This window comes from Scyliorhinus canicula, chromosome 17 (assembly GCF_902713615.1).
Source record: "Scyliorhinus canicula chromosome 17, sScyCan1.1, whole genome shotgun sequence".
NCBI classification, from domain to species: Eukaryota; Metazoa; Chordata; class Chondrichthyes; order Carcharhiniformes; family Scyliorhinidae; genus Scyliorhinus; species Scyliorhinus canicula.
Window position 1 is genome coordinate 97,613,072 of NC_052162.1, and position 121,896 is coordinate 97,734,967.

Consider the following 121,896-nt stretch of genomic DNA (forward strand, 5'->3'; position numbering starts at 1 on the left):
GCTGCGTACTTAGCCCCCTACTATACTCCCTGTACACAAACGACTGCGTGGCAAAATTTGGTTACATCTCCATCTGGAAGTTTGCTGACGATGCATCCATAGTTGGTCGGATCTCGAACAACAGCGAGCCAGAATACAGGAGGGAGATTGAGAACCTAGTGTAGTGGTGCAGCGACAACAATCTATCTCTCAATGCCAGCAAAACTAAAAGGCTGGTAATTGACTTCAGGAAGCAAAGTACTGTACACACCCCTGTCAGCATCAACGGGACCGAGGTGGAGATGGTTTGCAGTTTCAAATTCCTAGGGGTGCACATCTCCAAAAATCTGTCCTGGTCCACCCACGTCGACGCTACCATTAAGAAAGCACAATGGGCAGCAGGGTAGTATGGTGGTTAGCATAAATGCTTCACAGCTCCAGGGTCCCAGGTTCGATTCCCGGCTGGGTCACTGTCTGTGTGGAGTCTGCACGTCCTCCCCCTGTGTGCGTGGGTTTCCACCGGGTGCTCCGGTTTCCTCCCACAGTCCAAAGATGCGCGGGTTAGGTGGATTGGCCATGTTAAATTGCCCGTAGTGTCCTAATAAAAGTAAGGTTAAGGGGGGGGTTGTTGGGTTACGGGTATAGGGTGGATATGTGGGTTTGAGTAGGGTGATCATGGCTCGGCACAACATTGAGGGCCGAAGGGCCTGTTCTGTGCTGTACTGTTCTAAAAAAAAAACAGCGCTTATACTTCCTCAGGAAACTAAGGAAATTCGGCATGTCCACATTAACTCTGACCAACCTTTACAGATGCACAATAGAAAGCATCCTGTCTGGCTGCATCACAGCCTGGTATGGCAACTGCTTGGCGCAAGACCGCAAGAAACATCAGAGAGTCGTGAACACTGCCTAGTCCATCACACGAACCTACTTCCCATCCCGTTCGGCATGATAGCATAGTGGTAGCACAATTGATTCACTGCTCCAGGGTCCCAGGTTCGATTCCCGGATTGGGTCATTTTCTGTGCGGAGTGTGCACGTTCTCCTCATGCCTGCGTGAGTTTCCTCCGGGTGCTCCGTTTTCCTCCCACAGTCCAAAGATGTGCAGGTTAGGTGGATTGGCCATGCCAAATTGCCCTTAATGTTCAAAGGTTAGATGGGGTTACTGGGTTACGGGGATAGGGTGGAGGAGTGGGCTTAAGTAGGGTGCCCTTTCCAAGGGCCGGTGCAGACTCAATGGGTCGAATGGCCTACTTCTGCACTGTGAATTCTATGAATTCATTGATTCCATCTATACCTCCCATTGCCTGGGGAAAGCGGTCAGCATAATCAAAGACCTCTCCCACCCAGCTTATTCACTCTTCCAACTTCTTCCATCGGGCAGGAGATACAAATGTCTGAGAACACGCTCGAACAGACTCAAAACATCTTCCCTGCTGTTACTAGACTCCTAAATGACCCTCTTATGGACTTCACCCGATGCCGGTGTTATCTAGTTGCATTGTGTACCCTGTGTTGCTCTATTATGTATTTTCTTTTATCTCCTTTTCTTTTCATGTACTTAATGATGCGTTGAGCTGCTCGCAGAAAAATACTTTTCACTGTACCTTGCTACATGTGACAATAAACAAATCCAATCCAAACCATGGCTTACAAGGGAATTTAGAGATAGTATTTGATCTAAGGAAGGAGCATGAAGATTGGCCGAGAGAAAACAACAGACCTGTGGATTGGGAGGACTTTAGAATTCACCAAAGGAGGACCAAAGGATTAAATAAGAAGGGGAAAATAGAGCATGAGAGTAAGCTTGTGGTAGAACATAAAAACTTGCTGTGCAAGTTTTCACAGGTATGTGAAGAGAAAAACATTGGCGAAAACAAATATACATCAGAAATAGGAAAATTTATAGTGGGGAACAATGACTTGCTGAGCAATGAAATGCATACTTTAGTTCTGTCTTCACACAGGGATCCTATTACATATCAGAAATGTTGGGGAAATGCAGGGTTTAGTGAGAGGGAGGAATGAAGAAGACCAGTATTAGTAGAGAAAGCGTATTGGGGAAATTGATGGACTTGAAGGCTAATAAATCCCCAGGACCTGTTAATCTACATCCCAGAGGTAGTGACTCAAGAAATAGTGGATGCGTTATTGGACATCTTCCAAGAGTCTTAAACTGTGAAACAATTCCTACAGATTGGAGGGTAGCTAATGTATCCTCACTATTCAAAAATAGAAGCATGAAAAAAAACCAGGGAATTATAGACAAGTAAGCTTAATGTTGGAAGTGAGGAAAGTTCTAGAATCCATTACCAAAGATTTTATAGCAGAGCACTTGGAAAGAGTGGCAGGATCGGACAGAATCAGCATGGATTTATGAAAGGGAAACCATGCTTGAGAAACCTACTGTAATTCTTCCACCATGTCACTAGTAGAGTTGATGAAGGGGAACCAGTGGATGTGGTTTATTTGGACTTTCAAAAGGTTTTCGACAAAGTTCCACAAAAGGGATCAGCGTGTACAAATAAAGCACATGTAATTAGGGGCAGTGAATTGAGATGGGTTGAAAACTTGTCGGCAGACAGGAAACAAAGCACAGGAATTAATGAGTCTTCTTCCAAATGGCAGCCAGTGACCAATGGGTCCTGCAGGGAATGGTGGTGGTACCCAGCAATTTACAACATATATGAATGATTTAGTTGAGGTAATGAACTCATTACCTCAGGGATGTGACAGATGGCACAAAGCTGGGTGGGAGGGTGAGCTGTGAGGAGGATGCAGAGAACCTTCAGTGTGATTTGGACAAATTGAGTGAGTGGGCAAATGAATGACAGGTGCAGTATAATTTGAAAAAAATGTGCTATTATCCGCTTTGGTAGGAAGGATGGGAAGGCAGGTTTTTGGCTGAATGGGCATAAATTAGAGGAGGGGGATGTGCAATGAGACCTGGGTGTCCGCGTACACCAGTCGCTGAAGGTTTGCAAGTGCATGCACAGCAGGCGGTAAAGAAGGCAAATGGCAATATTGAACTTCATGGCAAGAAGATTCGAGTACAGGAGCAGGGATCTCTTGCTGCAATTATATAGGGCACTGGTGAGGCTGCAACTGCAAAATTGTGTGCAGTTCTGGTCTCATTATCTGAGGAAGGAAGTTCTTGCTATAGAGGGAGTGCAGAGAAGTTTAACCAGACTGATTCCTGGAGTGGCAGGTCCGATGTATGAGGACAGACTGAGTCTTTAGGATTGTTTTTGCTAGCGTTTAGAAGAATGAGTTGGGGGGGGGAGGGGGTGGGTGTATGTACTGTTTACGTTCCTCGGCTGCAGAAAAATACTTTTCACTGTACTTCGGTACATGCGACAATAAATCAAATCAAATCAGTTTTTAAGGCGAAGATATATTTTTGAACAGTAAAGGAATTAAAGGTTATGGTGAGTGAATGGGTAAGTGGAGTTGTGTCCACAAAAAGATCAGCCATGATCTTATTGAATTGAGGACCAGATTCAAGGGGCCAGATGGCCTCCACCTGCTCCTAATTCTTATGCTCTTATGTAAACAAACGGAGATACAGTTCTGGAATTCTTGATGGCCATATCGGGTTTGGAGAAATGGAAGTTATACCAGTTAGAGGTACAACTTGTTGCATATTTGTTTTGTTGAAGGTAAAATGATTAGCTTACACTAAGCTCCCGTAGCATACCAAGTTGTCACAGAGACATGCTGTGCTAACTTATCTGCATATGTTTGTTTTTTTCCAGCTCAAAAATGGAAAAGAAAATATAAATTCAAGCTGCAATGTTACTGCAATGTGACCAGCAGCTGTGCCGAAGCAGTGAGAGATTAGGGCGTCATTGGTACCAGGAGGTGTACTTGATGTTTAAATATCTCAACACAAATGCAGTGAAGAAGGACCTGAGAAAGCAGAGTGAGGTCTTTAAAGAAAATTGAAGGATCCCTTAGCACATCTCAAAGAATAGCGAGAAAGCTGAAGTGATTTAAAATAAATTACAGAGGGTTGTGGCATACCTTGGATTCAACCTAAAATAAGCCAATGGACGTTTTTTTTAAGATCTGGCAAATCATCTTGGGAATTAACAATTAAAGTTGAGTTTAAAAATAATTCTTCATCAATTTGGTAATGCAAAATTGGTCTTTTGTGTACAATAACAAAAAATGGTGTTTATCAACGTGGAAGTTAGTGGCACTGTTCTTTACATCCATCTCTGGGTGTTCAAATTCCTCTTGAATCTATAACTGCTTCAACCATGATCCCAACGTAACCTACATACTGAGTGTTTTAAATCATAATGCAGCCTTTTCACCACTCACAATCAGAGTATATAGCATTGCGAAACTCACTGAGGAAAAAAGGAACACAGAAGGAGTTGAACCTTCGGGCACTTTGAACTTGCTAGGCTATTGAACTAGATTTTGGCTGGTCCATTACCACAGTGCTCTTTGTCACAGCTATCTCCATTATCATTTGATGTCATTAGCATTCAACATTCAAAGTTAGCATATCATATTCTACGTTTAATATTATTCAATGACCCGACTACCATAGACCTCTTAGGAAAAACATTCCAAAGATTCACCACCAGCTAAGTGGAAAATTGTCTCCCGACCCCTGCTAAAATTGCTCGACCCTTATTCTCAGACTGTGTGCATCGGTTCTCGAAGCAGAAAATAAGGAAACTCACTTTTCTCATCAGACTTGCCAAACAAATTAATAATTCTCTAAATTGCAATGAGATCAGCTTTCATTTTCCAAATTCTAGAGGGGGGACGGGCAGTCTACTCAACATCTCCCCATAAAACTGTCCTGTTATCTCATGAATAAGTCTGGTGAATGTCTGGCGTATCCTTTCTCTGGTAAATGTGGGGCTGGATTCTCCAATTCTGCAACTATGACCGGAGGAAGCGTCTGGTCTTACAACCAAAAATTCGGCACCGCCCCCCCATCGATGCTCCGCCCTGTGGGGGGCTAGCAGCCGCGCCACCCTTTACCTACAGACATGGATGGCGAATGGCTGGGTCCATGCTTGCACATACGTATGGCGGCGACCTGTGGCTACCGCGCCGTACATCATGGCGCCAGCCGCGCGCGGACCGGGTCTGCCAGGTACTGCCCCCCGTAAACCCCTCGCCACCCTTGAACCACCCCCACCAGCCCCCGCTGAAGCCCCTCCTGCCAGCGGAATGGCTCCCCCACCAACTGTGGCGCCGCTGGACACAGTCCACAGCCGCCATGCGAGGTCCCTGAAAACTAGTAGGACACATGGCCAACGCCATCGTGAAGTTAGCCCTTCAGGGCGAAGCATTGGGGGAGGACCTCAGATGACGCCCTGAGGCCGTCCCAATGGTGCGTCAAGTACTCAGCGATTATGCCATTTATGAGGGGGCAGTGTACCTAAAAAACAGCGCCGCCCCCAATGTCGGTGTAAAAATGGATTCTCCAGCCAATCGCCGAACGCGATTTTGTCGTCGGCAAAGGAGAATCCCACCACCTATTTTCCATGGAAAGGACGTCAATACTTTACACAATACTCGTCAGTCGTCTAACCAAGATTTTATAAAATAAAAGCAAAATGAATTTACTCCTGCACTCAAATAACCTTTCAATCGAAACACAACAGCCTTTTGGCTTCCTAAAGAATTGATGCACCTGTATCTTAGCTGTAAGTTGCTAATGAAAATGTACATCCAGGGCCCTTTGGTGATCATCAATTCCCATTCCTTCACCATTGGAAGTGCACTGCACCTCCATCCCACCTACCAAATTGGATAATCTCCCAGGCATCCATATAAAATGCCATGGTCCATGTTCTATCATAATCACCAGGTGTGTCTAATTCCCCTGGTATCACGTTCCAACCTTTTTGTAATTGACAGGACTCCCCGTTTTGTGCAATTTCTAAATGCTCAAATGTTATATTTGTCCCCACATCCAAATCAATGTCATAGATTGTGAACAGCTATGAACCAGGTCCTGGCATTTGCATTTCCCATCTGCAAACCTGAACATGATACATTTATTCAGTCTGTGTTTTCATTCTATCAACGAATCCTGAAACAATGTCAGCCCATGATGAGGTCATTCGTTTCTAAGTAGCTTCTTATCCCCTCCTTGATGATAGATTTTGGGATTTCCATTACTGCTTTCCTCAAACTAATACATTAATATATCCCTCCTTTCTTCAATAGTTGGGTTACATTCACAACTTTCCAAACTAAAGCAAACGTTCCACTAGGGGCTGGTTTAGCTCAAGGGGCTGGTTTAGCTCACTTGGCTGAATCGCTGGCTTTTAAAGCAGACCAAGCAGGCCAGCAGCACGGTTCGATGTCCGTACCAGCCTCCCCGGACAGGCGCCGGAATGTGGCGACTAGGGGCTTTTTACAGTAACTTCATTGAAGCCTACTCGTGACAATAAGCGATTTTCATTTCATTTTTTCATTTACTACACATGGTTTAGACAGGTAAGAAATAATGCATCAACTATTTGTCCAGGAATCTGTTTCAGCATTCTGGGATGTGGATCGTACTGCTCAGAGATTTATTGGATGGGATTCTCCATTCCTGAGATTCCGGGGCCGGAATCGAAGACTTCCATGACAGCAAAACTGGTGCCACACCTGGACTGACTCAGCAACTGTGAAGGGACCAGCACCGGCTCCACATGGAACACAGGCGATTCCAATGAAACAGGGTGCGAGATTCACCATGTCTGATTGACACTCAGAAGGCTGAGGAGCTACAGCCGTATATACACACTTCACTACTGTCAGCTGGATGTATCTTTAAGAAATGGGTGTTTATCAAATAGCTACAGTGATGTCATGTGTGGGTGGAGCTGAGCTCTGCCTTTGCTTTGACTTTCGTTTTGACCTGGCAGCTACAGCGTGTTTAGTTTTGTTTACAGAGTTGGAGGGCTGCATTCAAACAAGAAGCCGTATATCTCTCTGAAATCTAAAGACAGTCTCCAAATCACTTAATGATTGCAAAGTAATACTATTTCTGTAGAGAATTTAAACCTGCTGTCCTTATTTTAAAAAGTTTTAACTTATGGATATTGTTGGAAAGTTAAGGGTTATCTGTAGGGTACTGTATCTTTTGGGGGTGGTCAGGGTTGGTCGGTGATAAACTGTTTACTTTGTGTTCATAAAATGTTAACTAGATTCATACAATAAACATTGTTTTTGTTTAAAAATACTTTTAATTCTGTTGCATCACACCTGTAAAGTGGATCCTTGTGCTCCCCATAACCAAAATCTATTAAAGGTTGTGGGTCAGATGAACTCCATGATATAATATGGGGTTCTCTAAACCCTGGTCCATAATAAATTGGGGTCTTGTGGGATAAAAGTCAATCTTTCGTATTTGGGTTGGCTTAGTGAACTTAAAGACAGTAAGAGGTGAGCATATTTGCGTTTGCATTTCAAGTGTGGTATACCAGTTTCAGTAGGGAGTGTGTTGTGGACCATGGCTCTTTCAGAGGCTCGGAAGTTTTTGGGGGTGGAAAAGGTTACATGCAGTACCTTATGAACAGAGACAAAAAAAAGGCTTTTAGATTTGGCAAAAACATTGCAGTTAGCGTTACCTGACGGCACACGAAAAGAAGCTACGGCGGTAGCTGAGCATTTAAAATTGCCTGAGATGCAGTCTGACTCATTAGAAATGGGAAAAAGTCAGTTGCGGATTAAGCAACTGGAATGTGAAAAAGAATTAAAGCAGCTTTAATACGAAATGAGGGGAAAAGAGAAAATAGCCCTAGCAGAACAACAAGAAAAATAGAGAGAGAGGAAAAAGATAGAGAGTTTGAACTTCAGAAAATGGCCATGAAACATGACAGTCAGTTAAAATTGGCAGAGGTAAAGAGAAATGTACAGTTTGAGGATAGTGTTGAGGATAAAGAGAAATAATGTCACAGTCGAAGGCTTGGTGGTGATCTATTTAAATATGTCCAAGCATTACCAGGGCTTGATGATAAGGAGGTAGAAGCTTTCTACATTTCATTTGAGAAGGTGGCTAAACAAATTAAATGGCCACAGGACATGTGGGTATTAGTGATTAAAATAAAGTTTGTAGGTGGAGCTAGTGAAGTGTTTGTATCACTATCAGAGGAGGTGAAAAAATCCATCTTAAGTGTACATGAACTAGTGCCTGAAGCCTACAGACAAAGATTTAGAAATTTAAGGAAAGAATTTGGTCAAACATACGTGGAGTTTGAAAGGATCAAACAGAGTAATTTGGGTCTGTGGATAAGGGCTTTGAAAATAGACCAAACGTATGAAGCTCTCAGAAAAAAATATACTTTTGGAGGAGTTTAAATATTCAATTCCTGATGTAGAGAACTTATGTGGAAGAGCAGAGGGTTAAAACTGTGAAGCTGGCAGCAGAAATGACACAGGATTATGAATTAGTTCATGAATCTAAGATTGATTTCCGACATCAGTTTCAACCTCTGAGGGATAGAAACTGGAGAAAAGAGAAATACTCAAGTGGCAGAGCTAAAGGAGATCGGATAGGAAATGATAACGAGAGTGTACGTCAGATTAAGAAAGAAATTCAGGAGGGTGGAAAAGAAATTAAAAGTTTCAAATGTTTTCCCTGTAATAAACTAGGCCATGTAAAGTCACAGTGTTGGTGGTTGAAGAAAAGCCCTGGGAAGGCTGATGTGGTAAAACTGGATAAGACAGTGGGATTTGTTAAAGTAGTGAAGGAAAGGCCGAGTGTAGCGAAGGAGGTGCAAAAGACTCTACTGCCTGATCAAGAGGTGATTGTGCAATTTTAAGAGATATGGGAGCCAGTCAATCTTTGATGGTAAGAGATGAGGAGTTATGTAGTTTGGGAGGAATATTGTAGAAAAGGTGGTAAGGGTTACAGACAGGGAAAAGAAAACTAACAGGGAGACAGTGCAGGGATCCCTCGTGGCCGTTCCCCTTCAGAACAAGTATACCGTTTTGGATCCTGTTGTGGGGGATGAACTACCGGGGGAAGGCCCTAGCGGCCAGGTCTCTGGCACTGAGTCTGGCTCTGGGGCTCAGAAGGGAAGGGGGGAGCATAGAAAAGCAATAGTAATAGGAGATTCAATGGTTAGGGGAATAGATGGCAGATTCTGTGGTCGCGCGCGAGACTCCTGGAAAGTATGTTGCCTCCCGGGTGCCAGGGCCAGGGATGTCTCGGAACATGTCTTCAGGATTCTGAAGGGGGAGGGTGAGCAGCCAGAAGTGGTGCACATTTGTACCAACGATGTAGGTAGAAAAAGAGGTGTGGAGGTAATAAACAAGTTTATGGAGTTAGGTTGGAAGTTTAAGGTCAGGATAGACAGAGTTGTCATCTCTGGTTTGTTGCCGGTGCCACGTGATAGCGAGGCTAGGAATAGGGAGAGAGTGCAGTTGAACAGGTGACTGCAGAAATGGTGTAGGAGGGAGGGCTTCAGGTATTTGGATAATTGGGGCGCATTCTGGGGAAGGTGGGACCTGTACAAGCAGGACAGGTTGCATCTGAACCAGAGGGGCACCAATATCCTGGGCGGGAGGTTTTCTAGTACTCTTCGGGAGGGTTTAAACTAATTTGGCTGGGGAATGGGAACCGGATTTGTAGTCCAGCAACTAAGGACGCCGATATTCTGGACGCCAAAGCACGTAGTGATGCAGTGGGGAAGGTAACACTGACAAAGGAGAGTACTTGCAGGCAAGAAGATGGGTTGAAGTGTGTATACTTCAATGCAAGAAGCATCAGGAATAAGGTGGTGAACGTAAGGCATGGATCGGTACTTGGGACTACGCTGTGGTGGCCATCACGGAAACTTGGATAGAAGAGGGGCAGAAATGGTTGTTGGAGGTCCCTGGTTATAGATGTTTCAACAAGATTAGAGAAGATGGTAAAAGAGGTGGGGGGGGGGTGGCATTGTTGATTAGAGATAGTATAACAGCTGCAGAAAGGCAGTTCGAGGGGGATCTGCCTACTGAGGTAATATGGGTTGATGTCAGAAATAGGAAAGGAGCAATCAGCTTGTTGGGAGTTTTCTATAGGTCCCCCAATAGCAGCAGAGATGTGGAGGAACAGATTGGGAAACAGATTTTGGAAAGGTGCAGAAGTCACAGGGTAGTAGTCATGGGTGACTTCAACTTCCCAAACATTGAGTGGAAACTCTTTAGATCAAATAGTTTGGATGGGGTACTGTTTGTGCAGTGTGTCCAGGAAGCTTTTCTAACACAGTATGTAGATTGTCCGACCAGAGGGGAGGCCATATTGGATTTGGTACTTGGTAATGAACCAGGGCAGGTGATAGATTTGTTAGTGGGGGAGCATTTTGGAGGTAATGACCACAATTCTGTGACTCACTTTAGTAATGGAGAGGGATAGGTGCATGTAACAGGGCAAGGTTTACAATTGGGGGAAGGGTAAATGCAATGCTGTCAGACAAGAATTGAAGTGCATAAATTGGGAACATAGGCTGTCAGGGAAGGACACAAGTGAAATGTGGAATTTGTTCAAGGAACAGGTACTGCATGTTTTTGATATGCATGTCCCTGTCAGGCAGGGAAGAGATGATCGAGTGAGGGGACCATGGTTGACAAGAGAGGTTGAATGTCTTGTTAAGAGGAAGAAGGAGACTTATGTAAGGCTGAGAAAACAAGGTTCAGACAGCGCGCTGGAGGGATACAAGATAGCCAGGAGGGAACTGAAGAAAGGGATTAGGAGAGCTAAGAGAGGGCATGAAAAATCTTTGGCGGGTAGGATCAAGGAAAACCCCAAGGCCTTTTACACATGTGTGAGAAATATGAGAATGACTAGAGCGAGGGTAGGTCCGATGAAGGACAGTAGCGGGAGATTGCGTATTGAGTATGAAGAGATAGGAGAGGTCTTAAACAAGTATTTTTCTTCAGTATTTACAAACGAGAGGGTCCATATTGTTGGAGAGGACAGTGTGAAACAGACTGGTAAGCTCGAGGAGATATTTGTTAGGAAGGAAGATGTGTTGGGCGTTTTGAAAAACTTGAGGATAGACAAGTCCCCCTGGCCTGACGGGATATATTCAAGGATTCTATGGGGAGCAAGAAATGAAATTGCAGAGCCGTTGGCAATGATCTTTTCGTCCTCGCTGTCAACAGGGGTGGTACCAGAGGATTGGAGAGTGGCGAACGTCATGCCCCTGTTCAAAAAAGGGAATAGGGATAACCCTGGGAATTACAGGCCAGTTAGTCTTACTTTGGTGGTAGGCAAAGTAATGGAAAGGGTAGTGAGGGATAGGATTTCTGAGCATCTGGAGACACTGCTTGATTAGGGATAGTCAGCACGGATTTGTGAGCAGTAGTTCTTGCCTTACAAGTCTTATTGACTTCTTTGAGGAGGTGACCAAGCATGTGGATGAAGGTAAAGCAGTGGATGTTGTGTACATGGATTTTAGTAAGGCATTTGATAAGGTTCCCCATGGTAGGCTTATGCAGAAATTAAGGAGGTATGGGATAGTGGGAAATTTGGCCAGTTGGATAACGAACTGGCTAACCGATAGAAGACAGAGAGTGGTGGTGGATGGCAAATATTCAGCCTGGAGCCCAGTTACCAGTGGCGTACCGAAGGGATCAGTTCTGGGTCCTCTGCTGTTTGTGATTTTCATTAACGACTTGGATGAGGGAATTGAAGGGTGGGTCAGTAAATTTGCAGATGATACGAAGATTGGTGGAGTTGTGGATAGTCAGGAGGCCTGTTGTTGGCTGCAAAGAGACATAGATAGGATGCAGAGTTGGGCTGAGAAGTGGCAGATGGAGTTTAACCCTGACAAGTGTGAGGTTGTCCATTTTGGAAGGACAAATATGAATGCGGAATACAGGGTTAACGGTAGGGTTCTTGGCAATTTAGAGGAGCAGAGAGATCTTGGGGCCTATGTTCATAGATCTTTGAAAGTTGCCACTCAAGTGGATAGAGCTGTGAAGAAGGCCGATGGTGTGCTAGCGTTCATTAGCAGAGGGATTGAATTTAAGAGCCGTGAGGTGATGATGCAGCTGTACAAAACCTTGGTCAGGCCACATTTGGAGTACTGTGTGCAGTTCTGGTCACCTCATTTTAGGAAGGATGTGGAAGCTTTGGAAAAGGTTCAAAGGAGATTTATCAGGATGTTGCCTGGAAAGGAGAGTAGGTCTTACGAAGAAAGGTTGAGGGTGCTAGGCCTCTTCTCATTACACCGGAGAAGGATGAGGTGCGACTTGATAGAGGTTTATAAGATGATCAGTGGAATAGATAGAGTAGACCGTCAGAGACTTTTTCCCCGGGTGGAACAAACCATTACAAGGGGACATAAATTTAAGGTAAATGGTGGAAGATATAAGGGGGATGTCAGAGGTAGGTCCTTTACCCAGAGAGTAGTGGGGGCATGGAATGCACTGCCTGTGGAAGTAGTTGAGTCAGAAATGTTAGGGACCTTCAAGCGGCTATTGGATAGGTACATGGATTAGTGTAGAATAATAGAGTGTAGATTAATTTCTTCTTAAGGGCAGCACGGTAGCATTTTGGATAGCACAATTGCTTCACAGCTCCAGGGTCCCAGGTTCGATTTCGACTTGGGTCACTGTCTATGTGGAGTCTGCACATCCTCCCCGTGTGTGCGTGGGTTTCCTCCGGATACTCCGGTTTCCTCCCACAGTCCAAAGATGTGCAGGTTGGGTGGATTGGGCATGATAAATTGCCCTTAGTATCCAAAATTCTATGATTAACCTAGGACAAAAGTTAGGCACAACATCGAGGGCCGAAGGGCCTGTTCTGTGCTGTATTTCTCTATCTATATGGAATCAAGGGTGAGAAGAGTAGTGTTCCATGATATAAGGTTGGAATGTCCAGTGAAGAGCGTGAAGTGGTAGTAGGAGTAATAGAGAAACTATCTTGTCCAGGAATACAGTTTATCTTGGGTAATGGTATTGCTGGATTGCAGGTGGGAGTACTGCGGTTGATAAGCCAGTGGAAAATCAGACAAATGAAGTGTTGAAGGACGAATATCCTGGGGTTTTTCCGGATTGTGTAGTGACAAGGTTGCAAAGTCACAGATTAAGACAAGAGGAGAAATCAAAGAGTGAAGATAAAGTTGAAGTTCAATTATCAGAAACGATTTTTGATCAGATGGTTGGGAAAGACCAAGAATAGATGGAGAATGAGGGGATATTTTTAGTTCAGGAAAATTGGCGGAGTTACAACAGAATGATAGAGAAATAAAACAGATGTATCAGAAAGCATACACGGCAGAGGAATCTGAGTGTATAGCAGAATGTTATTACCATAAAAGTTGTGTCTTGATGAGAAAATTGAGACCTTTACATAGGTAGGTGGATGAAAAATGGACAGAAGTTCATCAAGTGGTACTGCCAGTAGGGTATAGAAAGGAGGTGTTGCGAGTAGCACATGAGGCACCAGTGGGAGTTCATTTTGGAGTAAGCAAAACTCAAGCCAAAATACGAAAACTTTTTAATTGGCCTGGACTACATAAAGATGTAGTTACATTTTGTTGATCATGTCACACATGTAAAGTGATAGGGAAACCTCAAGCAGTGACAAAACCAGTGCCCTTATTACCTATTCCAGCATTTGAGGAACCTTTTACAAGTGTCTTAATTGATTGCGAGGACCGATTCCTAAAATGAAATGGAATGAAAGGAATCAATATCTTTTGACTATAATGGATGTGTCTACTAGGTTTGGAGAGGCCATTCCCGTACGCAATATTACAGCTAAAAAGATTGTGGAGGAGTTACTTGAATTCTTTACTAGATATGGACAACCAACAGAAATACAATCGGATCAAGGTCCAAATTTTGCTTCAAGGTTAATCAAAGAAGTTATGGATAGCTTCGGAATAAAACAATTTAAATCAACAGCATACCATCCAGAATTACAAGGAGCGTTAGAAAGGTGGCATCAGACATTAAAGACAATGTTGAGGGCTTATTGTCAAGATTATCCAAAGGATTGGGATAAAGGAATTCCATTCGTACTGTTTGCAATTAGGGATGCACCGAATGAGTCATCCAAATTCAGTCCTTTTGAACTAATTTGTGGTCATGAGGTAAGTGGACCACTTAAATTGAATAAGGAAAAATTGATGAGTGAGCAGTCAGAACTTACATTATTGGATTACGTGTCAAATTTTAGGGAACGATTAAATAGAGCAGAGGAAAACATTTAAACGTTGCACAAAATGTGATGAAACGGGTAGCGGACAAGAAATCCAAAGTTCGTAGTTTTGACAGTGGAGATAAAGTTTTAGTATTGTTCCCAATGGAAGGTGAACCTCTAAAAGAAATGTTTTGTGGACCTTATCAGATTGAAAAGAAATTAAGTGAGGTGAATTATGTGGTAAGAACGCCAGACAGAATGAAAACTCACCAAGTGTGTCATGTGAATATGCTTAAAAGGTACTTTGAAAGGGAAGGAGTGCAAAAGGAGGAGGTTTTAATGATTCTAACTCAAAGTGAAGAACCAAATCCAGATGACTTTGAATTTGACATTCCTCAAATTAAATTAGAAAATGAGGATGTTCTTAAAAATTGTGGTAAATAAATTGTTGAGTTACCTTCCAAAGGAAAAACAAACTGACCTGAAAGTTATTGATATCACATGGGCAAGTTTGTGGTGATAAGTTGGGAAGCACTAAAATGACTATCCATGATGTAGATGTGGGAAATGCTGTTTTAATTAATCAACATCCATATAGACTTCAACTTTTAAAATTGGCACAGGTTAACAAAGAAATTAAAATTATGCTTAAAAATGGTATAATTGAAGTGGGTTGTAGCCAACGGAGCTCACCCAGAGTGATGGTACCAAAACCAAACAGTACCCAATGGTTGCGCACGGACTATAGACAGTTTAATGCAGTTACAAGAATGGACTCTTACCCAGTCCCAAATTAGGAGGATTACATAAGAACATAAGAACTAGGAGCAGGAGTAGGCCATCTGGCCCCTCGGGCCTGCTCCGCCATTCAATTAGATCATGGCTGATCTTTTGTGGACTCAGCTCCACTTTCTGGCCCGAACACCATAACCCTTAATCCCTTTATTCTTCAAAAAACTATCTATCTTTACCTTAAAAACATGTAATGAAGGAGCCTCAACTGCTTCACTGGGCAAGGAATTCCATAGATTCACAACCCTTTGGGTGAAGAAGTTCCTCCTAAACTCAGTCCTAAATCTACTTCCCCTTATTTTGAGGCTATGCCCCCTAGTTCTGATGTCACCCGCCAGTGGAAACAACCTGCCCGCATCTATCCTATCTATTCCCTTCATAATTTTAAATGTTTCTATAAGATCCCCCCTCATCCTTCTAAATTCCAACGAGTACAGTCCCAGTCTACTCAACCTCTCCTCATAATCCAACCCCTTCAGCTCTGGGATTAACCTAGTGAATCTCCTCTGCACACCCTCAAGCGCCAGTACGTCCTTTCTCAAGTAAGGAGACCAAAACTGAACACAATACTCCAGGTGTGGCCGCACTAACACCTTATACAATTGCAACATAACCTCCCTAGTCTTAAACTCCATCCCTCTAGCAATGAAGGACAAAATTCCATTTACCTTCTTAATCACCTGTTGCACTTGTAAACCAACCTTCTGTGACTCATGCACTAGCACACCCAATTCTCTCTGAACAGCGGCATGCTTTAATATTTTATCGTTTAAATAATAATCCCGTTTGCTGTTATTCCTACCAAAATGGATAACCTCACATTTGTCAACATTGTATTCCATCTGCCAGACCCGAGCCCATTCACTTAACCTATCCAAATCCCTCTGCAGACTTCCAGTATCCTCTGCACTTTTCGCTTTACCACTCATCTTAGTGTCATCTGCAAACCTGGACACATTGCCCTTGGTCCCCAACTCCAAATCATCTATGTATATTTTGAACAATTGTGGGCCCAACACGGATCCCTGAGGGACACCACTAGCTACTGATTGCCAACCAGAGAAACACCCATTTATCCCAACTCTTTGCTTTCTATTAATTAACCAATCCTCTATCCATGCTACTACTTTACCCTTAATGCCATGCATCTTTATCTTATGCAGCAACCTTTTGTGTGGCACCTTGTCAAAGGCTTTCTGGAAATCCAGATATACCACATCCATCGGCTCCCCATTATCTACTGCACTGGTAATGTCCTCAAAAAATTCCACTAAATTAGTTAGGCATGACCTGCCTTTAACGAACCCATGCTGCGTCTGCCCAATGGGACAATTTCTATCCAGATGCCTCGCTATTTCTTCCTTGATGATAGATTCCAGCATCTTCCCTATTACCGAAGTTAAACTCACTGGCCTATAATTTCCTGCTTTCTGCCTACCTCCTTTTTTAAACAGTGGCGTCACGTTTGCTAATTTCCAATCCACCGGGACCACCCCAGAGTCCTGTGAATTTCGGTAAATTATCACTAGTGCATCTGCAATTTCCCTAGCCATCTCTTTTAGCACTCTGGGATGCATTCCATCAGGGCCAGGAGACTTGTCTACCTTTAGCCCCATTAGCTTGCCCATCACTCCCTCCTTAGTGATAACAATCCTCTCAAGGTCCTCACCTGTCATAGCCTCATTTCTATCAGTCGCTGGCATGTTATTTGTGTCTTCCACTGTGAAGACCGACCCAAAAAACCTGTTCAGTTCCTCAGCCATTTCCTCATTTCCCATTATTAAAACTCCCTTCTCATCCTCTAAAGGACCAATATTTACCTTAGCCACTCTTTTTTGTCTTATATATTTGTAAAAACTTTTACTGTCTGTTTTTATATTCTGAGCAAGTTTACTCTCATACTCTATCTTACTCTTCTTTATAGCTTTTTTAGTAGCTTTCTGTTGCCCCCTAAAGATTTCCCAGTCCTCTAATCTCCCAGCAACCTTTGCCACTTTATATGCTTTTTCCTTCAATTTGATACTCTCCCTTATTTCCTTAGATATCCACGGTCGATTTTCCCTCTTTCTTCCGTCCTTCCTTTTTGTTGGTATAAACCTTTGCTGAGCACTGTGAAAAATTGCTTGGAAGGTTCTCCACTGCTCCTCAACTGTTCCACCATAAAGTCTTAGCTCCCAGTCTACCTTAGCTAGTTCTTCTCTCATCCCCTTGTAATCTCCTTTGTTTAAACACAAAACACTAGTATTTGATTTTACTTTCTCACCCTCCATCTGTATTTTAAATTCCACCATATTGTGATCGCTCCTTCCGAGAGGATCCCTAACTATGAGGTCATTAATCAATCCTGTCTCATTACACAGGACAAGATCTAGGACCGCTTGTTCCCTCGTAGGTTCCATTACATACTGTTCTAGGAAACTATCGCGGATACATTCTATAAACTCCTCCTCACAGTTGCCTTGACCGACCTGGTTACACCAATCGACATGTAGATTAAAATCCCCCATGATAACTGCTGTACCATTTCTACATGCATCAGTTATTTCTTTGTTTATTGCCTGCCCCACCATCTCGTTACTATTTGGTGGCCAATAGACTACTCCTATCAGTGACTTTTTCGCCTTACTATTCCTGATTTCCACCCAAATGGATTACATTGAGAAGGTGGGACAATCAGCTTCTATTTCCAAACTAGATTTACTTAAAGGTTACTGGCAGGTACCTTTATCTGAAAGGGCGAAGGAGATTTCAGCTTTTGTGACTCCAGATTACATATACCAATTCAAAGTTATGCCATTTGGCATGAAATACGCCCTAGCCACAGTTCAACGGTTAACTAACAAAGTTGTTTCAGGGTTGCCCAATTATGCAGTCTACATCGGTGATCTGGTCATTTTTGTCAGACATGGATAAACATTCACAGCATCTGATGGACGTATTCGATCGACTTCAGGAGGCGAGTTTGATGGTAAACCTAGCCAAAAGTGAATTTAGAAAAGCCCAAGTCAGTTTCCTTGGCCATACAAACAGACAGGATTAAATGGTGCCACGGGATGTGGAATCATAAGTTATTGGGGAATTTCCAAAACCCTCGACACAAAGGGAAATAATGCGATTTCTTGGCATAAGTGGATTTTACCGGAAATTAGTGCCAAACTTTAGCAGTGTGGATGCTCCACTAACAGACTTGCTGAAGAAACATAACAAATTTAAGTGGACAGCGAAGTTTCAACAGGCATTTGACTGCGTGAATGCTGTGTTAATCAATGCTCCTGTGTTGGAGAATTATGAGCGGCTCTGTGATCAGATTGAACTGAAGTATCGGCCTTAAAGAGAAATGCCGAGGCGTAGAAAAATAGATGGATCATGCAGAGACTTTCTTGTCCAAAGAGACTGTCAATCAAGAGGGTTTCCAGTTGGAAGAAGCAGGACTAAAATGCTCTGTTATTATACCTGTTTGCATGTTTTGTTTTGTGAATCGAAGAAGTATTTTACTGTCAGTGTTTCTTAAAGGAAAGTGAAAAGGTGAGAAATGAAATCTTTAAGTTGATGGTTTATTTTTTTCTTTGGCGGAGGTGTCAGGTGGATGTACCTTTAAGAAAGCGTGTTTACCAAATAGCTGCAGTGATATCATGGTGTGGTGGAGCTGAGCTCTGTCTCTGCTTTTACTTTTATTTTGAGCTGGCAGTTGTAGTGTGTTTACTTCTGTTTTCAGAGTTGGAGAGCTGCATTCAAACAAGAAGCTGTATATTTCTCTAAAGACTGTCTAAAGTATGTCTCTAAATCACTTGATGATTTCAAAGTAATACCTGTTTCTGTAGAGAATTTAAACCTGCTGTCTTTATTTCAAAAGGCTTTAACCTCTGGTTGTTGTTTGTAAAGTTAAGGGTTATCTATAGAGTACTGTATCTTTTGCGGGGTGGTCAGGGTTGGTGGTTGATAAACTGATTACTGTGTGTTTATAAAATGTTAACAGGATTCATAGAATAAACATTGTTTTTGTTTAAAAATACTTTTAGTTCTCTGTTGCATCACATCTGTAAAGTGGACCCTTGTGCTCCCCATAACCAAACTCTATGAAAAGTTGTGGGTCAGGTGAACTCCATGATATATTTTGGGGTTCTCTAAACCCTGGCCCATAATATTACCCACACATACCATCCCAGCCAACAGGATGACACTGGTTGCACTGGTGCGCACCCATCTTGCTGATGGGTCAGCTGGGGCAAGAGAGCACCTAGAGGGTGTCCTGGGGGGCCCATATGACCTCTGGCCCTAGGTTCATAGTGGCCATTCAGTGGCATGTGCAGCTGCATGGCTGTGCTTCAGGCTGCGGCAATGGTGCTCCGTGTCCGTCCACACTTATCCACAGCCCACCTCCTGCCAACCCCCTGCTACCCCTCCCAGCCCTGGCCAGCAGCATGACTGTCCGAAAACTATGGCAATGTTGGACACTTTCTGTACCCCCTCTCTCTCCCTCAGCAGCCATGGCGCCTGTTTCATGATTTTTAAAACTGAACCTCGCCGTTGGGAATTTGCTCGTCTGGAGGCGGAGAATTGTGGAGCCCCGGAGAATACCGGGTCAGGCCCGCTAATGATATACCAACAGTGTTTACTGTACGTGCGGAGTGGAAAGCATTGCTGCCACTGTTGAGGAAACAGAGAATTGTGATTTGGCAGGAAACAGGCAGCTGCCACGACCTCAGCGTCAAAAACGATTCTCCTCCCAATCACCTTTCCCGATTTCGCCTTCGGTCAATGGGGAATCCCGCCAATTAGCTCTCACGCCTGTGAATTTCTTCACTACTTCTTTTTTACTAATCATAATTTCCTTCAGTTCGTCATTCTCACTTATCGGTTGGTTCTTATTTCCTCTCGGGGATCTCTTAAAGGGGATAATGCGCCAGGGAACCGCATGGCTAAACTCTCGATCCTTGTTAGCAGCGGTACAGGAGCGGACTAGCAACGGAGAATCCCGCTCATATTAAATAAATCTTTCAAATTACTGAGCAAGTTTTGTGAATCCCATTGCCCGGTAGTTTCCTAATGCATAAACTTTGATTTAGCTGCCAAGAAAGAAGCGGAATATAGATTGCAAGAGTGCCCGCTTATTCATGAGGTTTAAGCGGCTGGGGGAAGCTTTGATTTTCAAACTGAAAAGTTATCCTCAATGATCTGAACAAATTTGATTCTCTAATTTGCTCGAATGTGGGGTGATAAAGAGTCATCCATGAGAGCCTTGCATCTCAGAGTGTGAAGGGGGAACACACCCCTCTTATCGATTGGCAGGAAGTTGATCCTCGTTGGGGGACAGTTAGCAGAAAACTATATTCACCCTTCCTCGAATATCCATTCCGGTGAAGGCAATTTCACAAATTGCTACCGTGGCATTCAAACTCTTAGTCGTCATTTCAGTTCCATAACAGAAAACCACACGATCAGCCCTCCAGGAACACCTAAGTTTATGAATATTATGGCGATGAATAGCATTTATTTCACCAGTGCAAAAGATCGGCCGAACAATCAGTAAATGTTCATTTATCTTTATTACATTCCGAATCAGAAACATAATTACTGCACCAGTTCATACAGCTACACTCACTGTTTGTGCCATTTTGTAATCGGAGTGAAGACGTATTTAATTGCGTCCTTCAACTCTCCCCTGAACTTCGTCTGAGTCCCTGCATAAATACAGGTATTGGTGCAGGAACTCAGGAGTTGCAACATGTACCCGCTTTCCTGCAGGATGAAAGTTGGGGAATTGGAATTGGCACCGATGGAATAATTATTTCCTGTGATTTGCACGAATAGGAAATTTACAACGTATGTCAGCCACAGCAGGAGGAAGCTGCCAGAGATGGCGAAGAGTAAAATGATAGACCTTCTGCGGCTCTCCATCTCTGGGTCTCTCTGATTGTGTCCGTTGGATTGGACTCGGAGTCTCCTCCGGGCGCTACTGGCCGACAGAATGTGTCGGACAGTCGCTACATTGAGCAGAAAAATCAGGATAAATGGGAGGCATGGGGTGAGCATACGGTCTAACCAGTCAAACACCCTCCATGGAACAGAGATATAGCTGATTTCCCTTATGGTGCAGTACCACGGTATGTTATCTATGATATACGTAGGTTCATAGATGAAGTAAAAGGGGATGTTTTTCAAACAGAACAAGATAGAAACCGTCCCAATAAGCACGGCCGATATCCTTTCAGTGCAATATTTCGTCTTCAGTTGCTGATAACAAATGGCTACGAAGCGATCAAACGTGAAGGCGACTGTTAACCAGACGGAGCTGTCCCTGGAGGCGCAGCTAAGGACAATAACCATACTGCAGCCCGGTGTGGTAGACAGAAAACTAACTGGGAAATAAATAGCACGAAGCCGGCTTAATATCACAGCTGTTACTATGACAAGGAGATCCATGACCGCCATTGAGACCAGGTAGTAAGTGATGCATCTGGATAGACCACAACGTCCTCGAGACAAGATCACAATTGTCACTAAGTTAGCTGCATGAAAGAGAGGGAGAGAGAAAGAGGCGGAATTCAGCATTTGTCTATCAGGTACAACATTAGATTGAGTATTGTTGTGGGTCAGGGTTTCTTGAAGGTACTCTCACATGACAGTATACTACAGCATTTGACACAATCAATGCTAAAACTGCTTGACTTCCCAAAGTAACACTTAGAACATAGAACATAGAACAGTACAGCACAGAACAGGCCCTTCGGCCCTCGATGTTGTGCCGAGCCATGATCACCCTACTCAAACCCACGTATCCACCCTATACCCGTAACCCAACAACCCCCCCCCCCCCCCCCCCGCCTTAACCTTACTTTTTAGGACACTACGGGCAATTTAGCATGGCCAATCCACCTAACCCGCACATCTTTGGACTGTGGGAGGAAACCGGAGCACCCGGAGGAAACCCACGCACACACGGGGAGGACGTGCAGACTCCGCACAGACAGTGACCCAGCCGGGAATCGAACCTGGGTGAACTTCTTGCCGAAATTAAATTGGATGCATCATTGTTTTTTTCGATTAATACAAACTTTACATATTATGGAAGTAGAAGAAGCTGAATTTAACAAGGGCAGTAAGAGAACCGAAAGTAGCAAAGTTGACCACAAAACTTACAATAAATAAAACACATTGGGGTGGCACCGTGCTTAGCACTGCTGCCTCACAGTGCCAGGGACCCAGGTTCGATTCCCGGCTTGGGTCACGGTCTGTGCAGAGCCTGAAGAGCCAGTGTCTGCTTGACCATGGACGTGCAAACTCCGCACAGTGATCCAAGTCCGGGAATCGAAGCTGGGACCCTGGAGCTGTGAAGCAATTGTGCTAGTCACTGTGCTGCCATGCTGTCCTTAAGCAAGGATCATGAACAGTTGCTAGGGCGTGCAGTGACTCCAATTCATCGCAGATGTCATGGCACGCCATGTCCTGCTGAGACTGAACCCTGCATGTCTTCCAACAGTGACACGGGTCCTCGAATCGAAGTAGAGCGACCCCGTTTATCAAAAAAAAATCAAACGGTGCTGCAGTTCCCCAGAAACGCACCGAGCACATTTCTGTCACCTGCAACTAACTATCTGTGCGGCTAAATGTAGGGAAAGCGACACTAGAAGATCGTCACAGGAAGGAGATCCATGGAACTATTATGAGGGGTGAAGAATTCTGTATTCCCCAGCAGTCCTTGGATGAGATGCATTTCAATGGGACTTGAACAGCCAAGAACAATCTGTGTAATACGGCCTCCTTACATTAATCTGCAGAGAAATGACATTCCAACGGGGCTCGTTGCTTTAGACGCGCAGTTAACTTTATCTTCCAACAGGGAACAGCCACATTCATGCAGTGGAGAGTTAGATCACAGCATTAATGGAAATGTGCGAATTTAGTGATGAACAAGACAACTCAAAGGTGACACAGTTAACGAATGACGTTCCCAGTTAATAGCTTCCGCACAACTGTACCTGGAACACCGAACGCGGCAAGAACAGAATAATATATTGCAAACACTGGTCCATTTCCCGGAGCATGCATTTTGTGAGAGAATAATTTCCCGGTGCCCTCTTCCCTCTGAATTAAGCAGCCTGTCACAACCATTTATATCAAACGTTCACCCCTGGAGGGAAAATTAGCTTAGATCATTATACATGTTATTCACAGTCTTCTGAACAAACAAATTAGCGCAGTCATTTTCACGCTAATTAACATAACGTATTCGAACTGGAAGGACGATTTTAGAATACAATATAATATATATAAAGTGAAAAAACACGACTTACATTTGCAATAGAATGCATCTATCTTATGTGAAATGTTCTTAAACTTCAAGCAAATGAACGTTTTTATGACTAATTCATAGTTGGTGCGTGTCTTTTACCTCTCAAATGACGGCTGTCCTAATAATTTATTGTTTTTTGCCAAACCCTTGTTTTGCAGCCAAAGTGATTTTCTCAATGGGGGAAGCATTTTGAAAGATTTACCAATTGCTTTATAACTGGCTGACATAATAAGTGCATCCCTTTTGCAGCCAAAGTGACTTTCCCATGGAGTTAAGCATTTTGAGTTATTTGTGATTTGCTTTAAGAGAGGATGTAATCATATTTAATACTTTTCGCCAAACATTCCTTTTGCAGCCAAAGTGATTTTCTCAACGAGTTAAACATTTTTAGTTATTTGCCGTTTGTTTTCAGACAGGCTTTCATAACAATTTACTACTTTTTTCCAAATGTTCCATTTGCAGCCAAACTGATTGGGCAGCACGGTAGCATTGTGGATAGCACAATTGCTTCACAGCTCCAGAGTGCCAGGTTCAATTCCGGCTTGGTTCACTGTCTGTGCGGAGTCTGCACATCCTCCCTGTGTGTGCGTGGGTTTCCTGCGGGTGCTCCGGTTTCCTCCCACAGTCCAAAGATGTGCAGGTTAGGTGGATTGGCCATGATAAATTGCCCTTCGTGTCCAAAATTGCCCTTAGTGTTGGGTGGGGTTACTGGGTTATGGGGATAGGGTGGAGGTGTTGACCTTGGATAGGGTGCTCTTTCCAAGAGCCGGTACAGACTCGATGGGCTGAATGGCCTCCTTCTGCACTGTACATTCTATGATAAACTATGATAAGCACGTTGCGTCATTTGCCGGGTGCTTAAAAAGCGGCTGTCATAACAACTTAGTATGTTTTTGCCAACTAGTTTTTGCTCTAAATGTGATTTTCCCAATGAGTTCAACATTTTGTGATATTGCCCAATTGTTTTATAAGTGGCTGTCATACTATTTTATTCCTTTTTGCAAAGCATTCCTTTTGCAGCAAAAGTGATTTTCAAAGCGGCTGTCATAATAATTCACTGTTTCTTTGCCAAACATGTCTTTTGCAGCCAAAGTGATTTTCTCTATGAGGTAAGCATTATTACCTATATGCCAATTGTCTTTAAAGCGGCTGTCATAATAATTTACTGATGTTTGCCAAACATTCCTTTTGGAGCTGAAGTGATTTTCTCAATCAATTAATCATTTTTAGCTATTTGCTATTTGTTTTAAAAGTGACTGTTATAATAACTTACTATTTCTTTGCCGAATGTTTTTGTGGCCACCGTTCTTTTCTCAACGAGTTAAACATTGTGAGATTTTTGCCAGCTGTTTTCAAAGCGGCTGTCAAAATAATGTTCAGTTTTTTTACCAAAAATTCAATTTGCAGCCAAAGTAAATTGCTCTCCCAGTTAAGCATTTTGAGTGATGCGCCAATTGTTTTCAATGCGGCTGTCGAAACAATTTAGTATTTTTTTTTGTCAAACACTGCTTCTGCAGCCAAAGTGATTTACAGAGAGGCAATCTGTACTTTGTAACAAACATTTTCTACTTTGTAACAAACATTTTCTGGTTAAGATATGCATTTTGCATTATTTGCCTGTCGTATTCAATGTGGCTGTCATAATAACTTACCATTTTTTGCCAAACATTCGTTTGATTTTGTCAACGAGTTCAGATTTTTGTGTTATTTGTAAGTCGTTTTCAAAGTGGCTGTCATAATAATTTACTACTTTGTGCCAAAAAATTATTTTGCAGTGAAAGTAATTTTTCAATGAGTTAAACAGTTTCATTTATTTGTTAATTGTTTTCAAAGTGGATGTCACAACAATTTAGTATCTTTTTGCCAAATACTGCTTTTGATGCAAATGTCATTATCTCAACGAGTTATGCATTTTGAGTTATTTGTCAGTTGTTTTCAATAATAACTTTTTTGTTTTTGCAAAACGTTTATTTTGCAGTCAACATGATTTTCTCAATTTGCCAGTTGTTTCAAAACTGGCTGACATAATAATTTACAATTTCTTTGCGTGCAAAAGTAATGTTTGGCAATAACCAGTAAATTATTTTGGCAGCCACTTTGAAAACAGCTCACCAATATCTAAAAATGCTTAACTCATTGAAAAAATGACTTTTACAGCAAAAGCAGTATTTGTTAAAATATTTACAATATTGTTATGACAGCCACTTTGAAAACAACTGACAAATAAGTCAAAATGCTCAATTCGTTGAGATAATGGGCTGGATTCTCCGAGCCTCTGCGGAGAATGGGCATTTACGCCGAAATCCAGTCCAACGCCGCTCCCACGATTTTTTGGTCCCCAGAGAATTGCCGTGAATCACGTGCGCGTGGTCTACACGGCGCAGGTAGGGGGCCATTGACAGAGACCCCCACAGCGATTCTCTGAGGAAAACTGGCTGAGTTCCCGACGATTTGGTTCTAACCACGTTTTGCCTGTCGGAGATGGCCGGTGGTAGCTGCGGACTCAGTCCGCATCCGCCCTGGTTTTTGGGAGGAGGGATCCTTCACTGGGGGGGGGGCAGGCCTTATTGGATGGCCAGGCAAGCGGTCGGGTGGCATTGATCCGCGGGCACGCACAATCTCATGGGGGCTTACTTCTTGCATCAGGGTCTGCGGTGCGAGTCGGCCATGTCTCACAGGACGGCCGCCACAGGCCGCCGCCATGTGCAAGCGCAGACTCCCAACCAGAAGTGCAGGGCCCCATATCTGCAGCCAGAGCTACGAGAAGCACGCCGGGGCCCTGCTAGCCGCCTGCATGTTGGAGGGGACTTTCTGAAGGAAAGTCCAGAGTGAAACGCCCGCGTTTTGACGCTGGTGTGGGGACATAGCTCCATTATTGAAGAATCCCGCCCAATGACTTTGAAAACAAGTGACAACTGAAAGAAAATGTTTACATCATTGAGAAAAGCACTTTGGCTGCAATGGGAATGTTTGGCACAAAATAGTAAATTATTATGTCAGATGATATGAAAACTGACAAAGAACTCAAAATGCTTAATTCGTTGTGAAAATGAATTCACAAAAAAAGCAGTGTTTGGCAATAAATGCTAATTGATATGACAGCCTCTTTAGAAACAAGTGGCAAAGAACTCAAAGGATGGGATTTTCTGTCGGCTGATGCTGGAATCGGGAAATGTGATAGGGCAGAGATTCGGTTTTGACATCGAAGTCGTGGCTGCACTGGTTTCATGCCAAATTGCAATTCCCCATTGTCTTCACAGCGGAGACAATGCATTCTGGAATGCACGTAAGTAAACTCCATTGGCATATCATTTGAGGGTCTGACCCGCTATACTCAAGGGCCTTTGTGATTCTCCTCCTCCTCTAGGGTGAATTCCCGATGGCTAAGTTCACTTGGAACATAGAACAGTGCAGGACCTTCAGCCCACGATGTTGTGCCAACCATTTATCCTAATCTAAGATCAATCTAATCTACACCCCTTCAATTTACTGCTGTCCATGTGACTGTCGAAGAGTTGCTTAAATTTCCCTAATGACTCTGACTCCACCACCTCTGCTGGCAGTGCATTCCACACACCAATCACTCTCTGTGTAAAGAACTTACCTCTGACATCTCCCCTATACCTTCTGCCAATTGCTATGGGTCAGGGTTTAGAGAACCCCAATGTGTATCATGGAATTCACCTGACCCACAGCTTTTAATAGATTGTGGTATGGGAGCACACGGCCCACTCTACCGGTGTGGTACAGCAGAAATGGAAAAGTATTTTTTAAAGCAAAACAATGTTTATTCTATGAACTCAATTTAACCTTTTAAAAACATACAGTGAACATCTTAGCAACCATTAATTCAAATACAACCCCCAAAGAATGCACTACGTAATCGTTAAGCTGTCCTTTTAACATCCAGAAGACTTTAAAAAACTTTAAACAGAAGCACATTGGGTTAAAGTCACTACTGAGAGCAGTTATTCGTTTTAAATCACCAAAGGATTGATTTACAGTTTTTAGATTGCTTAGAAAGACTCTAATCCACCTTCTGGCTGTGACTGCAGCTATCCAGCTCTGAAAATGAAACTAAAACACACCCTGCAGCAAACAGCCTAAAACGAAAGTAAAAAGCTAACACACAGTCCAGCTCCACCCACTCTCTGACATCACTGCAGTAGTAAACACCCATTTCTTAAAGGTACTCTTACATGACGCCTCCCCCAAGAACAAAAACGCATCAATTTCAAGATGGTTTCATTTTTCACCTTTCCACTATCCTTTATAAAATGCACATAGTAATTATAGTTTTTCGTTTCAAAAAAACAACACACGCAAACAGGTCTAATAATATAGTCCATTTTTTTTGTTCTTCTTCCTCCAACTAAAACTGCTACCTTTCATCACATTCGTGACAAAGCATCGGCTATCACATTTTCTCATCCTGCCACATGTACTATTTTTAAACGAATTGGCTGTAACAATAAACTCCAGCAAAACAGCCTTGCATTGTTATTCCGGAATCGCTCCAAAAACGTCAACGGATTATGATCAGTATATATAATGGTGTCAGACTGATTGCTGGTCACATAAATGTGAAAATGTTGCAAAGCCAGCACCAAACTCAACGTCACCTTCTCAATCGTTGAATACTTTTTCTGGTGAGAATTCAATTTCTTTGAAAAATAACCAACAGGCCGCTCTAGCCCTTTGTTGTCATCTTCTAGAAGCACCGCACCTACACTCACATCACTCGCATCAACCGCCACTTTGAATGGTTTTGTATAATTTGGGATGGCTAACACAGGAGCAGTGGTTAATATAGCCTTCAGGCCATCAAATGCCAGTTGACACTCCGCTGTCCACTGGAATTTGTTACGCTTCTTGAGCAGGTCCGTCAGTGGAGCGACCTCCTTGCTGAAATTCGGTACAAATTTCCGGTAAAATCCACTTATACCAAGAAATTGCATTATTTCCCGTCGTGTCGAGGGTATCGGAAACTCCCTAATAACTGTTGGTTTCACATCCTGTGTGACCAATCGACCCTGTCTGATTGTATGGCCAAGGAAAGTAAGTGACTTGGGCTTTTCCAAACTCACTTTTGGCTGGGTTTATCACCAAACCCGCCTCCTGAAGTCGATCAAATAACTCCATCAGATATTTTAAATGTTCTTTCCATGCCTGGCTGAAAATTATCAGATCGTCAATGTATACCGCAAAATTGGGTATTCCTGAAACAACTTTGTTCGTTAACCGTTGACATGACCGGGACATTTTTCATGCCAAATGGCATAACTTTGAATTGGTATATAACATCTGGAGTCTCACAAGCTGAAGTCTCCTTCGCCCTTACGGATAAAGGTAGATAGCTACCAGTAACCTTTAAGTAAATCTAGTTCGGAAATAAAAGCTGATTATCCCACTTTCTCAATGATAGGATAAGACTATAACTGCATTAACCTTTCTATAGTCCACACACAACTATTGGGTACCGTCCGGTTTACGTACCATCACTATGTGTGAGCTCCATTGGCTTCAACCCACTTCAATTATGCCATTTTTAAGCATACTCTCAATCTATTTGTTAACCTGTGCCAATTTTAAAGGGTTAAGTCTATATGGATGTTGTTTGATTGGAATAGCATTTCCCACATCTACATCATGTATAGCCATGTTAGTACTTCCTAATTTATCTCTACAAACTTGCCCATGTGATATCAATAACTCTTTCAGGTCAGTTGGCTTTTCCTCTGGAAGATAACTCAACAATTTATCCCAATGTTTAAGAACATCCTCGTTTTCCAATTTAATTTGAGGTATGTCAAATTCACAGTCATCTGGATTTGGTTTGTCACTTTGAGTTAGAAGCATTAAAACCTCTGTGGTGATGTGCATCACTGTAAATACACAAGGGGTTAATGTAAATACATGTAGACTAGCTAGACAGTAAAGGGATCACCAGAGACATGACACACACACACTCAACCAATAGATCAGTTAGATAGGACACGACCAATGGGCATTCACGATACACACAGAGGTGACCACAGGAGGGCATTACACCAACTCATATATAAAGGACACCACATACATGATCTGCCTCTTTCCAGTGGAGACAGTCAGTGAGTAGAGACACAGGGTTGATTTGATATCACTCCCACCACGTGGATTGTAGCAGTCTGGTTAGTCAGTCTGGGTAGCTATAGTAAGATTAACAGAAGTGTCGAACCCAAGTTATAGAAGTGTATATAGTTTAATAAAAGTGTTAAAGTTATCTCCATGTCTAATTCTTCCTTTGTCAAGTGCACCACAAGGAAGCCGCTTATGCTACACCTAGAGCATAACAAGACATGGTACCATGAGTGGACTGTTTCAATCCGCATAGACATACCTCAGCGTCCAGTGACAACCAGCAACAATACCCAGGCAAGATGTTCGAGATCAGTGTTCCGCACCAGCTCTAATGCCATGGCGATCTCCGCGAAAACTGGTGGGCATTCCGGCAAAGGTTTGAACTCTTCCTGGTAGCAGCCGACCACAAGATGTGGCCGATGCTGAAAAGACAGGGCTTCTGCTCACCATCGCCGGTGCCGGAGCAGAAGAAATCTTTCAAAAATTAAAGTTCTCCAAAAGGCAAAACAGGAGCAACTTCCAGGCAGTCCTGGTCAAATTTAGCAGATACTGTGAAGAAAACACACATCAACCAGCAAGAAAAGGTAAGAAAAGCATTTGTACTTACCACGAGGCCGAGATCCTGGAGCAGAGAACAATTTTGGTCGGCGGCCATCTTGCTAAAGGAACTGCACATGCGCAGTTGCACGAGAAGCGCGCCGAACAGGAATGTCCGTTTGTGCATGTGCGATACGCCGCGCATGCGCAATGGCGAAAACGGCCCACAGTCCAGGAACAGCGCATGCGCAAAAACCATAACATCTGACGTCACATGCGTCATGACGTCAAATATCCCAGACCACGCCCATTTAAGAGTAACGTCCCAAATCAAAGAAAAAATCTCTTAAAGCCGTAAAACAACCCTCTTTCACCTGGAATGACTACAGAATGCCTCAATTTGAACCAAAACTTGAAATTTACCTCTAAAGAACCCTGCAACAAGCAGTTACCCAAGCCCAAACCGATGATTCCGACCTAGAATACTTCGAGACCGACCTTTATATTTTCTCTGGACCTCGCAAGCCCAATACCAGCTCCAACTCAGACAGTGATGATATGGTCCTAGAAGACTATGACAAACCTTTCACCTTGGGAGGCTACCCCCGTACTAAATCTGACGCGGACACGGATTCATTCTTCGCATTTGAGGATCATCAGCCCAGCATCTACGACATCCCCACTTGTGAGGGCAGGATTATGCTGCGGCCTGAAGCCAAGAGACAGACAGCGGTACAAGCCCACAGAGAGCGGACTGCTTCCACACAGAGCCTGGCCCACTCACTGCTAAGGGTTTCCGACTCTACGAAAGAAGACACGCAAGACTCCACACCGCAGTCCTTGCCTGAACGAGAAGTGACTCCAGTGTCACAAGCCTCCACAGCGAGCTCGTGGACAGCCTCCACGATAGAAGCAGCGCAAGAGTCCAACACACAGTCCTTGAAGGAATAAGACCAAGAGGGTCTAGCAACCTCCTCTGACAACTAGCAGCAGACGATGTAAGTCTGTCATGCTCCAGTAAACAGCAAGAAGACCATGACAGTCCATCACGCTCCAACGCACAGCAGGACGACCATGACGGTCTATCATGCTCCAGTGCAGAACAAAGCGACGGTAACAGTCCAAGCCTGAGTGAACAACAACAGCAAGACAATGACGGTTCACCCACATTCTTTGCGCCACCAGATAAAGACTCTGACAATTTACCCAACCCAAGTGAACAGCAAGCAGCTACTGAGGCTCTACCCACGGTATGTGAGACGAGTGACGACAGCATCCCACTTCCCATGCCAGATGTGCAAAGTGACAGACCTCAGCTAGTGTGCACAGAGGCACTCGACAATCACAGTGACACCACTAGTGACTCCGGTGACACCATGATACTTCCAACCTCAGTCGCTCGCCCTCTCTACAAGTCAACGCATTCCTGCATGTTCCAACTCCAAACGTGCAGCTTCAAAACATCTCAGCGGGCTCCAGTGATCCTGCTAAGACTCCGAACGAGGAGCACCGACAAACCACACCTGACTCAGGTGACACAAATGAGACTCCAGACGGGGAGCACCAACGAACCAACACTGACTTGGTTAACACAGACCGGACTCCAGATGGGGAAGAACCAAACGCCGACTCTGATTCGCGTAAGCCGAACTTTACTCCAGACAGGGAGTATCGCAATCTCAGTAACAGCACGCTCAGGGTGACAGCAGATGCCACAACGTCAGGAGATGGATCACTTGACAGTTACACTGGGTCAGTAATGACAAGCAGTGGCTACAGTTCGAGAGGAATTCACCAATATTCCCCAGAGTCAAAGACAGCTTTTGCTGGACAAACCCAGCATTCAGGAATGCAGCAGCCAGCAGTCTATGCAGCATCTTCTCAATCAGGCCAGCATCACGGATTGCCTCCGAGTGGAATCAAGACCAAAGGAGGACTACCACAGGCGCAATCTGCACCACAGACTGGATGCCTTAGTTACAGCTCAGGATTTGCTGCACCCCAGTCTGGCCAAACGGCATATTCCTATCAGATGCAAGGCTCTAGTTTCACGCCATCACCTTATCGGCTACAAGATGCCATCCAACATCACCATCACAAACATCGCAAAAAGAAGGGACTTCAAACAGACAGTGAAATGATTTGACCACTTCTTGGTTACTGTAGCACAGGGACGTTGATTGCATTCATAAAGACCTGCCACCATCAAATTCACCAACCCACCAAGAGAGACATTTGACCATGCTGATTGATGGTTTTTGGACTCACATGAATAATTTGGACTTATTGTTTCATCACTGTTCTCATGACTTGTATGTACCTTAACGTATCTACATGTTTTGTGTTCAATTTTCTTAGTGTACAGAAAATATGCAACATATAAAAAAGGGAGGATGTGGTGATGTGCATCACTGTAAATACACAAGGCGTTAATGTAAACTAGCTAGACACTAGACAGAGCACCAGAGACATCACACACACACTCAACCAATAGTTCAGTTAGATAGGACACGACCAATGGGCATTCATGATACACACAGAGGTGACACGACCACAGGAGGGCATTACACCAACTCATATATAAAGGACACCACACACATGATCTGCCTCTTTCCAGTGGAGACAGTCAGTGAGCAGAGACACAGGGTTGATTTGATATCCCTACCACCACATGGATTGTAGCAGTCTGGTTAGTCAGTCTGGGTAGCTATAGTAGGATTAACAGTAGTGTCAAACCCAAGTTATAGAAGTGTATCTTAGAACATAGAACATAGAACAGTACAGCACAGAACAGGCCCTTCGGCCCTCAATGTTGTGCCGAGCCATGATCACCCTACTCAAACCCACATATCCACCCTATACCCGTAACCCAACAACACCCCCCTTAACCTTACTTTCATTAGGACACTATGGGCAATTTAGCATGGCCAATCCACCTAACCCGCACATCTTTGGACTGTGGGAGGAAACCGGAGCACCCGGAGGAAATCCACGCACACAGGGGGAGGACGTGCAGACTCCACACAGACAGTGACCCAGCCGGTAATCGAACCTGGGACCCTGGAGCTGTGAAGCATTTATGCTAACCACCATGCTACCCTGCTGCCCTTATAGAATCTTATAGAAACATTTAAAATTATGAAGGGAATAAATAGGATAGATGCGGGCAGGTTGTTTCCACTGGCGGGTGACAGCAGAACTAGGGGGCATAGCCTCAAAATAAGGGGAAGTAGATTTAGGACTGAGTTTAGGAGGAACTTCTTCACCCAAAGGGTTGTGAATCTATGGAATTCCTTGCCCAGTGAAGCAGTTGAGGCTCCTTCATTACATGTTTTTAAGGTAAAGATAGATCGTTTTTTGAAGAATAAAGGGATTAAGGGTTATGGTGTTCGGGCCGGAAAGTGGAGCTGAGTCCACAAAAGATCAGCCATGATCACATTGAATGGCGGAGCAGGCTCGAGGGGCCAGATGGCCTACTCCTGCTCCTAGTTCTTATGTTCTTATGTATATAGTTTAATAAACATGTTGAAGTTATCTCCACATCTGATCCTTCCTTTGTCAAGTGCACCATAAGGAAGCCACTTATGCTACACCGAGAGCATAACAAGACAACCTCCTTTTCCTCTCCTTCCCTTTCTAAGTACCTGTTAAGCATATTCAAAAGACATACTCGGAGTCTTCCTTCTATCTGGTATTTTTACCACATAATTCACCTCACTTAATTTCCTTTCAATCTGATACGGTCCACAAAACTAGCTTTTAAAGGCTCACCTACCACTGGTAACAATACTAAAACTTTATCTCCACTGGCAAAACTACAAACTTTGGATTTCTTGTCCGCTACCCGTTTCATCTCATTTTGTGCAACTTTTAAATTTTGTCTCGCAAATTCACCTGCTCTATTTAATCGTTCCCCAGAATTTGACACATAATCCAATAATGTCATTTCTGATTTCTCACTCACCAATTTTTCCTTAATCAATTTAAGTGGACTTATTTCCTCATGACCAAAAATTAGTTCAAAAGGACTGAATTTGGTTGACTCATTAGGTGTATCCCTAATTGCAAACAATACGATTGGAATTCCTTTATCCCAATCCTCTGGATAATTGTGACAATAAGCCCTCAACATTGTCTTTAATGTCTGATGCCACCTTTCTAACACTCACTGCGATTCTGGATGGTACACAGTTAATTGAAATAGTTTTCTTCCAAAGCTCTCTATAACTTCTTTGAATAACTTTCAGGTAAAATTTGCTCCTTGATCCAATTGAATTTCTGTGGGTAGTCCATGTCTAGTAAAGAATTGAAGTAATTCCTCCAGAATCTTTTTAGCTGTAATATCACATACTGGAATGGCCTCTGGAAACCCAGTAGACACATCCATTATAGTCAAAAGATATTGATTCTCACTTTTTGTTTTACGAAGCGGTCCTATGCAATCAATTAGGACCCTTGTAAAAGGTTCCTCAAATGCTGGAATGGGTGTTAAGGGCGCTGGTTTTATCACTGCTTGAGGTTTCCCTATCACTTGACATGTGAGACATGATTGACAAAATGTAACTACATCTTTATGTAGTCCAGGCCAATAAAAATGTTTTTTGATTTTAGCTTGAGTTTTTCTCATTCCCAAATGACCTCCCACTGGTACATCATGTGCAACTTGCAACAACTCTTTTCTATGCCCTACTGGCAATACTACTTGATGTACATCTGCCCACTTTGCAGCCGCCTGCATATGTAAAGGTCTCCATTTTCTCATCAGGAGACTTTACGGTAATAACACTCTGGTATACACTCAGATTTCTCTTCCGTGTATGCTTTCTCATACATCCATTTTATTTCTACATCTTTCTGTTATAACTCCACCAATTTTCCTGAACTAAAAATATCCGCCTCATCCTCCACCTGTTCTTGTTCTTTTTCAAATATCTGATCAGTAATCGTTTCTGATAATTGCACTTCAACTTCATCTTCACTCTTTGATTTTGCCTCTTGTCTTAACCTGTGACTTTGCGACCTTGTTGCTGCACAATCCAGAAATATCCCAGGATATTTGTCCTTCAACTCTTCAGTTGTCCGATTTTCCACCAGCTTATCAACCACAGTAGGCATTACTCCCACCTGTAACCCAGCCATATCATTACCCAAGATAAACTGTATTCCCGGACAAGATAGTTTCTCTATTACTTCTAATACCACTTCACCACTCTTCACTGGACTTTCCAATCTTACCTTATATAATGGAACACTACTCCTCTCACCTGAATTCCACATATTACCACCTTTTCTGGCAATATTCTTCCCAAACTACATAACTCCTCCTCTCTTACCATTAAAGATTGCCTAGCTCCCGTATTTCTGAAAATTGTGACTTGTTTACCTGCTCCTCCTGATATATAGAACATAGAACATATAGTTCAGAAGGAGGCCATTCGGCCCATCGAGTCTGTACTGACCCACTTAAGCCCTAACTTACACCCTATCCCCGTAACCCAATAACCCCTCCTAACCTTTTTGGTCATTAAGGGCAATTTATCTTGGCCAATCCTCCTAACCTGCACGTCTTTGGACTGTGGGAGGAAACCAGAGCACCCGGAGGGAACCCACACAGACACAGGGAGAACATGCAAACTCTGCACAGACAGTGACGCAATGGGGAATCAAACCTGGGACCCTGGCGCTGTGAAGCCACAGTGCTATCCACTTGTGCTACACATGAGTAAACTTAACCCACACAAGTAAATTCTTTAAAGAGACCTGGCACCTTCTTACCAATCACCTCTTGATCAGGCTGTACAATCCTTTGCACCTCCTTCGTTTCACTTGGGCTTTCCTTTACCACTTTAACAAACCCCACTGTCTTATCTTGTTTTACCACATCAGCCTTCCCAGTGCTTTTCTTCAACCACCAACACTGTGACTTTACATGGCCTAGTTTATTACAGTGAAAACATTTGAAAACTTTTAATTTCTCTTCCACCCTCCTGGATTTCTTTTTTAATCTGAGATACACTCTCCTTATTATCTCCCACCAGATCATCTTTGCCTTTACCAATTGAGTATTTCTCATGTCCCCAGTTTTAATCCCTCACCGGCTGAAACTGATGTCAGAAACAAAACTTTGATTTATGAACTAATTCATAATCATCTGCCATTTCTGCTGCTAATCTCACAGTTATAACCCTCTGTTCTTCCACATGAGTTCTCGCTACATCAGGAATTGAACTTTTAAACTCCTCCAGAAGTATAATTTTAGTTGAAGTCCATTTTCAAAGCCCTTATCCACCTATCAAAATTACTCTGTTTGAGCCTTTCAAACTCCATGTATGTTTGACCAAATATTTTCCTTAAATTTCTAAACCTTTGTCTGTAAGCTTCAGGCACTAGTTCATATGCACCCAAGATGGATTTTTTCTCCTCCTCATACGTCCCAGATACCTTCTCCGGTAGTGATGCAAACACTTCACTAGCCCTACCTACCAGCTTTGTTTGAATCAGTAACACCCACATGTCCTGTGGCCATTTCATTTGTTTAGCTACCTTCTCAAATGAAATGAAAAATCTCCTTCTCATCAAACCTTGGCAATGCTTGGACATATTTAAATAGATTCCCACCAAGCCTTCGACTTTGACGCTCTTTTTCACTATTCTCATCACTATCATCCAACTGTACCTTTCCCTTTACCCCTGCCAATTTTAACTGACTGTTATGTTTAATGGCCATTTTCTTAAGTTCAAACTCTCTATCTTTATTTTTTTCCCTAATCTGTATCTCCCTTTCTCTTTCTTTTTCCTCTCTCTCTCTTTCGTATTCAAACTGCTTTAATTCTTTCTCATGTTCCATTTGTTTAATTTGTAACTTAATTTTTGCCATTTTCAATGAATCAGACTGTATCTCAGGCAACTTTAAATGCTTAGCCACCATCATAATAACCTCATCTTTTCACATTTTGTCAGGTAATGTTAAACTGCATTGTTTTTGTCAAATCTAACTGTCTGCTTTTAGTCTCTATCCGTAGGTTACTGCACGTGACTGTCTCCACCCCCAAGAACTTCAGAGCCTCTGAAAAAGCCATTGTTCGCAACACACTCCCTACTTAAACTAGAATACCAGACCTGAAAAGCAACCACAATATGCTCACCCCTCACTGTCTTTAAATTCACTAAGCCAATCCAATTCTTAGACATTTATCCCCCTCGTGCCCCCATTTGTTATGGGCCAGGGTTTAGAGAACCCCAAAGTATATCATGGAGTTCACTTGATACACAACTTTTAATAGATTGTGGCATGGGGAGCACACGGACCACTCTACAGGTGTGGTACAGCAAAAATGGAAAAGTATTTTTTAAAGCAAAACAATGTTTATTCTATGAACTCAAGTTAACCTTTTAAAAACATACAATGAACATCTTAGAACCATTAATTCAAATACAACCCCCAAAGAATACAACACTACGTCGTCCTTAAGCTGTCCTTTTAACATCCAGAAGACTTAAATTTTTTAAAAACAGAAGCACATTGGGTTAAAGTCACTACTGAGAGCAGTTATTAGTTTTAAATCACGAAAGGATTGATTTACAGTTTTTAGATTACAGGGAGAGACTCTAATCCACCTTCTGGCTGTGCTGCAGCTATCCAGCTCTGAAAACGAAACTAAAACACACCCTGCAGCAAACGGCCTAAAATGAAAGTAAAAAGCTGACAGACAGCCCAGCTCCACCCACTCTCTGACATCACGGCAGTAGTAAATACCCATTTCTTAAAGGTACTCTCACTACAGATATTTATATATCTACCCATTTATAAACACCCATTTCTTAAAGGTACTCTCACATGACACAATCACCTTAAAACTATGTCCCCTCGTGACAGCCATTTCCACCCTGGGGAAAATTCTCTGGCTATCCACTCTATCCATGCCTCTCATCACCACAGTTTGGCAAAACAAAAATTGTTGTGACAGCTGCTTTGAAAACAGGTGCAAATAAATGAAAATGTTTAACTCATTGAGAAAATCACTGCAATTAATAAGGGGATTGGGGGTTATGAGGGGAAGGTAGTAGATGGGGATGAGAAAAATATCATCCATGATTGAATGGCGGAGCAGACACGATGGGCCGAAATGCCTAATTCTGCTGCTATGTCTTTTGGTCTTGTGGTCTTATAAAATGAATATTTGGCACAAAATAGTAAATTTTTATGACATCTGCTTTAAGAACAACTGGCAAACAGCTCAAAATGCTTAACTTGTTGAGAAAATCACTTTGGCTGCAAAAGGAATGTTTGGCAAAATGTATCAAATTAGTATGACAGTCGATTTGAAAACAAGTGTAAATAAATGAAAATATTTAACTCATTGAGAAAATCACTTTGCGAAAGGAATGTTTGGCACAAAATAGTAAATGTTTATGGCATCCACTTTAAGAACAACTGACAAACTGCTCGAAATGCTTAACTCATTGAGAAAATCACTTTGGCTGCAAAATGAATGTTTATCTAAATATAGCAAATTAGTATGACAGCCAGTTTGAAAATATATCATATATCTTAGAATACTTACATCGGAGAGAAAATCAATTTGGCTGCAAAAGGAATATTTGGCACAAAATAGTAAATTCTTAAGTCACCTGCTTTTCACCATATGAAGGAGCTGCACTCTGAAAACTAGTGATTCCAGACAAACCTGTTGAACTTTAACATGGTGTTCTGAGACCACTTACTGTGCCGCTTTTCAAACAACTGATAAATAACTGAATATGCTTAACTCATTGAGTAAAGCACTTTGGAATGTTTGACCAAACATAACAAATTATTATGACAGTTGAATTGAAAACAGCTGTCAAATCTCTGAAAATGCTTAACTCATTGAGAAAATCACTTTGGTTGCAAAAGGAATGTTTCGCACAAAACAAGAAATTATTATGACAGCCATTTTGAATGCAACTGGCCATTTTGAATGCAACTGGCAAATAAGTCAACATGTTTATCTCGCTCAGGAAATTACAGCCTCATTGAACCAAGTGGCAAATAAATGAAAATGTTCAACTCATTCCGTGTATCACTTTGGCTGCAAAAAGGTGTTTCGCACAAAATAGTAAATTATTGTGAAAGCCACTTTGAAAACAACTGGCAACTAACTAAAAATGCTTAATTGGGAGAGAAACTCAGTTTGGTTGCAAAATAAACATTTGGCAAAAACCACTAAATTATTGTGAGAGCAAAGTGGCACATTGGTGCAGTGGCTAGCACTGCTGCCCATGGCGCCAAGGACACAGGTTCAATGCTGGCCCCGGGTCACTGTCTGTCTGGAGTTTGCACATTCCACCCCTGTGTCTATGCGGGTTTTACCCCCACAACCCAAAGATGTGCAGGTTAGGTGGATTGGCCACACTAAATTGCACCTTAATTGGAAAAAAATAATTGGGTACTCTAAATTAAAGAAAAAAATTATTATGAGAGCCAATTTGAAAGCAGCTGGCAAATAACTCAACATGTTTAATTCGTTGAGAAAATTACTTTTACACCAAAAACAGTGTTTAGGAAAAAACAATACATTCCTTTGACGCCAATTTTAAAACAACTCGTCGACATTTCAAAATGCTTAACTCATTGAGAAAAAACTTTGGCTGCAAAAGGAATGTTTGGCTTAACATAGCAAATTAGGATGACAGCTAATTTGAAAACAATTGACAAATATCACAAAATGCCTATCTCATTGAGAAAATAGCAATAGCCACAAAAAGAATGTTTGGCAAACAAAAGTAAATTATTATAACAGCTACTTTTAAAACAATTTGCAAATCTCTCAAAATGATTAACTCATTGAGAAAAACACCGCAGCTGCAAAAGGTATGTCTGGCAAAAAACAGCAAATTGTTATGACAGCCGTTTGGCAAACAAATAGTAAATTATTATGTCAACCCTTCCAAAAACAATTGACAAATAACTCAAAATGCTTACTTCGAGATCATGACATTTACAGCAAAAGAAATGTTAGCAAAAAAAAAAATACACATTTGTTATGACAGCTGCTTTAAAAACAAATGGAAAGTAAATGAAAATGTTTAACTCATTGACAAAATAATTTTGTCTGCAAAAGGAATGTTTGGCTGAATGTGCATTAAGGTTAAGAAACTACATGTAATTTGTTAGTGTTAGAGTTGAAGAGTAAATGTTCAAATCTTCTTAATTTTATATTGTTTTAATACAGTTTGTTTGGAAAATAACCAAGCCCTATTTCATTATATTATCACTTCTGGAATCAATCGGTCTTTCTACACCATCTTAAAACTTAAACAAGGTTATGGCTCTGGTTCAACCACTTCGACCCTGGTGAGAGCTGAACAGGCATCCGTAACAAATTCTCAGCGGTGGGAGGTGGCCCGGCGTTGGTCGGGGGCATGGGGTTCTGGTCCTGCCATTGTCAATGGGATTTCTCATTGAATCCACACCACGCCACTGGGAAACACACAGCGGGTGGGCATTGTTGGGAGGAACTGAAGATCCCACTGGCATAAACAGCCAGAATATCTCATCCTCTGTACCTATGCTGCTACTCTGCCTTTTATTCCAAAGTTATAACTTTACTTGTAATTTTGTTGCGTGGCACTGTATCAAATACCTTTTGGAAGTCTATCTGTGGGATCCTCCATTGGCAGGATCCTCTCTTCACCGGCAATGCACCCACACTTGCGGGTTTCCTGACGCATTACTTATAATACATCACCTGTAATGCCAGGCACCCTTATCTTATGCAACAGCCTTTTGTGCGGTAACTTATCAAATAGCTTCTGGAAATCCCAATACACCACATCCACCGGCTCCTCATTATCAACCACAGTCGTAATGTGCTCAAAGAATTCCAATAAATAAGTTCAACATGACCTGACTTTCATGAACCCATGCTGCATCTGCCCAATGAGACAATTTCTATCCAGGTGTCTCGCTATTTCTTCCTTGATGATAGATTCAAGCATTTATCCCACTACAGACATTAAGTTAACTGGCCTATAGTTATCCGCCTTTTGACTACATCCTTTTTTAAACAGTGGCTTCATATTTGCTGTTTTCCAGTCTGCCGGAACTGCCTCAGCATCCTGCAAATTTTTGTATTTGCTACTTTCCCCGCCATTTTTTTTAATACCTCCGGATGCATTCAATCAGTGCTAGGAGACTTGACTACCTTTCACCCCATTAGCTTGGACATCACTACCTCCTTAGTGATAATGATCATTTCTAGTTCGTCACCTGCCATAGTCTCCTGGCCATCAAATAATAGCATGTTATTTGTGTCTTCCACTGTGAAGACCGACACAAAATACATGCTCAATGCCTCAGCTATTTCCTCATTTACCATTATTAAATATCCCTACTCATCTTCTAAAGGACCAATGTTTACATTAGCCACTCTTTTTTTGTTTTATATATTTGTAGAATCATTTGCTATCTGTTTTTATATTCTGAGCTAGTTTACTCTCATAATCTAGCTTCCTTTTCTGTATACCTTTTCTCATGGATTTCTATTTGCCTTCAAAGATTTCCCAATCCTCTAGTTTCCCACTAATCTTTGCCACTTTGTATGCATTTTCTTTTAATTAGATACTCTTCCTATTTCCTTATTTCCTTAGACATCCATGGTTGATTAGCTCTTTCCCTACAGCCCTTCCTTTTCACTAGTATATACTTTTGCTGAGCACTGTGAAAAATTGCTTTAAAAGTCCTCCACTGTTTCCTCAATTGTCCCACCATAAAGTCTTTGCTCCCAGTCTACCTTCATCAATGCCTTCTTCATCCAATTGTCGTCTCCTTTGTTTAAGCACAAGACACTGGTATTAGATTTTACCTTCTCACCCTCCATCTATGTTTTAAATTCAACCATACTGTGGTAACTCCTTCTGAGACGATCCCTAACTATGAGATCATTAATTATTCCTGACTCATTAAACAGTACCAGATCCAGGATAGCTTGCTCCCTCATAGGTTCCATTTCAAGGAAACTGTTGGGGATACATTCTATGAACTCCTCCTCAACGCTGTATGGATTGCCCTGGTTTGGCCAATCGACATGTAGATTAAAATCCCCCATGACAACTGCCATTATCATTTTTACACGCATCAGTTATTTCTTTGTTTATTGCCCGCCTGACCATGATATTGTTATTTGGTGGCCTATAGACTACACCTATCAGTCTCCTTTTCTCCTTACTATTTTTAATTTCCACCCAAATGGATTCAACCTTTTCCTCCATAGAACCTATGTAATTTCTCACTACCACCCTTTCATCCTTACATATTAGAGCTGCTCTACCTCTCTTGCCTTCCTGTCTGTCCTTCCAAATAGTCTGTTAGCTTTGGATATTTAACTCCCAGTTGTGACCACCCTGCAACCATGGCTCTCTAATCGCCATTAAACCATATTCATTAGCGATGATTTGTGCCTTCAACTCATTTCCAATGTTACGAATGCTACAATCATTCAAGTAAAGTGCCCTTATGCTAGATTTCTTTCTTAACTTCTTTTTGAATCCTACTCTACAATTTCTGTATGCCTCTGTAATTTACTTTCAAATGTGTTCCTCTGAATCCCTCCCACTTGTCGATGCCGATAGATTACACTGAGTGATGTAATTGCACCCTTTTTATTTCTCTGCTCGAAACAAGTAGAATCAGTCCTTGATGGGCAGAACGGTAGCACAGTGGCTAGCACTGTGGCTTCACAGCGCCAGGGTCCCAGGTTCGATTTCCCGCTGGGTCACTGTCTGTGCGGAGTCTGCACATTCTCCCCGTGTCTGTGTGGGTTTCCTCTGAGTGCTCCGGTTTCCTCCCACAGTCCAAAGACGTGCAGGTTAGGTGGATTCACCATGATAAATTGCCCTTAGTGACCAAAAGGGTTAGGAGGGGTTATTGGGTTATGGGGATAGGGTGAAAGTGAGGGCTTAAGTGGGTCAGTGCAGATTCGATGGGCCAAATGGCCTCCTTCTGCACTGTACATTCTATGTTCTATGACCCCTCTCTGACATCCTCTTTCCCCAGCACTGCAATGTTCTTCTTAACCAATACCACGTTGCCTTTCTATTCTCTCCCTTCCCTATCTTTGCCATGTGCAGGGTTAGTTGGATAAGTGCACCTTCCCTGAAGTTCAGACCTACTTTCTTATTTCCCTGTTTTACAACTGATCCATTTCAAAGTATACAGTTCAGACCAGTATTCTTATGACCCAGTTTTACAGTTTTTTCCTTCTGGGTTTGTTATCTTTTCATTTGTTAATTAATAAGGATTAAGTTAATTTATGAATGCATTGTTTTATTTTGATTGTGTTCAATAAACTTTGGAATTATTTAATTCAGTGTCTGAGCCTTTTCCTGACAGTTACATTACTTTGAACTCAAACAGTTTAAAGGGGTAAATTGTGATCCAAGCATAACACTGCACGAAATTAAATGAAATCAAGTCTAAATTTATTAACCACCTTTTTAAACATATACATTTTGCATTTACAGCATCTTTGATGTATCAAAATCACAATATGATGCCCGATCAATGAACACAGAAACGAAGGAGTAGTCCGAATCGAACGCTTTAATCTACAAGAAGTGTGCCCAGCAGCAGGAGTACAGAAAATGACCTGGCTGCTGGGAAACACGGGTTCTTATACTCCGCCTCATAGGCGGAGCTACCTTCCTCTCGACCAATGAGAAGACAACACTTGGGCCAATGGGCAGCGAGCCTTCTACACCAATAGCGGCTCACACTCCCAGGTACCGTAATACCCCTAGTCATACTACCACATTCACCCCTTGTTGTGAAAGGAACCCGGTGGCAGGGGGCATGTGCCTTTGATAAGCCGGGGAATGAGAGAGGAAGGGGAGGGGGGTGTCCTGTGCGAGTGGGATAAGAGACTGGTAGTCTGATTTGAGATCATACCTCTCACAACGGTGGCTGCCCACTGGTCCGTAACAATATACAGGGATGTGTTAGAACACGGTAACTATTTACAGAGTTGGAAACAAGAGAACAAACAAAAAAAAATTAATTAACAATTCATACCGACTCGATCAGCCAATTGGAGGCCTTGGACATCCTCTGCGACCTGCGGAGCTTCGCTGGAGACGTTGGAGATGTGGGCGTCCATGACTCCAGGAGCGATGATCCTGTCCTCGTGGCTGCGTCCGTGCCCCGAGTCGGAGCTGGTGAGGGCCAGGCCATGGGGGGGGGGGGGGGGGTGGGGGGGGGGCGTCTGGCCCTCTAGGCAGTGCGGGTGAGGGGGTTGGGGGGACAGGGAGGGGAGCCCCTGCGGGAAGCAGTTGCTGCTGGAGGGGGTCGGGGGGGGCTGGTGCCGGGGGCGGTGGCGGGGATCCGGCAGGCACCAGGTCCCGTAGGGAGCCGTGTCCTGTCGGCCGTCGGGATACTCCACATACGCGTATTGCAGGTTCGCGTGGAGAAGCTGGACCCTCTCGACCAACGTCCGACTTGTGCACCCGCACGTGTTTCTGGAGCAGGATGGGCCCGGGGGCAGCCAGCCAGGTCGGGAGCGGGGTCCCTGAGGAAGACTTCCTGGGGAAGACAAGAAGGCATTCGTGAGGCGTTTGATTGGTAGATGTGCAAAGCAGTGACCGGATTGAGTGGGAGGGCATCTGGGAGGACCTCTTGCCAGCGGGAGACTGGGAGATTTCTGGACCGTAGGGCCAGGAGGACGGTCTTCCAGACCGTACTGTTCTCTCTCTCGACCTGTCCGTTACCCCAGGGGTTGTAACTGGTCGTCCTGCTTCAGGCAATGCCCTTGCTGAGCAGGAATTGACGCAGTTCATCGCTCATAAAGGAGGACCCCCTGTCGCTGTGAATGTAAGCGGGGAATCCTAACAGGGAGAAATGGTGTGTAGGGCTTTAATGATGGTGGGTGTGGTCATGTCGGGGCAGGGGATGGCGAACAGGAAGCGGGAGTACTCGTCAATCACATTAAGGAAGTACGTGTAGCGGTTGGTAGAGGGGAGGGGACCTTTGAAATCCATGCTGAGGCATTCAAAGGGGCGGGAAGCCTTTATCAGATGCGCTTTTTCGGGGCGGTAGAAGTGCGGCTTGCACTCCGCACAGATGTGGCATTCCCTAGTGACTGTCCTGACCTCCTCGATGGAGTAGGGCAGGTTTCGGGTCTTTACAAAGTGAAAGAAGCGGGTGACCCCCGGATGGCAGAGCTCCGCATGGAGAGATCGGAGGCGGTCCACTTGTGCGTTGGCACAGGTGCCGTGGGACAGGGCGTCAGGAGGCTCATTCAGCTTCCCAGGACGATACAAGATGTCGTAGTTGTAGGTGGACAACACGATCCTCCACCGCAAGATCTTGTCGTTCTTTATCTTGCCCCTCTGTGCGTTGTCGATCATCAAGGCCACTGACCGTTGGTCTGTGAGGAGGATGAACCTCCTGCCGGCCAGATAGTGCATCCAGTGTTTCACAGCTTCTGCTATGGCCTCAGCTTCCTTCTCGACCGAGGTGTGGCAGATTTCGGAAGCATGGAGGGTACGGGAGAAGGCCACAGGTCTGCCCGCTTGGTTGAGGGTGGCTGCCAGAGCTACATCGGACGCGTCGCTCTCGACCTTGAAGGGGAGGGACTCGTCGATAGCGCACATCGTGGCCTTTGCGATATCCGCTTTGATGCGGCTGAAGGCCTGGCGGGTCTCCATTGACAGGGGTAACGTGACTGATTGGATGAGGGGACGGGCTTTGTCGGCGTAATTGGGGATCCACTGGGCGTAATATGAGAAAAAGCCGAGGCAGCGTTTGAGGGCTTTGGGGCAGTGGGTGAGGGGAAGCTCCATCAGGGGGCGCATGCGTTCTGGGTCAGGGCCTATCACTCCATTTTGCACTATGTAGCCGAGGATCGCTAGGCGGTTGGTGCTAAACACGTACTTGTCCTTGTTGTAAGTCAGATTCAGGAGCTTTGCGGTTTGGAGGAATTTGTGGAGGTTGGTGTCGAGATCCTGCTGATCGTGGCCGCAGATGGTGACATTATCGAGATACGGGAAGGTTGCCCGTAAGCCGTATTGGTCGACCATTCGGTCCATCTCCCTTTGGAAGACCGAGACCCCATTTGTGACACCTAGGGGAACCCTTAAAAAGTGATAGAGACGCCCGTCCACTTTGAACGCAGTGTACTTGCGATCGGTTGCGCGGATGGGGAGCTGGTGGTAGGCGGACTTGAGGTCCACCGTGGAGAAGACCTTGTACTGTGCGATCCTGTTGACCAGATCGGATATACAGGGGAGAGGGTACGCGTCCAGCTGTGTAAACCTGTTGATGGTCTGACTGTAGTCTATGACCATCCTATTCTTCTCCCCGGTTTTTACCACCAGAACCTGTGCTCGCCAGGGGCTGTTGCTAGCCTCGATGACCCCTTCCTTCAGAAGCCGTTGGACATCGGACCTGATGAAGGTCCGGTCCTGGGCAGTGTACCGTCAGCTCCTGGTGGCGACGGGTTTTCAATCCGAGGTGAGGTTTGCAAACAAGGACGGGGGATCGACCTTGAGGGTCGCGAGGCTGCAGACAGTGAGGGGAGGTATAGGGCCACCGAATTTAAAAGTTAGACTCTGGAGGTTACACTGGAAGTCTAACCCCAGGACTGCGGCCACGCAAAGGTGGGGGCGGACGTAGAGTCTGTAATTTTTAAACTCCCTCCCCTGGACCGTGAGGTCTGCTATACAACATCCTGTGATCTGTGCTGAATGGGAGCCAGAGGCCAGGGCGATTTTTTGTTTGACCGGGTAGACAGGGAGAGTGCAGCGTCTTACCGTGGCGGGGTAGATGAAACTCTCCGTGCTCCCGAAGTCCAGCAGGCAGGTCATCTCGTGCCTGTTGAGCAGTAAGGGGCTGTTTAGCTCACAGGGCTAATCGCTGGCTTTGCAAAGCAGACTCAAGGCAAGCCAGCAGCATGGTTCGATTCCCGTAACAGCCTCCCCGAACAGGTGCCGGAATGTGGCGACTAGGGGCTTTTCACAGTAACTTCATTTGAAGCCTACTCGTAACAATAAGCAATTTTTCATTTTTCATCTTTGTTGTTGCCGTAGAGAGGCTGCGGGGTCGAGACTGGTCCAGAGTGACTGAAGCAAGTCTAATGATAGTCGGAGTCTTCATCGGGCAGTGAGTAGTCACCCGCGAGGTCCTCGGAGCCGATCCAAAATAGCGGCGCCCGTCAGTCGCAGATGGTGGGGGATGGACAAAATGGCGGCACCTGTCCCCCGCACGTGGCGTCGGAGGCCTAAAATGGTGGTGCCCGAGGGTCGCACATGGCAATCGGGAGCATAAAATGGCAGCACCCAGAGGTCAAACATGGCGTTGGGGGATGGGGGCAGCGAGGTCCACGGGGCCCGGAGAGAGAGATGGGGGAGTCCCGCGGTCGCTGCCCGGGACCGCAGTGACCGCCTTTGCCTGGCAGACGGCCACAAAGTGGCCTTTCTTTCCGCAGCCCTTGCAGGTTGCAGAACGGGATGGGCAACGTTGTCGGGGATGCTTTGCCTGGCCGCAAAAATGGCAACGGGGCCCGTTGAAAAACAGGGTTTTTCGGGTCGCCCTGCGGCACAGGCCTGGGAAATCCGAGTCCGTGGGAGAGAGAGAGGCGAGTTCCACGCTACCCAGGGGGCCGCAGCGCGGTTGGGGGCGTAGGAGCGTGCGTTTCTGTTCGCGACATCTAGGGAGTTAGCGAGGGACCTTGCCTCCGTGAGACTCAGGGTTTCTCTTTCTAATAGTCTCTGACAGATCTGTGGGGACTGCATGCCTGCAACAAAGGCGTCTCGGATGAGGATTTCCGTATGATCATTAGCAGACACTTGTGGGCAGCCGCAGTTCCACCCCAGTACAAGGAGGGCATGGTAAAAATCGTCCAGTGACTCACCAGGGATCTGCTGCCTTGTGGCCAGCAAGTGCCGAGCGTTGACTTGATTTACCGGCTTGAAGTGTCCTTTAAGCAGGTCCATGGTTGCATTGTAGTCAGCCGTGTCCTCGATGAGCGTATGTATGGCGGTGCCGATGCACGAGTGGAGGATGTGTAGTTTCTGCTCCTTCAGCGGGACGTTTTCCGCCGTACTAAGGTAGCTGTTGAAACAAGCCAGCCAGTGCTTGAATGTGGCTGTTGCATTCGCTGCGTGGGGGCTAAGTCGTAGACACTCCGGCTGGATGCGGAACTCCATCCGTTAAAATCTTGTTGATTAAATTGATGCGCAATCAATGAAAACAGAAACAAAATAGTCTGAATCGAAGGCTTTAATCTACAAGAAGTGTGCCCAGCAGCAGGAGTACAGAAAATGACCTGGCTGCTGGGAAACACTGGTTCTTATACTCCGCCTCGTAGGCGGAGCTACCTTCCTCTCGGCCAATGAGAAGACAACACTTGGGCCAATGGGCAGCGAGCCTTCTACACCAATAGCAGCTCACACTCCCAGGTACCATAATACCCCTAGTCATACCACCACACAATATGACACCAAAACACGTGAGAAGATTTTAAAAAATTATTCTTTCATAGGATGTGAGAATCATTGGCCAGGCCAACATTTAACCCCCATCCCTAATTATCCTTCAGAAGGGGTTCCCTTCTCATCCCGCTGCAGTTCTTCTGGTGCAGATATTCCCTTTTGTGCAGCTGGGAGCAAATTTCAAGATTTTGACTCAGTGAAGAAATACCGATAGAGTTCCCATCAGGATGGTGCGGAAGTGGTGTCCCCATGTGTCTGTATGGTAGAGGTTGAGTTTAGAAAGTACAGTTGAAAGTGGCGAGGCGAGTTGCTGCTAATTGCTATTAGCACAGATAACTCAAAGCATGGTCAAGGAGGAGGGTTTTAAGGAGTGTCATAATGGAAGAGAGTGATGTAACAAGATTTAGGAAACATCTTCTTGAGTTTATGGCCTAGATAGCAGAAGGCACCACGCCCATAGCTGAGCAATTAAAATAAGTGATATATTGTGTGCCCAGGGCTTGATTTCAAAATTTGGATATGATAGGAAAATTGGAAACATCATCAACTATGAAGCTCAAAAGGAGTCCAACATGTTAGTGGATTGGGAAGACAAGTGGCAGTTGAAGTTCAATGCAGAGAAGTGTGAGGTGATTCATTTTGGGAGGAAGAATATGGAGAGACAGTCTAAAATAAAGGGATAAACTCGAAAGGAGGTGCAGGAACAGTATGTATGTAACAGGAACAGTATGTAACAGGAACAGACTTATGTATATGTATATGTACATAAGTCATGTAGGTGGCAGGGTATGTTGAGAGAGCAGTTAATAAAGCATATAGTATCCTGGATTTTATTAATTGGGGCATTGAGTACAAGAGTAAGGAGGTCATGTATAAGACCCTAATTAGGCCTCATCTGGAGGACTGCATCCAGTTCTGTGCACCGTAGTTGAGGAATGATGTGAAGGCATTGGAGAGAGAACAGAGGAAATTCGCAAGAATGATTCCAGGGATAAAGGACTGCAGCTATGATGATAGAATGGAAAGGTTGGGACTGTTTTCCTTGGAGAAAAAGCGACTGAGAGGAGACTTGATAGAGATTCAATATACTGAGGGGTATGGGGAGGGTACCGAGTGAGACACTGTTCACTTTCAAGAGTGGCATGGTGGCACAGTGGTTAGCACTGCTGTCTCACAGTGCCTGGGATCCAGGTTCGATTCCAGCCTTGGATGACTGTGTGGAGTTTGCATGTTCTCCTGTGTCTGAGTGTTTGCTCTGGGTGCTCCGGTTTCCTCCCACAGTCCAAAAATGTGCAGGTTAGGTGGATTGGCTATGCTAAATTGCCCCTTAATGTTCAAAGAGATGGGGTTACGGGGTTGAGGCAGGGATTTGACCTCGGTAGGATGCTCTTTCCGCGGGTCGGTGCTGACTCGATGGGCCGAATTGTCTCCTTCTGCACTGGAGGGATTATATGAATTCTGTGGAACTAAAGGGCGGAGATACAAAATAATAGACAAAAGGAGTCAAAGCGATGTGAGGACAAAAGAAATCACCCAGAGGTTGGTTGGAGTTTGGAACAAACTTCCTGAGAAGGTAGTGGAGGCTGGGTCATTGGTGGCATTCTAAAGGGAATTGGATTGCTGTCTGAAAAGAAAGGATTTGCAAGGTTACAGGGATAATTCCAGGGAGTAAGATTAGGTAGAATGCTCTTTCAGAGAGTCAGCGCAGATTCAATGGGCTGAATGGCCTCCTTCTGCTCCTTAAAAATTCTGAAATTCTGTGAATACAAGTATGGTGGAGGGTTCCAGGGCTGGAGAAGTGTACAGAGATTGTGGGCTGCAAGTCTGGTTGGAATTTATGAACATCGATGAGAATTAGAAAATTGAGGTATTGCTGAAGTGGGAGTCAATGAGGGCTCGCAGGGGTGGTGAGTGAATTGAACTGGGTGGCGAGTTGAGATACCAGCAACTGTTTTTTCGATCAGTTGAACTTTACAGAATGTGGAATATGGGAAGAAAGTGCTGCAATTGGCAGGTCTAGAGATAACGGAGGAATGATAATAATGTCAGCAGCAGATGAGCTGATGTAGGATCTGTAACAAGAGATGTTACAGAGGTAGTCTTAGTGATGGCATACATATGTTGTCAAACGCTCATCTCAGTGTTTTATTTGTCGCCAAGGTTGAAAACTGTTGCAAGTTTGGACAGCAGCCAGGGAGAGTGATGGAATCAGTGCTGGAAAATAGTGTGGCGGTGAAAGAAGACAATGAGTTGGATTTTTCTCTCCTGATTTGGGGCTGAACCCGTAACGTCATGAAAAAAAGAGACAAGCAGGTTTGCAGTTAGTGGGGCTCCATGCTCAGCTTTATTTCTGAGCACCCACCTATCCCCAAGCCTCCCTGCACGACCTCACACTCTCTCCCCTGCGTCTCCTTACAATAAACAATTCCCCACCGTAAAATAACAACAGTATAAAAAGTTTGGGCAGCACCGTAGCACAGTGGTTAGCACTGTGGCTTCACAGCTCTAGGGTCCCAGGTTCAATTCTTCACTGGGTCATTGTCTGTGCAGAGTCTGCACGTTCTCCCCGTATCTGCGTGGGTTTCCTCCGGGTGCTCTGGTTTCCTCCCACAGTCCAAAGACGTGCAGGTTAGATGGATTGACCATGCTAAATTGCCCTTAGTGTCCAAAAAGGTTAGGAAGGTTATTGGGTTATGGGGATAGGGTGAAAGTGAGGGCTTAAGTGGGTCGGTGCAGACTTGATGGACCAAATGTCCTCCTTCTGCACTGTACGTTCTATGTTCTATGTTAAAAGAAAAATCCACCAGCAATCTGCACGGCTCCCAAACTGGGAGAAGCACATAGCCACAAAAACAAAGTCAGTAGTAGTTCACAAAGGCATCCCTTCACAATCTTCAAATTGCTCAGTCGAATCGGGCCTCCATCCCTCCTCTCCTGCAGTACCGGCCTCTGGCCTCCTGACATCACCCAGCCCAAGGATCGGGCAACAGGAAGAAAGGGTGAATTAGCAAGTGACACACAGCTGAGTCAATAAACAGTCAAACGCCCATAAACAAAATATTCCAAGGAAGATATCAACACGCTGCAAGTTCCCTCATTGTCAGTCCGGCGGAGGCAAGCTGAATCCTTTCTCTGCTTTACTCCAGGTCAAAGAAGCTAAGGGACAGCAGCAGGCAGAAACACAGCCCCAGATAGTTACATAGCCATCAGGCATCCTACTCTCTCTCCCTCCCCCTCTGGCAGATTCCAGAAGCAGGTTCCCAAAGCAGGAACAATCATTACCTGAAATCCACATTAACACAGAGCATAGCAGAAGAGTGAGAAAGCACCTCTTCCCCTTCTTCAGACTGGAAGTAGGTTTGTTCACAGCTTTCCTTTGTCACATTCCAGGCTTTAGAAGCAGAAAAGGCAGCAGTGAATAAAACACTAGGTTTTCAACCAGTTTTGCAGCCAAAAAGCAGGAGCACAGGAAACACAACCTGCAGCCACTTAGTTATATTTTAGTTTAATAACAGTACCATTGTACAAAAAGACAAAGCAAAAATCAGAGCAAACATATAAAATACAAAACAGGCAACAATACAATGATGGTACCAATGCCACACCATAGACAGAAACCAATATGTAAGTAATAAGAACCCATAGCCCCAGCAGCAGACCCACATCAGTGGAAAGGTATCCAAGAACGAGCATCATAGTTCACAGGAAGAGGTCGCACCAATGCAGAACATGGTGGAAGAGAAGGAGAGAGTGCACCACTCCCCCTCAGCAGCACTGGTAGTTGCTTACCAAACTCCAGGCCATGCAAGTAAGGGGGGCCTCAGCAGACAAGCACACTGTCTGCAGACAATAAACAATAAACAACCACCCAGATCCAGTCAACTCACACTCTCCTAGCAGTAGACCCACCTCATTGAGAAGATGCCCAAGAATGAGCATCATGTCCACTGGAGAGAGTCATACTGACACAGAACATGGTCGAAGAAAGAGAGAGAAACCTTCTCTCCCTCCCCAGCATTGGCAATCACTCACCAGACTGCAGGCCACGGAAGCAAGAGGAGACACAGCAGACAAGCATACGGTCTTCATAAAGCAAACAGTTCACAGCAACATCAACCTGCACTTCCCCCACCCCGCCACAACCCCTATAGTAGACCCGGTCCGTGCAGTGTCCCTCTTTTTAACTAACTACCAGAAGGTCGCATTGACATGCAGCGTGGAGGAAGAGAGAGACAGAACACATCCTCTCCCTCTCTTGGAACAAGCCACAGAAGCAGGAGGGGCTGCAACTGACAAACACACAGCCTCTGGGCAAGAAACAATAAACAACAGTAGCATGCTATCAAGCATACAATTTCCAACTGTTTAAACATAAACCAGCAATGGCACTAAAAGAAACTGAAAATCCCCAACAATCTGCATGGCTCCCAAACCAGGAGCAGCAGATAGCCACAAGCACATAAAGTCACCACTCGCCCACAAAGGCATCATGGAACAACCTCTGAGTTGCTCAGTCAAATTGGGCCTCGGCCCCTCCTCTCCTGCAGTACTAGGATCTGGTCTCCCAACAGCATCCAGTCCAAGGACCAGGCCACAGGAATAAAGGAGGCATTAATGAATGACACACTGTTCCAAACATGAGACAATCAACAGCAAAAGTAAACAAACAAAATATTCTATCAAAGATATCAACAAACTAAAAGAGCAGTACCTCATCCATCTTCAGCCTGGTAGTAGGCCAGCCAAATACCTCCCTTTGCCTCACTCCAGATCAAAAAAGCAAAAGGGTCAGCAACAAGCAGAAACACAACCCCAGGCAGTTGCCGTGGCACTCAAGGCACTCTTCCTCTCTGCCCCCCTCTGGAAGCTTCCAGCAGTATGCTCTTGTGGTGTTCTTTGTGTTGCTTATACTGGATTTGTACTGTACACAAAGACTACAAAAAGCTAAGTAAAATAAACAAAGCTAAATATTTATTACAGTACTTATTATACAGTTTGATCACTATCCCTAAAGCAAGCAATATTATAACTAAAACTACAATCTACACTTGTCTCATGCACACTATCTTAAATTGTTTTCTGCTCTGCTCCTAGTCTCTCTAACCTTCTCTCGCCTTATCTACACTCTCTCCACTCTCCCAGAAGCCTGAGAGGCATTACTTTTTATAGATCTGCTTCCAGCTCCATCTAGTGGTCGATTATAATATTATGTTAACCCTGAATGTGATCGACGTTCTACATAATGTCCCAGCGCCCTTTCTTTGAACATGTTTGAAACATTTTCAAACATTTCATCCATACATGTATGGGAATATGCATATGGTATATGTCATGTCAATGAGTATAATATAACAATTACAGAGGAGCAGGTTACTTTTTTTACAAATTCAGATGATTCGGCTTCTTTTATATCCTTGTGGATCTTCTTAATTCACACTGGGTATCATGAGAACTGTCCTTAGTCTGTTCATGTGTCATGGTAGACATGAATGTTGTTGGAAAATGAACATTACAAAACATTGAGTCCAGTTGTGTTGGAGGTATGTCTGGAGTATGAATTGCACTCTTGATTTTGAGTAAAGCTCTTTGATTTCTTCTACACATCACTCCAGCTTTCGCTTGGACAATGTTTCACTCGTAACCTTTGCAGTTTCCGACCATCCATCATTTGGAATCCGAGTGGTATCTCCTTGTCTAAGTGGAGGTAGTTCCTTTGCATGTCGATTGTAATGTGAACTTTGTTTGTTCTTCTGTTGACACATCTTTTCATGTACTATCTGTTCATCCAGATTTAGAATGGCTATCCGTGGCAACAGAGTACATTTTTTTTTTTTAGTACAGCACAGAACAGGCCCTTCGGCCCTCGATGTTGTGCCGAGCAATGATCACCCTTCTCAAACCTACGTATCCACCCTATACCCGTAACCCAACAACCCCCCCCTTAACCTTACTTTTTAGGACACTACGGGCAATTTAGCATGGCCAATCCACCTAACCTGCACATCTTTGGACTGTGGGAGGAAACCGGAGCACCCGGAGGAAACCCACGCACACACGGGGATACGTGCAGACTCCACACAGACAGTGACCCAGCCGGGAATCGAACCTGGGACCCTGGAGCTGTGAAGCATTTATGCTAACCACCATGGTACCGTGCTGCCCCTATTTGCTTTTACATAGCTTTTACTCATCAACAGCTGGGCTTGCGATAAGCCTGATAGCAAAGGAGTAGTTCTGTAACTTAACAGTGCCAATGGAAAATCCTGTTGATCATCATATGCCTTTTTAAATAGGTTCTTGACTATTCCAACACCTTTCTCGGCTTTCCCATTTGACTGTGGGTACAGCAGACTTGATGTGATGTGCTGGAAGTTGGAGCATTTGGCAAATGACGACCACTCCCAACAACTAACACCGGGACTATTATCCGTCATGACTTTTAGGAGTATGCCATGTCGTGCAAATATAGATTTTGCATCTATCCAGAGTAACTACTTCTGGATAGTTTGAATAATAGTCGATTATGATCAGGTAGTCTTTACCTTGAAAGTAAAATAAGTCCATCCCAACTTTGGACCATGGGTTAGGGATGATTTCACTCAATGCAAATGTCTCGGCGCTGGGACAATTGACGTGTCTGTCAGACACTACAATCTTGAACAAAATTTTCCACATGCTTATTTATGCCTGGCCAATAGACAGAGTGCCTTGCACATCTTTTGCATATTCCCATGCCCTGGTGACCTTCATGGATACGTACTAGGATTCAGCTTTGCAAGCAGGATGGAATGACAATTCTGTCACCTTTCAGCAGAAAACCATTTACAACAGTTTGGTCATCCTTTACACTTCTGAAACACTTGCAGCTGACATCCACGCTGAAAGATTGCATCTTTGCTGTTTCTTCATGAGTTAGGCTAAGTTGTGCATCAGACACTGGTAGCATGTCTGTTATGAACTTGGCTTGGGCTTCTATATTTAAGATTACCTCTGATGTTGTCTCATCAGTGTAACTAGTGGCACGTAACAGAGCATCTACCAAAACAAGATCCTTGCCTGGAGTATACGAGAACGTAGAACCATATCTACGAAGCTTCACCATCATCCTTTGTAGTCGTGATGACATGTTGTTTACATCTTGTCTAATTATGTTCACTAAAGGACAGTGATTCATTTCAACTGTGAAATGCAGCAGGCCAAACACATAATAGTGGAATTTGCTTATGCCAGTAAGTAAACATAGACATTCTTTTTCTATTTGTGTGTATCTCTGTTCCGTCGGAGTCATTGCACGTGATGCATATAATAGGTTTCCAGAGATCGTCTCGGATTTCTGAAGTAATACAGCACCAATCCCATTCTGATTGGCATCAGTTGAGATCTTTGTTTGTTTGGTCGAATCAAAGAACGTTAACACCGGGGCTGTTGTCAATGACGACTTCATGTCCTTCCATTCAGCTTCATTCTATGATGTCCACACAAATGCAACATTCTTCATGAAAAGTTTTTGTAATGCTGTTATTCTGGTGGATTGATTGGGAATGAATTTTCCCCTTAAAATTTACGACACCAAGTATTCTTAGAATTGCTTTTTTATCTTTTGGAATTAGCATTTGACAAATTGCATGTATTTTATCTTGATCCGTTTGTACACCTTTTTTCAAGATTACATCACCCAGAAACTTCAATTTCTGTATGCCAAATTGGCATTTGTCTTTAATTTCATGCCATACGATTGAACTCTTGTCATTACTTACATGAGCCTTGAACAATGTTCCTCAGGCGTATTTGACCATTTAATCATGTCATCAACATAGACTTGAACACCAGGTGTCCCTTCAGTTATTGTCTCCCTCGCTAGGTGGAACATTCCCGAAGCAGATATTATACCGAAAGGTAGCTTGTTAAAACAGTACCTTCCAAACAAAGTATTAAATGTGCACAGCTTTCCACTTTTGTTACTAACTGCAGCTGCCAAAATCCTCTCGGGGCGTCCAGTTTCGTAAAGTATTTGTCATGGGCATTCTCTACAGTGATTTCTTCTCTTTTCGGGATCGGGTAGCGCTCCCATTTGATAGTTATTGAGATCATTTGGATCATTGCATATATGTAAGTCACCATTTGGTTTGCGAACACGCACCGTTGAGCTCACCCAGTCAGTTGGTTCAGTGACTTTGGATATGATTTTGCACTGCAACATCCCATCCAGCTCATCCTTCACATGTATATACACGCATCTGTATAAATGTTGTCACATTAAGCACCTGTTCACAATGTCACAATCTGCCTCAGTGCTCTGTCAGAAGCGTGTGAAGGCAGGCTGGTCTGGCCGCAGAGGAGGTGTGGGTGAGGGAGGAAGGGATTGGCTGATGTTGGGTGTGGGCTTGGTTCAGGGGCTGCAGTTCAGCCAGCGCCCACTGCTCCAATGTCCCACCCCACCTTCCCCCCACCGTGCCCACCCCTCACTGTCCCCACTGTTATATTACTATATGTAATATATATATTGTCCAAAGATGTGCGGGTTAGGTGGATTGGCCATGTTAAATTGCCCGTAGTGTCCTAAAAAGTAAGGTTAGGGGGGGGGGGGGGGGGGGGGGGGGGGGGTTGTTGGGTTACGGGTATAGGGTGGATACGTGGGTTTGAGTAGGGTGATCATTGCTCAGCACAACATCGAGGGCCGAAGGGCCTGTTCTGTGCTGTACTGTTCTATGTTCTATTCCTCTTTTAATCCAGAAAAGTTGTTGAAATAGAGCCATATTCTTCCAGTGACAATAAAGTAACTTATTGAGTAATATAAATTAATCTCATGAGTTCTTTTTACTTAATACTCAACTAGTAAGTCAGATAAACAATTGTAGAATTAACTAATTAAATTATATGTTACAATATTTTGAAAACAATAACTTCTTCTCTCTAGCTTTCCTACTTCTGTTCTCTCTGCAATCCTGACACACATTCCTGTAAGAAAGAGCGGAGAAACATTTCTATAGGTCCTGATAGTGAGACATCTAGTGTTCAATTGCCTGTACTAGCTTTAGATAGTCTGATCATGTATTATGATATACCGAGATCACTACACCCACCTCTGCCACCCAGGGATTCATTGGGACTGTGTGATGGAATGGCCAGCTCACATGCAGGGACCACCCATGTGGATGGTGGAAAATGTTACAGCTGGTAGGAATCAGATGTTGTTGAAAGATGCAGAGCGGGTTGTCATCATCCTCCATCCTATGGACCAGAACTGTTACTGCCAACCTAGGACCCACACCCCGGAATGTGGCAGGTATGTATCAGAGAGGGTGTTGCAGGCAAAGTCAGGGGTGGCCGGGGAGAGTTAGTGGGGTGGGGACACCCATATGGCCTGTGACACTCTGCAGAACCAGGGGCCAAGGCTGATGGTCAGTGGGTACGCTGCCTTGCAGGCCTTGGTAATGGCCGTCCATGTCTGGACACCGCCCCAGTCCTATGGGAGGTCACCTCAAGGCCCTTCCCCCATCATACCCCCATCCCTGGCAGGCCCCCCTACTCAACCCGGCCAGTGTCCAGCCCAGGAGTCCATGGTCGTGCCTCTCTGTGTCCCATCTCCTCACTCACCCTCATCAGCCATGACGTCAGTTTCTTGATTTTCAAAAGCACAGGTGAACCTTGCATTCAGGAATTCCCCCTGTTGGAGGTGGAGTATCTCAGGGGCCCCGGAGAATACCGGCTCAGATTCGCAAATGCAAATGGCATTTACTGTACGTGGGGGGGTGGAACGCATTGATGCCACTGTTGAGGCACCGGAGAATTGCGATTTGGCGTGAAACCAGTGCCCACCACGATTTCAACACCAAAATGGATTATCCACCCCCATTGCATTTCCTGATTCTGGCGTGTGCCGACGGAGAATCCCGCCCCAGGTCTTCGAACAGTTTTGCAGCAAAAAAGCGGGCGCACAGATAACACGCAGCCTGTAGCCTCTTGGGAATATTTTGTTTAATAAACAGTCAACAGCATACAAAAAAAACAATCACTTACATCACAATAAACAATAATCGACATTCACCATTGGTATAAACACAAAGCTCCAACAGTGAAGTTGTACAAAGTAACCCATGCACAGTAGACAGTAAACAGTCAACAGTCTATTAAAGTCCTCAGTATTCTGCAAGAACATGCCTGCAGCAAACTGCTCGTGTTCTCCCCCTACGCAATTCTGAGCAGAACTTCAAAGGTATTGTTCCAGTGCCTCCATCAAGGTGCTCAGTCAAGTCCGCGTCCAGCACCGGCAGCAGGTCAGTCCATATCTTTCAGAACCGCATTCCAGGCCTCAGAGGCAGAAGAGGTGGCAGTAAATAAGTACGCGGCCTCCAGGCGGTGGCAGCTTCCAGCAGGAGCAAGCAGCAAGGATAAACTGTGGCCACCTACAGATGACTCTGATGCAGGCTTATCCCCCGGTATAACCCACACCTTCATCAAAGATTTTATCTACTTACCACTTAGTAGCATCAATGTTCTGTGTCCTGCATTGCTAAGTAAGTAAAGTAGACTTTAGGAATAACCACTGTTTCAAGTTAAATTAAGTTATTTTATTATTATATTTTTTCTTTTAAAAGCTGAAATCACTTTCTTTACAGAAAGGTAAAAAGATCTTGCTTCTGGATCCTGCTGGTTGATTGAAGGGACCTTCAGGCCCACCTTGACAATCAATCTTCTTTAAAGTCTGATCTTCTTGAGATGTATTTGCTGGTTAGCTTGGTTGCTGTGTCTTGTCGATCCATGTACTGAGCTACAAGAGCTGGCTCTGCTAGCTATCTCTCAGCTGACTCTGACTCCTGTTTAAATTCTAGTCTTCCTTATCTGTTTAAGCTCGGCTGCTTGTCTTGTCTTTCCCATGACCGAGCTGTGAGAGCTAAATATGCTTCTCTCCTCTTTCAGAGTTGTGGTTCTGCTCTGCTTCTGCTCTGGGTTTATATTCTCTTTCTAGTAGTTATTCAGTTTTTATGAACTTATTGTAAATTAACTTATTTCACTTTGATTTTAAAAAGTATCTTTGATCTAAACATTCTAATACAACTAAATATTCATTTTGGGCATAACCTCACCTCTCAGATCTGATTACATTGCCCTTTGTGATGTTCAAAGTTCCTTTGTGATATTCAAAATGCTTTGGTTTCAAGAGGTGTTACTTTTAATTCCTGCGATTTCAATAGTTTAATTTTCCAATTGTCCACAGGTCATAACTTTGCCTTTGATTTTGACTTTAAATTATGTTTCTCGTAGACTGATAGTCTCCAATTTTCTTTAATTTACTTGATGTTAGTAGAATTTCCCACGTAGAATTGACACCAAATTCAACTGAACCTCATCCTTTCCTTTCCAGCTGTTTACTAAGAGAGTTAATTTCAATGAAGGTGTGAAACCTTTGCTTTTAGCTGTATGCTAAAATTTCACTTGGTTATGACTTGAAAGACCTGCCTGTTTTAAATATTCGTCACTTAATTCAATTGAAACTCTCATCCATGCTTTTCCAGATGCTTCCTAAGATAGTTACTTTCAATGAAGGTGTGAGCCATTGTTTTTAGCTTAATACAAGAATCCTGTGTGTTGGCTAAGCCTGCTTGAGAGAAAGAATCTGCATTTTATAATCCTATCCTTTGCAGCTGCTATTAACCCTTTATGGGATCTTTCCCTGTATCCTCTCATGTTTCTCTTAGACCAGATATTGCCAGACTTCCATGTTTCAAATGAAACATTTTTCTGTATTTTCAACAACAGGATCTATAAAGCACCCTAGACCCTGCGGTGCCCACCGAGCACGAAAGGACATAATGGGTCTGTAATGACACCCAGGAGCATGGTAATGGCGCCAGTGGACACTACATGCTGCCTTGCCAGAGTCACCTGGTGATTACCCACACCTTGGGCCTGTTTATAGTGAATTTCGCCAGACCCATGAGCAGGTTCACAAGGAGTTCCTCCTCCTTGTCCGCTCCTCACCACACCGGGTGCTCATAGATTAGAAGCGTGGGACTGAAGTGCAAAGAAAACTTCAGTGAAAGGTTTGAATGGAAACTAAAAAGGTGGTACAGCCTAAAACATTACACTTAGACATGGTCTACATACTCCACGGAGCTGCAAACAGGGCAGGTATGAGGGGATTCCGCAAACTGGTGCCAATGACAGTTGCATGGTACTGCTGTGTGCAACACGCACCACTCCAGGTCCCCAAGATTTAGGGGGAGAACTCCTGAGAGGGGACCTCCAGTGGGGACGTCCGCTGCCGGACGGCATCAAGCGTACCAAGCGTGTGTTAGGGTGACGGGTGAGGGAGAGGAGGTGAAAGATGTACAGCAACAGCCCCTTGTATAGGAAACCCCTCGTGCAGTGTGAATGCACAAGGGCATTTCCTCAAGGCAGCTGGGGTTGTGGGGTTTTGGCTCTCAAGGGAGGTTTTGCGACTTGAGGCCAATGTGGAATTCCGCCCGAGCAGGGATCCGCTCCGATGGGAGTCCTCCGCACACCTGCGCCGCCTCGAGACCGTAAGACCATTTTTTAAGGTCACAGATCGCACTAGCCACGAACTGGACACCCACCTCTGCTCAATGTACCAATTGGTGGGGTATCAGCCAACCCGGTCCTCCGCCACCCAGCACGTCCCCAACACTGCAGCACGGTAGCATGGTGGTTAGCATAAATGCTTCACAGCTCCAGGGTCCCAGGTTTGGTTCCCGGCTGGGTCACTGTCTGTGCGGAGTCTGCACGTCCTCCCCGTGTGTGCGTGGGTTTCCTTCGGGTGCTCCGGTTTCCTCCCACAGTCCAAAGATGTGCGGGTTAGGTGGATTGGCCATGCTAAATTGCCCGTAGTGTCCTAAAAAGGTTAAGGGGGGGTTGTTGGGTTACGGGTATAGGGTGGATACGTGGGTTTGAGTAGGGTGATCATTGCTCGGCACAACATCGAGGGCCGAAGGGCCTGTTCTATGCTGTACTGTTCTATTCTATCTATGCACTGGTCACTCATGGGGCCACAGCCCTCTGCTCCACCAGCCACTCAAAATGGTATTGCTGGATGGAGGTGCGGATTCCTGAGCAGCGGCTCCCTGACCACAGCCAGCACTCTTGACGAGGAAAGAGCTGCGGCGCGAGGCAACCAAGTTTCGAACTTTGAGCAGGTCCTGGCAAATGTTGGGCATCGCCTGGAGGGAGTAGTGAAGACACTTCAGGTCTATGAGCAGGAGCTGCACATCATAGTTCAGGCCATGTACCTTGCGGAAGAAATGTGTCGTAAGGGCACACCATCGTGGAGGGGGCTCAACATAAAGGTATCGCTGCAGGGTCCGAAGGCAGAAGGTCGCCACCTGGGTGTGAAGGCACACCAGCGCCTGAGCGAGAGACTCGGAACAGCAGCAGTGACCCAGTGCAGTCCCTTGTCCCAAATGAAGTGAACGAGCACACTCTGAATCTTTTTGACAAAATCAGGGGGAGGGGTCAAAGTGACCAGTCGATAGCATTACAGAGAGGCAATCAGGGCAGCACGGTAGCACAGTGCTTCACAGTTACTTCACAGTTCCAGGGTCCCAGGTTCGAGTCCCTGCTTGAGTCACTCTCTGTGTGGAGTCTGCACGTTCTCCCCATGTCTGCGTGGATTTCCTCCGGGTGCTCCGGTTTCCTCGCACAGTCCAAAGATGTGCAGGTTCGGTGGATTAGCCATGCTAAATTGCCCTTAGTGTCCAAAAAGGTGAGTTGGGGTTACTGGGTTACGGGGATAGGGTGGAGGCGTGAGCTTAAGTAGGGTGCTCTTTCTAAGAGCTGGTGAAGACGCGATGGGCCAAATGGCCTCCTTCTGCACTGTACATTCTATGATTCTATGATCAGCTGGTTTATGATGATAACTCGGCCCATGTAAGACAGCACTCGGAGCAGTCCTGTCCAGTGTCCCAAGCAAGCAGTGATCTTGGCCTTTAGCTCCTCCAGTTCGCCTGCCAGGATTCCTCAGCCATGCAAAGATGGACTCCCAAGAGAATGCTGGTTCTGCTCCGGGTGAAAGGCCTGTGCTCCTCTGAGAGGGAGTCCATCTGCCACAGACCGACCAGGAGTCCGGAACACTTGGCCCATTGATCTGGCAGAGGACACGGCAGAGTATACAGCCTGGCACGCGCACATCTTCTGCAGGTCAGCAGGGTCTGTGAACCTGAGGAGCACATCATCAGCGTAGGCCGAGAGGACCAACCCATTGTCCGCCCGCATAGAGCCAGTTCCGACAACCTCTTCCACAGGAGAGGCAGAAAAAGCTCTAAGAAAATGGAATAGAGTTGGCCAGACACCATTGGCAAGTTTTATATCACTTTCTGAAAATTGATCATTTGTGATAATCATGAAGAAATTGTGGTATTTAAAATTGAATCAGATAGCTGCCTTTGCAGGCGGCAGCAATGATGGCCCCTGCCCATTAACCCCGACCCTACGGCCCACCTCCTTGCTGCTGTGGTTGCTGAGGGAGAGAGAGAAGGGGCATGAAAAGTGTCCAACATTGTTAGAGTGTGCTGATAGTTGTGCTGCTGGCCAGGGGGCTTCTGTCAGGAGAGTAGCGGGGGGTGGGGGGTTGTGCAGGCAGCAAGGAGGTGGACTGTAGGGTCGGGGTGAATGGGCAGGGACCACCATTGCTGCAACCTGCAAGGCAACTATCTGACTGTGCCTGTCTCTGAGTGCTCCCTGAGAACGTAGCGCCACGGGTTGTATGGGTGCCTCCCCAGCCATCCCCCTATGTACACTCTGGCCCCAGCTAACCTAACAAAATGGATGGGTGTGCTGCAGTACAACCAATGCCATCTTCTTGGAATGAGCGTGTGTGGGGAGTAGAGTGCCTATACGCAGCTCCTCCTTGTCAGGCTCTCCAGTGCCAATCCCAACCCCGTCGAATCACATGCCAGGCTTCGTTGGAATTGCACTAGTTCCACGTGGCGCCTATGCTAGCCCATTAGGATGTCCTGAATTATGCCGGGACCGGCACCTCTTTCGGGACCGTGGAATGCTTACGATTCAGTCCTGACGTCAGCACTTATGAAATGAAATGAAATGAAAATCGCTTATTGTCACAAGTAGGTTTCAAATAAAGTTACTGTGATAAGCCCCTAGTCGCCACATTCTGGCACCTGTTTGGGGAAGCTGGTACGGGGATTGACCCGTGCTGCTGGCCTGCGTTGGTCTGTGTTCAAAGCCAGCGATTTAGCCCTGTGCTAAATCAGCCCCTGGTTTCACTTAGTCTCTGAAACAGAGAATTCCGCCCCGTTTCTTTCAAATTGCATTTCACTTGTGTATTTATCCGCTGGGAATTTTGTTGTTCCACTTCCTGGCAGGCCCTAGAAACAAACATTGGGTTGGTTGGGATGTGGGTGTGAGATTGATTCCATTGTGGTACCTGTGGTTCCATTTTTAGCTGCTGCCTAATCACCGCTCTGAAGTCCTCTCATCGCATTGATGAAGGTGGATTTATTTCTAAGAGCCTGCTTCCCTGTCACTGTGATGTACAACTCTGTATTGTCCAGATTATTTAGTTTATTCTGTGTCAGTGGTGTACCTGCCACCAAACCATCCATTTCCTAATTTGATTTCAGTTGCTTGAGCTCTTCCTCACTGAAGAATGTAGATAAATCTCTGAAAGGAAAAGAAAATTACATTGTTTCAAAATAATTTGCATTTTGCAAACACATTGTCGCATTTCCATACATTTCTCATCCAATTAATTATTGGTGAAATACTAATACATATTAGCCAGATGTGACAATTAATTCATCCCGTTAACAGATCAACATTAGGAGCTGAAGTAATCCATTCAGCCTCTTGAACTTGCTACGCTATTTGATAAGATTTAATTGGTAAAGTTCTCTCCCTCAAACTGAATGTAAGCTTCAATCATATTATGACCGCTGGGTAATTATGTGGTAATTAATTAATCCTAATTGCGTAATACTAGGTCCAGTGTAGCCCCTGCTCTCCAGTTCATGCCTGAACATGCTGTTCTGTGGAACACCTTAATGCATTCTCGGAACTCCTCATCTTGGCTAACTTTGGCCATCTGATTTTTCCAGTCTTTGGTGAGATTCTCCGGCCTCCCTGCGGCATGTTGCTCGGCAGTGGGAAGCAGCCACCATTGGCTGGCGGCAGGATCTTCCAGTCCCATTGATGTCATTGGCATTTTCCATTGCATCCTCCCAACGTCGCCGGGAAACCTGTGACCAGGTACGCCGTTGACAAGCACGGAACAACCGGAATTCTGCTCTGCATGTAGATTAAAAGCCCCCCCAATTATTGCCATGACAAGTTCCCGTGATTTCATCCTTTATAATTTGCCTTGCCCTGTTGCTCCTGTTGGTCTCTACCGGACTCCGATTCGTGACTTCTTGCCTTTACCATTTCTCATCTCCACCAATCCATTTCTATATGCTGGTTTCCTGAGCATAGGTTATCCCTCTGTATTGTGTTAATAACATCATTAAATATCAGAGCCACCCTCATCTATTCCTCGTCCTTCTGAGATGCCATGTGCCCTTCTATATTTAGGCCCATACCAATTAAACATTCAGTCAGTGCCTAAAAATTAATGTTCCCTGACAATAAAGTTAAAGTCTCCACATCTGAAACCTGAAACCCGTTAAACAGTGGTTCAGTACCTAGAAACTAAAGTTCTCTCATAATGAAGTGAGCGTTCCCATCTGCCGCCACACCTGCTCTTTCTAGGCAATACTTGAGATCAAAGAGGAAGCCTCATTAAAAAAAAACTGTGGTCAGAAATGGATCCCTATAGAGCTATATAAATAAATAAGCTTAATCTCCCCATTGAAACTGCCTTGACCTGTCAATAAAAAATATTTTAGGAGGCAATAGTGTGAGAGATTGAATGTAAACAATGTAGTTCAAAGCTTTTAGTCTTCCAGGAATGTAAATAGGCTCCTATAGTTTAAAGGGCAATGAAACTGTCTGTGAGAAAGCCACTTCAATGATTTTCACCACATTAAATGCATTACGTTTCCTTTAGTTCACAAATCTTTGAACTTGGCGTACTGGCAGACCTTTTAAAGGGTTCAGGATGTTAAGTAATGGCTTAAGAGACATTGCAATTAGTTGTCTCATTTATGTTAAGTGTTCAATGATTGTCTCATTTATGTTAAGTGTTCAATGATTGACACTAATATGTAAAGGGGCTTCAGGTGGACTCTGGAGCTTGGTGATGATCTGGAGAGTTCTGTGCAGAGTGAGTTGAACCATTAAAGGTGTGTTGGTGAAAAAGGAGCTGAACTCTTGCCTCTTAATACCACAGCATCTAGTACATGTTAACAATGGTAGCAGAGAATGGTAGCTGTGTAAATGTGAAGGCTTGAAAGATACAATTATTCCAGATCAAACCAAGGAGTGAAAAAAAGGGAAACATGGCTGAACCCAGGACAAAGATGGCTGGTTATGATTATCCTCCCCTATTTTCTGAAAGGGCATCATACGACCAATGGAGAAGTGCAGTAGTTATGTGGACTAAGGTGACTGCTTTAGGAAAGAGAAAACAAGGTAGGGCATTGGCTCTTTAGAACATAGAACATAGAACGATACAGCGAAGTACAGGCCCTTCGGCCCTCGATGTTGCACCGACATGGAAAAAAACTAAAGGCCATCTAACCTATACTATGCCCTTATCATCCATATGCTTATCCAATAAACTTTTAAATGCCCTCAATGTTGGCGAGTTCACTACTGTTGCAGGTAGGGCATTCCACGGCCTCACCACTCTTTGCGTAAAAAACCCACCCCTGACGTCTGTCCTATATCTATTACCCCTCAATTTAAGGCTATGTCCCCTCGTGCTAGCCACCTCCATCCGAGGGAGAAGGCTCTCGCTGTCCACCCTATCTAACCCTCTGATCATTTTGTATGCCTCTATTAAGTCACCTCTTAACCTTCTTCTCTCTAACGAAAACAACCTCAAGTCCATCAGCCTTTCCTCATAAGATTTTCCCTCCATACCAGGCAACATCCTGGTAAATCTCCTCTGCACCCGTTCCAAAGCATCCACGTCCTTCCTATAATGAGGCGACCAGAACTGTACGCAATACTCCAAATGCGGCCGTACTAGAGTTTTGTACAACTGCAACATGACCTCATGGCTCCGGAACTCAATCCCTCTACAAATAAAGGCCAACACACCATAGGCCTTCTTCACAACCCTATCAACCTGGGTGGCAACTTTCAGGGATCTATGTACATGGACACCGAGATCCCTCTGCTCATCCACACTACCAAGAATTTTACCATTAGCCAAATATTCCGCATTCCTGTTATTCTTTCCAAAGTGAATCACCTCACACTTCTCCACATTAAACTCCATTTGCCACCTCTCAGCCCAGCTCTGCAGCTTATCTATGTCCCTCTGTAACCTGCAACATCCTTCCGCACTGTCTACAACTCCACCGACTTTAGTGTCGTCTGCAAATTTACTCACCCATCCTTCTGCGCCCTCCTCTAGGTCATTTATAAAAATGACAAACAGCAACGGCCCCAGAACAGATCCTTGTGGTACGCCACTCGTAACTGAACTCCATTCTGAACATTTCCCATCAACTACCACTCTCTGTCTTCTTTCAACTAGCCAATTTCTGATCCACACCTCTAAATCATCCTCAATCCCCAGCCTCCGTATTTTCTGCACTAGCCGACCGTGGGGAACCTTATCAAACGCTTTACTGAAATCCATATACACCACATCAACTGCTCTACCCTCGTCTACCTGTTCAGTCACCTTCTCAAAGAACTCGATAAGGTTTGTGAGGCATGACCTACCCTTCACAAAACCATGCTGACTATCCCTAATCATATTATTCCTATCTAGATGATTATAAATCGTATCTTTTATAATCCTCTCCAAGACTTTACCCACCACAGACGTTAGGCTCACCGGCCTATAGTTACCGGGGTTATCTCTACTCCCCTTCTTGAACAAAGGGACCACATTTGCTATCCTCCAGTCCTCTGGCACTATTCCTGTAGCCAATGATGACCTAAAAATCAAAGCCAAAGACTCAGCAATCTCTTCCCTGGCTTCCCAGAGAATCCTAGGATAAATCCCATCAGGCCCCGGGGACTTATCTATTTTCACCTTGTCCAGAATTGCCAACACTTCTTCCCTATGCACCTCAATGCCATCTATTCTAATAGCCTGGGTCTCAGCATTCTCCTCCACAATATTATCTTTTTCCTGAGTGAATACTGACGAAAAGTATTCATTTAGTATCTCGCTTATCTCCTCAGCCTCCACACACAACTTCCCAGAACTGTCCTTGACTGGCCTTACTCTTACCCTAGTCATTCTTTTATTCCTGACATACCTATAGAAAGCTTTTGGGTTTTCCTTGATCCTACCTGCCAAAGACTTCTCATGTCCCCTCCTTGCTCGTCAGCTCTCTCTTTAGATCCTTCCTCGCTTCCTTGTAACTATCAAGCGCCCCAACTGAAACTTCACGCCTCATCTTCACACAGGCCTCCTTCTTCCTCTTAACAAGAGATTCCACTTCTTTGGTAAACCACGGTTCCCTCGCTCGACCCCTTCCTCCCTGCCTGACTGGTACATACTTATCAAGAACATGCAATAGCTGTTCCTTGAACAAGCTCCACATATCCAGTGTGCCCAACCCTTGCAGCCTACTTCTCCAACCTACACATCCTAAGTCATGTCTAATGGCATCATAATTGCCCTTCCCCCAGCTATAACTGTTGCCCTGCGGGGTATACTTATCCCTTTCCATCACTAACGTAAAGGTCACCGAATTGTGGTCACTGTTTCCAAAGTGCTTACCTACCTCCAGATCTAACACCTGGCCTGGTTCATTACCCAAAACCAAATCCAATGTGGCCTCGCCTCTTGTTGGCCTGTCAACATATTGTGTCAGGAAACCCTCCTGCACACATTGTACAAAGAACGACCCATCTAATGTACTCGAACTATATCTTTTCCAGTCAATATTTGGAAAGTTAAAGTCTCCTATAACAACTACCCTGTTACTTTCGCTCTTTTCCAGAATCATCTTCGTCATCCTTTCCTCTACATCCCTAGAACTATTAGGTGGCCTATAGAAAACTCCCAACAGGGTGACCTCTCCTTTCCTGTTTCTAACCTCAGCCCATACTACCTCGGAAGAAGAGTCCCCATCTAGCATCCTTTCCGCCACCGTAATACTGTCCTTGACTAGCAGCGCTACACCTCCCCCTCTTTTGCCCCCTTCTCTTACCTTACTAAAACACCTAAACCCCGGAACCTGCAACAACCATTCCTGTCCCTACTCTATCCATGTCTCTGAAATGGCTACAACATCGAAGTCCCAGGTACCAACCCATGCTGCCAGTTCCCCTACCTTATTTCGTATACTCCTGGCATTGAAGTAGACACACTTCAAACCACCTACCTGAACACTGGCACCCTCCTGCGAAGTCAAATCTGTGCTCCTGACCTCTATACTCTCAATGTCCCGTACCCCAAAACTACAATCCAGGTTCCCATGCCCCTGCTGAATTAGTTTAAACCCCCCCAAAGAGCACTAACAAATCTCCCCCCTAGGATATTGGTGCCCCTCAGGTTCAGATGTAGACCATCCTGTCTATAGAGGTCCCACCTTCCCCAGAAAGAGCCCCAGTTATCCAGAAATCTGAATCCCTCCCGCCTGCACCATCCCTGTAGCCACGTGTTTAATTGCTCTCTCTCCCTATTCCTCATCTCACTATCACGTGGCACGGGCAACAACCCAGAGATAACAACTCTGTTTGTTCTCGCTCTGAGCTTCCATCCTAGCTCCCTAAAGGCCTGCCTGACATCCTTGTCCCCTTTCCTACCTATGTCGTTAGTGCCAATGTGGACTACGACTTGGGGCTGCTCCCCCTCCCCCTTAAGGACCCGGAAAACACGATCCGAGACATCACCTACCCTTGCACCTGGGAGGCAACATACCAAACGTGAGTCTCTCTCGCTCCCACAAAATCTCCTATCTGTGCCCCTGACTATTGAGTCCCCAATTACTAACGTTCTACTCCTTTCCCCCCTTCCCTTCTGAGCAACAGGGACAGACTCCGTGCCAGAGGCCCGTACCCCATGGCTTACCCCTGGTAAGTCCCCCCCCCCACAAGTATCCAAAACGGTATACTTGTTACTCAGGGGAATGACCGCAGGGGGTCCCTGCACTGACTGCTTCTTCCCAGTCCCTCTTACAGTTACCCATCTATCTCCAGTCTTTGGTGTAACTACTTCCCTGATGCTCCTATCTATGACCCCCTCTGCCTCCCGATTGATCCGAAGTTCATCCAGCTCAAGCTCCAGGTCCCTAACACGGTTTTTGAGGAGCTGGAGTTGGGTGCACGTCCCACAGATGAAATCAGCAGGGACACTGACGGCGTCCCTCACCTGAAACATTCTGCAGGAGGAGCATTGTACTGCCTTCCCTGACATCACCTCTAGATTTAAAAAAAAACAAGAAAAAGAAAAAGAAAGGAAGAGCTTACCTGATATTCCCTCAAACCCTGCTGCCGCTGAAAGGTAAGCAAATTTAAAGGCACTCACTCACCTTCACGACAGGCCTCTGCTCCCGCTTCCCAACAACCGTGGTTTTTTTTTTTGGTTAGAGGAGGAGGTAGGGTGGGAAACACTGACGAAGTGTTTCGGGTTTAACTGTCACTTGACAACAGCCCCTCCACAAACCACCTTCAAGTTAGGCTGACTGCACTGCACGTATGCAAATTTCCCCAGAACAGCTGATCAGTAGCTCTGCTCTGCTGCCCTCTTCTTTCTTTACCATATGGCAGTAAAATCCGAAACAAAGTTTGGGCAAATTGGGGCAGCACAGTAGCATGGTGGTTAGCATAAATGCTTCACAGCTCCAGGGTCCCAGGTTCGGTTCCCGGCTGGGTCACTGTCTGTGTGGAGTCTGCACGTCCTCCCCGTGTGTGCGTGGGTTTCCTCCGGGTGCTCCGGTTTCCTCCCACAGTCCAAAGATGTGCGGGTTAGGTGGATTGGCCATGCTAAATTGCCCGTAGTGTCCTAAAAAGTAAGGTTGGGGGGGGGGGGGGGGGGGGGGGGGGTGTTGTTGGGTTACGGGTATAGGGTGGATACGTGGATTTGAGTGGGGTGATCATTGCTCGGCACAACATCGAGGGCCGAAGGGCCTGTTCTGTGCTGTACTGTTCTATGTTCTATATAAAGTGCTTTCTGAGCTGGAGTTGGAATAGTTAGACTCAGAAGAAGGTCTGGCGACTTTATTACTTTATATGGACAAGATTTATAAGAAAGATGACTTGTTAAGTGCGTATGAAGCATGGTCGGATTTTGATAAGTTCTGGAAAATGGAGGATTTATCTATGGAAGACTATATAATGGAATTTGGCAGACTATATAAAAAGCTGTAGAAACACAGGCTGGAATTTCCACAGTCTGTATTGGCGTTTAAATTACTTGACTGTGCTAGAGTGAGCAACATGGATAGGCTCCTGGTTTTGACAGGAGTTCAGTTTACGGATAGCGATACCTTATTCGAACAGATGACAGCAGCTTTAAAAAAAATTTGGGGGAAACATTCGATTCCAATGGCTCTGATGACCCAAATAGGTCAGCCTGCTATAAGACAGAATATGGAAGATACACTACTAACAGGATGGCAAAATCGTATGGCTACAAACAGGCCTCAAGACTATAAAAGGAGACCGAGACAAGGAAATTATGAAGACAGAAACCCAGTTAGAACCTACAATAGGAGGATGAACCCCAGAAATGCACGGGGCATGATAAATCGATGTTTTCGATGGGACTCTCAATACCATTATGCTTTCAACTGTCCAACTCGTTATAATAGAGTATTTGAAGCGACACATGACACGGAAGAGTCAGAAGAGGAAAAAGATAGTGACCAGAAAGAAGGCATTGTCCTATTGACAAGCTGTTTTACGCCGGTAATGAGGGTGTTGGTTGCAGAATCTTTTAACTGTGCTGTATTGGACAGTGGCTGCACATCTACTGTGTGTGGAATTGACTGGTTAAAATGTTATCTGGACTCATTGGATGCTGAAAATCATAACAAGGTTAAGGAATTTAAAAGTTCCACAAGTTTCAGGTTTGGGGATGATAATACTCTGAAGTCGCTGAAAAGAGTGGTGATCCCTTGAAATATTGCTGGAGTGAATCATTTTATTAGCACGGATGTTGCATCAAGTGAGATACCTTTGCTTCTGAGCAGACCGTCGATGAAGAAAGCACACATGAAGCTGGATATGGAACAGGATAAGGTAACAGTTTTTGGAAAGACGGTGGACTTACAATTTACACAGTCGGGACATTATTATATTCCATTATTGACAAATAATGTTTCAAGTAGAGTGGTTAAGGATGTATTAATGACAGATGATAATGCGACTTTAGCTGGTAAAAAGCTTATTGTAGTAAAACTGCATAGGCAATTTGCACATCCGTCTCCTTGGAGGCTGAAAAATTTATTAAAGGATGCAGGGGTAAGGGATGATGACTATTCTAAACTGATAGAACAGGTTAGTGATCGCTGTGAAGTTTGCAGGAAGTACAGAAGGACACCAGCACGACCGATAGTAACCCTACCTTTGGCCAGGGATTTTAATGACATTGTGGCCATGGACCTTAAGATCTGGGATAAAGCAAATAATATATTTATTTTGCAATTTGTAAATTTAGCTACCAGATTTAGTCAATCAACGATTGTACGAAGTAAAGAAAAGAGAGTAATTTTCGACAAAATTGTGGAAAAATGGATCGGGACAGGAATGGGTCCACCAGCAAAATTCTTTACGGACAATGGGGGAGAATTTCCTAATGAAGAATTTAGGGATATGTGTGAAAACATGAATATCAGAGTTATGAACACGGCTGCCAAAAGCCAGTTTAGTAATGGTGTCTGCGAAAGAAATCATGCTGTTATCAATGACATGCTTCAGAAAATTTTGGGAGATCGACCAAACTGCACGCTAAATTCAGCTTTAGCATGGGCGGTACATGCAAAGAATTCATTGCAGATGGTTGGGGGCTATAGTCCTTATCAATTAGGTTTGGTAGAAATCCTAAAATTCCCTCCATTTTGGATGACCAGCCTCCAGCTTGGGAAGGGATTACAATTAGCTCAGGTTTTGCTGAACATTTAAACGCGTTACATCGCAGTAGAAAAGCTTTTTTGGAAGCAGAAGTCTCTGAAAGAATTCGCAGAGCTTTAAGACATAATGTACGGCTATCAGATGCCGTTTTTCAACAAGGAAAAGTGGTATACTATAAGAGAGACAATTCTAATGAATGGAAAGGCCCAGGGAAGATCATAGGCATAGATGGCAAAACATTTATTTTGCAACATGGTAATCAAACTGTTAGGGTACATTCATCAAGGATAATGGGTACCGATTACAAATTTTCAAATTTAGACAGAGCAGACAGACAAGATGAGGAACCAGAGTCATCTGGTATGCATGTGTTACAGAACTATGAGGACCAGTTAACTGATATAGACAGGGTTTCTGTAGAGGAACACGACACTTCTGATAAATAAGATCAGGCCATTTTTCCGAAAGGGCAACTGCCAAAGGTTGGTACAAAAGTGACATACTTGTCTGAAGGGTCTAGTCAATGGAAGGATGCAACTGTTATTAGTAGAGAAGGGAAGGCCACTGGAAAGTATAAACATTGGTTGAATGTACAGCATTCAGGGGAGGAAGTTAAGAAAATGGATTGGGAAAACGAAGTTCAAAAATGGAGGGCACAGAAACGCAGTGCCAGTTCAGATAGTACATCGGATAGTGAACAGGTTTGCAGGAAAAGGTCGAGAACTATTGAAAGGACATCCCGCTACAGAAGAGAAAGATAAAGCAGTAGCAGTACAGAACGAGATACCAGGCAGGAAAGGGGATGTAGTTTATCAAGATCTCGGAACAGGAGTAAGACTACGAATACTAATAGAAGTAGAAGCCCACATGCACGTGAGATTTTGGTGGCTTCAAATAAATTAGATGAAAAAGTTATCAAAGATGCTAAACAGCAAGAATTACATAGTTGGAGTGAATTTGGGATATAAACGGAAGTACCGGATAGGGGACAAAAAGCTCTATCCCACAGATGGATTTGTACAGAAAAGGTTCTTCCAGATGGAACTTATAAGGCAAAGGCCAGGCTTGTGACAAGGGGATTTGAAGAAAACTTAGACGATCAGGACTTAAGGGTAAATTCACCTACAGCAGGAAAGGTTATTTTAAAGATCTTCTTGGCTCTATTAGCCACAAAGGCATGGGAATGCAAATCTATAGATATAAAAGCTGCCTTTTTGCAGGGGGATCAGCTCCAGAGAGACATTTTTCTTCATCCTCCTAAAGAAGCAGCTAACACAGAAGGGGTATTGTGGAAGTTGAACAAATGTGTATATGGATTAAATGATGCATCTAGAGTGTGGTACTTTTCGGTAAGGTCAGTCTTGTTAAAGTTAGGCTGTTGCCAGTTGAAAGAAGATCCTGCAATGTTTTACTGGCACTATAAAGGAAATCTTGCTGGCATCTTCATGATGCATGTCGATGATTTTTTGTGGGGTGGGACTAGTGATTTTGAAGCTTTTGTAATCTCTGGTTTGAGGAAAGAATTCAGGGTTGGAAGTCAGGCTTCCGGTGCATTTAAATATATTAATTTGGAAATCGGACAGACTCAGTTAGGGGCAACTTTATGTTAGCAATCTTACTTGGAAAGCATCAGTCCAACAGCTATTAGTCGTGGCCGGGTTTCACAAAAAGACGCAATGGTTTCGAAGATAGAAATAGGGCAACTGCAAAGTTTAATTGGGCAGCTGAACTGGTTAGGAAGATAGACTAGACCGGATGTGAGTTTTGATGTTTTAGAGTTGAGTACAAAGATGAATGGTCCCAAAGTGGAAGACATAATAAGAGCAAATAAAGTGTTGGCCAAACTAAAAGTGTGTTTTGAAGTTCCCTGTTTTAGGTGATCCTAGGCATTTGAAACTCATAGTTTATAGTGATGCGTCCTATGCAAATTTATGTGATGGAGTTTCAAGCGCAGGAGGTTTTTTTCTTTTGGGTAACAATGGTAAATGTTGCCCTCTTGTGTGGGAAACAAAGAAATTAAGGAGAGTGGTCAAAAGCACTTTGGCTGCTGAGACATTAAGCTTAGTGGAAGCGGTGGGTATGGCCTTTTATATATCAGATATTGACAGAAATTTTGGGATTAGAGGATTTAGGTAATATACCTATTGACTGTCACATTGACAATAAATCGTTGTGGGAAAATGTGCACTTTACAAAAAGTGTCAATGAAAAGAGGTTACGGATAGACATCGCAAGTTTAAAGCAGATGTTGGATAACAAAAATTAAATGGGTTGACAGTAGCTATCAACTGTCAGACTGTTTCATGAAAAGAGGGGCTAGTTCACAGAAACTTTTAGATATCGTGAATGAAGGGCGCCTGTTTCTGTGAATGTTTTTTTTTCTACTTAAAAAAAAGGGGGAATCAGGCGTGTGTTTTAGTTTCTTGAAATTTTAGTTTCTTGAAATTTTATTTTTACCTAATTGTTTTTTTTTCTCCAAGGAAGGGGAGACTGTTAAGTAATGAGTTAAGAGACATTGCAATTAGTTGTCTCATTTATGTTAAGTGTTCAATGATTGACACTGATATGTAAAGGGGCTTCAGGTGGACTCTGGAGCTTGGTGATGATCTGTAGAGTTCTGTGCAGAGTGAGTTTGAACCATTAAAGGTGTGTTGGTGAAAAAGGAGCTGAACTCTTGCCTCTTCATACCACAGCATCTAGTACATGTTAACACAGGAGTACTGATGGGAAAACTTTCACTTTATTATGTGCACAATTTAATATTTAGATACTGACAGACTATTTAACATTTAAGGCTGCAGTTGGGGAGACTTTCATTAGAAAGACAGAGGTTGAGGGGTGAATTGATAGATGTCTACATGTTTATGAGGGGCATGGATAGAGTGGATGGGCAAGCACTCTTTCCCAGGGTGGAGAGGTCAGTCATTAGGGGGCATAGGTTTAAGGTCCATGGGACAAAGTTTAGAGGAGATGTGCGAGGCAGGTTTTTACGCAATGGGTGGTGAGTGCCTGGAACGCGTTGCCAGAGGAGGTTGTGGAAGAAGACACATTAACGGCGTTCAAAAGGCATCTTGGCAAACACATGGATACGATGGGTACAGAGGGATACGGCACAAGGAAGTGCTGAGGGTTTTGGCAAAGATTGGATCATGACCTGTACAGGCTTGGATGACTGAAGAGCCTGTTCCTGTGCTGTATTGTTCTTTGTCCCTTCACTTTATTGTCAGAAAACATTCATCTTTAGACACTGACTCACTGTTTGAAGGGTTTAAAGGTTGCAGATGGGAAGAACAGCCAAACAACCACCATCCCAGGAAAGATACCCAGGCTGAGCCAGTCCAGCCCAGCACAAACTCCCTTGACCCCCACCTCCCATGAACGATCCCCTTCAGCACCCTGGAGGCAATTGTGGTGAGGATACGTACCACTTTGGCTCCTCTTGAACTGCAAGGTGCCATGGTAGCACTGTCAAGGGGCAGGGCCTGAAGGGGTGAATGAAGGGGACTGAAGGAAGGAATGGGGAGGGGTGCGGGGGAGTGAGGATTGACACGAGCTGAGGGCAGAACTGGGGGGGGAAGGTAAAGCTAAAAAGGAGTACTGAGGGGGCGTCCTTGCCAGCAATTAGCGTGGGGTAAGTGCCCTGCCAGTAATCCGGGCAGGGAGTGGGCTGCAGGAGCATTTTGAGATCGGAATGCTCTTTAAAAGAGTGTCCCGGTCTCAAAGTGCAGGTCCTGTCAGAGAGATCCTGCCCCTCTCAGATCCAGCAGGAACCCCGGTGTGCCGTTAAATGACACTGAAAACCCACTTGCGGGTAAAAGTTTTTTGAAATGCCATTGGAATGGCACATTGGGATAGCTTCTAGTGCCAGCAGGAAACACTTTGGTTTTTCTGCTGGTGTGAGCACTTAGTTGCCAATCGGGTAAATTGCATCCAGAGTCTTTAGTTTTGTCCTTTTGTTATTATTGTAACTACTTGCCTGATGCACTCTTAGATTTGCACTTTTGCTTCTTTCCTGTCGCAGTCTATTTATCATTTCCCATACTAATAATTTTCTCTAGCGCCTTGTCTCTATTCTTTCCGTGACCATATCTTTGCAAATTTGATCTTTTTCCCCCCAATTCAGGTTAAGATCCTCTCTTCCCTAGTTATGCAGCTCACTAGAACACCAGCCTCAGCACAGTTCAGGTGTAGACCGCACCAATAGTGCAGAACTCAATAATGATGCCAAAGCCTCACAAACCAGAACCTAATTCTCCCACACCAGTCTTTGAGCCATATACTAAAAACATAGAAAATAGAAGCAGGAGTAGACCATTTGGCCCATTGAGCCTGCTCTACCAGTCATTATGATGATGACTGATCATCCAACTCTGTTTCTGCCTTCATCCCACATTCATTTATCTAATCTTAATTGCCCTGTGCCAATTTGCATATGGCTCAGGTAATAATCCAGAAATTGTTCGAGGTTCTGCTCCCGAATTAAATTCCTAGCCCCTCAAACTAACAATGGAGAATATATTTCCTCGTTCTATGTATTTCGTTTGCACCTACATGGACAATGATAACTAGATCCTCCCTCTCCCATTGCAAATTCCTCTCCAACCTTGTGTAGATATCCCAATTCCTTCAGATGAGCAGACATCACAGATTTATGGCCCTGTATCTTGGCTACAGAGAACAGACTCAGTTCCCCTTACTATACTGTCCCCTACTACAACTTCATTCCAGATTTCTCCTTCCAGAATTGCTTCCTGTACCAGGGTGCCATGCCTGATCAGTTCACCCATCCAACAGCCCTCACTCCTATTCAGACACATTGAAAGGACCGTAGACATGTTGGACAAAAGCAAAGGTTGAAGCTCCTGTACTCCTGCCCTAGCCCGCCCCCCCCCCCCCCCCCCCCCCCACCCACCTCCCCCCTCCCCTTACCTACCTCACTCACACTCACGGTCTCCGTCCATGACCACTGGCCAAATCAGAAGACCCCGTCCTACAATTTACCACTGCCTTCTTGTAAAAGGTATCAAGGTGACTTTCCAACCCCCTGCAGTGTCTGCAACTCAGCTTCCAACTCAGTAGCTCTCAGCTGAATTTCTTGGAATTACAAACATTGACTGCAGACATGAATGGATCACAGGAACTGCATCCAGGAGTTCCCACAGGCAGCCGTAACATATTGCCTGTCCTTAATATGTTTTTATCAACAACTTAATTAATTTTGGAGAAGGGTTGCCCCCCCTGCCCCCCCCCCCCCCCCCCCCCATCAATCCCCAGCTCATTGCCCCGAGGCAAAGCCCACATGACGTCACGCCAGCAGGAAGTGGGGGGCAATCCATGGTGCTGGATGCTGTGGTGTCAAGCCCTTTAGTGACATTATAGTTTATGTTAAACTATGTATAGTTTAAGAGGAGGGATCGGGGAAGATTGCATTATGAAATCTCATCAGCACAAATCTTGGTCCTCTTGTGAGATTTTGTGGCCATAACGCTATTTGCATTCGAACCTAATGAGCCCAAGAAACATTGTAAAGTCTAATTCCTCCAATATTCAGGGTTCAGGGTGAAACCACTTCATTATATTATGGACTCACAGGATTGATTTCACCACTCTCCGTGCATTCTCTGTAAGCTCATCAAGTGCATCATTCAGCACCTTGTAGGTCACTAAAAATGATGATCCTGCTCCACAGATGGATCCAGCGACACTGCACTGTAACTTTGTAATTAAATCGGGAGTTATTTCACCCAACAGGGGCGTGTTCACCACGGCTTTCAGATCTTCCACGGGCTTCCCTGCCCTATTGGCCAGTGCTTGAAGAGAGGCATCTTCTAGACCCAGACATTTACGGAAATGTATTATTCCTCCAATCAGTATCCCAATATCACAACCAAGGGAAACTCCAGGAACTGCCTCTGCTCCCACTTCTTCTGAAATTGATGCCAGCATCCAGACTCGTATCTTTAGCTTTTCCCTTTTCTTATCAACGATTTTCAAATTTAGGTTTGGAAGGATGTGCACACATTTGTTTATATTCAGAAGATCATCTTCAAGAGAGTCATTTAACCATTTCCAATCAAATTGATTCAGATCAAAGTTTGATATCAGGAAAACACGGGGTGAAGGGATCCCCGCCTCTTGCATGTTCCTGACAACATAATTCCTGATCTTTTCCAGTTCTTCTTCATTAAATTTCCTCCCTCCCTCTCTCAGTGAACGGAAATCATTGTCAATTTTAGATCGAATGAAGTAGAAATTCTTCCCCAGTCGTTTAATCTCCTTGACGAGTTTTAGATCATTTACTGTGACTCGTATAGAGCTGATAATGAGGAAGAAATCATATCTTTCAAATTTCATTTCTCTTGGGTATTTATTCATTGGGAATCGATTCGTTCCACATCCTGGCAGGTCCCAGAGATAAAAACTTGGAAAGTTGGGATGTCGATATGGGGTTGGCTCCATTGTGGTTACTACCATTCCAGTTTCAGCAGCTCCCTCTTCATCACTGTGGAGTCCTCTCATTGTATTGATGAAAGTAGATTTCCCTGAGCCGCATTCTCCTGTCACTGCGATGTTAAACTCTGTGTTGTCCAGATCACCTAATTTGTTCTGTATCAATCTTGCAACCTGTTCCACACCACCTCTTTCATAATCAGACTTCAGCATTTTTTGCTCTTCCTCGTTGAAGAACGAATATTTCAAAGACTGATCTCTGAAAGAAAACATTTTACATGTGTTTGAACCAGACTAAAATAACTTGTATTTGTGCAGCACATTTGTCACATTCTCAGGACATCCCACACACTTCACATCTAATTAATTACTAGTGAAGCATAATGACTGGTTATGTAGCTGATTATGACAGCTAATTTGTAAACAGTAAGGTTCCTCAACAAGCAATGAGATGAATGACCAGTTACCTAGTCTCTGATTGAAGATAACACCCACTCCTTTAACTGATGGACAGCTTAGATCTGGATACTGAGTTAACACAACTGAGGAGAAACATTTCCTCTTCCTCAAGAGAATAGTGACTCCCTTATCTACCGTCCAAGTTCCTCCTCATCACTTGCCCTTTGTGCATCATTATGTATCCTGTCCTCAGTCTGACTTAGCTTTCACAAGTTTCTGTCTGTCGATTTGTATTTGTGAGGCTCAGCTGTGATGTTGGTTTTGGGTGAAGCCCAAGCTGAGGGCCTGGGTTCTTGAGGCTTCGCCTCCCGTGCTGAAAAGCTGAAGAATTATTCAGTACACTCTCAAGTGGTAGGACAGACATATCCCTGTGAAAATGAAGGATAGAAATGGCAAGATTAGGGAACCACGGATGCCGGATGAAATTGTGTGACTAGCTAAGAGGAAAAAGGAAGCATATATAAGGTTGAGGCGACTGAAGACAGACGATGATTTGAAAGAATATCGGGAACGTATGACCAATCTGAAACGAAGAATCAAGAGGGCTAAAAGGGGTCATGAAATACCTTTAGCAAACAGGGTTAAGAAAAATCCCAAAGCCTTTTATTCATAAAAAAGGAGCAAGAGGGTAACTAGAGAAAGGGTTGGCCCACTCAAGGACAAAGGAGGAAAGTTATGCGTGGAGTCAGAGAAAATGGGTGAGATTCTTAACGAGTACTTTGCATCGATATTCACTGAGGAGAGGGACATGACGGATGTTGAGGTTAGGGACAGATGTTTGATTACTCTAGGTCAAGTCGGCATAAGGAGGGAGGATGTGTTGGGTATTCTAAAAGGCATTAAGGTGGACAAGTCCCCAGGTCCGGATGGGATCTATTCCAGGTTGCTGAGCGAAGTGAGAGAAGAAATAGCTGGGGCCTTAACAGATATCTTTGCAGCATCCTTGAACACGGGTGAGGTACCGGAGGACTGGAGAATTGTTAATGTTGTCCGCTTGTTTAAGAAGGGTAGCAGGGATAATCCAGGTAAGTATAGACCGGTGAGCCTGACGTCAGTGGTAGGGAAGCTGCTGGAGAAGATACTGAGGGATAGGATCTATTCCCATTTGAATGAAAATGGGCTTATCAGTGATAGGCAGCATGGTTTTGTGCAGGGAAGGTCATGCCTCACCAACTTAATAGAATTCTTTGAGGAAGTGACAAAGTTGATTGATGAAGGAAGGGCTGTACATGTCATATACATGGATGTAAGGAGTTTGATAAGGTTCCCCATGATAGCTGATGGAGAAAGTGAAATCTCACGGGGTCCAGGGTGTACTAGCTAGATGGATAAATAACTGGCTGGGCAACAGGAGACAGAGAGTAGTAGTGGAAGGGAGTTTCTAAAAATGGAGAACTGTGACCAGTGGTGTTCCACAGGAATCCGTGCTGGGATCACTGTTGTTTGTGATATACATAAATGATCTGGAGGAAGGTATGGGTGGTCTGATTAGCAAGTTTGCAGATTGGTGGAGTAGCAGATAGTGAAGGGGACTGTCAGAAAATATAGCAGCATATAGATTGATTGGAGAGTTGGGCGGCGAAATGGCAGATGGAGTTAAATCTAGGCAAATGCGAGGTGATGCATTTTGGAAGATCCAATTCCAGAGCGGACTATACGGTAAATGAAAAAGCCCTGGGGAAAATTGATGTACAGAGAGATCTGGGTGTTCAGGTCCATTGTACCCTGAAGGTGTCTACGCAGGTCGATAGAGTGGTCAAGAAGGCATACAGCATGCTTGCCTTCATCGGACGGGGTATTGAGTACAAGAGTCAGCAGGTCATGTTACAGTTGTATAGGACTTTGGTTTGGCCACATTTGGAATACTGCGAACAGTTCTGATTGCCACATTCCCAAAAGGATGTGGATGCTTTGGAGAGGGTACAGAAGAGGTTCACTAGGATGTTGCCTGCTATGGAGGGCGCTAGTTATGAAGAGAGGTTGAGTATATTAGGATTATTTTCATTAGAAAGACGGAGGTTGAGGGGGGACCTCATTGAGGTCTACAAAATCATGAGAGGTATAGACAGGGTGGATAGCAAGATGCTTTTTCCCAGAGTGGGGGACTCAATTACTAGGGGTCACAAGTTCAAGGTGAGAGGGGAAAAGTTTCAGGGAGATATACCTGGAAAGTTAATTATGCAGAGGGTGGTGGGTGCCTGGAACAATTTGCCGGTGAAGGTGGTAGAGGCGTGCACGATAGCATCATTTAAGATGTATCTCGACAGACACATGAACGGACAGGAAGCAGAGGGATACAGATCCTTAGAAAATAGGCGACAGTTTTAGATAGAGGATCTGGATCGGCACAGGCTTGGAGGGCGAAGGGCCTGTTCCTGTGACTGGTTAACCAACAGAAGGCAGAGAGTCGGGATAAATGGGTCTTTTTTTGGTTGGCAAGGTGTAACTACTGGAGTGCCACAGGGTTCGGTCCTTGGGCTCCACTATTTACAATATATATTCATGACTTGGATGTCGGGATAGAAGGTACTGTAGCCACATTTGCACTAAAACAGGTGGGAAAAAAAGTTGCAATTAAGAAATAAGAAATTTACAAATGGATATGGAGAGGTTAGGTGAGTGGGCCAAAATTTGGCAGACAGAGTTTAACATAGATAAATGTGAGTTTATTAATTTTGGGCGGAGAAATAAAAAGGCAACTTATCATCTAATTGGTGTTTCAGTGCAGAGGGTTTTGGGTGTCCTCGTGAATGATTCACAGAAAATAGCATGGCAGTGCAGCAGGGAATAAGAAAGCAAATGGAATTTTGTATTTATTTCCAAACAGGTAGAACATAAAAGTAGGGTAGTGTTGTTGCAGCTGTACAGGGTATTGGTGAGACCATACCTGGAATATGTTGGACAGTTTTGGTTCCCTTATTTGAGAAGGGATATAGTAGCTGCTCTAACTCCAATAGGAGGTCCCAGGATCAGGACTATATGATTTGCTGTGACGTCCCGGAATATGAACTTCCCCTTTAAGACAGGCCTTCCTCTTTAAGAGGGTGGGGTTTCCCCTCGCTACAGGTTAAGGAAGGAGACCCTTGGGGGGGTGGAGAAGTATTGTAAGTGCATCAAAATAAACCTTGTTCTGTAATTTCTACTTCCGTTTATGTGTTCTGCCTACCACGGATTCAACACTGGCGACAAGAATTCAGTGGAGTTGTGTTGACACTAGTTGCTACTCATCTGGCCCACCTCGTTTAGGCTTCGGCAGGCCCCACTACTGACCACCGGAATGTCACGCACAGGAAAGCTGGAACATTTTGATGCAGGAACAGACGACTTGGGGCAATATGTCGAACGCATGGACTATATTTTTGAACAAATGCACTGGCGATGCACGAAAAACTGTGATATTACTGATGGCTTGAGGATGGCTACAGTGTGACAAAGAGCTGCCCTGGTAACACTGGTGGGGGACAATTCTACCCGAAACCACTTCTCATTTTCTGCCATTTCTGGCACACGGCTGCTCAAGCCCAAGCCAAGTCTATGAGTGACTTCCTGGCCCGTCTCCAAAAACTGGCTGAGACGATATTTCGGAGTAACACTAAATGAGATACTTGGGTATGGTTTGGTGTGTGGACACCGTGATGCAGCCACGCAAAGGAAATGACTAGCTGAGGCCCACCTGGACTTGCAACGCGCAGTGGCAACCGCTATCACTAGCGAAAGCGCCGAACGAGGGGTCCAGGAACTCCGGGATCTGACAGTGCTCAGTCTGGGACACAATCACAAGCACCTATCACACCAGGCTAGACCTGAGGAGGATGGCATCTGAAAACTGGACACGTACAGGAGGAAGACGGAACGGCGTAATAAAGACCGGTAATGCCGCTGGACGATTTCCCTTGACAGGAGGAACAGGAATATGACCACCACCCAGCGTAGGCTGCAACAGGCTGTAGAAACCAGAGAGACAGGACACCCACGAGGATCTACACTCCTGCCGACCCACGAGGTGCGACCACCCCCCATGTGACAGGACTTGCTATCTGGAAGATGCAGACAACACCTACCAGCAGTTACACTGTGTGGCCCTGTCAAGTGTAGCGTCAATCCAGATCTCACTGTGGATTAATGGACACCCAATCTGCATGGAACCCGACACTGAGGCAGCAGTGTTGGTAGTCTGTCACCGTATGTTCGACCGCATTCAGTCTGGCCTTCAATCGCTGACCCTGTTGGCCACTTATACGAGTAATGGAGAACATCCTGCGAGACCAGCCCCGTGTGGCAGTATATTATGATGACCTTATCATGTGCCCATCCGACTAGGAGCATGAACAAAACCTGGTCAGGGTGCTTTTTGAGGATGTGGAGTCCACCTCCAGCGGGAGAAATGTGTGCTCAATGCCGCCAAAGTAACGTACCTTGGCTACCACGTAGACCGCAATGGCTTGCACCTGGTCAACATTCTTGAAGCGAAGGCGATGGGACATTCAGATCTGTCATCCATTTCATGGGCCCGCACATCCCCGCCGCCGTAAGGAGAAGGTTGCAGGTCAATAGGACTGACAGGGATGAGTCAGGGTGGGTTAGCAGTCTTGACGAGGAGAGTTGTTTTCTCACCTCGACAAAAGCCGCTTGCAGTTCCCGGCCCCACTCCAAGTGTTGCCCCTTCTTCAACAGACGGCGAAGGGGCTAAAGTGGTGGCCAGGTTTGGGAGGAACTTGCCATAGCATTTTACCATTCCCAGGAATGAACGGAGTTCCACTGGGCCACTGAATGCAAGCGGTATGCCCAGATCGAGAAAGAGGGTTTGACTGCCATATTCAGGGTCAAGAAATTGCATCAATATGTCTACGGGTATCGCTTCACTGTTCTCCGGACGACAAGCCCCTTCTAGGGCTCTTCAAGGAGAATCGGGCGATTTCCCCCCCCCATTGCTTCCACCCCCATCCAGCGATGGGCATTGCTGCTCACAGCGTGTGACTGTGTGTTGGAGCACCGCTGCAGGGCCAAGATTCACCACACCGACGCGTTAGGTCATCTGCCCCTGCCACCTACGCCAGCGAGGCCATTGCCGTCCTCCATTTTAGAGACTCGCTACCAGTCACGGAATCCCGGATCCGCGGATGGACCCAGCTATCTCACACCCATCCCATGATGCAGTATGGGGCTCAGCACTGGGCTGTACTGCAGGATCTAAAGGCCTACGCACAAAGATGCAGGAGTTCAGCACAGAGGATGGTGTGTTCCTTTCGTGGACTCACATGGTGGTCCTCGAACATGCACGCAGCCCACTCCTGTCGGACCACCAGAATGGTCACTCCGGTATGTTCAAAATGAAAATGGTGGCCCTGCATTGATGCAGACATCAAGCGGGTGGTCCAGCGCTGTGTCCAATGACAGACACACCGGATGTTGTCTCCTGCAGCCCCACTCCATGGGAATGGCCAGGTCTTCCGTGATTGCCCCTCCATATGGACTTTGCAGGCCCCTTTCAGAGGGCCATGTTCCTCATCATCGTCGATGCCATCCAAAGTAGATGGAGGTCCTCAAGGAACAGGGGACGATGGGATGATGGCCGAGATCACCAGAGAGAAACTGCGGCACATTTTCAGCATACAAGGCATACCAGAGGTGGTCATTTTGGACAATGGTACAGCGTTTACGAGTGTGGAATTTTCGGCATGCATGTATGCCACCGGGATCCATGAGTACCCTCTCATACCAACCAGCTTTGAATGGGTTGGCCGAGCGGGCAGTCCAAACCGTAAAGCACGGCATGGAAAACCAAACATCGGGATCCTGGGAGACCCACGTAGCAAGGTTCATATTCTGGTACCGATTCTGCCGGTTGCCGAGGATTCCGCAGTTATTTTTGAGGACAGCAAGAGGACGAAGAATCTCCTAGCTTCGACTTGGAAACCGAGATGGGCATTTTGCCCCCACTAGAGGTGCTAGTTGTGGCTCCTGCGGTCATGCTGGCATTGCCACCGCCGCCCAGACGATTGTCACGTAAACGGCAATCCCCGGTCCAATAAATGCCTCCTGACGCCGCGAGGTTGACGTCTGCTCTGCCTTCACAGGCAAAATGGTCGAAAGGCCCAGAGTACTTACCCATGGATGGGGATGTTACCCCACTTGTAGCGGGCAGGTGGAGCATTAACGCCGCAATGGAGGCCACTGGATCATGACTATACAATTCCCTGTGACCTCCCCAGAATGTGAACTTCCCCTTAAAGACAGGCAGGCTTTCCCCTTTGAGGGATGGGGTTTCACAGTTATAAGGAGAGCCCCAGTTATATAAAATCCCCGGCCTAGCTGCAGGTTGGGGAAGGAGACCCTTAGATGAGTGGAGGAGCATTGTAAGTGTATTGAAATAAGACGTGTTTTTGTAATTTCTATAATTTCTACTTCTATCTATGTGCCCTGTCAACCATCGATTCAACAGGAGCATTAGGGGCCGTGGAGGTTCACTCAATTGATTGCAGAGATAAGGGGTTTGTCTTGTGAAGAGAGTGTGAGCAATTTAAGGCCAACACTCCCTTGAGTTTGGAATAATGAGTGGAGAACTAATTGAGGTAAATAAGATGATAAAGGGTATTGGCAAAGTTGATGAGCAGATGCTTCCTCTTGTGGGGCAATTTGGAACGAGAGGTCATAGTTTTAGGATACGTGGTAGCAGATTTTAAAAAAGAGATGAGGTGAAATTACTTTTGATTTCACTGGAGTGCTGACTTTGGGCTGCATTAGCGTGCTAAAGTGAAAGTTCGGTGTCTGAGGGATATTAAGGGTCCATTTCTATCTTTCTTTTATTTCGTAAATTAACTTAAAAGTTGCTGTTTGCATGAGAAGAAGGTTAGTTTCAAACCAACTTTAAATAGAGTTTACTCAGGCTCTACTTAAATTTGCAACTTGTTAATTAGTTAATTAGATAACTAGATTACACCAGTTATCAGAGGCTCTAGAGTCAGACAGAATACAAGTGAGCCACCTTACAGTGCTGATTTCATTTGCTCTGGACTGTTGACTTTGGACTGTATTAGAGTGCTAAAGTGGGAGTTTGGTGACTGAGGGATATTAATGGTTCATTTGTATCTTGTCTAGTCTTTATTTTATTTAGTAAATTAACTTAAATGGTGCAATTGACATGGAATAAGGATATTTAAACCAGCTTTAAACAGTTTACTCAGGCTCTACTTGCAGCTGCAACTTATAAATAAGCTAATTAGATAACTATATTAAGCCTGTTTTCAGTGGCTAGAGTCAGACAGAATAAAAGTGAGCTATCTTCCGGTGCTGACTTTGGTCTGCATTAGAGTGCTAAAGTGGGAACTCGGTGACAGAGGGGGGTTTGGTGAGGAGGGAGCAAGGTGCTCCTTTCATTTCCTACATTTCACCAAAGAACATGAGGGGGTCCAGGAGTTTAAAAATCTTGCAGCTGACTGGGAGCAAAGTCAAGGACTGAGTTCCAGGTGGTTCACAGGGCAGAATCTCAGCTACATTCTGCAAGGTAAGAGTTGGTTTTTTTTTAGCAATGATGTGGAGATGCCGCCGTTGGGCTCGGGTGAGCACAGTAAGAAGTCTTATAAAACCAGGTTAAAGTCCAACAGGTTTGTTTCAAATACGAACTTTCAGAGCACTGCTCCTTCCTCAGGTGAATGAGGAACTCATGAGGATCTCATTCACCTGAGGAAGGGGCAGTGCTCCGAAAGCTCGTGTTTGAAACAAACCTGTTGGACTTTAACCTGGTGTTATAAGACTTCTTACTGTTTTTTTAGCGAGGCAGCAAGCAATAATTGTATTATTCAGCAGAATCACCAATTTTACTTGAGAGCGTAGCAGCAGTAGTTTTTTTCAGGGCATAACCGGTGTTTAGTTGTTAATTCTTTCCTTTTAAATCTCTTTGGGAATTCAGATCAGAGGGGATGGCAGTTAAGGCAGTTGCATGCTCCTCCTGTAGGATGTGGGAGGTCAGTGATACAACTAGTGGCCCCACTAACTACACCTGCGGGAAGTGCACCCAACTCCAGCTCCTCGGAGACTGCGTTTAGGAACTGGAGCTGGAGCTGGAGCTGGATGAACTTCGGATCATCCGGGAGCCAGAGGGGGTGATAGAGAGGAGTCAAAGGGAGGTAGCCACACCCAAGGTTCAGGACAAGAGTAGCTGGGTTACAGTCAGGGAAAGGGAACAGACAAACAGTGCAGGGATCCCCTGTGGCTGTTCCCCTTTGGATGCTGTTGGGGGGGAACATGCTAGGGGAAGGTTTTGGTGGCCATGTCTCTGTCACTGAGCCTGGTTCTGTGGCTCAGAATGGAAGGGGGGAGAATGGAAAAGTGATAGTGATAGGAGACTGAATGGTTAGGGGAACGGATAGGAGATTCTGTGGTCGCGAACGAAGGTATGTTACCTCCTGGGTGCCAGGGTCAGGGATGTCTCGGATCGGGTCTCCAGGCTTCTTAAGGGGGAGGGGGAGCAAACAGAAGTTGTGGTGTACATAGGCACCAATGACATAGCTAAGAAACGGGATTAGGATCTAAAATGTTATTTTAGGGAGTTGGGTTGGAAGCTAAAGAGCAGAATGAGCAGAGTTGTGATCTCAGGATTGCTACCAGTGCTACTAGTGAGGCAAGGAACCGAGAGCGAGTGCAGCTGAACATGTGGCTACAGGGTTGGTGCAGGAGAGAAAACTTCAGATATATAGATCATTGGGATACCTTCTGGGGAAAGTGGGACCTGTACATGAAGGGCAGGTTGCACCTAAATGGGAAGGGCACCAATATCCTGGGCGGGAGCTTTGCCAGAGCTCCTTGGGAGGGTTTAAACTAGCTTAAACCAGAGCTACGGATCAGAGGATAGGGTAGCTGTTGAACAAGCAGAAATAGTATGCAGTGAGTCTGTGAGGAAGGATAGTTAGTTGATAGGGCAAAGTTGCACTTAGTGGAATGGCTTCAAGTGTGTCTGTTTTAATGCAAGGAGTGTCAGGAATAAGGGAGATGATCTTAGAGCATGGATCAGTAATTGGAACTACGATGTTGTGGCCATGACGGAGACGTGGATTTCACAGGGGCAGGAATGGTTGTTAGGTGTCCTGGGGTTTAGATGTTTTAAGAAGAATAGGGAGGGAGGTAAAAGAGGAGGGGGAGTGGCACTGTTAATTAGAGAGTGCATCACAGCTGCAGAAAAAGAGGTAAACGAGGAGGGTTTGTCTACTGAGTCAGTATGGGTGGAAGTCAGAAACAAGAAAGGAGTAGTCACTTTATTGGGAGTTTTCTACAGACCCCCCAATAGCAGCAGAGAGGTGGAGGAACAGATTGGGAAGCAGGTCTTGGAAAGGAGCAGAAATAATAGAGTTGTTGTCATGGGTGACTTCAACTTTCCTAAAATTAACTGGAACCTCCTGAGTGCACATGGTTTGGATGGAGCAGATTTTGTCAGGTGTGTCGATTTTGTCGGGGCCTCACGGTAGCATGGTGGTTAGCATCAATGCTTCACAGCTCCAGGGTCCCAGGTTCGATTCCCGGCTGGGTCACTGTCTGTGTGGAGTCTGCACGTCCTCCCTGTGTGTGGGTGGGTTTCCTCCGGGTGCTCCGGTTTCCTCCCACAGTCCAAAGATGTGCGGGTTAGGTGGATTGGCCATGCTAAATTGCCCGTAGTGTAAGGTTAATAAGGGGATTGTTGGGTTACGGGTATACGGGTTACGTGGGTTTAAAGTAGGGTGATCATTGTTCGGCACAACATTGAGGGCCGAAGGGCCTGTTCTGTGCTGTACTGTTCTATGTTCTATGTTCTATGTACAGGAAGCATTCCTGACTCAATATGTAGATAGGCCGACTGGGGGGAGGCCATATTGGATTTGGGATTTGGCAACGTACTAGGCTCGGTGTAAGGGCCTGGATTCTCCATTTTGGAGACGAAGTCCCCAGGCCGGAATGAAAACGGCGGTCTTTTCCGCCAGGAAAACCGGTGTGAAAAGGCCACCAATTCCCCATTTTGCTGGGGGCTAGCAGGGAGGCAGCTTGAGCTCGCAGCTCCAGCTGCTGGTGCGGCCTCCGGACTTCCGGCTCAGAGGCCGCCCATGTGCATGGCGGCGGCCTGAAACGGCCGTGCTGTGGACTCAGCCCGTGAACCTGGACCACCAGAATAATGCACCCCATCGGCCTGAGTCCGCAGCCACAATGCGAGCTTCCCGGACGGTGAACCCACGCCGATGGAAATCTGGCTGGTCGGGGACGGAGCATTGCATGGCGGGCCTCAGGCAATGGCCTGAGGCAGAGGATAATTGCCACTTTTCAGGGAGCAGAGAATTCAAAAACCGGCATGACTCCCGATTTTGGCGCCAAAACGGATTGTCTGCCCCATCGACGAACGAAATTTTGGCATCGGGGAGCAGAGAATCCTGACCATTTCTCGATGGGAGAGCATTTTGGTGAAAGTGACCATTGCCATCATGGCAAGGGATAGGAACAGACAGTATGGGAAGGTATTTAATTGGGGGAGGGGAAATTATACTGCTATTAGACAGGAGCTGAGGAGCATAAATTGGGAACAGTTGTTCTCCGGGAAATGCACAATAGTAATGTGGGCGTTGTTTAAGGAGCACTTGCTGCGAGTGCTGAATAGTTTTGTCCCATTGAGACGAGGAAGGAATGGTAAGGTGAAGGAGCCTTTGATGACAAGAGAAGTGGCGCTTCTAGTAAAGAGGAAGAAGGAAGCTTACGGAAGGTTGAGGAAGCAAGGATCTAGCCCGGATCTCGAGCGTTACAAGGTACACACAAAAATGGACTTAGGTGAGCTAGAAGGAGGCATGAAAAAGCCCTGGTGGGAAGGATTAGGGAAAACCCCAAGGCATTCTACACTTATGTGTAGAGGGAAGCACGGTAGCATTGTGGATAGCACAATCGCTTCACAGCTCCAGGGTCCCAGGTTCGATTCCGGCTTGGGTCACTGTCTGTGCGGAGTCTGCACATACTCCTCGTATGTACGTGGGTTTCCTCCGGGTGCTCCGGTTTCCTCCCACAGTCCAAAGATGTGCAAGTTAGGTGGATTGGACATGATAAATTGCCCTTAGTGTCCAAAATTGCCCTTAGTGTTGGGTGGGGTTACTGGGTTATGGGGATAGGGTGGAGGTGTTAATCTTGGGTGGGGTGCTCTTTCCAGGACCCGGTGCAGACTCGATGGGCCGAATGGCCTCCTTCTGCACTGTAAATTCTATCATCTATGAAATAAGAGGATGATCAGAGTGAAGTCGGGCCAATCAGGGATAGTGGAGGGAAGTTCCTCGAGTCTGAGGAGGTGGGGGAGGCCCAAAATGAATATTTTGCTTCAGTATTCACTAGAGAGAGGGACCTTGTTGCTCGTGATAACAGCGAGAACCAGGTTAATAAGCTCAAACAGGTTGATATTGCTGGAAATTTTGAAAAGCATCAGAATAGATAAGTCCCCTGGACCAGACGAGATATACCGAAGATTGCTATGGGATGCGAGGGAGGAGATTGCTGCGCCGTTAGCAATGATCTTTGCGTCTTCACTCTCCACTGGAGTAGTACCGGATGATTGGAGGGAGGCGAATGTTGTTTCCCTGTTCAAGAAAGGGAATAGGGAAATCCCTGGGAATTATAGAGCAGTCAGTCTTATGTCTGTGGTGAGCAAAATACTGGAAAGATCCTGAGAGATAGGATTTATGATTATTTCGAAACACACAGTTTGATTGAAGATAGTCAGCATGACTTTGTGAGGGTCATTCCTCACAAGCCTCATTGAACTCTTTGAGGACATGACGAGACACATTGATGAAAGTCGGGAAGTGGATGTGGTGTATATGAATTTCAGTAGGGCATTTGATAAGGTTCCCCATGGTAGGTTCTTTCAGAAAGTCATGGGGCATGGGATACAGGGAAATTTGGCTGTCTGGTTACAGAATTGGCTGTCCGAAAGAAGACAGCGAGTAGTAGTGGATGGAAAGTATTCCACCTGGATGTCGTGAACAGTGGTGTCCTGCAGGGATCTGTTCTGGGACCTCTGTTCTTTGTAATTTTTATAAATGACTTGGATGAGGAAGTGAGTTTGCCGATGACATGAATGTTGGTGGAGTTAAAGAAAGTATCGCGGGCCGTTGCAGGTTACAACAGGGCATTGACAGGATGCAGAGCTGGGCTAAGAAGTGGCAGATGGAGTTCAACCTAGATAGATGTGAAGTGATTCATGTTGGAAGGTTGAATTTGAATGCTGAATACGGGGTTAAAGGCAGGATTCTTGGAAGGGTGGAGGAACAGAGGGATTTTGGGGTCCACGTACATAGATCCCTCAAAGTTGCTACCCAGGTTGATAGGGTTGTTAAGAAGACGTATGGTGTGTTGGCTTTCATTGACAGGGGGATTGAACAAGGTTTTGCTGCAGTTTTATAAAACCCTAGTTTGGCCACACTTGGAATATTGTGTCCAGTTCTGGTCGCCTCAGGAAGGATGCTTTGGAGAGGGTGCAGAGAGGATTTACCAGGTTGTTGCCTGGACTGGGGGGCATGTCTTGTGTAGAAAGGTTGAGGGAGCTAGGGCTTTTCTCACTGGAGCAAAGAATGCAGAGAGGTGACTTGATAGAGGTGTACAAGGGGATGAGAGGCATGGCTAGAGTGATTAGCCAGAGACTTTCCCCAGGGCAGAAATGTCTGTCATGAGGGGCCATAATTTTAAGGTAATTGGAGGATGGTATAGAGGAGATGTCAGAGGTAGGTTCTTTACACAGAGAGTGGTGGGTGCGTGGAATGCACTGCCAGTGGAGGTGGGGGTTTCAGGTGTCAGGGACTTTTCAGCGACTCTTGGACAGGCACATGGACAGCAGTAAATTGAAGGTGTGTGGGTTTGGTTGATCTTAGATTAGGATAAATGGTCGGCACAACATCGTTGGTGAAATTGTCTGTGCTGTGCTGTACTATTCTATGTTCTATGTATTACTCTCAAAGGGTCGTGAACTTGTGAAATTCACTGCCCCGGTGTGTGGTGGATGCTGGGACATTGAGTAAATTTGAGGAGATAAACATAGAACATAGAACAGTACAGCACAGAACAGGCCCTTCGGCCCTCAATGTTGTGCCGAGCCATGATCACCCTACTCAAACCCACATATCCACCCTATACCCGTAACCCAACAACCCCCCCCCCTTAACCTTACTTTTATTAGGACACTATGGGCAATTTAGCATGGCCAATCCACCTAACCCGCACATCTTTGGACTGTGGGAGGAAACCGGAGCACCCGGAGGAAACCCACGCACACAGGGGGAGGACGTGCAGACTCCACACAGACAGTGACCCAGCCGGGAATCGAACCTGGGACCCTGGAGCTGTGAAGCATTTATGCTAACCACCATGCTACCCTGCTGCAATAAACAGATAGCTAAAAATGGGTTAAAGGGTTATGGAGAATGGGCCAGAAAGTGGAGTTGATCCTAAGGAGAGAGCAACATGATTGTATTTAAATGGCAGAACAGGCTTGAGGGGCTGAATTGCCTGGTCCTGCTGCTAGTTCTTGGGAGAGATTATCTGCCCCGCCAGCCGGCACAGCGCACCTCTGCGAGCAGTGGGATCGTCCGTTCCCGTAGCCGGCCAATGGGGTTTCTGATTGTGGGACATTCCATGCTGTCGGGAAACGCGTGGGGGTGGGGGTGCTGCCGGCGGAGAATCCTACAGCTTGTGTCCTTGTGTATTGCAATGACAGGTTGTGCTGTAATAGAAGGAACTGAAGAGACACACAATGAAGATTTTCTGGACCAACCTGGAGCTTTCTCCTCCCATCCTGCTTTTCTGTCTGTCGCTGCTTTCCCCGTGTGACTGCCCAGCGATTCCAGAGCTTCCTCCTCAGAAAGGGGGAGAGGACAGAGGCTTGTAGCTCCTTCCCCGCCGTCACTTCTCTGTCTTTGGTACTGTTGGGTTTTCTCCTCTGTGAGAAAAGTAGAGAATGTGAGTGGCAGCATTTTATTTACAAGACTGGTGAGAGGAACCATCCTTAATCAGGCTGTGAATAGGAGTAAGAAGGTAGAAAATCCCAAATAGAACTTTTTCCATCTTCACTAAGTTGGTCTGTGAGGGCAGGAATGGGATGTGAAGGCTCTCGTTTTCCTCCCTCTATATTTCGGGGAAGTAGCACCTGATGTCGATCATAGAGGGCAGGCTGAGTGGAAATGGAAATGTGCTTTTACATTTGATCTGGTTTAAGTCGCAGTTCAACTGTCACCACTGCAGGTGACTGTTGTGTTCTGTGGTGCCACTATTGACAAGGATACACACACAACACAGTTCAACTAACATGATGATTTCACAGTAATGTCATTGCAGTGTTAATGTCAGCCCACGTGTGACAATAAAGATCATTATATTATTATTATTACAAAGAATCAGTCTGGGTGAAGCTAAGAAGCAACAAGCGGCAGAAAGCATTAGTGGGAGTTGTCCAAATAGTGGTAAGGTAGGGGATGGCATTAAACAGGAAATTCAAACTGCATATAACAGAGGTGCTACAGTAATGGTGGGTGATTGGGCAAACCAAATTAGCAACAATATTGTGGCAAATTTTTCAGAGATGATTTTTTTAGACCAGTAGGTTGAGGAACCAACTCAGGAGTAGGCTATCCTAGATTTGCGATAATGCATTAAGAAGGGGTTAATTCATAATTTTGTTCTGTGGGCTCCTTTGGGAAAAAGTGACCATAACATGGATAGAATTCTTCATTTGCCTGGGCAACACCTTGGCACAGTGGTTAGCACTGCTGCCTCCCAGTGCTAGGGACACAAATTCAGTTCTGGCCCTGGGTGACTGTCTGTGGAGTTGGCACATTCTCCCCATGTCTCCGTGGGTTTCCTCCGGGTGCTCCAGTTTCCTCCCACAGTCCAAAGATATGTAGGTTAGTTGGATTGACCATGCTAAAACTGCCCATTAGTGTCCAAACAGGTGCGGGTTAGGTGGGGTTACGGGGATTGTGTGGGGAAGTGGGTCTGGCTGTGGTGCTCCAAAATGGCCTCCTTCTGCACTGTGGGGATTCTGTGCAAAAAGTGAAGAAGTCTGATCTGAAACTAGAATCCTAAAACTAAACAAAGTAAATTTAAGAAGGTGTAAGGAATGTGTTGGCTACAATGGATTGGGAAACCTCATGAAAAACAGGACAGTAGATAGGCAGTGGCTACTATTTAAGTAATGAATGTATGCATTGTGTCATGTGGGAGTACCTTTAAGAACTGGGTGTTTATAAATGGATGTGTATATAAATATCTGTAGTGAGAGTACCTTTAAGAAATGGGTGTTTACTACTGCAGTGATGTCAGAGAGTGGGTGGAGCTGGGCTGTCTGTCAGCTTTTTTTCTTTCATTTTAGGCTGTTTGCTGCAGGGTGGGTTTTAGTTTCATTTTCAGTGTTTGAGCTGAAGCCAGACAGAGCAGGTGTACTATTGATCTCTCTTCCATGAAAAGACTATCTCTTGATCATTTGGTGAATTCAGAAATATAAATGTTCTCAGTAGTGAATGTAAACCTGATGTGCTTCTCTTAAAAGGTGTTTCTTTTGTCTTCTGGATGTTGTTTGGGAAGTTATTAATGATTACTTAGTGTTGTATTCTTTGGGGGTTGTATTTGAATTGATGGTTGCTAAGATGTTCACTGTATGTTTTAAAAGGTTAACTTGAGTTCATAGAATAAACATTGTTTTGTTTAAAGAAATACTTTTCCATTTCTGCTGTACCACACCTGTAGAGTGGGCCATCTGCTCCCCATACCACAATCTATTAAAAGTTGTGGGTCAGGTGAACGCCATGATACATTTTGGGGTTCTCTAAACCCTGGCCCATAACAATTGTAATAATTGTACATTCCTTTCTTGTATAAAAGCACAAGAAAATCAGCACAACTAAGGCTAACAAAAGGTATTATGGATAGCATTAGATCCAAAGAGAAGTCATACAATGTTGCTAGAAGGCATACTGTTACACTTATCTTCTCCACCAATTGCAATGTCTGATGATTTGACTTCTCTTAAAACTACCATGCTGGCATATAATTGCTCTCGAGATCCAATTAATTAAATGGCAATTAAGTGAAAATAGTAACTAATATGGAAAGGATAATAAATAAATTCTAATTTTGACAAATAAAGGGCAATAGGAGTTAGTCTGTTTGGGTTGCTGAGCTGAGTTCAAAACCCTTTCACTGTGCGAAAGGAGATAAACTAAACATTCTCAGTTTACAATGTGACCATTTGAAACTAGTATATTTTATAGAAGTAATATTCATCTTTTTGTGTGTTATCAATACTGAGTAAATGCTAACTCAGGTAATCAGTACGTGAATATGTAAGATTGGTTGTTTTAATCCTGGGTATTGAACTACAAATAGTTTCACAATTAATGATCTTCTGTACAAGGATAAGGGCTGTATGTGTTCATGAGTGAGGTGATCTACAGGTGGGGAGATAATGTTAAATTTGGGGAGTGTCAATGAAGCAACAAAAGATGGTGGAATTCTTCAATCACTTAATCACCTCCAGTTAGGGAATGAGAGTCAAAACTTTGAAGGAAATAGCTTGGTTGGGACAATATTTGGAATTGGGATTTAAAGTGGAAATACACCCTTTATTGCCTGTCATGTTGCATTTTGTTATTATTGCTACTGTCGTCATTAGCAAATATCAAGCTTTACAATGATATGTTAAAAGATGGACAAATGGAAGTTTGATTTAAATATGGCATCGGTAATGAGACAGAGAAATTGGGTTTTAAATATGTAAATATGGAAATGAAGGCTTTGAATATTGTAAGGAAAGTATGTATCTCTAACTCAGTCTGGGAATAGAGTTGCCCAAATTAATGATCCCATGCGTTTACACTTATGGGATCACAAGGGGAAATGTGGTACTGGAAACGGACTGAGAAGACACAGGCCAGGAACAGAAACTGTCTCATGAACCCCTGGTTGGAAACGATACTGGCCATCTGCAAAAAGCACTCAAGTCAAAGCATAAACCTGTTATTGCGATATGGACTTTGATTACCCACTCCAAGTCTAAGAATGTGGAACAAACTTCCAGACACAGGTGATCAACTCTACAGCAGGACGAAGAACAGACAAAAGAAGCCATCAGACTCCATAATGAGCTGATGGCTGGTCAGACAAAGGGAGTTTCAGAGGACAATGGGTCTTGATTGAACCACCATCGATAAACAGGAGTATCCTGTCTTTCCCATTGACCAGTTGGGGGCTGGCTAGGACAATGGCCAGTGATGGGCGTATACATATGACTCAAACCAAGCTTCCCAGTATAAGAAAGCAGCATCAAACAGATAGAACATAGAACAGTACAGCACAGAACAGGCCCTTCGGCCCTCGATGTTGCGCCGAGCAACGATCACCCTACTCAAACCCACGCATCCACCCTATACCCGTAACCCAACAACCCCCCCCCCCCCCCCCCTAACCCTAACCCTACTTTTTAGGACACTACGGGAAATTTAGCATGGCCAATCCACCTAACCCGCACATCTTTGGACTGTGGGAGGAAACCGGAGCACCCGGTGGAAATCCACGCATACACGGGGAGGACGTGCAGACTCCACACTGACAGTGACCCAGCCGGGAATCGAACCTGGGACCCTGGAGCTGTGAAGCATTTATGCTAACCACCATGCTACCGTGCTGCCCTTAATCTTGAGCAATAACCTGGGAGTTGTCTAGGCTCAACCACTGCAAAAAGGTACCTGGGTTTAGAACCCTGAGAAGACATCCACATCGAGTGATCGAAGCCTGCCAGCCTCCTTTACTGTGTTGTTAAAACCCAAAGCTCAGCAGTGAGTCTGAGTCATATTTTGTTGAGTAATAGAATTGTGAATAAAATTGCATTATACTGTGAACCTGTTTTGTCCTTTGTTCATCTCGCAAATAAGGGCACCTGAGTAAAACATTTGAATAAGTAAACTTGTTGAATGCATCAGAGGATCAAAGGTACAACAGTACCATGCCTGAGGAGTGGGAGATATTCAGTATTCAGAAAAGGAGCACAAAAGGACGGCATGTGGCACAGTGGTTAGCACTAGGACTGCAGCACTGAGGACTGTAGCCACCGGAGTTGGCCATTCCCCGAATACAAAATGGAGGAACGCAAAGCATACAGGTTAAAATGGACAATGTTTGCAGCACCAGCAGGCTGCACCTAGCAGGAGTGGATTCTGTCTGCTAAGAAAGCAGACAGCACCGAAACGAACATTCCGCATACTAATGAGGCAATCACCAGGATAATTAGCATGTTAATGGAACGATTCCAGAGACAATGGACACAAATGGGGAAGCAGCTGCAACATTGTAAAGGATACCAGACACTCAGACACCAGCAGGGTTCGAAAACAAAGAGCCTGAAAGCCCGCCCAGTAGCTAAAGAAGAGCCTCAGTATTGGGGGGATTCAAACAATATCGATTGGGAAGAGACCCAATCGATTCCAAGCAGGTAAGGGAGTCCAAAGGGGCGCGGATCCCTGGGACTTATAAAAGACAGGTCCCACACATGGTTCAGTCTTCTTGTCCAGCCCTCCTCTCTCCTTGACCAGCCCTCCCTTGTGGACCAGCACCTCGACCAGCTTTTGCTCAGAAGACCTTGACGGAGAGAGAGAGAGGCTTGGGACAGCAGCCGCCAGCAAGTAAGTGTCTCACAACGATCGCTACCAGAGATAGACACTCCTGAACCCTTTTAACTTATACCAACCTGAAGTCTGCAGACCAGAGCAGAGCAAGAGGCCTTGTTCCCTAACCCGGCAGTTCCTTCAAGATAAGTATTAGTTTATTTAGCAGTAGGAATAGTTTAATCCTTTTAGCGTGTGCATGGGTAGCTATTATAATTGTATTATAATACAATTATAATAAACTCAGTTGTTTGAACTTACTAATTGGTGTATGGTTTTATTGCTTTGAACTTCGCCTTGAACTTGTGGCGGTATCTTAACGATACCAGGCGACTCCAGAGCTAAGTAAAGAAACAGAGCCCAATTGAGTGTTTTGCACACTCACCCAGAACGAGCAACAGGACCCGGGTTTGAATCCCGGCCCTGAGTCACTTTCCATGTGGAGTTTGCACATTCTCCCCATGTCTGCGTGGGTTTCACCCCCACAACTCAAAGATGTGCAGGTTAGGTGGATTGGCCACACTAAATTGTCCCTTAATTGGGAAAAAAAATAATTGGGTGTTCTAAATTTTATTTTTAAAAAAGACGACTTTAGGTCCACAGGAACCGGAGAGATATTATGGGAATGCTGATGAAAATGACAAGTAGCCAGAATGTTAAAATTCAACGAGTCCCACAGACACGGACATAGAAAATGATGGCAGAGGTTTGCAAACTTTAGAAGAGTGCAGGGTAATGATGGTTACCAATCATATTGTTCTGTAATGTGGCATGCTGATAATCGATACCAATCATACTTGGGTGGGATCATGGCGGACATTGAGAGTAGGAGTCCATGTTCTTGTGTGATCACGATCCCTGTCTGGGGGTTGTGGATACAAATTACCTGATAAAAGACCATCAGAGACCATGGGCTCTGGTCTAGTTGAAATGAAAATGGAGATGAAGGGTATCTGAGGCCTCAGTTTTCCAATGTAGAGATTAAGCCCGAATCATTGCTGGGAGTGGAAGCATGTGAAGCACCCAAATTAGTAAAAAGAGTACACAATACTGACTGTGCTGTAACCATGTAAAGTAGGTCAGTGGATTTAATCATGAAAGCGTTTCCAAAAATATTCCAAGGATTTAAAGTTTTGTCATTCACTTATCAGATCTAGTTACATGCAGCAAGGCGAATACCAGCTCCATTAAAGGATCAACTAAAAAATGAATTAAGAGAGAATGACCAATCTCGGGGTGTGTGGTGAATGTAACATGGTAATTCACACTGTATCTTTGTAAGCGCAGTAGCGTTATCCGACCACTAGGGGGAGTAGCTCTGGGAATGCTCAGGAGCTTGTACAGGGCTCCACCCTTGGCTCCGCACATGACTCCTCCCCCTTGTGCTGCTGTATAAATACCCTTGTCCAGAGTCAGCCTGCAGTTCACTGAGAGTTCATCAACGGGTAACAGGCTAGCTCTGTAGTAAGTAGATTAAAGCCTATATTCATATCGGAAAACACGTGTCTGGTGAATTGATGGTTCCATCAGGGTGATAAAATGAATTGAAGAACCAAAGGACTGGGTGAACTCCATGGTCTGCGTGAAGAAACAAAATAATGAACTGAGAATCTGCAAAGATCTCAATTTAAATATAAAGCGAGAATATTATCCAATTACGAAAAAAGAGACTACATATAAGATGTCAGCAGCGACATGCTTTAGCAAACTAGATGCATCGCAGGGTATTGAGCAACTCGAGTTGGATAAGGGGAGTACAAAGCTGTGCACCTTTAACACTCCATTCGGGCGATACTGTTTTCTCAGAATGCCATGTGGTATTATTTCAGCATCTAAAAATTTCCATAGAGCAATGGAACATATCGTAGAAGGAATTCCAGGAGTTAGAGTGCACGTAGACTATATTATTGTTTGGGGCTCAACAAAAGAAGAGCACGACGAAATGCTTATTAAAGTGCTGAAGAGCATCAAAAAGCATTGTCTGAAGTTAAATAAAACCAAATGCCAGTTTGGTGTTGAAAAATTCACATTCTTGGGAGACACACTTTCTGCTAGAGGTGTACAACCTGACCAAGAAAATAAAGAGTCCAACAGACAAAAAAAGGAGTCCTGAGGATGCTAGGTATGATAAATTTTGTGGGAAAATTTATTTTGGAGGAAAATTTATTCCGAACCTATCAGCAAAAACGACATGCTTGAGGGAAATAATCAAAAAGGATACTCTTTTCCAATGGCAGACATGAGAATGAGTGGCTAGTGCCACAGGAACCATTGACCTTACAAAGAAGATGAAAAATATCGATAGATGTGTCGAAAGATGGGCTGAGAGCAGTGTTATCGCAGCAAGACAATGATGAAAATTGCCTTCCAATTACCTATGCATCCAGGTCAGTGACTGACACAGAGCGTAGATATGCACAAATAGAAAAAGAATATTTGGGTTTGATAAATGGATTAAATAAATTCCATGATTATGTACATGGCCTACTGACATGCTGAGTTGAAACTGATCATAGACCACTTCTGGCGACAGTGAAGAAAAGTCTAAAAGAGATGTTACCAAGAATACAACGTATGATGATGAACTTAGAGATATGACTTCAAACTCATTTATATGTCAGGAAAACATCTTCTAGTAGTTGGTGCACTCTTTCTCGAGATACGGATATGTAGGGAGAACAACATACGAACGAGGATGTGCAAGTACACGTGAGTCTGGTGACAGAATCCCTTCCAGTGTGTGATGAGAAGTCAAAACTAATCAGAGATCATAGATATCATAGATTTTACAGTGCAGAAGGAGGCCATTCGGCCCATCGAGTCTGCACCGGCTCTTGGAAAAAGCACCCTACCCAAGGTCAACACCTCCACCTTATCCCCATAACCCAGTAACCCCACCAAACACTAAGGGCAATTTTGGACACTAATGGCAATTTATCATGGCCAATCCACCTAACCTGCACTTTGGACTGTGGGAGGAAACCGGAGCACCCAGAGGGAACCCATGCACACACGGGGAGGATGTGCAGACTTGACAGTGACCCAAGCCGGAATCGAACCTGGGACCCTGCAGCTGTGAAGCAATTGTGCTATCCACAAGGCTACCGTGCTGCCCTATACAAGATCAAACCAAGAAAGATGAAATGTTGCAGAGAATCATGAAATATTTCAGTGAGGGGTGGCCAGAACTAATCTGTTCCTAATATTATAACATTACAGCAGAGGTAAGTGCAGCCAATGGTTTTTTTGCTCAAGCATAGGATTGTCATAACACAATCTTCACAATCCATGATTCAAAGGAAGATTCATGAGGGACACTTAGGCATAGAAAAATACAAACAAAGAGCCAGAGAAACGGTATACTGTTGAGGCATCAATGAAGACATTGAGGTCATGATAAAAAAACTGTGCAACTTGTCAGAAATTTCAGGACAAACAACGAAAAGAACCCTGCAAATGCGTGAAATAATTCCAACTCCATGGCAGAAAGTGGGAATGGATCTTTTCTATCTGGCAGGATAAATGGATTATCTCCGTCACAATTGTTGATAAATCGACAGTTCAGAACAAGCTTACCATACATTCCACAGGAACCAAAGAGTCAAACTTGTGAAGAAGCTCGCATTTCAAAAAAAGGGGCAGAAGAGGTATTGTGATAAATCCACAGGATGTTAGCAAAGAATGACACAGGGTAGAAGATCCTGATAGAGGTGGAAGGTTGAAGTGTGCAAAATTAATACAACCATCAAGTCCTCAGTCATACACCATCATCACCGATGAAGGGTAAGTTCTACGAAGAAACGGCAGAGCCTTGCTGAAGGTTCAGCAACAACTTGTTTCAGAACCACCGGACAATGTAGAAAAGCAATCGCCGGATGACTGAACAAACGCTACCTCAGCACACAGAAACAGAGCAAGCCAAAAATCTGCAAAACACAGAAGGAAACATCTTCAGAAACAGTTGAAAAACAAGCAAACTCAAAAGTTCAACCAATGCTTAGAAGGTCAACAAGACACAGCAGAAAGCCAGACAGATTGTATTTGTGATGGACTGTAAACATTTAAATAATGGAAGCAGCATGCATATGATAGTGTTTATTAAATTCAAATATTGTATGTAAATGTTATATATTTCCAAAAGAAGGGGATGTGGCGACATGCAAAAGCAATCATGTAAATAATGATAGATAAAACCTCCAACCAGCAGGTGGCAGTAGGGCACAACCATGTGACACTGTTACCTCAGGGAGTCTGGAGATAGTGGTTGTAATGGATAGTCACATTTGTAGTAGCTCTTAGATAATTTATAATAAGTAAGTTTTCTAATGATTATCTAACCCTCGTTATTGTTCAACAATAAAAATTTTACTAGTCACGAACTAGACGTTCTCTAGTGCACTTATGCCAACCGGTCAACCACCAGGATGTAACAGTCCCTATCACTATATTTGAATTGTTTGACTGAAAAGACTGGTAATACCCATTCAACATGGCTGGGACACCCTTTCCTCAGTATTTGAGGGTTGGCTGATGTCTCAGGATATACAGATGTCTTTTTATACCCCTCTTCACACCCTTCTCGCAGATTCTGTGGTCTGTGTCCAATACTAGCATTGGGTGGGGGCAAGAAGATCCAATGAGGTGGCTGCTCCTATATTTGGAGGTTGTAAAACTGGATTTTGTACTTCCAGCTGCCAAGTATTGTCCGGGTCAGACCATGCCTCTGGCCCCCTGTTAAGTTGAGTTCCACCAAGTCTGCGCAGATCTCCCGTAACTGATTCTCTGGAGATATAAACAATGGTTGATTCTGAAACAATGATGTCTGTTAGCAGCTGGTCAGGTAGTTCTAGGCCTGTCTGGAGGAATACAGTCTGTTCCAGCTCTGCAGTTTGAAAATTAGGAAGCATGCCTATGTTTAAACTTGGATTCAACATTCCCAGCTTTAATCACTGAGATCATCTGACCGCATAACCCTTTCAGAGTAACTATCAGGGTAAAACTGGCAGAATTATCCAAAGTTAATAGGTTTGTTGGATGGTTCCCAGCCTGGGGAATCAGGAAGATATGGGCTTTATTTCCAAGTCTGTTGGTGAAACACAACTTGGTGAGAATGTGAATGGTGAGGAGGATGTTAAGGTGCTTCAGGGTGATTGAGACAAGTTGAGTGGGCAAGTACAAGGCAGATGCAGTATAATGTGGATAAATATGAAGTTATTCACTTGTAAACGCACTAGTTTCTGAGGAGCTTCTGCTTTTACCTTCTGCGAAATGAAATGAAATGAAATGAAAATCACTTATTGTCACAAGTAGACTTCAAATGAAGTTAGAACATAGAACATAGAACGATACAGCGCAGTACAGGCCCTTCGGCCCTCGATGTTGCACCGACATGGAAAAAAAAACTAAAGGCCATCTAACCTACACTATGCCCTTATCATCCATATGTTTATCCAATAAATTTTTAAATGCCCTCAATGTTGGCGAGTTCACTACTGTTGCAGGTAGGGCATTCCACGGCCTCACCACTCTTTGCGTAAAAAACCCACCTCTGACCTCTGTCCTATATCTATTACCCCTCAATTTAAGGCTATGTCCCCTCGTGCTAGCCACCTCCATCCGCGGGAGAAGGCTCTCGCTGTCCACCCTATCTAACCCTCTGATCATTTTGTATACCTCTATTAAGTCACCTCTTAACCTTCTTCTCTCTAACGAAAACAATCTCAAGTCCATCAGCCTTTCCTCATAAGATTTTCCCTCCATACCAGGCAACATCCTGGTAAATCTCCTCTGCACCCGTTCCAAAGCTTCCACGACCTTCCTATAATGAGGCGACCAGAACTGTACGCAATACTCCAAATGCGGCCGTACTAGAGTTTTGTACAACTGCAACATGACCTCATGGCTCCGGAACTCAATCCCTCTACCAATAAAGGCCAACACACCATAGGCCTTCTTCACAACCCTATCAACCTGGGTGGCAACTTTCAGGGATCTATGTACATGGACACCGAGATCCCTCTGCTCATCCACACTACCAAGAATTTTACCATTAGCCAAATATTCCGCATTCCTGTTATTCTTTCCAAAGTGAATCACCTCACACTTCTCCACATTAAACTCCATTTGCCACCTCTCAGCCCAGCTCTGCAGCTTATCTATGTCCCTCTGTAACCTGCAACATCCTTCCGCACTGTCTACAACTCCACCGACTTTAGTGTCGTCTGCAAATTTTCTCACCCATCCTTCTGCGCCCTCCTCTAGGTCATTTATAAAAATGACAAACAGCAACGGCCCCAGAACAGATCCTTGTGGTACGCCACTCGTAACTGAACTCCATTCTGAACATTTCCCATCAACTACCACTCTCTGTCTTCTTTCAACTAGCCAATTTCTGATCCACATCTCTAAATCACCCTCAATCCCCAGCCTCCGTATCTTCTGCAATAGCCGACCGTGGGGAACCTTATCAAACGCTTTACTGAAATCCATATACACCACATCAACTGCTCTACCCTCGTCTACCTGTTCAGTCACCTTCTCAAAGAACTCGATAAGGTTTGTGAGGCATGACCTACCCTTCACAAAACCATGCTGACTATCCCTAATCATATTATTCCTATCTAGATGATTATAAATCGTATCTTTTATAATCCTCTCCAAGACCTTACCCACCACAGACGTTAGGCTCACCGGCCTATAGTTACCGGGGTTATCTCTACTCCCCTTCTTGAACAAAGGGACCACATTTGCTATCCTCCAGTCCTCTGGCACTATTCCTGTAGCCAATGATGACCTAAAAATCAAAGCCAAAGGCTCAGCAATCTCTTCCCTGGCTTCCCAGAGAATCCTAGGATAAATCCCATCCGGCCCCGGGGACTTATCTATTTTCATCTTGTCCAGAATTGCCAACACTTCTTCCCTACGCACCTCAATGCCATCTATTCTAATAGCCTGGGTCTCAGCATTCTCCTCCACAATATTATCTTTTTCTTGATTGAATACTGACGAAAAGTATTCATTTAGTATCTCGCTTATCTCCTCAGCCTCCACACACAACTTCCCACCAGTCCTTGACTGGCCCTACTCTTACCCTAGTCATTCTTTTATTCCTGACATACCTATAGAAAGCTTTTGGGTTTTCCTTGATCCTACCTGCCAAAGACTTCTCATGTCCCCTCCTTGCTCGTCTCAGCTCTCTCTTTAGATCCTTCCTCGCTTCCTTGTAACTATCAAGCGCCCCAACTGAAACTTCATGCCTCATCTTCACATAGGCCTCCTTCTTCCTCTTAACAAGAGATTCCACTTCTTTGGTAAACCACGGTTCCCTCGCTCGACCCCTTCCTCCCTGCCTGACTGGTACGTACTTATCAAGAACATGCAATAGCTGTTCCTTGAACAAGCTCCACATATCCAGTGTGCCCAACCCTTGCAGCCTACTTCTCCAACCTACACATCCTAAGTCATGTCTAATGGCATCATAATTGCCCTTCCCCCAGCTATAACTCTTGCCCTGCGGGGTATACTTATCCCTTTCCATCACTAACGTAAAGGTCACCGAATTGTGGTCACTGTTTCCAAAGTGCTCACCTACCTCCAGATCTAACACCTGGCCTGGTTCATTACCCAAAACCAAATCCAATGTGGCCTCGCCTCTTGTTGGCCTGTCAACATATTGTGTCAGGAAACCCTCCTGCACACATTGTACAAAGAACGACCCATCTAATGTACTCGAACTATATCTTTTCCAGTCAATATTTGGAAAGTTAAAGTCTCCCATAACAACTACCCTGTTACTTTCGCTCTTTTCCAGAATCATCTTCGCCATCCTTTCCTCTACATCCCTAGAACTATTAGGTGGCCTATAGAAAACTCCCAACAGGGTGACCTATCCTTTCCTGTTTCTAACCTCAGCCCATACTACCTCAGAAGAAGAGTCCCCATCTAGCATCCTTTCCGCCACCGTAATACTGTCCTTGACTAGCAGCGCCACACCTCCCCCTCTTTTGCCCCCTTCTCTGAGCTTACTAAAACACCTAAACCCCGGAACCTGCAACAACCATTCCTGTCCCTGCTCTATCCATGTCTCTGAAATGGCCACAACGTCGAAGTCCCAGGTACCAACCCATGCTGCCAGTTCCCCTACCTTATTTCGTATACTCCTGGCATTGAAGTAGACACACTTCAAACCACCTACCTGAACACTGGCACCCTCCTGCGAAGTCAAATCTGTGCTCCTGACCTCTATACTCTCAATCTCCCGTACCCCAAAACTACAATCCAGGTTCCCATGCCCCCGCTGAATTAGTTTAAACCCCCCCAAAGAGCACTAACAAATCTCCCCCCCAGGATATTGGTGCCCCTCAGGTTCAGATGTAGACCATCCTGTCTATAGAGGTCCCACCTTCCCCAGAAAGAGCCCCAGTTATCCAGAAATCTGAATCCCTCCCGCCTGCACCATCCCTGTAGCCACGTGTTTAATTGCTCTCTCTCCCTATTCCTCATCTCACTATCACGTGGCACGGGCAACAACCCAGAGATAACAACTCTGTTTGTTCTCGCTCTGAGCTTCCATCCTAGCTCCCTAAAGGCCTGCCTGACATCCTTGTCCCCTTTCCTACCTATGTCGTTAGTGCCAATGTGGACTACGACTTGGGGCTGCTCCCCCTCCCCCTTAAGGACCCGGAAAACACGATCCGAGACATCACTTACCCTTGCACCTGGGAGGCAACATACCAAACGTGAGTCTCTCTCGCTCCCACAAAATCTCCTATCTGTGCCCCTGACTATTGAGTCCCCAATTACTAATGTTCTACTCCTTTCCCCCCTTCCCTTCTGAGCAACAGGGACAGACTCCGTGCCAGAGGCCCGTACCCCATGGCTTACCCCTGGTAAGTCGTCCCCCCCACAAGTATCCAAAACGGTATACTTGTTACTCAGGGGAACGACCGCAGGGGGTCCCTGCACTGACTGCTTCTTCCCAGTCCCTCTTACAGTTACCCATCTATCTCCAGTCATTGGTGTAACTACTTCCCTGAAGCTCCTATCTATGACCCCCTCTGCCTCCCGAATGATCCGAAGTTCATCCAGCTCAAGCTCCAGGTCCCTAACACGGTTTTTGAGGAGCTGGAGTTGGGTGCACTTCCCACAGATGAAATCAGCAGGGACACTGACGGCGTCCCTCACCTCAAACATTCTGCAGGAGGAGCATTGTACTGCCTTCCCTGACATCACCTCTAGATTTAAAAAAAAAACAAGAAAAAGAAAAAGAAAGGAAGAGCTTACCTGATGTTACCTCAAACCCTGTTCCCGCTGAAAGTTAAGCAAATTTAAAGGCACTCACTCACCTTCACGACAGGCCCCTGCTCTCGCTTCCCAACCACCGTGGGGTGGGGGGGTTGGTTAGAGGAGGAGGTAGGGATGGGAAACACTCACAAAGTGTTTCGGGTTTAACAGTCACTTGCCAACAGCCTCTCCACAAACCACCTTCAACTTAGGCTGACCGCACTGCACGTATGCAAATTCCCCCAGAACAGCTGATCAGTAGCTCTGTTCTGCTGCCCTCTGCTGGATGCTTGTCTTCACTCAAACTCCTTGGGTCTCCTTCGCCGGTTCCCCTTCAACTTAGGCTGACCGCACTGCACGTATGCAAATTCCCCCAGAACAGCTGATCAGTAGCTCTGTTCTGCTGCCCTCTGCTGGATGCTTGTCTTCACTCAAACTCCTTGGGTCTCCTTCGCCGGTTCCCCTTCAACTTAGGCTGACCGCACTGCACGTATGCAAATTCCCCCAGAACAGCTGATCAGTAGCTCTGTTCTGCTGCCCTCTGCTGGATGCTTGTCTTCACTCAAACTCCTTGGGTCTCCTTCGCCGGTTCCCCTTCAACTTAGGCTGACCGCACTGCACGTATGCAAATTCCCCCAGAACAGCTGATCAGTAGCTCTGTTCTGCTGCCCTCTGCTGGATGCTTGTCTTCACTCAAACTCCTTGGGTCTCCTTCGCCGGTTCCCCTTCAACTTAGGCTGACCGCACTGCACGTATGCAAATTCCCCCAGAACAGCTGATCAGTAGCTCTGTTCTGCTGCCCTCTGCTGGATGCTTGTCTTCACTCAAACTCCTTGGGTCTCCTTCGCCGGTTCCCCTTCAACTTAGGCTGACCGCACTGCACGTATGCAAATTCCCCCAGAACAGCTGATCAGTAGCTCTGTTCTGCTGCCCTCTGCTGGATGCTTGTCTTCACTCAAACTCCTTGGGTCTCCTTCGCCGGTTCCCCTTCAACTTAGGCTGACCGCACTGCACGTATGCAAATTCCCCCAGAACAGCTGATCAGTAGCTCTGTTCTGCTGCCCTCTGCTGGATGCTTGTCTTCACTCAAACTCCTTGGGTCTCCTTCGCCGGTTCCCCTTCAACTTAGGCTGACCGCACTGCACGTATGCAAATTCCCCCAGAACAGCTGATCAGTAGCTCTGTTCTGCTGCCCTCTGCTGGATGCTTGTCTTCACTCAAACTCCTTGGGTCTCCTTCGCCGGTTCCCCTTCAACTTAGGCTGACCGCACTGCACGTATGCAAATTCCCCCAGAACAGCTGATCAGTAGCTCTGTTCTGCTGCCCTCTGCTGGATGCTTGTCTTCACTCAAACTCCTTGGGTCTCCTTCGCCGGTTCCCCTTCAACTTAGGCTGACCGCACTGCACGTATGCAAATTCCCCCAGAACAGCTGATCAGTAGCTCTGTTCTGCTGCCCTCTGCTGGATGCTTGTCTTCACTCAAACTCCTTGGGTCTCCTTCGCCGGTTCCCCTTCAACTTAGGCTGACCGCACTGCACGTATGCAAATTCCCCCAGAACAGCTGATCAGTAGCTCTGTTCTGCTGCCCTCTGCTGGATGCTTGTCTTCACTCAAACTCCTTGGGTCTCCTTCGCCGGTTCCCCTTCAACTTAGGCTGACCGCACTGCACGTATGCAAATTCCCCCAGAACAGCTGATCAGTAGCTCTGTTCTGCTGCCCTCTGCTGGATGCTTGTCTTCACTCAAACTCCTTGGGTCTCCTTCGCCGGTTCCCCTTCAACTTAGGCTGACCGCACTGCACGTATGCAAATTCCCCCAGAACAGCTGATCAGTAGCTCTGTTCTGCTGCCCTCTGCTGGATGCTTGTCTTCACTCAAACTCCTTGGGTCTCCTTCGCCGGTTCCCCTTCAACTTAGGCTGACCGCACTGCACGTATGCAAATTCCCCCAGAACAGCTGATCAGTAGCTCTGTTCTGCTGCCCTCTGCTGGATGCTTGTCTTCACTCAAACTCCTTGGGTCTCCTTCGCCGGTTCCCCTTCAACTTAGGCTGACCGCACTGCACGTATGCAAATTCCCCCAGAACAGCTGATCAGTAGCTCTGTTCTGCTGCCCTCTGCTGGATGCTTGTCTTCACTCAAACTCCTTGGGTCTCCTTCGCCGGTTCCCCTTCAACTTAGGCTGACTGCACTGCACGTATGCAAATTCCCCCAGAACAGCTGATCAGTAGCTCTGTTCTGCTGCCCTCTGCTGGATGCTTGTCTTCACTCAAACTCCTTGGGTCTCCTTCGCCGGTTCCCCTTCAACTTAGGCTGACCGCACTGCACGTATGCAAATTCCCCCAGAACAGCTGATCAGTAGCTCTGTTCTGCTGCCCTCTGCTGGATGCTTGTCTTCACTCAAACTCCTTGGGTCTCCTTCGCCGGTTCCCCTTCAACTTAGGCTGACTGCACTGCACGTATGCAAATTCCCCCAGAACAGCTGATCAGTAGCTCTGTTCTGCTGCCCTCTGCTGGATGCTTGTCTTCACTCAAACTCCTTGGGTCTCCTTCGCCGGTTCCCCTTCAACTTAGGCTGACCGCACTGCACGTATGCAAATTCCCCCAGAACAGCTGATCAGTAGCTCTGTTCTGCTGCCCTCTGCTGGATGCTTGTCTTCACTCAAACTCCTTGGGTCTCCTTCGCCGGTTCCCCTTCAACGTAGGCTGACCGCACTGCACGTATGCAAATTCCCCCAGAACAGCTGATCAGTAGCTCTGTTCTGCTGCCCTCTGCTGGATGCTTGTCTTCACTCAAACTCCTTGGGTCTCCTTCGCCGGTTCCCCTTCAACGTAGGCTGACCGCACTGCACGTATGCAAATTCCCCCAGAACAGCTGATCAGTAGCTCTGTTCTGCTGCCCTCTGCTGGATGCTTGTCTTCACTCAAACTCCTTGGGTCTCCTTCGCCGGTTCCCCTTCAACGTAGGCTGACCGCACTGCACGTATGCAAATTCCCCCAGAACAGCTGATCAGTAGCTCTGTTCTGCTGCCCTCTGCTGGATGCTTGTCTTCACTCAAACTCCTTGGGTCTCCTTCGCCGGTTCCCCTTCAACGTAGGCTGACCGCACTGCACGTATGCAAATTCCCCCAGAACAGCTGATCAGTAGCTCTGTTCTGCTGCCCTCTGCTGGATGCTTGTCTTCACTCAAACTCCTTGGGTCTCCTTCGCCGGTTCCCCTTCAACGTAGGCTGACCGCACTGCACGTATGCAAATTCCCCCAGAACAGCTGATCAGTAGCTCTGTTCTGCTGCCCTCTGCTGGATGCTTGTCTTCACTCAAACTCCTTGGGTCTCCTTCGCCGGTTCCCCTTCAACTTAGGCTGACCGCACTGCACGTATGCAAATTCCCCCAGAACAGCTGATCAGTAGCTCTGTTCTGCTGCCCTCTGCTGGATGCTTGTCTTCACTCAAACTCCTTGGGTCTCCTTCGCCGGTTCCCCTTCAACGTAGGCTGACCGCACTGCACGTATGCAAATTCCCCCAGAACAGCTGATCAGTAGCTCTGTTCTGCTGCCCTCTGCTGGATGCTTGTCTTCACTCAAACTCCTTGGGTCTCCTTCGCCGGTTCCCCTTCAACTTAGGCTGACCGCACTGCACGTATGCAAATTCCCCCAGAACAGCTGATCAGTAGCTCTGTTCTGCTGCCCTCTGCTGGATGCTTGTCTTCACTCAAACTCCTTGGGTCTCCTTCGCCGGTTCCCCTTCAACTTAGGCTGACCGCACTGCACGTATGCAAATTCCCCCAGAACAGCTGATCAGTAGCTCTGTTCTGCTGCCCTCTGCTGGATGCTTGTCTTCACTCAAACTCCTTGGGTCTCCTTCGCCGGTTCCCCTTCAACTTAGGCTGACCGCACTGCACGTATGCAAATTCCCCCAGAACAGCTGATCAGTAGCTCTGTTCTGCTGCCCTCTGCTGGATGCTTGTCTTCACTCAAACTCCTTGGGTCTCCTTCGCCGGTTCCCCTTCAACTTAGGCTGACCGCACTGCACGTATGCAAATTCCCCCAGAACAGCTGATCAGTAGCTCTGTTCTGCTGCCCTCTGCTGGATGCTTGTCTTCACTCAAACTCCTTGGGTCTCCTTCGCCGGTTCCCCTTCAACTTAGGCTGACCGCACTGCACGTATGCAAATTCCCCCAGAACAGCTGATCAGTAGCTCTGTTCTGCTGCCCTCTGCTGGATGCTTGTCTTCACTCAAACTCCTTGGGTCTCCTTCGCCGGTTCCCCTTCAACTTAGGCTGACCGCACTGCACGTATGCAAATTCCCCCAGAACAGCTGATCAGTAGCTCTGTTCTGCTGCCCTCTGCTGGATGCTTGTCTTCACTCAAACTCCTTGGGTCTCCTTCGCCGGTTCCCCTTCAACTTAGGCTGACCGCACTGCACGTATGCAAATTCCCCCAGAACAGCTGATCAGTAGCTCTGTTCTGCTGCCCTCTGCTGGATGCTTGTCTTCACTCAAACTCCTTGGGTCTCCTTCGCCGGTTCCCCTTCAACTTAGGCTGACCGCACTGCACGTATGCAAATTCCCCCAGAACAGCTGATCAGTAGCTCTGTTCTGCTGCCCTCTGCTGGATGCTTGTCTTCACTCAAACTCCTTGGGTCTCCTTCGCCGGTTCCCCTTCAACTTAGGCTGACCGCACTGCACGTATGCAAATTCCCCCAGAACAGCTGATCAGTAGCTCTGTTCTGCTGCCCTCTGCTGGATGCTTGTCTTCACTCAAACTCCTTGGGTCTCCTTCGCCGGTTCCCCTTCAACTTAGGCTGACCGCACTGCACGTATGCAAATTCCCCCAGAACAGCTGATCAGTAGCTCTGTTCTGCTGCCCTCTGCTGGATGCTTGTCTTCACTCAAACTCCTTGGGTCTCCTTCGCCGGTTCCCCTTCAACTTAGGCTGACCGCACTGCACGTATGCAAATTCCCCCAGAACAGCTGATCAGTAGCTCTGTTCTGCTGCCCTCTGCTGGATGCTTGTCTTCACTCAAACTCCTTGGGTCTCCTTCGCCGGTTCCCCTTCAACTTAGGCTGACCGCACTGCACGTATGCAAATTCCCCCAGAACAGCTGATCAGTAGCTCTGTTCTGCTGCCCTCTGCTGGATGCTTGTCTTCACTCAAACTCCTTGGGTCTCCTTCGCCGGTTCCCCTTCAACTTAGGCTGACCGCACTGCACGTATGCAAATTCCCCCAGAACAGCTGATCAGTAGCTCTGTTCTGCTGCCCTCTGCTGGATGCTTGTCTTCACTCAAACTCCTTGGGTCTCCTTCGCCGGTTCCCCTTCAACTTAGGCTGACCGCACTGCACGTATGCAAATTCCCCCAGAACAGCTGATCAGTAGCTCTGTTCTGCTGCCCTCTGCTGGATGCTTGTCTTCACTCAAACTCCTTGGGTCTCCTTCGCCGGTTCCCCTTCAACTTAGGCTGACCGCACTGCACGTATGCAAATTCCCCCAGAACAGCTGATCAGTAGCTCTGTTCTGCTGCCCTCTGCTGGATGCTTGTCTTCACTCAAACTCCTTGGGTCTCCTTCGCCGGTTCCCCTTCAACTTAGGCTGACCGCACTGCACGTATGCAAATTCCCCCAGAACAGCTGATCAGTAGCTCTGTTCTGCTGCCCTCTGCTGGATGCTTGTCTTCACTCAAACTCCTTGGGTCTCCTTCGCCGGTTCCCCTTCAACTTAGGCTGACCGCACTGCACGTATGCAAATTCCCCCAGAACAGCTGATCAGTAGCTCTGTTCTGCTGCCCTCTGCTGGATGCTTGTCTTCACTCAAACTCCTTGGGTCTCCTTCGCCGGTTCCCCTTCAACTTAGGCTGACCGCACTGCACGTATGCAAATTCCCCCAGAACAGCTGATCAGTAGCTCTGTTCTGCTGCCCTCTGCTGGATGCTTGTCTTCACTCAAACTCCTTGGGTCTCCTTCGCCGGTTCCCCTTCAACTTAGGCTGACCGCACTGCACGTATGCAAATTCCCCCAGAACAGCTGATCAGTAGCTCTGTTCTGCTGCCCTCTGCTGGATGCTTGTCTTCACTCAAACTCCTTGGGTCTCCTTCGCCGGTTCCCCTTCAACTTAGGCTGACCGCACTGCACGTATGCAAATTCCCCCAGAACAGCTGATCAGTAGCTCTGTTCTGCTGCCCTCTGCTGGATGCTTGTCTTCACTCAAACTCCTTGGGTCTCCTTCGCCGGTTCCCCTTCAACTTAGGCTGACCGCACTGCACGTATGCAAATTCCCCCAGAACAGCTGATCAGTAGCTCTGTTCTGCTGCCCTCTGCTGGATGCTTGTCTTCACTCAAACTCCTTGGGTCTCCTTCGCCGGTTCCCCTTCAACTTAGGCTGACCGCACTGCACGTATGCAAATTCCCCCAGAACAGCTGATCAGTAGCTCTGTTCTGCTGCCCTCTGCTGGATGCTTGTCTTCACTCAAACTCCTTGGGTCTCCTTCGCCGGTTCCCCTTCAACTTAGGCTGACCGCACTGCACGTATGCAAATTCCCCCAGAACAGCTGATCAGTAGCTCTGTTCTGCTGCCCTCTGCTGGATGCTTGTCTTCACTCAAACTCCTTGGGTCTCCTTCGCCGGTTCCCCTTCAACTTAGGCTGACCGCACTGCACGTATGCAAATTCCCCCAGAACAGCTGATCAGTAGCTCTGTTCTGCTGCCCTCTGCTGGATGCTTGTCTTCACTCAAACTCCTTGGGTCTCCTTCGCCGGTTCCCCTTCAACTTAGGCTGACCGCACTGCACGTATGCAAATTCCCCCAGAACAGCTGATCAGTAGCTCTGTTCTGCTGCCCTCTGCTGGATGCTTGTCTTCACTCAAACTCCTTGGGTCTCCTTCGCCGGTTCCCCTTCAACTTAGGCTGACCGCACTGCACGTATGCAAATTCCCCCAGAACAGCTGATCAGTAGCTCTGTTCTGCTGCCCTCTGCTGGATGCTTGTCTTCACTCAAACTCCTTGGGTCTCCTTCGCCGGTTCCCCTTCAACTTAGGCTGACCGCACTGCACGTATGCAAATTCCCCCAGAACAGCTGATCAGTAGCTCTGTTCTGCTGCCCTCTGCTGGATGCTTGTCTTCACTCAAACTCCTTGGGTCTCCTTCGCCGGTTCCCCTTCAACTTAGGCTGACCGCACTGCACGTATGCAAATTCCCCCAGAACAGCTGATCAGTAGCTCTGTTCTGCTGCCCTCTGCTGGATGCTTGTCTTCACTCAAACTCCTTGGGTCTCCTTCGCCGGTTCCCCTTCAACTTAGGCTGACCGCACTGCACGTATGCAAATTCCCCCAGAACAGCTGATCAGTAGCTCTGTTCTGCTGCCCTCTGCTGGATGCTTGTCTTCACTCAAACTCCTTGGGTCTCCTTCGCCGGTTCCCCTTCAACTTAGGCTGACCGCACTGCACGTATGCAAATTCCCCCAGAACAGCTGATCAGTAGCTCTGTTCTGCTGCCCTCTGCTGGATGCTTGTCTTCACTCAAACTCCTTGGGTCTCCTTCGCCGGTTCCCCTTCAACTTAGGCTGACCGCACTGCACGTATGCAAATTCCCCCAGAACAGCTGATCAGTAGCTCTGTTCTGCTGCCCTCTGCTGGATGCTTGTCTTCACTCAAACTCCTTGGGTCTCCTTCGCCGGTTCCCCTTCAACTTAGGCTGACCGCACTGCACGTATGCAAATTCCCCCAGAACAGCTGATCAGTAGCTCTGTTCTGCTGCCCTCTGCTGGATGCTTGTCTTCACTCAAACTCCTTGGGTCTCCTTCGCCGGTTCCCCTTCAACTTAGGCTGACCGCACTGCACGTATGCAAATTCCCCCAGAACAGCTGATCAGTAGCTCTGTTCTGCTGCCCTCTGCTGGATGCTTGTCTTCACTCAAACTCCTTGGGTCTCCTTCGCCGGTTCCCCTTCAACTTAGGCTGACCGCACTGCACGTATGCAAATTCCCCCAGAACAGCTGATCAGTAGCTCTGTTCTGCTGCCCTCTGCTGGATGCTTGTCTTCACTCAAACTCCTTGGGTCTCCTTCGCCGGTTCCCCTTCAACTTAGGCTGACCGCACTGCACGTATGCAAATTCCCCCAGAACAGCTGATCAGTAGCTCTGTTCTGCTGCCCTCTGCTGGATGCTTGTCTTCACTCAAACTCCTTGGGTCTCCTTCGCCGGTTCCCCTTCAACTTAGGCTGACCGCACTGCACGTATGCAAATTCCCCCAGAACAGCTGATCAGTAGCTCTGTTCTGCTGCCCTCTGCTGGATGCTTGTCTTCACTCAAACTCCTTGGGTCTCCTTCGCCGGTTCCCCTTCAACTTAGGCTGACCGCACTGCACGTATGCAAATTCCCCCAGAACAGCTGATCAGTAGCTCTGTTCTGCTGCCCTCTGCTGGATGCTTGTCTTCACTCAAACTCCTTGGGTCTCCTTCGCCGGTTCCCCTTCAACTTAGGCTGACCGCACTGCACGTATGCAAATTCCCCCAGAACAGCTGATCAGTAGCTCTGTTCTGCTGCCCTCTGCTGGATGCTTGTCTTCACTCAAACTCCTTGGGTCTCCTTCGCCGGTTCCCCTTCAACTTAGGCTGACCGCACTGCACGTATGCAAATTCCCCCAGAACAGCTGATCAGTAGCTCTGTTCTGCTGCCCTCTGCTGGATGCTTGTCTTCACTCAAACTCCTTGGGTCTCCTTCGCCGGTTCCCCTTCAACTTAGGCTGACCGCACTGCACGTATGCAAATTCCCCCAGAACAGCTGATCAGTAGCTCTGTTCTGCTGCCCTCTGCTGGATGCTTGTCTTCACTCAAACTCCTTGGGTCTCCTTCGCCGGTTCCCCTTCAACTTAGGCTGACCGCACTGCACGTATGCAAATTCCCCCAGAACAGCTGATCAGTAGCTCTGTTCTGCTGCCCTCTGCTGGATGCTTGTCTTCACTCAAACTCCTTGGGTCTCCTTCGCCGGTTCCCCTTCAACTTAGGCTGACCGCACTGCACGTATGCAAATTCCCCCAGAACAGCTGATCAGTAGCTCTGTTCTGCTGCCCTCTGCTGGATGCTTGTCTTCACTCAAACTCCTTGGGTCTCCTTCGCCGGTTCCCCTTCAACTTAGGCTGACCGCACTGCACGTATGCAAATTCCCCCAGAACAGCTGATCAGTAGCTCTGTTCTGCTGCCCTCTGCTGGATGCTTGTCTTCACTCAAACTCCTTGGGTCTCCTTCGCCGGTTCCCCTTCAACTTAGGCTGACCGCACTGCACGTATGCAAATTCCCCCAGAACAGCTGATCAGTAGCTCTGTTCTGCTGCCCTCTGCTGGATGCTTGTCTTCACTCAAACTCCTTGGGTCTCCTTCGCCGGTTCCCCTTCAACTTAGGCTGACCGCACTGCACGTATGCAAATTCCCCCAGAACAGCTGATCAGTAGCTCTGTTCTGCTGCCCTCTGCTGGATGCTTGTCTTCACTCAAACTCCTTGGGTCTCCTTCGCCGGTTCCCCTTCAACTTAGGCTGACCGCACTGCACGTATGCAAATTCCCCCAGAACAGCTGATCAGTAGCTCTGTTCTGCTGCCCTCTGCTGGATGCTTGTCTTCACTCAAACTCCTTGGGTCTCCTTCGCCGGTTCCCCTTCAACTTAGGCTGACCGCACTGCACGTATGCAAATTCCCCCAGAACAGCTGATCAGTAGCTCTGTTCTGCTGCCCTCTGCTGGATGCTTGTCTTCACTCAAACTCCTTGGGTCTCCTTCGCCGGTTCCCCTTCAACTTAGGCTGACCGCACTGCACGTATGCAAATTCCCCCAGAACAGCTGATCAGTAGCTCTGTTCTGCTGCCCTCTGCTGGATGCTTGTCTTCACTCAAACTCCTTGGGTCTCCTTCGCCGGTTCCCCTTCAACTTAGGCTGACCGCACTGCACGTATGCAAATTCCCCCAGAACAGCTGATCAGTAGCTCTGTTCTGCTGCCCTCTGCTGGATGCTTGTCTTCACTCAAACTCCTTGGGTCTCCTTCGCCGGTTCCCCTTCAACTTAGGCTGACCGCACTGCACGTATGCAAATTCCCCCAGAACAGCTGATCAGTAGCTCTGCTCTGCTGCCCTCTGCTGGATGCTTGCCTTCACACAAACTCCTTGGGTCTCCTTCGCCGGTTCCCCTTCAACTTAGGCTGACCGCACTGCACGTATGCAAATTCCCCCAGAAGTTACTGTGAAAAGCCCCTAGTCGCCACATTCCGGCGCCTGTTCAGGGAGGCTGTTACGGAAATTGAACCGTGCTGCCACATTGTTTCACCATGAGGAAATAAGGCCCATATCTTCCTGATGCCCCATTGTCACATTTCGGGGGCGCCCCAATGTTGTTCTGGGAATCTTTCTCGGACGTTCTGTTACGGGAATTGAACTGTTCTGCTGGTCTGCTTTCGAAGCCAGCGATTTAGCCCTGTGCTAAATAGAGCAAAAGAACATACAAAATATCGGGTAGCACGGTAGCACATGTGGATAGCACTGTAGCTTCACAGCTCCAGGGTCCCAGGTTCAATTCCCCGCTGGGTCACTGTCTGTGCGGAGTCTGCACGTTCTCCCTGTGTCTGCGTGAGTTTCCTCCGGGTTTTCAAGTTTCCTCCCACAGTCCAAAGACATGCAGGTTCGGAGGACTGGCCATGCTAAATTGCCCTTAGTGTTCAAAAAGATTAGGAGGGGTTATTGGGTTACGGGTATAGGGTGGAAGTGAGGGCTTAAGTGGGTCGGTGCAGACTCGATGGGCCGAATGGCCTCCTTCTGCACTGTATGTTCTACATTCTATCAAACAGGAGAAGGAATAGACCAAATGACCCATCAAACCTACTCGGTCATTTAATACGATCATGGCTGATGTTGAGCTTCAGCTTCACTTCCTGCCCTGCTGACAGAGAAAATTACACCCAGTACACTTTACTCACAGTTTGTCCAATCTCAGAGCCTTCACGCCATACCCGCTGAGCTCTGGGCTTCAGAATTGTGATAACACCAATTATTAAAAGCACACAGACATTCAACACACACAGACCTGTAGCTTGTCTGATCAGCAAAACAGGAGTGGCGAGAAAGGTACTTACATTGAACAGGCCCTTCATTGACTGTATTCTCTGTTTCTTTTCAGGTCTGGATACCTTTGAGCCACAAACTTAAAAAAAATGTTTAGAATGCTTTATGAGTGTTTGGAAGCTGGCTGGAGCTCCCTGTGGAAGAGAGGCCCAGGAGTGAAACAGCAACTAAATAAAATTATGAAAAGGGGTGGGGTTTATAAGAGAGCAGGAAGAGGAATTTCCTCTTGTTCCAGCTGCAGTTACAGTCATTAGAGAGATGGCAGGAAAACAGGTCCCTGTAAACATTTCACACAGCTAAACCCTGTGATGAGTTTCAGAACCTATTTCTGAAACAGAACAGGTTCAGTAGTGTCCTACTGTGCATCCTGAATTCAGACTCTGTGGGGGCGATTCTCCGCACTCACGACGGTGCGGAGAATAGCGGGGGTCGTAAATTTTTACGGCCTCGCTGGTCTGACGCCCTCCCGCTATTCTCCCCCCCCCCCCCCCACGCCCGCCTCCTGACACGAATCGCTGCCCGCCGTTTTTTTACGGCGAGCAGCGATTCTCAGCTGGCCGATGGGCCGAATTCCAAGCCCTTTATGACCGTTTTTAGGAACGTCAAACACACCTGGTTTGACCGTTCGTAAAACGGCCGTAAAGTTGCGATCTTGGGAACCATGGCACCGATTGGCACGGCAGTACCACGGCCGTGCCAAGGGTGCCATGGGCCCGTGATCGATGCCCACTGATCGCGGGCAGCGGGTACTTACCCCGCGCACTCTTTATCCTTCCGCCGCCCCGCTGTATCCATTCGCGGGGCGGCTGAGGGGCATACCGGCCCGCGCATGCGCGCGTTTCACCCAAATGCGTGATGACGTCATCCGCGCATGCGTGGGTTGGAGTCTTCCAATCCGTGCATGCGCGGCTGACGTCATGTGACGCGTCAGCCGTCGCAAACTCTGGAAAGCGGGCTTAACGAAATTCATTAAGCCCGCGATGCCGGAGTTCACGGCCGCGGCATGCTAGCCCCGACCGGGGACCAGAATTGTTTCCCGGTCGGGGGGGCGGAGGCTGGCGTCAAACCCGCCCGTTTTTGACGCCAGCCTCACGATTTCTCCCGGTTTCGGAGAATCACGCCCTGTGTCTTACCCAGGAAGTAGTTCATTCAGTAAAAGAGGGTGTTTCAGAACATTCAGACCAGGGTTAAAGCTGGTTGTTCATTAGCTGATCTGTATGTTTACTCAACCTTATCACCACTATCCCAAACTCCGTACACTCACTGAACAATTATCTATCTTGCTCACATTTAATTACCACTTGTCCTCAACAGTTTGACCCAGTGAGCTCCATATTTCCACAACCCATTATTTTAACAATACTTCCTGATTTCCCTCCTCAACAATCTGGTTCTAATTACAATAATGTTTCTCCTTTTTTCTTGATTCTCTGGCCAAATTTGTTGCATTCCTATGACACATGTGAGGAACATAAAAATTGTTATAGATTATACTTTATATTTTTGTGGCAGTAATATTAAACATAGTTTAAAATGCATACAGGCAGTGTTTCTACTGAAGCTGTGATTAAGGTGTCATAAAAGGTGACGTAATTATTGATATTAACCATCTAATTGTTCACAGAGTGATGGCTAATGGAACAATGTTTTGATCACAGGAGATTTCCTGGGGTACAGATAGTTTGAGGGATTGTATTTAGTCATAGCTAAGCTACTCATGGGACATCTTAATGGGATACAGATGAAGTAATTAAAGAGAGGAGCCAGATCGGTCTATATTTTATCAGTCTGATTTAAGATTTTAAGTTGAACAGCAGTTTTCCATAGAATTTGACAGAAGGACGTTCAGGCCATTCCTGAAAGGGTCTCTCTCTCCAATTATCTGCATAGATAAGCAAGCAACCTATTTTGTTAAGGGCAGCACGGTAGCATGGTGGTTAGCATAAATGCTTCACAGCTCCAGGGTCCCAGGTTCGGTTCCCGGCTGGGTCACTGTCTGTGCGGAGTCTGCACGTCCTCCCCGTGTGTGCGTGGGTTTCCTCCGGATGCTCCGGTTTCCTCCCACAGTCCAAAGATGTGCGGGTTAGGTGGATTGGCCATGCTAAATTGCCCGTAGTGTCCTAAAAAGTAATGTTAGGGGGGGGTTGTTGGGTTACGGGTATAGGGTGGATCCGTGGGTTTGAGTAGGGTGATCATTTGCTCGGCACAACATCGAGGGCCGAAGGGCCTGTTCTGTGCTGTACTGTTCTATGTCTATGTCTAAACCTGATTTATAATTGTCATTTGCACTGTATTGGGTTACTTAATTGGAATTAGTGACAGGTGTAGAAAGTAAGTTAAATTGAAAACTTTGAGGGTTTCTCGTCTGGGAAGGTAACAAAAGTTGGGGTCTGGTCTGGTGTCCTAACATATGGAAAAAAATAAACACAACACTGTATATTGAAAACTTTATCCTTATTGCCATTATTTGTAAAACTGGATATTTTCTGCCAAACCACGAAAATGAAGATGACTGCTAATAGTCATTTTTTAAAAGAAATTCCAATTAAGGGGCAAATTAGTATGGCCAATCCACCTAAACTGCACATCTTTGAGTTGTGGGGTTGAGACCCACGCAGACACGGGGAGAATGTGCAAACTCCACACTGACACTGACCTGTGATTGGGATTGAACCCGGGTCCTCAGCGCATGAGGCAGCAGTGCTAATCACTGTGCCACCATTTGGCCTCATCCTCCTCACTATTTACTGTCCCACCAATTTTCGTATCATCCGCAAACTTACTGATCAACCTTCCTACATTACATATCAAATTCATTTATATGAACCACAAACAGCAAGGGCCCCAACTCTGATCCCTGCGGGACCCCACTGGACACAGGCTTCCAATCAGAAAAACATTCCTCGACCAGAGTGGCCCTCTGTTTCACGCCACTCAACCAATTTTGGATCCAATTTGTCCTACTCTGATTAGCAGTGAGGTACAACTGTGTTTTGAAATGGAAGAGAGACATTGGGCACGATTCTCCGCCCCCACACCGGGAGGGAGAATCGTGGGAGGGCCGCACTGCCCCCCCCCCTATTCCCCCCGCCCCCCCCAAATGGCGTGTCACATTTTACGACACGCCGCTCAGAGAATCGCGGGCCGCCGTCATTGGTCGCTGCCGTCGTGAACGTGGCGACAGATGCTCGTTTGGGGCTTCTGGGGGGCGGAGAGGGGAGTGAGCACCACGACCGTGCTCGGGAGGGGACCGGCGAATTAATGGGACGCACTCTTTCCCCTCCGCCGCCCCTCACGATCAAGCCGCCACATCTTGCGTGGCAGCGGAGGGGAAGACGGCAACCGTGCATGCACGGGTTGGAGCCGGCCAACCCGCACATGCGCGGCTGACGTCATTAGGTGCGTCGGCTGTGTCATTCTCGGTACGCCGGGCCTTGATGCCAGCGAAAAAGCCCGGCGGCCGAGATTTACGGCACGGCCCCTCTAGCCCCTGGGCGAGGGGAGAATAGGGGTCCAGGAGCGGCCTCCGACGCGGCCTCCGATGCCGTTATGAACCTCTCTGGGTTTCACGA

The 121,896-nt window shown here is 45.7% G+C and overlaps 2 protein-coding genes across 4 annotated transcripts; both read right to left on the reverse strand.

Moving 5' to 3' along the window:
- Positions 1–20,427: 20,427 nt before the first annotated feature.
- LOC119952448 (probable G-protein coupled receptor 139) lies at positions 20,428–22,945 on the reverse strand. 2 transcript variants are annotated; one of them, XM_038776213.1, is made up of 2 exons: positions 22,855–22,945; positions 20,428–21,384 (listed from the first exon to the last, which is right to left on the reverse strand). In XM_038776213.1, exons 1-2 carry the CDS (start codon positions 22,922–22,924, stop codon positions 20,474–20,476), a joined length of 981 nt encoding a protein of 326 aa, XP_038632141.1. In that variant the 5' UTR covers positions 22,925–22,945; the 3' UTR covers positions 20,428–20,473. The 2 variants fall into 2 exon arrangements, with proteins under 2 accessions (XP_038632141.1, XP_038632142.1); XM_038776214.1 differs by lacking the exon at positions 22,855–22,945 and adding an exon at positions 22,642–22,786.
- A 40,803-nt stretch (positions 22,946–63,748) lies between these two features.
- On the reverse strand, positions 63,749–118,499 carry LOC119951190 (interferon-inducible GTPase 5-like). 2 transcript variants are annotated; one of them, XM_038774216.1, is made up of 4 exons: positions 118,336–118,499; positions 93,079–93,243; positions 77,998–79,116; positions 63,749–63,926 (listed from the first exon to the last, which is right to left on the reverse strand). In XM_038774216.1, exons 2-4 carry the CDS (start codon positions 93,096–93,098, stop codon positions 63,872–63,874), a joined length of 1,194 nt encoding a protein of 397 aa, XP_038630144.1. In that variant the 5' UTR covers positions 93,099–93,243; positions 118,336–118,499; the 3' UTR covers positions 63,749–63,871. The 2 variants fall into 2 exon arrangements, with proteins under 2 accessions (XP_038630144.1, XP_038630145.1); XM_038774217.1 differs by lacking the exon at positions 118,336–118,499 and adding an exon at positions 101,534–101,803.
- Positions 118,500–121,896: the final 3,397 nt, after the last annotated feature.

What these genes read in the sequence shown, in the direction of transcription:
- LOC119952448 (XM_038776213.1), bottom strand. Translation starts at nt 22,924, where the DNA reads ATGCATGCTCCGGGAAATGGACCAGTGTTTGCAATATATTATTCTGTT. An exon ending in TGCCGCGTTCGGTGTTCCAG is followed by an intron (nt 21,385 to 22,854) that starts GTACAGTTGTGC and finishes TCTTTCATGCAG; the next exon opens with CTAACTTAGTGACAATTGTG.
- LOC119951190 (XM_038774216.1), bottom strand. Translation starts at nt 93,098, where the DNA reads ATGGGAGGAGAAAGCTCCAG. An exon ending in ATGGGAGGAGAAAGCTCCAG is followed by an intron (nt 79,117 to 93,078) that starts GTTGGTCCAGAA and finishes GTTTTCTTTCAG; the next exon opens with AGATCAGTCTTTGAAATATT. An exon ending in AGAGTGGTGAAATCAATCCT is followed by an intron (nt 63,927 to 77,997) that starts GTGAGTCCATAA and finishes TTTTCCTTTCAG; the next exon opens with AGATTTATCTACATTCTTCA.